The sequence below is a fragment of the Phodopus roborovskii genome, unplaced genomic scaffold, assembly GCF_943737965.1.
Source record: "Phodopus roborovskii unplaced genomic scaffold, PHOROB, whole genome shotgun sequence".
Lineage (NCBI taxonomy): Eukaryota > Metazoa > Chordata > Mammalia > Rodentia > Cricetidae > Phodopus > Phodopus roborovskii.
In genome coordinates, this window is record NW_026126407.1 from 24,764,196 (window position 1) to 24,865,452 (window position 101,257).

At 44.7% G+C, this 101,257-nt stretch overlaps 2 protein-coding genes and 1 non-coding gene across 4 annotated transcripts; 1 reads left to right on the forward strand and 2 right to left on the reverse strand.

The window, feature by feature from the left end:
- Positions 1-18,329: 18,329 nt before the first annotated feature.
- LOC127219853 (glycine receptor subunit alpha-1) lies at positions 18,330-42,648 on the forward strand. Its single transcript, XM_051181605.1, has 7 exons — positions 18,330-18,410; positions 20,270-20,493; positions 22,699-22,781; positions 24,569-24,706; positions 28,502-28,716; positions 34,935-35,081; positions 41,749-42,648. Exons 1-7 carry the CDS (start codon positions 18,330-18,332, stop codon positions 42,037-42,039), a joined length of 1,179 nt encoding a protein of 392 aa, XP_051037562.1. The 3' UTR covers positions 42,040-42,648.
- Positions 42,649-56,193: 13,545 nt separating this feature from the next.
- On the reverse strand, positions 56,194-84,522 carry G3bp1 (G3BP stress granule assembly factor 1). 2 transcript variants are annotated; one of them, XM_051180636.1, is made up of 12 exons: positions 84,360-84,522; positions 70,946-71,058; positions 69,439-69,520; positions 67,692-67,865; positions 65,063-65,153; positions 63,645-63,738; positions 61,654-61,852; positions 60,808-60,909; positions 59,245-59,356; positions 58,970-59,098; positions 58,337-58,446; positions 56,194-57,631 (listed from the first exon to the last, which is right to left on the reverse strand). In XM_051180636.1, the coding sequence occupies exons 2-12, from the start codon at positions 71,038-71,040 to the stop codon at positions 57,422-57,424; spliced, it is 1,398 nt and encodes a 465-aa protein (XP_051036593.1). In that variant the 5' UTR covers positions 71,041-71,058; positions 84,360-84,522; the 3' UTR covers positions 56,194-57,421. The 2 variants fall into 2 exon arrangements, with proteins under 2 accessions (XP_051036593.1, XP_051036594.1); XM_051180637.1 differs by lacking the exon at positions 84,360-84,522 and adding an exon at positions 83,852-84,000.
- LOC127219876 (small nucleolar RNA SNORA29) lies at positions 73,161-73,300 on the reverse strand. Its single transcript, XR_007834308.1, has one exon. It is a non-coding gene; the product is annotated as a small nucleolar RNA SNORA29 (small nucleolar RNA).
- Positions 84,523-101,257: the final 16,735 nt, after the last annotated feature.

Consider the following 101,257-nt stretch of genomic DNA (forward strand, 5'->3'; position numbering starts at 1 on the left):
AAACAGTGTTCCAGAAATCCAGTTGCCAAAGCTTCTCTCCATGGACTTCCTTCTTCCCTTAAACAGTGGTTCTCAATTTTGCTATGCTGTGACTCTATAAAACATGTTCCTCATGTTACAGTGACCTCACCAACATTAAAATTACTTTCATTGCTACTTCATAACTATATTTTTGCTACTGTTATGAATCATAATGTAAATATCTGTGTTTTTTGGTGGTCTTAGATGACCCCTGAGAAAGAGTCCTTCACCCCCCCCCCACACACACACACCACCTCAAGGGTCTCTTCTACACACAGGTTGAGCACCACTGCCTGAGATCCTACCAAACAAACTTTTCCCGTGCATGTGTCCTTCCCAGCCTTTTGGGGTATGTTTTCAGAGTCAGCCTGAGTTTATGTTAACAGCAAGAGTAGCTGCTTGTTCACAAGAGCCCTCCCCCACCCTCCACCACCACCACCCCCAGATGCTGCTGTTCGTCAAGCAGTGAGCAAATCATTCTGCTTCCATTATTTCATTTAGACTCCCAGCAACCCCCACAGTAGGCAAGGTCACTCCCAGTAATAAATGCAGAAACTCAGGGTCAGAAACCTTAGGGTATTTACCTAAAGACACATAGCTGGTAAGTAGCCAAGGTAGAACTCAGATCTCTCTCAACTGAAAGCTGTCTTCTCCTAAATACTTGGGATCATCCAGATTTACTTGCCTCATTTCATCAAGAGCATCTGAGCTGAGGGGAAGCTCATTGACTGACAGGGAATGAACTGGGGGGGCCAGAGAGAGGATTGATCTTGACCACAGATTCCCCTTGACTCCACATGAAGAGCTGCCTCTGGGCACCAAGGTATAGCAGTGCAGATGAAGTCGCTATGTCAGAACCTTTTCAAGCCCTGTTGGTTCTGCAGAACAATGGGAAACTATTGTAGCCCTAGAAGCAACTGGCCAAGTCATCCTTTCCTCCCTTCCTTCCCTTCATTCCTTCCTCCTTCTCCCTTTTCTTCCCTCAGTCTGGTTTTGTTCACCAGACTAACAGACCTAAAGGCAGAGAAAGATAAAAAGACCACAGTGTCTGTACTCATCCTGACAAGGTTAGCCCTCACCAACCTTCCCACAGCGGTGTCAAAAATCCAGAGCAGGAAAAAAAGAAGGGAGATGAGGACTCCCTCTCCTGTCTACAAGAGAATATAAACCAGTAGTTCTCAACATGTGCGTTGCGGCCCCTTTGGAGTCACATATCTGACATCTTGTGCATCATATGTTTCATAACAGTAGTGAAATTACAGTTATAGAGTAGCAGCAAAATTTTATGGTTGTGGTTCACCACAACATGAGGGACAGTATTAAACTGTGTTAGGAAGGTTGAGAACCACTGTTCTAGATCTAGAATCCAGCAGGAAGCAACCTACTTTCCCATACACATGTGCATATGAGGTTGCATGTGTGTAGTGTAAAATCTATGTTCCTGTGCAGTATTTGTGTACATGTGTGGGCTGTGGGATTATGGGGCCATGTAGATTAACACACATGCATGTGTGCATGTGTGTACCATTTTGAAAATAGACATATACCATCAAAGAGGCATGCCCATAGGGAATATGGCTGTGGACTGTGTGCACTGGGCTCATATGTATGTATGAAGAGCAGTACATTGGTTGTACAATGTATTCTGAACTCAGTTAGCTTGTGGACTGTGACCTGGCAGTCTAAGCTGAAATAAACCCTTTCCTTCCCTAAGCTGGTTATGCTCAGAGTGTTTTGTCACAGCACAGAAAAGAACCTAGGACACTCTGCTACCATGAAACACCTCTGAAGTGCAGTTCCCTCTAACACCTGTCTCTAAGAGTGACACCAGGCTTTTTCTTTGGAGCTACCAACCAGCTCCCAAATCATGACACAGGGACTTATTGATTTTGAATGTTTGGCCTAGCTTAGGCACATTTCTGGCTAGCTCTTTAAACTTAAATTAACCTGTTTATCTACCTTTTGCCTCTGGTCTTAGTGCCTTTCTTATTTCTATATATCTTACTTTCGCTGTTTCTCTGTGTCTGGCTGGCTGGTATCTGCCTTGCTTCTGGCACCAGGTGTCTCCCGCATTCTCTGCTCCTCCTCCTCTCATTCCTTCTTCCTTTCCTCTCTTTCTAGGTTTCTCTTCCTATTTATTCTGCCTACAGCCCCACCTATCTTTTCCTTTGCCTAGCTCTTAGCCATTCAGCCTTTTATTAAACCAATCAGGTGCCTTAGGCAGGCAAGGCGAAACAAATACAACACATCTTTTCATAATTGAACAAATGCAGCACAAACAAGTATAACATCCTTGTATTGTTAAACAGATACAGCATAAACAAATGCAACACAACTTTACACAGTTAAAGTGATATTCTGCAACATAAACAAATGTAACAGATATTTTCCCAGTTAATATTCTACAACAGGCACAGGCTCACACAGTGCACTAGACATATGAGCCTTCTCTGACAGCTGCCCAAGACATCATTATCCATTGAGCTATCAGCCAAGGACTCCAACACAGAAGCCCAAGAAGATAACCTTCCTGCTTATTTTTGTTTGCTGTCCTGGTCCTATCCCTGTATCCTTTCCTCCCCATTTACAGCCCTGTGTATGCTAAGTGTGCCATGGAGCTCTAGAGCTCTATATGGTTCTGCTTGACTTCTCTTAGGCTAGACTTCACCAGGATGAGGACCCTAACAATGTGTCTTCCAACAACAAAGGTTCATCTCTCCTTCATCCAGACTCTGCTGTGAAGCAGAGGGTTCTCCAGGGCTCCGGTCCTCAGGTACCACCTCAGCACTAGGTTTCCATATCAACACATGTAGCCAGGGAGATGTGATGTATTGCAAGGCTGAGCATTGCTGTATTCCTCAGAAGAGCAGGCTGCCCAAACATTAACAACTGACTTTGTCACAATTCTGGAAACTTAGAATCCAAGCTCAAGGTGCTGTCAGGGTTGGTTTCCAGCGAGAAGGGCTTCCTGGCTTGTAGACAAAACTATCTTCTACAGCATCCTCTCAGGCTTTCCCTTTGCAGAGTGAGGAAGGGTATGAGAGAGAGAGAGAGAGAGAGAGAGAGAGAGAGAGAGAGAGAGAGAGAGAGAGAGAGAGAGAGAACAGGCACACACATGCATGTACATGACAGTCAGGACATTTTTCAAGAGTGAATTCTCTCCTTCCACCTCTATATGGGTTTTAGGACTCAAACACAGGTCTTCAGGCTTATGCAGGCTTGATGATACATCTTTCCAGCCCCTGTCTTACTCTTTTGAAACAGAGTCTCTCACTGAGCCTGGGATTCATCAACCCTGTTAGACTGGCTGGCCAGCCAGCCCCAGGAATCATCCTGTCTCCACCCACCAGCACTAAGATTACAGGTGCATGCTACCCCACCTGGCTTTTTATGTGGGTGCTGGGGGATAACCTAAGACCCTGTACTTAGGTAGCAAGCACCTTCTCCAATGAGTCATTTTCCCAGCCCTACAGTGCACTTTTTTGAAAATACTTTGAGAAATATTATTGTCTATCCCTCTTCTAGAGAAGCCTCCATCACCTGCCTCCCCACAGTGGTGATCATTACTCTTCACCCTTCACCCAGGATATTATCAAGCTTTTTATCATTACCAAATATGGTTTTCAAAATGCTGCTTCACAGGGCTGGAGAGATGGCTCCGCCATTGAAGGCTAAGCTCCCAACCAAAATGCTACTTCACTGTCAGTTAATTTTCGCTCTCAATGCTTGGCAAATGGGAGCCTCGATGTTATATTGATTGGGCATTTTGAATAATAAACAGGGTGTGGTGTGTGTGTGTTCATGTATACATACCTAGAGACCAGAGGATGCCATCGGACATCCTCCTTTATCACCTTCTGCCTTTTTCAACAAGGTTGTCCAGTAAACCCCAGGGACACTCCTGTTCCCACCTGAAACAGTGCTGGGGTTACAGGCATGCATGGCCACATATAGCTTCTCATGCAGGTGTTGGGGATTCAAAATCAGGTCCTCACGCTTATGCGGCATCGAGTGTTCTTACTCACGAAGCCTTAGTTGGTTTTTTTTTTGTTTGTTTGTTTTGTTTTGTTTTTGTTTGTTTGGTTTTTTTTTTTTTTTTTTTTTTTTTTTTGTAGCTTTGGAGCCTGTCCTGGAACTCTAGGCCAAGCTGGCCTCAAACTCACAATGATCTCTCTGCCTCTACCTCCCAAGTGCTGAGATTAAAGATGTGAGCCACCACCTCCCAGAATCATCTGTAACTCATCTTTCTCGTAAATGGAATTCTATCTATACAATTCCTAGCCTCAAATCTTCATCTGTTTCCTTCTCCTGTCCTTCCCTACCAGTACCACACCTTAGATCATTGTAGTCATGTCTGGCAGAATCCTCTGTTGTTCTCTTACAAGGTTTTCTTAACCCAACTAGCCATTTTTGCTTCCATATGCACTAAACTTTTTATCAGTTCATTCTTTGTGGTAATGCAAAGGATATGGATCTAGGAAAAGGATTAAAGTGTGGAGGGGGGGTCAAGGTTCACAAGATGACAACAAAGGGCAAAGTATAAAATCAGATGGGAAATACAAGTTGGAGGCAAAACCTCTAGAGTGTTTTGAGAGGTTCTATAGAGAGGGTGGGTCTTCCAGTGACTTTGGTCTCTAAGGCACTTTGTCAATCAGTGAGTTGGAAGGAAAAGAAGGGCTGTGTGAATCCAGGGCATTCAGGCTTCAGTGCTGGAGGATGGGGAGGAACTGTCGGAGGGGAGATGGCTCTGTGAAATTCTGCAGGCCTTGTAGTTCTCTAAGTCCCTCTAACATCGTGTGAATATGAGACTTAATATTCGTGGGGACCTTGGTGGGGCTGTTGCTGAATTCTGTGAGGACTGAACTTTTCAGCCAGTGTCAACACCAGCACAAAAACATCGCTGGGCCACATAGACGCCTGAAGTATCTGGTACCATCGTGTCCGCACAGAAGTTACAGCCCAAATCCACCTTCGTATATAATTCCGAATGTTTAGTTTCCCGGGGTTGCTCAATGACATTTCTCAGTTGAAGGCATAAGGACAGCTGCTCATATATCTTGTTTCCATGTTCCAGCACCATTGGCAAGTCTCACTACAGCACATCACTTTCTCCCCCACAGTGTCACCATGACCGGCTCTGGTACCCAAGTGTAGTGCTTTGCTCTGTAGTATTTTGTCTTGTGGGGAGGGGGAGGAGAAAGTTATTTCTGCATATTGATTGTATAAATTGTTGGGTCTCACTGTGATATCATTTAACACTCAAATAGCATGCATTCATGGAGTCTACCCTTCCTTCCAGTGAACGTCAATCAACATTTTGAAGCCTATAAAAACCTCTTTCAGTTCTAACTGGAATAGCATTGAATTCATGGGAATTCACACAGAAACAATTGACATCTTTCCAATATTTTCTAAACATGGTGCATCTTTTGCATTTACAGAGGCACTCAATACTCCACTGATGATGAAGAGAAGGCAGAGGCATTCAATTCTACATCAGGCAGAAAATGAAGCATTGGGCCATCTTGGAAGCATTTTCTCATAGCTTCCCTCAGTCCACCCCTGAGGAGGATGCCACAGCCAGGAGTTTATTACAGCCCAGAGTATAGCTCTACACCAGACCAAACTTAGGGAGAGCTGACTCAACCATATAACCTAAAAGATGCTAAAATAGAGAGACCAGAGTGCCAAGCTATTCCAGTCTATAATGGAGCTTACTCGTGTGTTCACAAAGGCAACAGGGCTTGCTCACATGCTCGTGAAGGGACTCCGTTGCCACCACAGCCCACATGCTAGGATGCCCAAGAAACAGTTCTAAAGAACATCTTGCCTGACTACCCAGTAGCACTTTTCCAGTGACAAGGAGAGATGGCTCCGTGGTTAAAAGCACTGACTGATCTTCTAGAGGACCCAGGGTCAGTTCCAAACACCTACATGGCTGCTCACAACTTCCTGCAATCCCAGTTCCAGGGAATCCTATACCTTTTTCTGGCCTCTGTGGACTCCAGGCGCACACGTGATATTAGCACATGAACTCATGCAAGCACATGAACAGACAGATGAAAATAAATGAGTGTTTAAAATAAAGACAGTAGGTAAGATGCTTAATTTGCAAGCATGTTGACTTGAGTTCCAATCCCTTGCACCCACATAAAAAGGTGAGCATATCACACCTATAATCCCAGTACTGTGTAAGTGGACATAGGAGGATCTCTGAGACTTGTTGGCCAGCAGGTTGGATAGCTCTAGGTCTCAATAAGAGACACTGTCTCAAAATAATAAGGTGTAGAGCAACCAATAAAGACACCAGATGCCAACCTCATGCCTCCTCATGCATTGGTACACAGGTGTACATGTGAACACACATAATCATTGTAAACATACACCAGTCAGTGTCCACTGGGACATGGACCCTCAGATGATAGGGCATTACTAACTTCCAAATCCCTGCTCCATGACTTTCCTTTTCTTGTACTATGGAATATCCCAACATGTCTACAAAATCATCCTGTAAATGAGATGCATCTGGGTTCTATTTATTAAATTAAGACACATTCCTAAGTGGCTGGGAGTGTAGCTCAGTTGGTAGAGTGCTTGCCTGGCATTTGTGAAAGCTTGAATTTAATCCCCTGCACCACATAAAATCAGACACAGTGGCTCAGGCATATAATGTCAGCACTCTGGAGATGGAGGCAGGAGGGTCAGTGATTCAAGGTCATCCACAGTTACATAGTGAGTTTGAGGCCAGCCTGGGCTACATGGGACCCTGCCTCAAGAAAACAAATTCCTGTATACAAGCATTGAGAATACCCACATATGACTATGACTGAGGCTGGCTCTATTTGTAGGCATCTCGGTTATTAGTCTGACTCTCAGAGTGTGTCCTTTTCTACTCTGAATGTATCACCCCATTTCCTTCCAAGCTGCAAAAACAATCTACAATTAGTCAAAGGGGATTTCCTTCTATGACACTTGATGCTTGCTTCTCTTCTACCGTTTACAGAATTCTCTATCTGACTTTTTTGAGATGGAGTCTCACCAAGTAGGCAATGGAGCTGTAAAATACATAGACCATGTTGACCTCACACTCACAGATATCTACCTCTGCCTCCCAAGTGTTGAGATTAAAGGCATGTCAGCGCTGTCTGACATGTTGACACCCTGCTATAGTAACCCAGAAAGGGACTTTTGGGATTGCATCTATTTGGAGACTGTTATTTTGTTTGTTTGTTTGTTTGTTTGTTTGTTTGTTTGTTTGTGAGCGGCAGCGCACCACAGCATTCCTGTGGTGGCCACAGGACAATTTGCAAAGTAGTCAATCTTTTCCTTACACTATGTGGGTCCTGGAATCAAAGTCAGGTTGTCAAGCTTGCTTGAAAGTGCCTTTACTCGTGGAGCCATCTCACATTTGGGGACTTTAAAAACGTTTGTTTTCACTGTGTCACCTGTGCATTGGTGTTTTGCTTGCATGTATGTCTGTGCGCCATGTGAATGCCTGATTCTCATAGAGGTTAGAAGAGTCACTAAAGGTGCTGGGAATCAAGCCCTGGTCCTCCGGAAGAACAGCGAGGGCTCTCACCCTGTATGCCACCTCTCCACCCCCCAAAAAATGTGTGTACTTTTATTATTTTAATTACATGCACGTGTGCCTGTCTTTGTGTGGATCCGTGCACATGAGTGCAAATACTGTACCTGACATGGGTGCTGGAAACCAAACTCTGGTCCTTTGGGAGAGCAGTGCCCACTCTAAACTTCAGTGCCAAATCCCTAGCCTCTAATTTGGAGACTTTTGAACTTCATGGATCTGAACATCCACATCTTTCCCAAGATCTGGTGAGCTTCAGCTGGTGTTAACATTGAAAGAGCCTTCCCGTGCCTTTTCCTTCCTCCTCCCAGAATGTCCGCAATGCCAATTTCTGTTCATTGATTCTGTCCCATAAGGCCAGCCATTCTGTTTTTTGTTTTGTTTTGTTTTGTTTTTTTGTTTGTTTGTTTCTTGGTTCTGGTACATTGTGTCTGCTGTTGGTTCAGTCACATCTTCATCTTGTTGATGGAATCTTTCAAAGCACAGACTGTGTCGAGTTCTTTCTTCATAACCACTTTCTCTTTACTGGCCTTTCTCATACCATCTCCCAGACACTAAATTATCTTCCTGAGTTGGTCACATTACCTATCTACGTCCTTTCTCACACCACTGCATTTCCCCAAGGTCATTATTTTGTATCCCTTTTTCAGGCATTTCATGGTGGGATACTGGTGGAGCCTTGGGAATGGAGAGCTGTCATCACAGTGGAGGGCACACAGAATGGTGGCTCCATTTTCAGGATGATGCTGGAACATAGCAGCTCAAGCCCAAGGGAGAGAGGCAGATGCTATAGGAACTCCTCCCCCGAGGCTGTGCTGCTGCATGGACTCCATGATCTCCCAAAACCAGGACTGTGGGGCTCCCCTGTGGGTAGGAGCTGCTTCTAGAGATCTGCTGGCTGTGGCCCTGTACCATGGCTTTCTCCTGCCTCCAAGCCAGGGTTGCAGATCAAAGCATTGTTGCCTCTCTAGACTGTCATCCTGAGTTTCCATGGCTCTCAAACTCTAATCTGTCCCCTGCTTAATTCCAGTGTTCCTCCTTACAAAAACAAATATGTCTTGGTCCTTCTTCATAGAAGAGAAGAATGCTGGACACTTTTGTTCTGCCTTTGGGGAATGGGCAGCACCCACATGAGTGCCTGTTTAGTTCAGAGGTCAACATAGGTGACCAGGCATCTTCCTCTATTCTACTCCACTTTTTGTTTTGTTTTGGTTTGGTTTTTTTGGTTTTGATTTTTTGTTTTGTTTTGGGGATAGAGTCTCTCACTGACCCTGTAACTTGCCAGTAGAATTAGACTTGCTGGCCAGACAGAAATCTTTCTGTTACCACTCTTCTAGCATTAGGGTTGTAGATGTATGCCAGCCACAGAGCCTGGGTTTTACATGGATGCTGAAGACCCAAATTCAAGTCTTCATGCTTGTGAAGCAAGCGCCCTACCTACTGAGCAACTTCCCTGGCCTCCATTCAGTCTTCTTAGTGATTGCCTTTCCAAGCCCATCAGTGGCACATCTCACCATTTTGGGCTGCCTTTCAATGGTAACAATCCTTCAGTCTAAACTCTTCAACAGCCAGTTATGAATTCACCCATATTTTCAATCTCCCAGACCAGAGTCCTCCTGACACTGATGATCAGACACTGTGACCCAGACTATGTATGACACAGCTCAGTGGGGTCCTGATAGATCCTGCCTACTCTACGCTCTCCTTCATTTCTGGCAGAGAATTTTCAAAAAATGTACATCCATTTCATATTGAGTAACATTCTAAAATATTGAACAGGGTATTTAATATTTAAATAGCAAATATTTAATTTTAAAACACTTAAATGTTTCTAATATAATAATCAATATTGAAAATAGACTTAAGATAAAGTACTTGGAACTTTCTGGCTTTAAAAAAGGTTTTAGAGTCAGCCAGTGGTGTCACTCACCTTTAATCCCAGCACTGGGGAGGCAAAAGCAGGTGGATCTCTGAATTTGAGACCAGTCTGGTCTACAGAGTGAGTTCCAGGACAGTCAGGGCTACAGAGAAAAACCATGTCTTGAAAAATGATTTTTAAAAAAATATTTTGGAGACAAAGTCTCACTGTGTAGCCCAAATGCTGAGTTTTTAAAAAGTGTGTGCCACCATGCCTTGCAATTTTACTTTTATGAAAAATAAATCAAAATACATCATATAATTATCAAAATAGTGTGGAACTGAAAACCAAAAGTCTTGGACCCCATATATATAGACTAGTGCTTACCAGTTGTGTGGCTTCAGGTAAGAACCTGACCTCATGATGGTGAGACAGCTCAATGTGTCTGCAGGCAAGCCTGATAGCCTGAGTTCAATCCCCTGAACCCACGTGGCAGAAAGAAAGAAAGAACCAACTCCCAAGTTGTCCTCTAGCATCCATATATGTGCTGTCGCACACAAATGTTCACACACATGCAGATACATGCACACTCACACACACACACACACACACACAAGTATTTTTTTAAATAGATAAGAATTTGACCTCTGCTTAATCCAGTAGATTTGTTTCCTCCCTGTGAAATGGGCCCATGTCTTTGAATGATGAAATTTAGAGACACAATTCATCTAAAGTTCTAACCAATATTCAACGTTCAATCAAATTGGATGCTGTCAGCATTTTTGTATGATTATTTTTTTTTGAGTCATACCAGGATTTCTTGATCCCATAAAGACAAGCAAGGATCCTTAGCTCCACTTATCCAAACCTCCCTCTTGGCTCTTGACAGCAAAGGTAACTCTGAGTGTGTGCTATCCCACTGGGACAGCGCCCAGCAGTGTGGTGTCCTACAGAAGGTTAAGGTCAGATAGGGCATCTGAAATAGGGATAGCACAAGGCACAGCAGTGAGAGATGCCTCTAACACTCTTGAATGGAAACTATCAGGAAAGCTAAGATAGACCTGGAAAGGACGGGCATCTACCAGCTCTGGACTTAAGGGAGGCACACGATGGGTCAGGCTCTTCTGCCAAATCAGAAAATGAACTCTGAGCAAGCCGGGACAGGAAGTTCCCTGTCCTTTGCCCTCAGTGTCACTTCCCTGCCACTGAACTCAGAGAGAGCCTGGTTAAATGCTTGGATGGCACTAACTTCCTGAGTTAAAATCCCAGCACTGCCACTAGCTGGAACTAAGTTTTCCTGACCATGAGACAACTTCCAAAGTTACACAACGCAAGGAAATGAAGTGAGGTGGAAGCCAAATGGCCATGTGTCTTAGCCACTTTCTCACTGTGTGATAAAATACTCTGGCAGAAGCAACTTAAGGGAGATAGAAAGGCTCTATTCTGGCTCATACTTCAAAACTTCAGTCTGCCATGGTGGGGAACCCAAGGCAGTAAGAGCTAGAAACACCTAGTCTCAATATGGCCACAGTCAAGAAGGAGAAAGGGGAGCTAGAGAGATGGCTCAGCGCTTAAGAGCACTGACTGCTCTTCCAGAAGTCCTGATTCAATTCCCAGCAATCACATGATGGCTACAACCATCTGTAATGAGATCTGGTGACCTCTGGCCTGCAGGTATACAAACAGGCAGAATGCTGTATACACAATAAATAAATAAGCAAGTAAATAAATAAAGCAGAAAGGGGCTGCAGAGATGGCTCGGTGGTTAAGAGAATTTACTGGCTCTACAGAGGAACCAGGCTCAGTTCTCAGCACCCCCATGGCAGTTCACAACCTCTGGTAACTCCAGTTCCAATGGATCTGGCATCCTCTCCTGGCCTCCATGGGCACCTGCACTCACATGGTGCATATACAGATACACACACACACACACACAGAGAGAGAGAGAGAGAGAGAGAGAGAGAGAGAGAGAGAGAGAGACATACACATTAAAAATAATTATAAACAGAAGCAGCAGCAGAAAGCAGTGAAAACTTTTCTCCCTTACACAGGTCCTTTTCTCCACTTACACAGTCCAGGGTGCTATCCCCAGAGAATGGTGCCACCCCTAGTTGGCAGGCCTTTCCAACACAATTACTATATCACAATGTTAGCCCACAGGCATGTCCAGAATGATTCTAGATCCTGTCTGAATGACAATTAACATAACCATCACATGGTAGGAGCTTTTTCTTAGTCACAGAATGGCTTGGCATCCTGGAAGATCTGCTTAGCTTCCCTGGACCAGGTGTAATATGTTGTTGAAACTGGAGTCTCCACAGTTCTTTCTGGCAGTAACATGTGTGCAAATGATGACGATGGTTTTTAAAGATCTCCAGGAGCTCGAGAGGTTGCTCGATGGTTAACAATAGCGCTTCCCAGGATGTGGCTATCTCTTCATTCTATTGTCACTTTTCTTGCTGTACAGAAGCCTTTTAATTTAATAGTTTGTCAGTTCTTGCTTTTGTTTCCTGAGCTTTTGGAATTGTCCAGGAAACCACAGCCCATGGCACTATCTCAGCATATTTCCCCAATGTTTTCCTCCAGGAGATTCAAAGTTTCAGGGTTTACATTAAGGTCTCTTACCTATTTTGAGCTAATATTTTTTTAGCAGGGTAAAAGAAAGACAATGAGATTTTAATCTTCTATGTCTGGGTGACCACAGTTTTTCCTGGCACTATTTTTTGTTGAAACTGTCTTTTCTCCAGTGTATGTTTCTGACACCTTCAAAAGCAGTTGGGTGAAAATGCTGAATTTATTTCCAGTACTGTTTTCTTTTTCTTAACTTATTTATGATGTATATACAGTGTACTGCCTACATGTGTCCCTGCAGGTCAGAAGAGGGCACCAGATCTCATTACAGGTGGTTGTGAGCCACCATGCTGTTGCTGGGAATTGAACTCAGGACCTCTAGCAAAGCAATCACTGTTCTTAACCACTGAGCTATCTCTTCAGCAACCCCTCACACACACACACACACACACACACACACACACACACACACTACTGTTTTCTACCTCATGGATCTAAGCATCTGTTCTTGTATTGCACCATTTTTTAACTATTGCTCAGCTGGATGTCTTGAAATTAGGTACTCTCCACTCAAGATTGTTTGGGCTTTTGTGCTTTTAAATAAATTTTGGGATTTTTTTTTTAGTTCTGTGAAGCATGTCTCTGTTGTTCTAATGAAGGCTGCATTGCATCTATGAAGGCTTTGTGTGGTAGGGATTCTTTTAACAATGATCCTTTTGATGTATGACCATGGAAGGTTCCTTCCACCTGTCAGTATCCTCTGCTCTTCTTTAAAGTTGTGTGATTTTCGTTGAGGAGTTCTTTCACATCCTTAATTAAGTTTATTCCTGAAACTGGAATGAGGGCAGGGTCTCATGCAGCCCAGACTGTCATCAAACTCTATATCTAGTAAAGGATGATCTTGAAATTCTTTGTGTTTCTAATTAATTTTATTTTATTGTGTAATCAATTCATTTTATGTTTGTCAAAGGTATGTCTAGGCATCACATGCATGCTGTGTCCTAGGTCAGAAGAGGTCATCAGATCTCCTGTAAATGGAGTGAAGAGACCGTTGCTACTCACCATACAGGTTCTGGGAATGCCCTACATGATCTGTCAGTGCTCTGAACTGCTGAGTGATCTCCAACCCTACCTTGAACTGCTGATCCTCCTGCCTCCATCTCCTTAGTGCTGAAGTTACAGCTGTGCCTACCACACCTGGCTTATATGGTGCTGAAAATGGAACCAGAGCTTCACATATGGTAGGCAAGCGCTCTGCTGAGTTACTTCCCCAGCTCCCACAGTTTGTTTTTTGTTTTGTTTTGTAGCTATTATGAATAGGATGCTGTCCTGATTTTTTTTTCTCAAATTCAGTATTAGTACATAGAGAAACTAGTACTTTTGTATGTTGGTTTTATATTCTGGTACTTTTGTATCCTGGTACTGAATTCATTTATCACCTCCAATAACCTTTGTTGGAGTCTTTGAGTTTTTCATGTATAGAATCATATCATCTGCAAACAGGCACAATTGAACTTCCTACTTCATATACCTTGTATTTCTTTCTCTTATCCAATAAGAGTGTAAATTTTATATCATCAGACAAATTAGGTTCAAAGCCACTTCCATCCCCTCAGCTCTTCTTTATCAACCATGTGATTTGAGCATTCTTTTCTCCTTGAGTCGTCTCTGTCTTTGATATCAGATTGAGGACTAAGATGGCTCAGTTGACAGAGTATTTGCAATACAAGCATGGACCTGAATATGGTTCCCAAAATACATTTTACAAGCTAGAAACAGAGACAGGTGAATCCCTAAGACTCACTGGTAAGCCAATCTGGCCTAGATCAGTGAGAGATGCTATCTCAAAGAATGTAAAAGAGAGGGACAGAAGGGCAGAGGAGAGAGAAGGAGACAGAGAGAGAGAGAGACAGAGACAGAGACCAAAAGGTAGATAACACCTGGCAATCAACATGGTTGTTGTTGGTTTTTTTTGGGGGGGGGCGTTTTTTGTTTTTGTTTTTTTGTTTTGTTTTGTTTTGTTTTGTTTTTTACTTTTTGTGAACCAGCCACCCAGCTCCCAAATAAATACATGAAGATTTATTCTTACTTATGAATGCCCAGCCTTAGCTTGGCTTATTTCTAGCCAGATTTTCTAACTTAATTACCCCCTCTCTCTTTAACTACATTTTGCTTCTGGGAGTTTTTACCTTTCTTTATTCTGTATATATTTCTTTTATTTTTACTCCACGGCTGACTGTAAGGCTGGGTAACTGTCCTCTGGCATCTTCTTCTCCTTTTCCTCCTTCTCTTGCTCCTTGCTCAGCTCTCGATCCTATGTTTCTCCTCTTATTTATTCTCTCTTCCTTCTAGCCCTGCCTATTTTTTCTTTCCTGCTTAGCTACTGGCAATTCGGCTCTTTATTAAATCAATCAAGTGTTTTAGGTAGCCAAAGTGACATAGCTTCACAGAGTTAAACAAATGCAACATAAAAGAATACAACACATTTTTGTATCATTAAACAAATATTCCACAGCCTAAACGAATATAACACATCTTAAACTAATATTCCACACACATGGTAGTTGTCCTTGGCTTCCATACACAGTTACACGTGTGCACACATGCTGTATTAATTTCATTTATGTCACTGTGACAAAATAACTTGACAAAAAGCAACTTAAAAGAGAAAAATTTATCTTGGCCCACAGTTCTAGAGGCATGGAGTCCATCACAGTGAGTATGGCATTGTGGCAAGGTCAGGGAACCGGATGGTAATATTAGATCCACACTCATCAGAGGAAACAGGAAGTATAAATCCTCAAAGCCCAGTGACATACTTCCTCCATCAAGGCCCCTCCTCCTAAAGGCTCCATAACCTTCCCAGAGAGCATCACCAGCTGGGGACCAGGTGTTCCAACACATGAGTCTGTGTGGGATGTTTATCATCCAAATGACCACACATATGCACCCATAAACACATACATCAAAATTTACATACTTTTTCTTAAATCAGATTTAATAATACTTATGCCACAGGATATTCTCAAGATAAAAAGGAGGAAAAGAAAAGGCCAAGTTGTGTGACACACTTAGGCACAATGCCTCTCTCACACTAGGTGCTCGGTAAAGGGGAAGCTGCTATTATGCTAGGCTGAGTAAATATGAATGCTTCTGCCTATGCAGTTCTGTCTGTGCTGGGTTTTTTCTACATGGGATTCTTCCTACCCCTGACTCTCCTCATTCTAATTTTAAATGCCTGAAGCTGTGCCCCCATTCCTCATGGCTGGTCTAGGTCTAAGCACTCACACATCACCTCTGTCTTCACATATTGTTGGCTCCTTTCCCAGCTAAGCAGATACCATAAGCAGTTGTTGTCCATATATCTGTGCAAAAGCTGCTCTGGAATGCTAGCTTCAGAAGGAAAGACAAACTGAAATGGGCATCTCATGCGCTACCTTCTCATCTAACCTTGCTGGAAACAAGCCCCTATGGTTTAAGGGCTGCACCTGATTAACAGTTTGTTATTGTATCCTAAGACCACTGATACTCTGAGATTCCTATAGTGGATATTAATGACCACAGCTTGCCTTGTGTGCTGGATAACCTGAGTTCCCCAAGTGCAGAAACCAAAGCTTTCTGCCTCTGCTTCTGCTTCTGCTTTTCTGTATCCAGTGCAGCCCAATCAATGGTAAGAGTCTATTTGAGTTTAACAAAGTCTCCTCGAGAGTTGAAAGCTAAGACTTTAAAATATACTCAGGGGCCTACAGATAGTTCAGTTGGTAAAGGCAAATGCCATAATGCCTCACAAACTGAATTGGAGCCCCAGAACCTACATAACAGAAGGAGAGAACCAACTCTTGTGAGTTGTTTTCTGACTTCAACACCCATGCCATAGCATGTGCACACATATACAATCACATACACACACTTCCAAAAAAGTAATAAAGCATTGTTTTATAGAAGGTGCATAGGTCAAGTATGGTGGCACACACTTATAATCCAGTACTCAGGAGGCTGGAGAGTTTGAGGACAGCCTGGGCTACACATAAAAAGAAAAACAGGGACATGAGTTTGCTTCTTCCATCTACCCCTTACTGCCGTGTCTCTTGCTTCTGATAACAGCGAGTGTCTCTTGTCTTCTACATCTCCTTTCCAATAACACACCCTTCCAATCTCTGAGATCTTTCCTGTTCAAACATTCTGAGCTTCCATTTCACCCCAATTCTAAATTTAAAGGGATTTATTAAATGTTAGAATGTTAAATAAATGCCATAAGAAAAGAAAGAAGGGGAAATCCAACTGTAAGTGACAAATAGGAAGCCCTCACATGTTTAGAGTATGGAAGGATGAATGAATGGATGGGTGGATGGATGGATAAATGGACATACAGATGATAGATAGCTGATGAGTTAATGAATGATGGGAGAGATGGATAAATAGATGGATGATGGATAGATGAGTGAGATGAGTGAGTTGATGCTGGAGATAATTGAACTGACTATACCTCTGAGTGCCCCACTTTGGAGATTTGAGTTGCCTTTGAGACAGTGGCTCCTTAAGTCCTTGGCTGGAGAATTCCATCCCTGCCTCTCTGGCTCCTGAACTTGCATATGGACTCCACATATGTCAAGCACTAAGCCAGCAAAGTGTGAGGCTAAGATACCAAAGAAGCATTTGGCTTTCAGCCCACTGAATCACTCATTTTGGTCCCTTCTGAGCTTCATTCCCAATCAACCCTGGGAGGAAAGCTCCATGGTGGGAACCTGTCTGAGAAACAGATTCCAAGAGGAGCCGATGGCCAAGGGGAGAACTCGGGAGCCAGAGAAGCTGTCAGGAGATGGAGACCATGGGCCAGAGAAGATGTTAGGCATCGAGGACTCTACAAGAGGCCATCCCAGTCTCTTGCTCTGACTCGCATTAGTCATTTTATAGTGAGATCCTATGGGGCCTGTTTCCTTCTTTCAAATGATGCACCATTCTATTTGTTTGCATGCAATACTTCTGCAAAAAGAAAAAATAAGACATGAAAGTAGGAGAGGGCTATTAGTGGTAGCAAAGATGCTGCAGGAAAAATACAAGTTCAGCATCATCCTTACCAATTGCTGCCAATCACACTTGGAACAGGAGCAGTTCTCAAGAAGGAAGCACTCAGATGGGTGTTTGAGGATTCCATTGTACTGAGATCTCAGCAAGAAAGCCAGTGCATCCAGCTCCAAAAGTGACTGGGGCTTAATTTGAGTTCCCAGTATTTGCCAGGCAACAAGGGCCAGAGCATCCAAAGCAAGAACCAACTTCCTCCATCCAAGTCAAGTGTTCCCCAACCCATAAACCCATTTCTCTCCCTTGTTGTAGCAATCTGGGTGTTTGTTTGCAGAGCTTTTTCGAGAATTAAGTGTGTGTGACAGTATGGAAAACATTTTAAGAAATGTCACTTCCTTTTCTTCCTTGAAGCTACATGCACAGTCTTGACATGTCACTAGCAAGAACATCAAAAGTATGACTGGGATTTGGGGACTGGAGGCTTTTTCTACCCAACTATTCATAGTCTGTTCACTTGCAGGTGAGTTTCCCAGAACCCATACTAACACATACTCCTTGTGTAAGCTCCAAAGGAGAAGTGGGGGGGCTACCTTCAGAAATGCCACCACCAATACAAGAAAAACAAAACCCAACATCCAGCGTTGGTGAGATGGCTCAGTAGGTAAAGGTACTTACTGCTAAGCTAACAACCCAAGTTCGAGACCAGAGTTCTACATAAGAGAAGGAAAGAATTTACCTCTAAAAGTTGTTCTCTGACCTCCACATCTTCATTCATATGCTTGTACATGAACACACGCATACACAGAGAGACTCAGACACATATACATGTATGCGTGCATGCACGCATGCATGCATGCACACATAGAGAAAGAGAGAGACTAAACAGATATAATTAGAAACGTTTTCATTTTTACTTCTTTATTTTTATTTGATATGTACAGGTATTTCACCTCATGTATGCAGTGCCTGTGGAGGCTAGCAGAGGATGTCAGATCCCATGGAACTGGAGTTTTTAAACAATATCTAGCCCTAGTCCCCATCATGGGACTCATAAGACCTGAGATTATAAGACCAAATGTCACCTTCTATGGGCCTTGAGGGACAGGCTGCAATTAAATTATAGGAAAATCCGATAAAATGCTTTGAAACATTTTATGAAACTATCGATATTTCCACCAGAATGAAGCACATGGGAGGCAGTGGACAGGGGTGGAGTGAGCATGGGAAAACCATTTGCTTTCATTCATCCCTGCTAGTGACTGATCAAGACTAATGAGGGCTCAGAAGCAGCACCCCAAAAGAAAATACAGTGTGGCCTCATTTTTATGGCACCCTCAGGGAAAGAGTGATATCGTGAGTGTGTACATGGATGTGTGTGTATGAGTGTGTGTGTGTGTGTGTGTGTGTGTGTGTGTGTGCGCGTGCGCATGCGCACGCACGCACTGGAGCACATACATGGGTATTGGGTGTATGCATGGGTGAATGGGTGGTGCATGGGTATGGGGGGGGATGTGCATGGGTGTGTGTGTTGTGTGAGTGTGTACACACATGTGGGTGTACTCATGTGTGTATGCACACACATGAGTGTGGGTGTATGCATGTGTGTATGTGATATATATATATATATATATATATATATATATATATATATATAATTTCTTGAAGGTTGGCACCAAAAGTCAGACTTGGGGTCATTAACTGTGGGAAAGTGATGCCCTTTGAGGAGCCTAACACTGATGATCTGCCTTGGGAAACAGAAATGCATCCAAATTCTATCTACAGTGCTACTACATTTCAAGGATCCCAAGTTTACAGTACCTCTCCAGCAAAATTAAAACTTTCCTTTTCTTAAGTCTTATTTTGTTTTCATGTGTGTTTGTGTGTGCATGGTTGGCTGTGTGCAGTGCTGGTAGAAGCTAGACAAGGGCATCAGATTGCCCTAAAGCTGGAGTCACAGGTGAGCTGCAATGTGGTTGCTGGGAAGTGAACCCAGGTCCTCTGGAAGAACAGCAAGTGCTCTTAACCACTGAGTCATCTCTCCAGCCCCTAAAAGACTTCCTACTGAAATATTTCTTTTTATGGAATATTCCTTAGCTACATCTGCCCAGTGTCTTGGGACAGCTTTTCCAGGTGTGAATGGAAATAAAATGGCCTCTCTGTAACTCTGCCTTAGGTGAGAGCAGCCTGAACAAAGCTTCAGCAGGATCTACCCTGGCCGAATAAGTCTCTTGTTTCCCAGCAAGACCTCAAACTACACAGCTATGAATGAACTTGAACTTCTCTTGTTACACTTATTTATTTACAATGTGGAGGAGTAAAGTGGGTGTGTCAATACACATCTTTAATCCCAGCACTCAGGAAGCAGAGACAAGCGGATCTCTAAAGTTTGAGGCCAGCATGATCCACAGAGTGAGTTCCAGGACAACTAAGACTATGCAGAGAAATCCTGTCTAAAACAAAACAAAGAAATATCAAATAAATATAACAAAATGATAACAGGAAGATTAAAAACAGGGGACTGGAGAGAGGTGGCTCAGCAGGTAAATGTACTTGCCATCAAGCCTGATTACCTGTGCCCCTGTGCCCACAAGTTATCTTCTGACCATCACATGTATGTTGCACACACAAAAGAAAAAATCAGAGAAAGGAAGGAAGGAAGGAAGGAAGGAAGGAAGGAAGGAAGGAAGGAAGGAAGGAAGGGAGGGAGGGAGGAAGGAAGGAAGGAAGGAAGGAAGGGGAAGGAAGGAGGAAGAAATAAGAGATTTAATTTAAATTAAAAAGGAAACAGATCTATTATATTAGTCTTTGAAATTCTCTTTTAACTTTTTTTTATTTTGTTTTGTTTGTTTGTTGTGTTAAGGCAAGGCTGTGCTCTGCAGTCCTGACCCGGTATCTGCTATGTAACCCAGGCTGGCCTCAAATTAAGACAGCACCGCTGCCTCAACCTCCTGTGCTAGAATTACAGGCATGAGCCACCACGCCCAGCTAAAATTCCTTAAAAATAAAACATTTCTTCTGAAGTTCATATTTGAGTATACCTAGCTGAAGATAGAGAGGGGCGGTTGTTGGTCCCCTGATGCACATAAGGAGAGGCAGCCACACTCAGCCTCCTCCAGGATAGGTTTTGGGGCCCATGAACCATAAGCACCAGAGTCCTCCTAAAGTTAGCACCCAGAGCCTAACCCCACCCCAATGCTGTCTCGGGGCTACAGGACTACAGAGTCAACATCTTCCTGAGGCAGCAGTGGAATGACCCCCGTCTGGCCTACAATGAGTACCCTGACGACTCCCTGGACCTTGACCCGTCCATGTTGGATTCCATCTGGAAGCCTGACTTGTTCTTTGCCAATGAGAAGGGGGCCCACTTCCATGAAATCACCACTGACAATAAACTGCTGAGAATCTCCCGGAATGGCAATGTCCTCTACAGCATCAGGTGAGTTCCGGAGCCAACAACAAAGTCAGGAGTCCTAGGAATGCGTTTCATCACAAGCACAGAGACAGGGTGAGAAAGGCTGGTGAGGGAAGGTGGAGTTTAAGTTACCCTGTGTAATGGACAATTGTAATAGACCATGAAAACAGAATTATCGTACGTGATCAGTAGCAAATGAAGAGGAACAAAGCTTGCCAAGACACAGCAGCTTGGCAGTAAATGGGACCACTGGGTAAATGGCACAGTCTGCAAGGATGAGCCAGGGTGGCTGCTTCCCCACTTTGATTCCCACTTGCCTTGTGTTAAGTCTTGGGAGACAGGACCCCTCCTGTCTCCCTATAGACATAAGTTAGATGCTAAGCTCTCAGAGTGTCCTGTGACACCAGTTCCCTAAGACAGACAGACAGACAGACACACACACACACACACACACACACACACACACACACACACACACATCTCCTTCCCCGGGGCACAGGAACAATGGACAATGCAAGTGGTGAAATGGGCTTCACACTCACAGCATCAGCAACGTAGAGAGTAGATGACACTGAACACTTTTCATGTATTATATCCTTATATAACTCATGAGCTAGGTTTGATGATCCCTGTTATAAACATCAAAAAAGTGTGGGTGTGGAAATTTAGGAAACTTTCCCAATTTTCAGGAAGAGTACTTTCATGTCAGAAAGTAGGTTCTGATGGGGTACTTGTGTGGGTCCCATGCCCTCTAGAGACTCAAAGAGCCACAGCTCTCCACTTGGGTCCCAGGACTTCTGGAGAATCAGAGTGGGCACTGGCCATCACTTTACATGATAATGGGCGGATGTGTTCTGACTTAAAGGAGCTTCAGAGTGCTAAGTGACCGACCATCCCTCCCACCTTCAGTTCTCAGTGGGAGAGAAGTCTGATCTCCCATTCAGAAAGGAGCCTTAAATATCTGGGATGGGACAGGATGGAAAGGGGAAAGGCTGGGCTGATCCTGACCCTCAGAAGGGACTGGACTCAGTCCCCCCACAGGCTGTGGAGAAGGGATGTGAGATCCTCACCACTGAAGGGCACAGAAGCTCTGCTGACTGAGCTTGCCCTACCAGCCACATCTAGATGAAGGATGACATGGGTCCCAGAGTCAGCCACCAAGGCCCTGGTGGGCTGCTGGAGGGAGGGTCACCTCTGCCTGAATTCACTGCTGCCAGGACAGTTTCATGTCTCTGGGAAGCAGAGTCCCAGTGCAACCTGACAGAAGGACAGGTCAGCAGAAAGTGATGGTCCCAAGGTCGTTCAACATCTGGAAATTAACCCAGCTTGACAGCTGCCCCACTTTGGAGCTTTTATCTTCAGAAATGGGCCTTGCTCGTTCTCTCTTCGCTCCTCCGGCCCCTTCTCTGCCTCCCTTCTCCTCCCTCTCCCTCCTCATCCCCCTCCTGCTTGTATGATGTCGTTAGAGAGGAGAACACACACACACCTGTGGTATGAGCTGGAAGGGAAGTTCACAATGGGCCAGGTGCACAGCTGAGGTGACAGTAGCTATCTTCTGTGAAGACATTTCCAACTGGGTACCTCAAAGAAGTGGGGCTGGCCTTGGGAGCATGCAAGCCAATCACAGAGCCTGCTCCACCAAAACTCAGCTACTAGCCTGGGCTGGTACAGGGGGCTCCCTCTGACTCTGGGGCTGCAGACTTTATAAAGGTTGAAGGCTCCAAAATAAGATCCATAGCTTCCACCTGTTCCTGACTGAGCTCACAGATGTGCCTGCCAGCTGTGTGGGAGGCAGGGTCTGAACTCACTAATGGCAGGCCCCATGTGTGAATGGAAGCAGCCAAGAGACATGAGCAGCACTTTCTGCTGAAACATGGGAGTTCCTGAGGCTGGGGCTCGATGAAAAACTTGGAATCTTCCCTAGGGAAGAGCTGGAATAGGAGCAGCACCTGGCACCCAGCAGGCTGCTATAAAACTGTCTCTAGCATCCAAGAAAGTTCCAGAGAAATCCAAAAGTCCCTCTGAGTGATGGCTTTGGGCCACCTCCTTTCTATCACCGAGCCTCCTCTGCCATCCTGGGAGCTTGGAAATGTGCACACACTTATTCTATAAGTGCTGGTCCCCTGGTCTCCAGTCCCCACCTGAAACAATGATTTCAACTGGCAAAAGCATGCAGGCACACACTCCAGGAATGTGGTCTCAGATCAACCCAGTCCCTTCTCTTCTCAGAATCACCCTGACACTGGCGTGCCCAATGGACCTGAAGAATTTCCCAATGGATGTACAGACATGTATCATGCAACTGGAAAGCTGTGAGTCCCTTACCCAAATGGGTTTGCTTGTTTATTTGTTTATTTTTGTTTTGTTTTGCTTTTTGTTTTTTTGTTTGTTTGTTTGTTTGTTTTTAAGCCAGGCTTCTATTACCCATTGTCAGGCAGAAATTCCCTAAACCCTGGACCCCAGAAGAGTACTTTCATAACTCAAAGTGCCAAGTTGGGGAGGGGGTTCCTTTAAGGATATGCATTAGAAATATAACTTCCCCAGCTCTGTCTCACTGGGGCACAGACTTTGTCCTCAGCTGCATCCTCCCAGGGGGAAGCACGGTGCTAAGTCTCTTGTGAATGTGCCTGCTAGGAATAAAGAGACAGCCTAGAGAAATCATGGTCTGAGGATGCTCAATTCAGCAAGGGAGGTAGGCAACTGACTGCACAAATCAGTAGCAAAGGGAAATTAGTGGAGTGTATTGTTGGAAGCAGGAAACTGGGCCTGGGGAAAGCTTCAGCTAGTCAAGTGCCTGCCACACAAGCATCAGAAGCCAAGTTTGAAAGATCACCCCCCATGTAAAAGCCAGTCACGGCCAGGGGTGCAGAGATGGGCAGATCTCTGGAACTCACTGGCAGGCCAACCTGACTGAATCAACAAGTCCCATGTTCACTGAGAGATTGTGTCTCAAAAAATAAGGTGGTTGCTGAAGAGATGGCTCTGTGGTTAAGAGCACTGGCTGTTCTTTCAGAGGACGTGGAATCCTAGCATAGAACACACATTGCTCTTGCAATGTTTCCAGCTCCCACATTGGTCATCTCACAACCACCTGAAAATCAAGCTCCAGGAAAATCTACCACCTCTGGCCTCTGAGGCCATCTGCACACATGACACTTGCACACACACACACATACACACAGTTTTTGTTGTTGTTTTGGTTCGGTTTTTGGTTTTGGGCTTTTTTTTGGGGGGGTGGGGTTTTTCGGGGTTTTGTTTTTTTTTTTTTTTTTTTTTTTTTTTTTTTTTTTTGTTTTTTTTTTTTTTTTTTTTGGTTTTTCAAGACAGGGTTTCTCTGTGGTTTTGGAGGCTGTCCTGGAACTTGCTCTTGTAGACCGGGTTGGTCTCAAACTCACAGAGATCCACCTGCCTCTGCCTCCCTAGTGCTGGGACTAAAGGTGTGTGCTACCACCGCCTGGCACACACACAGTTTTAAAATAACAATAGTTTCTAAAAATAAATGATATAGAGAGCAATTGAGGAAGACATCCATCATCAGCTCTGACCTACACACACATATTCTCATAACCACATGAACACATATACATGTTACACCACAAACACACAGGGTAAGAAATAGCTAGGTAGTGTACACCACAGGAGACTGAGGCAGAAGGATGTGAATTTGAAGACAGACTAGTACATAGTGAGTGTGAGGCTAGCCTGGGCTACATGAGACCATGTCTCAAGAAAATAAGAGTTGGTCTTGAAGCAGAAATCAGATTGCTATGATTGGGCCACCATTTCCCACCAATGTTTCTCATCAAGATCACCCATGGTAGATTCACTCCCCAGAGGAAAGCCTGTAGGGAACAAAAGGGGAAGCTTTGGGGGAGAGGCATGTGTAAGAAGTGCTGGTGTCAATCACCCTGCGTCATGGGGTGAGGGGCAGAGTCCCAGGACAAATCCAGGTGGGAGAGCTGGGGAAGGAATTTCAACAATTTACCAAGTTCACCTCCTTTATAAGGAGGGTAGAGAAGAAAACACAATGGGTCCCCTGACCTCCACCATGATCAGGGCTGAGACCTTGCTGATGGGTTCTTCTTCCAATCCCTCCCAGTTGGATACACCATGAATGACCTCATCTTTGAGTGGCAGGAACAGGGAGCTGTGCAGGTGGCAGACGGACTGACCCTGCCTCAGTTTATCCTGAAGGAGGAGAAGGACCTGAGATACTGCACCAAGCACTACAACACAGGTGGGTGCAAGTGGCTGTCTAGGACCCCAGTCCCTTCAGACACCATTCAGCTGCAGAACTGCATGGTCTGTGTTTGTTACCCAGTGATTAATAGAATAGGTTTGGAACAAAGAAAATTTAAAAAGTGCCATTGAGATGTTCTTTCTGAAAGTCCTGGGGATGTTAACCTAAGCTTCAGCCACACCTAATTACAAGGGAAGCCAGTAATATTCTTTATTCTGGGGGGGGGTGTCCTGCTTCTGAGGCAAGGAGTGGGAGTTGGTAGGTGGAGGGTGGGCTATGCCACTCAGAAACTTGTGTTTCCAATTGTGCAGAAGTAAAGTGCTTGCTGTGGACCCAAGCAAGAGGGAGCTGGGAGGCTGTGGTTCTAATTGATAATTAGTAACCATTAGAAATTGGCCCATTTCTCTGGGAGCCATGGTGGGTGGAGAAGGGGGAGCCCAGATGCTTAGTCAGCTCTCTGTCATCCGTGACTAGTCTAGCCTTTGCTAGGAGAGGCTGAATTCGGGGAGGAACTGGGGTTAGACCATAAACCCATTTATGTCCCATCTCAGATGGGGAGCCAGCTCATATGAGCACTGGTGGGAGGGGCAAGAGGGCTGGCATGCTGGTAAGAAGCTGTGGTGACCCCAGTTAAGCATGGGTGAGGTGTGTCTGCTATAGGAGGATGACTGGTCCAGGAAGGAAGGAGAAGGTGGAGGGCAGAAGCCATTGAAAGTGGAAGTCCCTGGGAGAGATAGGGAACCTGGGCTCTGGTCTGCCTGGGACAATTACAGCTTTCTGTGTCACCACACAGAAGTCTCTGAATGTCTGAAGACCTACTTCACCCCTGAGCATGCTGACTCTGACATAACAGTACTCCCAGTGGGCACCACAAGCAACCACCTGACCATGGGTCACAATCTCACAGCACAGCCTCCCAAGCCACAGCCTTTACCAGCATGCAGCATTTCCCTTTTTATTCCACTCTTCCCAGGGGTATAGTTGACTAATAAAATCTAATAGAGTATACATTGAAGATGTGCACCTTGATGCGTATTGCTATCTATTATAAAATAAACACCCTGGTCAAGGTAATGAATATATGTATCATCTCATGCATATGAATGTACACACACATACACCTAGGATTTACCCTAGGACTGTGTATATGGATCGGGACCAGGTTCACAGTACTATATCTCCAAAGTTTAGTAATCTTGCATGACTGAATCTTTGCACTCTTTGACCCACATCTCACTTAAACTCCACCAATCTACCTTCTGCTGCTGTGAGTTTGATTGCCACAGGCTACATATATAAATGAAATGGAAAAGCACTTGTCTTTGTGTCTGTTTCACTTCACTTGGTAGGAAAGGGCCTGCCAGTTCCATTCATGGATTTGAAAATGGCAAGATATCTCTCTCTCTCCCTCCCTCCCTCCCTCCTTTCCTCACTGCCTCCCCTTCCCCCTCCCCCCTTCTCTTTCTGTCTCTGTGTATACATATAGAAATATGTTACCATGCTTGCACACATAGAGGCCAGAGGTGGATGTCAGGTACTTTCCCCTATCACTGTCCACTTTATCTTTAAAGCTGAGACTAACAGTTGGGGTAGACTGGCTAGCCACAAAGCTCCAGGGATCCACCTGCCTCCTCCTCCTCGGCTCTGGGATTATAGCTGCTCATCCCAGCAAGTACTTCACCCAATAAGCCATCTCCTCTTCCCAACTTAATTATTTTTTAAGGCTAATACCCTATTATTTTCTCTTCTTGTCCATTGAAAACTGCATCCTGATGCAGCAATCCATTTCTATACAACTGTCTAGAAAACAAAGATTTCAGAGACACGTTTGCTCTCCTGTGTCTGCAGCAGCATTAATGACAGCAGCCAAGAGGTGCAAAGTGTTTGATGTGCAGGGAACCTTCCCTGTCATTACTTCCTCCACTCTTCACCTTTACAGTCCTGAGCCAGGCCCTTTGGGGACAGAGAGACAGAGCCATGATCTCTGGGACAGGTGTGGTCCCAGTTCCAGTGATACAAAAGTGAAAAGAGATTTCTTTAAAAAAAAAAAAAAACTGGCCCAGTGCAGTGCCAAAGAGAGAAAGAGAGAGACTGACTCACTCTCTCACTCACCTGTGACTTAAAGGCTCGGGGTATCCCGTGAGCAGAGCTGAGAACACACTAAGGAAAGGGGCTTTCTGCCAGCTTGTGAATAAGCTGCCCTGCAAGAGAAAATGCATTTCCTGGATTGTGGGAAGGAAGAGGAGACTTCTAGCTAAGATGCTGATGAGATCAAAGCTCAAAAGGATGAAGAGATGGGCATGCTCAGACAAGGACAGGGGACAAAGAGAAACCACTAAGATGATGAAAGAGCAAGTTATGAGAAAGACGAGTCAGAGGTCAACTTGGCAGGACAGTCTAGAGAGTTGGAACTTTTTCCTGTAGAGAATAGGAAATGCTTCGTATAAAGAAGGAACAAACAAAGGGATTCTTAAGCAGAGCTGGGGTTGATTCAGTCATTTTTAAAGCCAAGAGTTAAGAGAAAGGGAAATGCTCAGGAAGAAGGATGTCCAAGAGTGTGGGTGTGGACATCTCAAATAAGAGTCATCAAACAAAAGGTTTACAAGAAGTGATAGAGTCAAGTCACATCTGGGGACACCAGAGCAGAAGGGTCTGGAAACTCATACTTTTTCTTAGCAAACAAATGGTGGTGGTGGCAGTGGTGGTGGTGGTGATGATGAAAGTGGCAATGATGGTGAAGATCATTAAAATGATGGTGATGGTGGTGCTGATGAAGATGATAATAATGCTGAGGTCAATGATGGTGGCAATGATGATAATGGTAATGATATTTAAATGATAATGGTGATAGAAATGGTAGTGATAATGAAGTTAGTCATGGTGATAATTATGATGATGATAATGGCCATGATGGCAAACGATGCTGTGGAGTCTTTACACTGTGTGAGGACTGACAGTTCTTCATATGCACCATCTCATTTCACCCCACAAAATCCATAGGAGCTACTATATGAGGGCTGGCAAGAGGACTCAAAGGGAAAAGGTGCTTGCCACCAAACCTGACAAACATAGGTTGATCCTCAAAACCCATTCTCACAAACTGTTCTCTGACCTCCACACAAAGGTATGACATGCCCACTTGTATACACACACACACACACACACACACACACACACACACACACACTGCATTCTTTTTTTAATTACATTTATTTATTCATTTGGGTGTGTGTGTGTGTGTGTGTGTGTGTGTGTGTGTGTGTGTGTGTGTGTGTGTGTTTATCTCTGTCATCCTTCAGTATTCCCAGAAGGTTGTCTCCGGGCCACCCTCAGTTACCTGGATGCAAAGATGCCAAAGATTGTCAGGTCCTCTTGATAGAGTGGGGGCAGTGTTTGTATGTGACATACACACATCCTTCTGCATGCATTATCATCTCAGGATGACTGACAATACCTAACTCAGTGTAAATGCTGTGTAGACAGATATTCACCTGTTGTCTGGGTGGGGGGTGATGACAGGAACAAAGCCTGTATGTGTTCAGGGAAGATGAACTTCTGAACATTTCTATTTGCACTTGGCTAAAAACCATGGGTGTAGAACCAATGCACATGGAGGATCAACTGTGTTACCCCATTTGCCCTAGGTGAAGAAACTGAGGCACAGAACAATTGGGGAACTTGACTATGAGCACAGATAGCATGGGGCTGGACCAGGACTCCACTCAAGCTGACCCTAATACCATTGCTACTCTCTAGCATGTTCCATGGCTCCTTTGCTATCATTCCTTGCAGGTAAATTCACCTGCATTGAAGCTCGATTTCACCTGGAGCGACAGATGGGCTACTACCTGATCCAGATGTACATTCCCAGCCTGCTCATTGTCATCCTGTCCTGGATCTCTTTCTGGATCAACATGGATGCTGCACCAGCTCGCGTGGGACTGGGCATCACCACTGTGCTCACCATGACCACACAGAGCTCTGGTTCCCGAGCCTCACTACCCAAGGTGAGTAACACCATTGGGGAGTATTGAACCCCAGAATAGAGAAGAATCCAGCATACTTCATCCCTGCCTGAGACATGGGGAGCATAGTGTGTCACCATGAGTATACATTCTGCACGTAGCACTGTTTCCAGAAGTTGCTGTCGGGACCAGAGTTTCTAGGTTCTTGGCATCTTATTCAAAGAATTGGATGGTCAGGGAAGATGCATACAGTTTTCAAATTATCAAGAAAACTTTATTCATAAGCAAATCAATATTATAAATCAGGCACCCTGCCAAAGAGAGTAGCAGTAGTCTGCCTGAGTGACAGAGGACTCGGGGTCTAGTTACTGTTTGGAACTTCCTTTTATAGAGACTGAAGGAAGGAGGGACTGATGGCTAAAGGTATGATCTGAGTGGTTCTGTATTGTGACTGACAGATTTGAGTTATGTAAACTTTATTGTGCATGTTCCTTCCCATGATGCGTCTGACTTTAATTATATGCACATCCAATTATGCATAGGTATAGAACAGTAAATAAGGGTCAGGGTGTGGTGGCACATGCCTTTAATCCCAGCACTTGGCAAGCAGAGGCAGATAGATCTCTGAGTCAAGCCAACCTGCTCTACATAGTGAGTTCCCAGCTAAGCAGGACTATATATAGTGAGCCCCTGTCTCAAAAAAGGAACAACAACAAAAAATGGTAAACAGAGAATTCTTCCTGACACAGTATGTCTTACTGCTCATGCTTCCAAAACCAATTACAGACTGGATCAGCCCCCTCTTTGCTGTACCCTGATACATCCAGGAAGATATTTGAATAGAAACTATCCACAAAAAGGAAGTTCTTCATGCCCATTATCCATGCCCACAGTGGGCATACAGCATGATGCAGGTGGGGACCCTGGGATGCTAGATGCATTGTTATGTGGAATCCCAGGTTGCTAAACTATTCCATGTTTGCCTGATTTAGCCTCCCACCAGACTTCACACAGACTGCTTAAGTCACCTGTAACACTAGACATAATATTCTCTTCCCTACACTGCTGCCCCTCCACAACCCTTAGTGAGGAATAACACTACCACCATGCCCCTACCCCTTGACACCTCCTGTGAAGGTGCTACTCCCCACTGCTGTCAATTGCTGCTTTGTCCTGCTCTGCTTTTCACTAACACCAGGCCCAGCATCTGCATTCACTTTAACTGTCCAAGGCACTTCCCACTCTGTCCACTAGCACCAGACACAGCATTGTATTCTGCTGTTCATGCCAGGCCCATGCTGGTGAATAACATAGTACTGTTTCCAGTCAGGACCACATATTACCTCTGATTTAACACAGGAACACTGAAAGAGTATCCAAGACACACTCTATGACCTTTACCTACATTCACCAGTTATTAGTACTTAGCCACATTTGTTTTGTTTATCTATATAAAGAGATAGATGGATAGATAGATAGATACAGAGATATAGAGATACAGAGATAGAGACACATAGCATAGATGTTATACATAGATAAGACAGAGATATTAGCAGACATAAATGTACACATACATACATATACATACATACACTCCTAGCTAACATTAACTGTCAACTTAATACAACCTAGTTATCTAAAGGAGTCTCAAATGAGGGATTACACAGATCATATTGGCCTGTGGGCACATCTTAATTATTATTGATGTAGGAAAGCCCAGTTCATTGTAGGCACTACCATCCCTATGTAGGTGTTCCTGAGTTATATAAGAAACCTAGTTGAGCACAAGTGAGCAGAGAGCAAGCCATCAAGCATGATTCTTCCATGATTTCTGAATCAATAACCTCTCTGAGTTCCCACCCTGATTTCCCTCAATAATGAAATGTGACCTGGAAGTGTCAGCCAAATAAAAAAAAAAATCCTCCCCCCACCACCTCCGTAGCTTCAGGTCAGAGCATTTGTCATAGCAACAAAAAAGAAACAAGAACAAATACACAGATGATAGATATAGATAGATAGATAGATAGATAGATAGATAGATAGATAGATAGATAGATAGATAGATAGATGAGTAAACAGTTGGGAAAAGTTATAGAAGACCAATGATATATAGGTAGATGATAGATTATTAATAGATTGATGGATGATTAATAAATAGAGGATAGGCATAGGGTAGGTAACTGATCAAATATTCTACCTCTTTTTGTCTTTTCTGAGACTCTGGTCATCATGTGTTAGTGGCTTTGGTGGTTTCCCATGAGTTTCTATGGCTCTGCTCTTCTCCCCTCATTCTGCCCCTCAGACTCATGATCTCAAGGTTGCTGATTCTTCTCCAAGTTCTCTGGTGCTTTCTTCTACTCTGCACATTCATCGTTGTCTCCCCTAGTGAAGTTCTCATCTTAATTACTTACCTTCAACTTCAGAGTTTTCATTTGACTCTCTTATAATTTCTACCTTTTTATTAACATGTTCTGTTTGGCGAGAGAATGTTCTCAGTTTTCCCTTTAGTTTTTGTTTGTTTGTTTGTTTTCATGTTGTTTTGTTTTACTGGAGATAGAGCCCCCTCTGTAGCCCAGGCTGGCCTTGAATACATGGGTAATTCTCCACCCTCAGCCTTCTCAGTTCTGGAACTACAGGTGTGTGCCATTATGCTCAGGTTCCTGTGCACAGTTTCTTTCAATTGCTTGAATGTATTTAAGATAACTAATTTAATGTCTTTTCTACCTGGTATGATAGTGGCACGCACACCCTTAGGAGGCAGAGACAGAAGCATCAGTTCTAAGTCATCCTTAGCTATACATCAAATTCAAGGCCAGCTATATGATATCTTATCTTTAAAAATAACAAAATAAATGGACTAGAGAGATGGCTTAAAGATTAAAAACTCCCACTACTCTTACAGAGGACTGAGTTCAATTCCCAGCTCCCACAACACAACCTCCTATAAATCCAGAGGATCCAATGCCTCTAGCCTCTTGTGCACATACCCATACACAGTCATACTGCATCCACATAACTAAAAGTAAAATAAAATAATTAAGTCCCTGTTAAGTCTGAGATCTGGTTTCCTCAGGTCCCACTTCTTTGCCCCACCCTGTTTTCCTGTAACCAGATCATATTTTCTGGTGGGAGAGTTATTTTTTGTTTTGAGTTGTTTCTTTGTTTTGCACACCTTATAAATTGCTCATATTACATAACAGGGCAATTTTTGGAACTCAGGTTCTACCCCCTACAGACTTGTTGTTGATGTTTGTTCTTAACTTTGTCTGAACTAGTTCTGTGAACCCTGTATTCTCTGTGATGTCAACCATTGAAGTCTGGTTCACTTAGCCTGGTGGTCGCACAAAAACCACACAGATTTTGATGGAATGTCCAGATCTTATGGAATGCCCCATCTCTTCCTGAGAGAGTCTGTTAGAATCAGTATTAGCTAGGCAGGTTACTGCTTGGCTTCAGCCTTTACTTCCTGCTCAGGGGTCAAGAAGTCCTGGGTTGTCCTGGGATTAGCCTGTCATCTCATGTCACAGCTCATGTTTCCTGACTTTTCATTTAACATGGCGAAGGCTTGAACCTAGGCCCTTAAGCTTGCCAGGCAAGTGCCGGGCTACTGAGCTACATTCCTAGTCACCTCTTAAGTTTTTTGATTAACCTGCTGTTTTGCCTCAGTGCCTCTGATAGCAATTGCCACTAATTGTTTTCAACAAATGTCCCCCAGATTAAAAAGATACAAATGAAAACTTCCCACTGGGCCCACTCCAAATCAGGTCAAATAAAGGCAGTCTGTGTGTAGGAGTTCTAAGGGAACAGCTAGGGAGGCCAACGGAGGAGGGCAGGGCCCTGGGAACTGGCTTGAAGCGGCTCCCCTGCCCTCTCCAGTGGCTGCCTAGTGGTTGGTTATTGCTGGGCTTTTCTGGCTGCTGATTTTCTAAGCTACTGTGGTCTGGAGGGTTAGCATAGGAGCAGCGAAAGTTAAAGCTCCCAAAGCCCCAGGGGAAATGAATTCCTCCATACAGCCACTCTACATGGTGGATCACAGCATCGGTCTTTGTTTCACCAGAAAGTGGAAATGATTGATATCCACCATCCAATGAACAGACAAAAACATTGCTGTGTGTCCATACAATAAAATATTATTAAGCCATAAAAATAAACTGCTGGGGTTAGAGAGACAGCTCAGTAGTTAAGAGCGCTTGCTCTCTTGCTGAAAACTGCCATTGGGTTCCCAGCACCCACGTAAGACAGTATACAACCACCTGCAACTCCAGCTTTAGGAGGAAGTGATGCCTCTTTGGCCTCCACAGGCCCTGCACACATGTATATCTACACATACAAATGCATGCACATACACATAAATAAATATAAAATGACCTTTAAAAATAAATGACCTGCTGTTGTTGCTTGCTACGTACAGTAAGATGAACCTCAGAAATATTATGAGTGGGAGAAGTCAGTCATGGAAGGAGATAGGTTGTAATATTATTTCATAATAGAATTCTGGAATGTTCAGAATAGAAAAGCCACAGAATCATGAAGTAGATTAGTTGACCTTCAGGGTTAGGGAAGTAGAGAAGTGATAGATAGAAGATACCAGTTTTCAACAGTTTTTAAACAATGCCATGAACTTGCTATTCTTTTCAAAATCCAGCTGCTTTTGTTGTTGTTGTTGTTACCTTTTTGCTCATTTGGGACATGCATGTGTCTACGGAGGACAGAGGGGCACATGTAACAGGGTCTATGTGGAGGTCAGAGAACACGTTAGGGGAGTTATTTCTTTCCTTCTACCACATGTGTCCTGAGGTTTGAACTCAGGTCTTTAGGTTTATCAGCAGGTGCCCTTTCCCACTGAGCCATCTCTTGGCCATCAACTGTTTTTCTTGAATAAATTCTCTCAGGATTGCTATGTACCTTTGGTAGCTAATCAACAGAATTCTAGGTAACGTGACTGTAGCAGTTTCTGCCAGTGAGTGTGGTCAATGACTCTGCGAAGGGACAGTTCCCAAGGGTCCTAGTGATGCTAATTCTCAGTCCAGCACCCTCTCAAACCTAAATGTGATGTTCCACCTCACAAACGGAGGTGATGGAGGTGCACCATCCTCCTCTCATCCCTTCTCCCATAAGCATTATGTCTTCCCTGACAGTCTGCCCAGCTTGTTCAATGTGTTTTTTCTGTCTTCCTCTGCTCCTCTCATCCAAATATCCCATCTGAGGAGCAGTGGGAATTGGGGAAAGTTACTGAAGAACAGACAATATCACATCCACACTCAATACAACAATTGCTTAAAATAACAGTGGTACCAAACCCTATATGCCATAATCTTTTCTTATAGGTACCATAATTTTGTAGACAGATGTGTCTGCTGTAGAGCTGGATAGATGGCTCAGTGGTTAAGAGTGCTAGCTACTCTTGCAGAGGACCAAGTTCAGTTCCCATCATCACACTGGGCAGTTCACAACTATCTAACTCCAGCTCCAGAGGATCTGATGACCTCATCTGGTCTCTGCAGATACTACACTCACATGCAAATATACACAGAGACATATAATTTAAAAATAAATTTTTTTAAAAAAAATGTATTCTTAGCTTGGAGAGATGGATCAGCAGTTAAGAGCATTGGCTGCTTTTCTAGAGGACCCAGGTTCAATTTCCAACTCCCAATGGTAGCTCATAACTATCTGTAACTTTAGTTCCAAGGGATCCTGTGCCATCTGTGGACTCTTCAGGAGCTGCAAGCATGTGGTGCACACACACACACACACACACACACACACACACACACACACCACCAAATATCTACATGTAAAATAAAAAATAAGTATGTAAAATAAAAAATAAGCTTAAAATTTTCTTTAAATAAAAGTTTCTTGTTGATGTAGATCTTAACAATACCAGCAAAGGATATTTTTCTTTCTATATTAAATTGAGAACTTCACAGTTTTGCCTAGAAGAAACCTTTTGTAGCTTTTCTTGTCATGTCCAAATTCCCAACACTGTTTTTGCACTTTGAGCCACTATTAAGTAAATTGAGCTTTGGCCACAGTCAGTCTGATAATGCACATGGTTACTCCATGACTGGTAGAAGGGTAGCGTACACAGAATGGAAACGCCTGGAAGAGGATGGGTTCTGTCGTTAACAGAATGGAGTAGTATGATGCAAAGGTTGATCACACTGTTCAGAACAGCGTATGACTTAAAACTTACAAAGTGCTTATTTCTGGAATCTCCATTCACCTCCCCATGCTCTCTCCCACCCTCACTCCAGGTGTCATATGTGAAAGCTATTGACATTTGGATGGCTGTTTGTCTGCTCTTCGTGTTCTCGGCCCTGCTGGAATACGCGGCCGTGAACTTCGTGTCTCGGCAACACAAGGAGCTGCTGCGATTTAGGAGGAAGCGGCGACATCACAAGGTAGGCCTTTGGGACGTGTCCTAGGGAGGGGCAGCTGGTGGACAGAGCAGTCTGGTGGCACTTGCTTCATTGGGCTGTCCCCAGGGGTAAGGCAAGTGAGAGTATGAGATCAGATTCTGAAAAGCTTGATTATTCCTCTTGTGAATAATGACCTAGCTGCTTATAAGGAGCCTCTCTTTAACCACAGCAGCAGTGCTGTACGGAATTGTCATGTGACACCAGGAAGCAAGTGCCCATAGTCATGATGATAACCAGCTTCATCTTGCAGACAGGATGGGCTGGGGCAGGCCAGCTGCTTGTTTTCTGCAGTTTGACCTCAAGCTGGCCTGTCTCTGGGCTTAGTTTCTACAAAAACTGGCTTGGTGGGAGACTGTGCTGAGTATGAAGTCAAAGGTTCCAAGGAAGCTTTAAACTTTGTCCCTGTCACACCCACGTCAAGGAATAACAGTATTGTACACAGGCACACATAGCTCCCATGAGTATGGTATTTAAAGATTGGCAACATGATTCAATTAATTCTTAGCAATCTACCACAGGATGATCTTGGGGGTGGGGGTGGAGTGCAGACACCAAGGTCTTTCTATGTCTGTACTGCAAAAGATGTGGCAAGCTAGATGGAGCCTCCTAGAGGTTTAGCCCTTCCTACTGCCCTTTAGGCACCAGATCCCTCCTTTGAAATAGTAATCAGCTGTAGGCACTGTAATACACACTTGCAATTCTAACACCTAAGTGTGATGGGCAGAGGCAGGAGGATTAGGAGTTCAAGGTCACCCTGGGTCACAGCATGAGACTCTGTCTTTAAAAAACAAAACAACAACAGGGCTAGGGATGCAGCTCTGTTGGTAGAGTGCCCCCAGTTCCATGCCTCAAACTGCACAATCCAGACATGAGACCACATTTATAACCCCAGCACTTGGAGGTTGAGGTAAGAGAATCAGAAGTTCAAAGTCATCCTTTGCTATATCAAGTTCAAGGGAAGCTTGAGCTACATGAGACCTTTCCTGGGAGGAAAATAATCTAAAATAAAATGGGGTGCGGTGATTTCTGCTATAATCCCAGCACTCTGAAAGCTAAAGAAGGAAGATCAAAAATTTAAGGTTAAAAGCTAGGAAAGGTTAACGGAAGAAGGGAAACCCTATAGGCAGCTATGGGGAAGCCATCATCCAGACTGGGTGAAGAGTTCTCACTGTGGCTGCCTTAAAGTTCCCATGCTCCTGTGAATAACCCTTCACCCAGCTCTGTAAGCAAGCCCAATAAAATCATTGTTGAGGTGTTATAAGCATGTTTACCACCAGCCTGGTCCATTGCCGCATCAGCCCCAAATAACACACACTGAGACGCCGTATTAGACACAAAGCTGTTGGGCTGTTACTAGCAATACTTATTGTCTAGCTCTGTCTTAAATATCAACCCATTTCTATTAATCTAAGTATTTCCACGTGGTCTCATCTTACCGGAGAGAGGGCCCAGCGTTCTACTCTCTGTCCTCCATGTCGAATCTCCTCCTACCTCTTCCCGAAACCTCCTTCTCTCCTAGTCACACCTATCTTGCTTTCCTATTGGCCAACAGTGTTTTATTCATTAACCGATACAATAAACATATTTACAGAATGACATCTCCCATCATTGAGGTAGACATATCAAGGTTAGCCGTAGCTACAAAGAAAGAATGGAAGGGAAGAAAGGAGAGAGGGGAAAAATAGAAAGGAGGGGAAGAGATAAAGGGAGAGAGGGACTGGGCAGCTGGCTCAGTGGTTAAGAACACAGGTTGAGCTAGATGGTGGTGACACACACCTTTAATCGCAGCACTCAGGAGGCAGAAGCAGATGGATCTCGGTGAGTTCAAGGCCAGCCTGATCTACAGAGTGAGCTCCAGAACAGCCAGGAAATAGAGAAACCCTGTCTCAAAAACCAAAAATAAAAAAAAAAAAAAGGAGGGGGGAGAAGTGCAGGCTGTTCCTGCAGAGGACAGATTCAGTTCTGAGGATCCACATGTTAGTTTACAACCACTGATAACTCCAGGAGAGTCAATGCCTCCTTCTGACTTCAGAGGATACTAGGTACATACATACTTACAGGCATTCACACATACACATAAAATGATTCTTAATAATTTATTTATTTTTATTTTATGTGCATGACACCCTGTGTGAGGGTGTCAGATCTTGGAGTTACAGACAGTTGCTAGCTGTCATGTGGGTGCTGGGAATTAAATCTAGATCCTCTGGAAGAGCAGTCGGTGCTCTTAAGCAGATGAGTTATCTCTCCAACTCCTAAAATAAATATTTAAAAAAAAATAAATAAAATTATACAGAAAGCCACTTGAGCCATGAACTTCTGACATCACCTGAAACACTTGCCTCCTTAAGCCAAACTGTGTACCCATCCCCCACGTATCTCAACAGAGTTGCTCTTAAGTAAAGCACACCCTCTCCAGCTTACCACAGTCCCAGCTCACTTCATCACTCCCCCTGTCCACAGCAGAATTAACAACCTCATTCACAAGGGCTCTGCACTCATCCAAGCATCAGAAGTCAAGGTTGGTTACTTGGGCACACACTACAGAAGATCTCCTATTGGCATCTGGGTGTGGCTTGACTAGAGTCCTGCAGATGTAGGCTGCAGAAACCTCCCTTGAGTAAGAAGCCTCAGCAGGTTTTGGAGCTCTTGATGGTGAGTGGCAAGGAACTAGCTCTGGCCTGGATTTCTCTCAGCCAATGATCTGGGCCAGCTCCCACTGTTTTTCCATGTTTTCAAATGCTGCCTCATTTGCTGGGCAGAAAGCATCCAGTCTCCCAAGTCCCTGAACCCCCTAATTAGAAGGATCATTAGGAAGCATCTGTGGGGCCCAAACTCAGCAGGAGCTCAGATCCCTCCAGTGGGTTCCATAGTCTATGTCCCAATTTCTTTCTCCATCCCCAAGTGTTTCCAAGCAGATGAACATACTTGTTCTGTCACCTGCTGGTTATAATCGGAATAGCAAGCTTTTCCAGATACTTCCTTTCTCCAGGGACCACTATGTAGCTAGATGGGCCCAAACTTCTTTCCCTGCTGATGTGTAACTGATAAAGAAGGTGGCACATAACTTCCCAAGAAGGTCTAGGGAAGATAATGTGGTGTTTTCCATACCAATAGCCCATTACATACAGTGTGGATCCGTGTTGTGGTGGTGTTCCTATTTGTCTAGAGATGGTTAACTATGTACATGAGGTGCAACTCATTTACTGCAGGGTCATTCCAAGTTTTTTCTTTTATTTATTTGATTTTTGAGACAGTCTCTTATAGCCAGGCTGGCCTTGATCACGTGTGTGTGTGTGTGTGTGTGTGTGTGTGTGTGTGTGTAAGCACTCACAAGTGTCCATGTATATCTGTGCAGAAATATAAAGATCAGATAACTTGTAAGAACCTGTTCTCTCCTTCTATTGTATGGGTCCTGGGATTGAACTCAGGTTTTCAGGCTTAGCAGCAAACACTTTTACCCCCTGAGCCATTTTATCAGCCCATATCTGTTTTATTCTTTTTAAAATCTTTTTAAAGTTTATTTTTATTTTATGTCCATGAGTATGTGCCTGGTGACTGAGGAGACAAAAAAGAGCACTGAACTCTCTAGAACTGGAATTAGAGACAGTTGTGAGCCACTATATGGGTGCTGGGTACCAAACCCAGGTCCTCTGCAGGAACAGCCAGTATCCTTAAGGGCTGAGCCATCTCTCCAACTTCTTGGAGCTGCTCAGCCTTACATGCTTTAGCTGTGAGTTAGAGCTGCAGATGTGCAGTCATTTGTTCTCTGTGTCATACATTACCACTGCTTCAACACTGGTACTGTGTTGTGTGGTGTGGTGACAACAGCCATAAAAGGGGGGGACACAACCATTTCTATTCTCTGCCTCCTAACAGTAAGGGCAAGTTTGTGTTCAGATGTTACCAAGCCCAATTCCCTTGCCAGGTCCTGGGTCCAGGAATGTGCTGGCTTCCACCACTCCTCTTCTTGGCCTTGGTTTGAAGCCTCCACCACCCTCCAGTGTTTGCTTTGCACCTGTCTGCCCTCATTATATGACCCACATTCTTTCTTCCACAGTGGATGCTGGGCCAGATGCACTCCCTGATCATTTCCTGGTCATCAGCCATGTGTCTGATGCAGGATGCAACCCCACTTAGAAAAATCAAAGGAATGAAAAGAAGAAGGCTGGGTGGGCTGGAGAGCTGGCTCAGACAATAGGAGTGCTTGCTAATCTTGTAGAGGACCCCTGTCTGATTCTCAGCACCCACAATGGTAGCCCACAACTGTCTGGAACTCCAGGTCCAGAATACCCGACACTCTCTCCTGGCCTCTGAAGGCACTACATGCACTTGGAACACAAACATACACAGGGGAAAAACACCCATGCCCAAAACATAAATAAGTCTGAGAAAAAAAAATAAGGAGGCTGGAGCTGGAGAAGATTTTATTTATTGAAGTAATAAATTTGTTATTTTTTGTGCTTCTCTACCAAAAGAACATATCTGTATGTTCAGGGTTTGTTTCATGCTGGGTTTTGTGAGCTGGGCATTGCTGGTTTGGGGGATAGGGCCTCCTATACTTCAAGCTGACCTCCATCTGTGTGGCTCAGCTGGTCTTGAACTCTTGTTCTTCTTGCTTCTAACCTCCAAATCCTGGGGTGACAGGCTGCACTGCAGTTGCTTTCACAGAGCTTGCCCTCTAACCAGTGGTTCCCAGCCTCCCTCATGCCGCAACCCTTTCATACTCTCTCCTGTTGTGGGGACCCCCAACCGTAAAGTTATTCTCATTGCTACTTTATAACAGTAATTTTATACTGTTATAAATTATAATGTAAATATCTGTGTTTTCCAATGATCTTAGGCAACCAAAGAGGTCAGGACCCTCAAGTCACTCTAATGGGAGAGGCAATGTAAGCAAAGGAATTAGGACCCAGGGGGGTCAGAGCTTTTTCTCAGGGGCACTCTTAGGGAACTCTGCATGACAGCTAGCCTGTCTTTGGCAACTCTAGGGGAGGCTAAGTGGGACACCAGGGCTCCCGTTTTGGAAGCAGAGGCATAGCAGAGAGAATAACTTGAACTGAACTAAAGAGGAAAAGCCCAACACCCTCAAATGTGAGGAAATCTTGCAGGGTGATTGAAGAATAATGTTACACAGAAAATGGCATGAAGTGAGACAGAACAGGTGGACACACTCCAGGAAATCTGAGGTCTTCTTTAGAGCTGGAAGGCTTTAATGATCCTGAGGTTAGTGGCAGCCTGCTAGAAAATTCTTAGTAGAACAAGGCATAGTTACACACACCCATTATATCAGCATTTGGTATACTGAGTCAGGAGGATGGGATGGGGATGTCCAAGTCAGCCAGATGGTGGCCTGCCCTGGGGTGACAGAAGCACGGGAAGGGCAGGGTATTGGATCCTGTGTTGCATCTCTTATTCTCACTGGCACTGTCTTTCGGGGAATGAGCAGGACAGAATCCCTGTCCTGGAAGCTCTTGGTGTCCAGGAGGTGAACTGGTGAACCTTGCTGAATTAGAAGCTCAGCTGGCCTTGGCCTAGGGAGAAGCCGCTAAGGTGCATCCGGCTTAAGTGTGAGAATCAGAAGTGCCAGGCAGGTGGGATAACTGCCTGCTATCTCAGTCAAGGGAGGCAGGCACAGGGGACCCCTGGAGCAAGCTGGCCAGCCTGACTAGCTGAGCTGGTGAGTTCTGGGCTGCAACTGAGAGACCTTGTCTCAACAAATAAGAACAAGAATCCAGAATGATACCTGACATCCACTCACTGGCCTTCACATGTACACACGCGTGCACATGTGAGCACACACACACACACAGAAAACAAAACAAACACCTCGGCCTTTGGGCCTGTTGTGGAACTGCAAGTGAAGGGACCTAACCAGGGCAAGCTGGCACTGACTGGGAGTGGGATGAACCACTAGGATCAGTGGTCAAGCATTTTACAAAGGAGGAGAAGGCCAACAAAGCCAGCAGCAGTGGAGATCACATGGGAAGTGGGGTGGGGCTGGAAAGGTAAGTTGGAGCCAAATGACAAAGAACCTTTGACAAGCTTATGGAAAACGGAAGACTGTTAGAGGTGATGGTGTGGGGACATGAGGCAGGAAGAAACCATGGCTTCTCTGACTCATAACATGGGAAAGCCAAGAGCTTTCTGCTCCTTCCCCGGCCATCGTGGGGTGGGGAATATAAGAAGGACGCAACAGAGGCAAAGCAGGGGATGTCTCCAAACCACGCTCTGAAACTCTAACCAAAACCCAGGCCAACCTGGGGTCACCTATTCAGTGACGCCTCCAAAGGTTAAAAAGCCTTGAGAAGCAAACTTGAAATAATTCTCAGGCACTAAGAAGGAAGTTACCAGTCTGAGGTCACAGTTAGTAAATGACAAAGACCCACAACCTGGCATGGAGCTCAGGCCTCAGAATCTGTACCCATTCCCATCCCCTGGCTTGCATCTGTTTCAGCACGTGAGTGGCGCCCCTCTATGAGGCTGAACTCCCCAGCCAGCCAGGCTGCCTCCAGCAACTGGGGACACAAACCCTGAGAGACAGGGAGGATCAGATGGCATGGCCTGGCCCCCAAGGGGAGTGCCTTGCAGGGAGGGTGCCCAGCCCTTGTCTTATTTTAAGTAGAGCCCCATGCTGAATCTGTTTCAGGATGATGAGGGTGGAGAAGGCCGCTTCAACTTCTCTGCCTATGGGATGGGCCCAGCCTGTCTGCAGGCCAAGGACGGCATCTCTGTCAAGGGTGCCAACAACAACAACACCACCAACCCCGCTCCTGCACCATCCAAGTCCCCGGAGGAGATGCGGAAACTCTTCATCCAGAGAGCCAAGAAGATTGACAAGATATCACGCATCGGTTTCCCCATGGCCTTCCTAATCTTCAACATGTTCTACTGGATCATCTACAAGATTGTCCGGAGAGAGGATGTCCACAACAAGTGAAGGCTCAGGGGTGGGGTGGGGGGTCGGGAGAGGGTGGTGGGAGGAGCACAGAGGCTGGGAGCCAGGGGAGGAGGGAGAAAGAGAGAATGCACACACATCTCCCTCCATCAAGTGCAATAGAAACCACAGGGGTGGGTACTTCCAGGGTATGGCAATATTCATCTAGCCTTCGAGGGCAGGAGGTGGTGGGGGGCCTTTTCGAATTCAGCAACTGAGGACCATGAGGGGTGGGGTGGGGGTCAGGGAGGGGGATTGGGGAATCACAGCTTTCAAAATTCAAGTCCATTGGTTTGATTGGGGGTCTTCTGTTTGGAGGTCAGTGCCACCTGCCCAGAGCAGGAAAGCAGTGTAATATATGACATATAACCATGCTTACCATTAATGCAAAAACCTACGAGAGCAAAAGATGCGTCTCTTAAATCAGCCTAGTAACTGCTTAAACTTTTTAAAGTCCCCAGCGTGATGAACAACTTTTCCCAGAGTAGAAATGGTCACTAATAAGCTCGCTGTGGTATGTGCCCACATCACACCCTTACCAATGCCATGTCTATCTTCAAACTGACTCCCGTGGACACATGCCAAAAAGCCACTCCGCCTCTGCTTCAAGAGGGTCACATAACAGGGCATGGGTCATGGAGATGGATAAAGGTGGACCAACAACAGGAAGTGACTGAGGAGAATGACCGTTTTCAGAAGCCTCAGGATGGAGAATCCAGGAACCCCCACGTGGCACCAAGCTTGCTCCTCCTGCTTCTGCGCTTCAGGGCCAGCCCAGCTCAGTGCCAGCTCTACGGCAATCATGGTCTTCTCATTGTATTACCAATATGCAATCTTTTTTTATTACTTAAGAAAAGTAAAAATATATCAAGAAATAATATGAGGAGAGACTGAGTGTGAACCCATGAACTTTTTTTCCAAATGTCTATTTTTTTGGAGAGTCTCTTTGGAATTGCAAGTAGGTGCATTATGGGAAAGTGGGCCTGGCTGAAACAGGTCCCAAATGCCAGGCAGGAATCCAGTTTGAAGACATGAAAGGGAAGTTGCTGATGCTGCTGATGCTGCTGCTGCACATTCTGTTTGCAGGTGGGAAGAGACAGTGATATTTAGAAAGTCCACTCATTATATTTTGACATTTCATATATCATAACATGGAAAGTTTGGGGAAAATGACCCCATTATATTTTTATAAGTCTTTTTTTTTAAGATGCTTTGCACAGCTTTAACATGTAGGAAAGTTAGACAAATATTTCTCTTTTCTTCTAACTCTGAAGTGCCAGAATGATCCCAGACTTCCAGGGCACTCCGGGGAAAGCGACAGGGACTGTGATGAGTTGATCTGGAAGAGCAAGTCCTGCTGACAGATATGGACATGCACAGAACCATGGCATGAAGCCTGTCCCAGTCCTTCATCCCGTGGCTAGGACACACGGGTGGCACTTCTGTCCTACCACTCTACTGTCTTGGCCTTGGGTCAGAGTTAGAGGTAGGATGGGGATACATCACTGACAATCAGTTGGGAGCTTTGTTTGCATCCTTGTATGGAGCTAGGGAGCTCAGGGGCAGGATGGAGGAGTGGAACAAAGAGATGATACCTACCTGTCTCCTGCCGTGAACTTTTCCTGGGGAGTATTCCTCCCTTCCCTGTGGCATGCAAGCTAATGCCTAGAAGGGTCTAAAACAGATAAAGCCAAGACAAAGACCAAGAGCTCTGAGTAAAGAAGATATACTATGCAGCCAGCAAGAGGGAGTTGAACTGCCCGTAGTCTGCTAGGTCCAAGGCCAGCCAGCCTGTGCCTTCCCTCCTCTTGGACTGTGCAATCCAAAAAGACAATCCATGTTTCAGTTCTGGGTGAGGGGGCACAGGACCTTTGTTTACAGGAAATCCTGGGCAATGGGAGTCCCATGAGTGGGTGACTCTCATCTGACATTTGTCTTTTCACATCATAAAAGATGTTCAAAGCAGGAAAAAACAAAGATGGCCTTGAGTAGCCAGCATTCAGGATGAAGACGCCAGTGTGTGGAGCTATGAGCCCCTTCCTCGGCACAAGAGGAGGAGTCTTGTCCTCCAGAGCTATGCATCTTAGGAGAGGCTGCAATCAGTCTTTTCTAGTGGCACTTTATTCCCTTCATTTAGGTAACAAACATTTTTAACAGAAAATAATCAATGGGACTTGATTATTTTCTGTTGATTATTTTCCTTACTATACTTAGACTGACTCGAGTCTAGGTGAATGGGGTGACCACAAGAGGCATCAGAATCTGACCTGAGTCATACCTCTGGCTCACACAAAATCACCCAGCACCTTCCAAAATGGTCTCCACAGGAAGCATCTGGAATCACCCTGAGACAATCACCCTGAGAAATCAATGGACAGTTTGCCCAGTCTCAGATGAGCTCCCCATATCATCATTTTTGGAATGGTCCATTGTGAACTGCCTGGCCTAGGTGAAAGGTCCAGCAAGCAATGGACTCACATCTTTGTGACATACTGGGGAATGTTACTGAAGTCCTTCAAACCACAAGCAAAGAGACAACCTTAATCAAGCCCGCGGTTAATACACAGAACGCTCTTGTGTAACTGTGCAAGCTTTGGTCTCTCTGAATGCATCATGGAGAGACTGGGACAGTATCTGAACTCTCCCTGGCTCTACCTGCTGTGAATCTGTGCTTACACTGAGCAACTTTGCACAACTCAAAGCTTATCATTGTTTTGATTTCTCAGGGCTCTGTGCAAGCATGTAGACTTATGTACAGGTACACTGACCCATACAATTCCTGTTGCTTCTCCAGAAAATTTGCAAATTTGCTTTTCCTCTTGTACCACTTTTACTCAAAACTCAAAAAGAAAGGAAGAAATAAATAGGAAAGGGAGGAAGGAAGAGAGGGGAAGGCAAAGAGGGAGGGAGAGAAGGAGGAAGGGAGGGAGGAAGAAAGGAAGGAAGGAATTTGAACAAGATAATTTAATTCAAAGCTTTCAGGTGACTCCCAATGAATAGGGCAAGGCTTTCCTAATTTCCCCTTTAGGTTGAGCACAAAGGGCCCTATGCCCTGGGATTACAGGTATAAAATGGATGGTTCTGTATGGAAATCTGATGACCGTACCAAGAATGTCCTACTGGTTTTGAAGCTCTTCTTCAGTACAGACTGGTGTTCATGCATAGTGTGAGACTTGGAAAGATGCATGGAGGAGTAGATGACTTCAACTCACCTCCAAAGCTGCAGCTTATTCTAGGAGCTAGGTGGGGACACCAACTGCTTCTCATCCTGTTAGCTTCCAGAATCCCACTGGTTTCAGAACTAAGCAGCTCCACTCTGCCCTCTGCTGGAACTTTCTAGCACCTGCAAGACCCTTCCTGGAAAAGGCTCCAATGGGCAATGTGTGTGAGATACAGAGACAAAGGGACAGAGACAGAGAGAGATATATTTTTCTATTGACTCTAGAAAAAAAGAAGGAAGTTTCACCCCAATTATTCCCTTTTCTACATATCAATAAATAGAAAAGTAATCCCTTCAGAAGTGTACCAATATTTTCCATAGCTTTTTTTTTTCATACTCGGGAGAAAAATAAAGAAGACTGGTCCATTTCCTCCATCATGTGTACCTTTACAAGCATCATAAAAAGAAGTAATGTCTTGCGAGACATGATGTAAGTAAGACTGCAGGGAAGGTTGGCACTCCGGTCAAGGTAGTACTGCCGCTGACAATTGTCTTCTGTCTTACTTGATTGCAATGTGCTGAACCCAAAGGGGGTTGTCACAACCCTGGCAGTGACTGAATCCTTTGGAGAAGATGACAAGAAGAGTATATCCTCTTCGGGGCTCTGAAAGTCACAGCCCTTTCCCAGCCGGGCTGGAAGCCCAGTCCAGAACAATGACTGTCACGTTGGAAGCCATCAGTATGTTTCAGGAATATCTTCAGACCTTTCCACCCACTATCCACCCTTACTTCTGCCCAGGCAGGTGAGGCTGGGTTTCCTCAGGCTGTTTCTTAAACTGATAGGTAGCCAGTGAGTCTGAATGGGTGAATGACTTCTGCCCATTGACTCAACCAGAACAAAATGTCTCCACCCAAGCAGGCAGGAGGCACATTCTCGAAATAGAATATGGATTGTGTTTTTCTACTTTAGAAGTTTGAAGCGAGAGCTGCTTTCTTTTCCTCCAGTTCTAGGAAATCGTAACAAGAGGTCTATGACAAGAGAGGAGTCAACAATGTGCCTTGTTTTAATGGCTCCACCATGAGAACTCTGTGCAAGAAAAACACACATCCTGGAAAGGGTTTGGTCTACTATGCTCTGACATCCCAGTGACAGAGAAGACACCCTTGAGTGGGTCAAAGTCCCCAGAGAAATAAAGAACTCTCTGTTGGAAGAGTGCTTGCCCGGCATGTGGGTTGGTGAAAAGGAGAGACAGACAAAGGGATGAGGGATGGCAACGGTGTCGATTTTATTGGGGAGAAAAGCCTTCAGAGGAGGGGTCTACTATAGGAGGCTTGAGGACTTACATGGCAGAAAAAGGGAAGAGGCCTCACCCATCACCTTTTGGAAGCTCTCTGAACCTACCTTAGGTTTCCCTAAGCAGTGTAACTACAAAGCCTAGAGTTCCTTTAACATCCACTCAAGATAAAGTGCCCACAGCATACAGTGAGAGTCTGGGATCCAAAGATAACTAGCCCAAGACAAAGCCTGACAGAGAGTATCCAGGTCTGGTCCCTCAGAGACCAGGAAACTGAGTTCTGAGACTGGCTGATGTCCATTTACCTCTTCCCTGTCCATGTTTTTTAACCTTCAACAGATTATTTCACCTTCTGTGATCTTGAAGGAACCCTAACATTGTTAATGAGCATAAAATTGAGAAAATGAAACAATCAATGGTTTTGTTACTAAAAGTAGAATATAGAAGAGTTACTGCACTAAAATGAGTCTGACAGCTGAAAATCAAAAGTATGTATCTTTTTGTTTAAGATCATCCCAGTATATGAACGTTTAACATCCTAGTTTCTTCTCAAATGCTGGTAAATACCATCTTTAACTAGATTTAAGATCAGAGATCTTAATCAAAAGCCAATGTTCAGTGGTGGTGGCCTTTGATTCCAGCACTCAAGAGGCAGAGGCAGGCGGATCTCTGTGAGTTCAAGGCCAGCCTGGTCTATAAATCAAGTTCCAGGACAGCCAGGACTACACAAAGAAACCCTGTCTTGAAAAACAAACAAGCAAACAAAAAAAGCTAATGCTCTCTCTTCTTGTCTCAAAATGTAGTCATAAACAACATAAATTCACTAACTCATCTTCGAGATTAATGATCTGCTAATACAGCTTGCTACACAGGGTACTTTGCTGAGATGAAGCCACTGAGTGGCTACTGAAGTTTAAAGACAAATAGGAGTGAACTAGAGGGCAGATGAGAACCAGTGGTGTTTGGAGGATATGGACAACATCCCTTACTTGTGACCCCGTAGACAGGGGAAAATCCTTGTGCCGGGAAGGTTTAAACTTGGCTAGAGTGAAGAAGAGTTAGGACAAGACCTTTCCAAAGTCTAGAATTAGTTTAACATCCACTCAAGGTGAAGAACAATGAAAAGCACCAGAGCCAAAGATAAGCATCACTTCTAAGGGCTGACCTTGAAATTGAGCAAGTTGAGACCTGGTGTGACTGTGAATAATTCAGGGAAAGATGTAGCAAAGGTGCTGAGAGCATCTCACTCTTGGGATGTTCCAGGGATCTGGAGCATAGGACATTTGAGCCCAAATCTGAAAGACTATGTCCATGGCAACCATTTGCTGTTTGGTGGTCTTGTCCACTTGTTAAGGAGTTAAATGGTTTAGCCCTGTAGGACAACTAGCTGTTCAGCTATTTCTCCCAAGCAGGTGTTAGAGTAAAAAGGAACCATCTTCAGATAAGAGCCAACTGAAATGCAAACACTGACCAGTAGTCCAGAAACAAAGGGTGTCCAGTAGCTCTTCACTCTCACCCCAGATCTAGAAATGAAAGGAGGAAATGAAATTACAAGAGAAAACAAGTAGAAAGTCAACTCCCCTCTTACTGCAAAACAAAACCCCTAAGCACTAGATAGTTGCTTGTCTCTGGATCCCCTTGTTCCTGGTCTAATTGTCTAATAGACAACTTGATGTGCACAACACCCCAGGCAATCCATTTCCCTGTTCAAAGTCTTCCCTGCTATTTCCCAGGACTCGCTTTGCCTCTGCTGCAGCTCCACCCCAAAGCCAGGGTGTTGGCAAATAAGGCTCACTAACTGTCGCAGTAACATACCCAGGAATGTGTTAGCTTCTTTCCTGAGGGCCCCCAGATCATCTGTGTAGTGAGGACAGTTTCACTCTGAATCCTGACTCAGAGGGCCTCCAAATGAAAATTACATACTAACAACTTAACCTACCTGGGCCAGAGAATTCTCCAATAGTATCATGTGTCACCGCCAAGACTAGATTATAACCACGTGTGACATAAATGGAGGTATGACTCTCTTTTACCCCCACTACATTTGTTATGTTAAGTCTGGAAGTAGCATACTATGAAAGCTGAGTATCCAAATAAAATCCGGTAGGAGGCAATGATTCAGGTTCCAAAACAACCACTAGCATGGGAGATGGAGGGTGCCACAGAGAAAGTAGACTGTGGTGTGTTGGAAAGCCAGCTGAGCGGTCGTGTAAGGAACAGGTGAAGTTCTGATGGACAAGCCAGAGCAGTCTCAGGCAGCCTGAGCAAGTGCTGAGATCCAGAAGTAAAATGAGGGGGCCTCATGTAAGCATTTTTTGCACTTTCAGGTGAAGGGTAATGATTGGAGTCAGGTTAGGAGAGGTGGGTCTGTGCCTATCAGGCATGCTTACAGGAGATGTTGCAGAAGCGGGTTTCATTAGGCAATTTGTCAGGACAAAGTGAGAAGATTCCATCTCCTTTCTGACCCATGTCCCTAGCCTGCTCAGCTCTGCACTTCACATGGGAGAACCGCATTTCATTGATCTTGGAAGCATATAGTCACTGGGAACTCACATCTTAAAGGTCATCAGTTCATTCCATTAAATGCTAAAAGTTTATGCTAAGAAGGCTCTGGAACCTGGGAGTTAGGCTTTATTTTGTGGTGTGTCTGGTGTGTGTGCGTGTGTGTGTGTGTGTGTGTGTGTGTACATGTGCGTGTGTGTAGAGGTGAGAAGTTGCTGTACCCAGCTTCTATGAGTCTGGGGATCCAAACTCAGGTCCTCCTGCTTTTGCAACAAGCACTTTACTGACTGAGCCATCTCCCCAGCCCTGAAAGCTGTGGCTCTGCATGGAACACTGAAAAGTTCTTCCTGTGGCAATTAACTGATGGGGCACGAGCTGCAGACAGTGAAGACCAGTACTTCTATCTGTTTCCCTCACCCCTGTGGTGCTGGGGATGGAACCTATAGCCTGTGGCATGCAAGGCTAGTGCTCTACCACCGAACCACATACTGGGCAGTATACTGAAGGTATTTCTAGAGCCGAGTTTGTGGTCCAGACATCACCTTGTTGTTGATCTAGCTGAAGACCTGGAGGAGAAGTCCAGCATGCTGTTTTCCTTCTTAGCTGCATCTAAAAATCACTTCCCAACCTAGAGATTTATTCCAGGCACAAACTCAAACAAGGAAAAACTGGTATGGAGTTGAAAATACAGATGACAGGAAGCAGATGCTGTCATGCCATCACAGATGCAAATGTGCAAAGGGGCAGGTTCCCCCCCTCAGGAATTTGCCTTCTTTCCCATGGCAAATTCAGGAGGGTTATTTTGGGGGAATGAGTCATAGTATCTCCCTCCATAAAAGATTGTTCCCCAAGTCTTAGCTCGAGGAGGGGGTTTCACATAAGCAGTTGGGTAGACTAACGTTCTCCATGCTAGATGCATTTCTACCTCTACCTCATATTAAAAGACATTGTGCTCTCGGCATGCCAATTTACCCAGAATGCTATCAATGAAGCTCAAGTGTTGGATGAGATAAATTGCACATTTTAAACCCATCCAATTTCATGTCATAGTAATTCCATCTTCCAGCACTGGAACCATGATAATAATATCACCTCTAAGAAGTTAAAATGAGATGAATGAACTGGATTCCAAAGGGGCTCATCTTACATCTTCCTCATACTGGACACACATACAATGCCTACTGCATGCTTGCTAACATGCATACTCCAGACAACAGAGGGAGCAACGTTCTCATTTTTTTTTCTTTTAATTTAAGCAACCAGAGTTCTGCTTACAAAAGATTGACATAGCAAAGGCAGTGGCCTCAAGGGGGGGAAAAAAAAAAAAAACTTGAAAAACTGGATAAAATACATGTCTTCAGTTGCCATACACTTGGAATAAACAAATGAATCACAAAGTGACCAAGACAACCATTTGTGGTGGTACATGGCTGTAATCCCAGCACACAGGGGCAGAAGCAGAAAGATCTAACCCTGATAGTGAGCTCCAGTCCTGCCTGAGCTACATAGCAGAAGCCTGTCTCAAAAACCAAGTGGTCAGGACAAAACCATAAATAACTACTGTAAAGCCTTCGTTATTGGCAGGATCAACCTCGTGATAGCCCTGTTGGGATCCAAGCGAGAACTAAGAGTGCCACTCAAAGTGACTGTTCAAATAAGCCACGGGGCTTCCTAACCAGACTGGGCTGGCTTTCAGCATGCCTGGGTGGTTACAGCACTGGGGCGATGCTGCGTTTGCCTCCTTCATCTCAGACCTGGTAAGTTCTCCAGTCTCATCTGGACTTCAGATGCACTTCACTAATTAGAGATGAGCTGGCTCCTGCCAGTGGGAACAATGTGCCACTTCAGTCTCACCCAAACCTTGCCAAAGCAAATGACTTCCTGTGGACCTGGGAGTCACTTCCAAAGGACTGCCCTTTGTCATCTCTAGTTCACCCATCTAGGTATTAGCACAGAACTAACCTGTCTTAAAAGTCCCCTGGCTTGGTTTTTAGACAGAACAAACTCCAGATGACTCTCTGAGTAACTTTATATTTCCTTTTTCCTCCCTCAGAAAAGTTAGCTTTCACCTGAAATGTTTTACAATGCCCAAGGGAGAAGTCAGTCCTTTAAAACAGGTAGGAAATGCTCCCTGGAAGACTGATTCCCCAGGCATTTCAACCCTAGAACAGAAAGGCATCCTGCCATCCTTCCTATCACAGTGCCAGTGTGGATGAGGAGTCCATTAGAGGTAAGATGCCTACATTTGTCTAAGTTGATAGGATGTGAGAGTCCTGCTTAGCTGGGCACTGTGGGGCTGAGCTGTAAAGCACTTGATCGCCCACAATGGGAGAGGTTTCCACAAGCCACATAGCCAAAGCAGATTGCTGAGTAGCAGTTCTGGGACATCTCTGATTAATTGACCTGGAAAATTGGGTCTGAATTACTCTCACAGAAGTTCCTCATCCTTTCCCAGAAGAGAATGTGACCATGTGTTTTCTATGGAAACTTCTTTGTACATATGTATAAACTAGGTATGGCCTTAAAGCTGCAGTTAAGGATCTGTCTGGCTCCCACCTTAAGCAGCGTGCTAAGCAACCGCTTCCTTAATGTACTATTTTTACTTCTCATTGGACATTCAACCTTGAACTAGCAATTCCCTCTGGCCCCTTCCCTTTTTTGCATGAAGTCATTAAAGTTATGGCAGGGTTTTTTTGTTTTTTGGGTCTTTTTTTTGTTTTGTTTTGTGTTTTGTTATTTTTACTTTGTTTTGGTTCAGGTTATTTTAGCTTGTTAAAAAATCTATTTCTGCAATTTTAAGATGGAATGTAAAATTTATGTGCTGTATATAAAAGTATATTTATTGAGCCATCCATAAACACATATCCATGCCAATTCAAATGGAAAAAAAATTAAAGTTTTCTGAAATTTTCTGTGGTTAACTACTCTTAATTGTTATACTTACCAATATGTGAGAACTTCTGAAATCCTAGTTACCCCCAGAGAAAAATCCGTGTGTAACCTGGGAAGCATTCCACTAGAATTTCATATTCAGAAATAAGAACATATGTTTAATGAAGTATATTTATTGGTCGACACCACTGGAGTTTAACAAAGGTGACTCACTCACAGAGCCTGCTGCCAAGGGCTTACAGTCTCTGGGGGTGGTGAGACAGAGGCACAAGGCCAGGGCTGTTTCTGAAAGATTCGTCTAAAGAGGTGAAGACCAGTGAAATGGAGGTTGGAGGAGTGTGGTGTCAAGTCTGTCGAGTAGCATGATGAGACTTTTCTGAAGACTGGATGCGGGGAGCAAGAAGGGAAACTAACCACTCACTTCTAGCAGGGTGGAGCATGAGTAAGCGAGCTTGTGAGAAACCATTTGCTCTGCAGGGACAATGCCTAAAATGGACTAGGGACATCCAGGAAGGATACTTAGACCAGGGACTTCCTCCTCATGAATGGCCCCTCACCCCCAGTCTCCCAAGAATGTCCTGTACTGAAATGTCACACAATCTGAAATTGATTGAAGGCTACCTCCAGTCACAGACTCAGCCAACACTTCAAGGTAGGTGCCTCCCAGTGGGATACAGGAATTAAGCATCAGTTCTCAGTTCCCTAAGAACTTAACAGTGGTAAAACAGCTAATTCCAACTCCAGGCTGAATCATGAGCTACTGCTTAACTTCGAACAGGGATAAAACAAAATGGGGGTGGGGGTGAATTTGTTCACTTACTCTCTGAACAGTAACTGAGTCTTGACAAAAACTGGTATGAAGCCTGGCGTTGGTGACACACGCCTTTAATCCCAGCACTCAGGATGCAGAGGCAGGCGGATCTCTATGAGTCTGAGACCAGCTTGGTCTACAAGAGCTAGTTCCAGGACAGCCTCCAAAACCACAGAGAAACCCTGTCTTTAAAAAAACAAAAAACAAAAACTGGGATGAGAGAGATGGGGCTGGAGACACAGGCACATGTTCAGGGAAGAGAAGGCATGGGAAGCTATGAGCTCAACATGTCCAGGAGTTGGACTCTTGTCACTCTACATGCTGGAGCCTCACCCCACAAGTCAAGTGACACATACATAACCTGGCAGGAGCTCAACAGGGTGGTGCTTCCACCCAAAACCCTGCCCCTGGGGACTAAAAGCACCACCATACTGAATATAGAATGCCAAAGGACCTCAGAGAAAGTGACAGCTGAGTTTCAAGTTTAAAACATCACATTAGCAAGGTTGAAGAGATTGTTCATTCTGTAAAGTGCTTGCCACACAAGCATGAGGTCCTGAGTTCAATTTGCAAAAGACATTTGTAATCACTGCACTGGGGAGGCAGGCAGGAGGATCCCGAGCTCACTGGCTGGCCACCTAACCTAGTGAGAACAACAGGTCTCAGTGAGAAGACTTATTTCAAAACCCAAAAAACAGGGTAGAGCATGGTGTGGTGGTACCACTGTCTCAGCCATTACTTAGGGACTTCAATGTAGGTGCCTCCCCATATACCTACTCAGACTGCAAGTGTGTGGCCCAGGCCCAACCTCTGACAGAGGAAGGTGTTTGCAAGTTAAAGAGGTGGTTAGTCTATACAGCAAGTTCCAGAACAGCTAGAGCTACATAGTGAGACCATCTCAAAACAAACAAAACATGGTGGATGACTCCTGAGGAACACTAAAGGTTATCTATCCTCTGGCTTCCACACAGACTGCACACCTGTACCCTCCCCTACCGTCCTTACAAAAACCAGCTCGCTGAGATAGTAAATGCATCCATCCCTGGGTGGGGAGGGGGGGATGGAGGCGGAGTTCTATAGAAGGCAGTCAATGAGCTTACTTTCCTAAAGGAACAGGGCACTACGGTTGAGTATTGCCACAACTCAGGTCTGTGAAGTGGTAATCCCACTCTAGAACACTCAGTCCACATCTGGAAATGGGCTCCTACTAAATACAGATGACACTGCCCAGAATCCCTGCCTGCTCATTCAAATGCTTCACACCATCTCCCCTTGTACCATAATCCAGAATAGACATGAAATTAAATGGGTTCACTTTTTTTTCCTGTATTTTTTTTTCTTTTTTTGAGACAGGCTCATGCTTTGTAATCAAGGTTGATTTTGAACTCAAACCTCTCTCACCTGGCCTCCTGCACACCAGGACTACAAGTATGTGCCACTGGCCTTTATATGAACTATCCAACTCCCATTGGCTCCCCAGCAGCAGCTGAGATTGGAGAACACAAGAATACCACTCACCATGAAAGCAAATAAGACATTTGGGTTACAATTTACTTACTTCTAACAGAGACTCAGGGCTGGAGAGAGAGATGCTCAGTGGCTAAGAACATGTTGCTGCTCTTCCAGGACATGAGTTCAGTTCCCAGCACCTATGTAGGAGGGCCCACTCACCTGTAACTCCAACTCCAGGGGATCATCAACATCTTCTGACTTTCCCAAGCACCTGCACACACATGGCAAGCATTCACACACACACATAGGTACACATAAATCAAAGACTAGGACTCACTTGGCTAAAATACAATTCCAGGTTAAGACCCTGCTCAATGGCAAAGAACTATGCAGAACCAGTCATCCCTATAGACCAAATCTTAATTTCATCTGAGAAGGCTGAGGGTCAGCCACTTACAGAGACCCTGTGCTTTCTGGGTGACTAAGGACACCTCTAAGCTGAGGTTTAGGCTTGAAGTGGTGTCAATATTGACAGACTGACACCAAGACTCTCAGTGCCAACTGTGCTGCCAAGTCCTGTCAGGCCCATGCCCTTTCAAAGCACCCCCACCCCGACCCCGCTGCTGTGAAGTGGGGCTCAAGTAGTTCCCTAACCTGTCACAAGCAATTCAGACACACACATGCACAAAGGCATGGAACACACCCATGTGCAGTGCTGAGGTTGGAGAACAGCATTTCCTCCCATCTTCCAACCCCATCACATTCCCTGTACCCTGTACCTCCAAAGAATGTGAGGGGAGGAGCTATGATCCCATGAGACCTCAACTTACAGAGCTAAATGCCAATCACCTCTTTGGGTTAGTCCGCTGGCTGGAGAGAACTTCTATTGAACTTGGTACTCAACTGTGAAAATCATTTTCAGATTTATCGAGTTACTGAGACAGACCTTATTACATAGGCCAGGCTGGCTTTGAACTTGAGAGTTTCCTGTGCCCATGGCCTACTATCTGAGACTATAGGCCTGTGCCAATGTGCACTGCTTCGGTGTTTTCCAGAAGTAGTCTGGGGCACCTTTCTTCTCTCTTTGGCTGCCTTTTGTTTTTTGACAAGGTCACACTACACAGCCTTGCCTGGAATGGAACTTGCTTCATAGACCAGGTTAGCCTCACATAGACACAAGTGAGTACTGGGATTAAAGTAATGTGCCACCCAACACTTTACAAGTACATGCTGATCACTTTGCTATATTCACTGACCTGAAACAAATGAAGATATTTAAACTGACCCTAAGCCAGTCATCACCTGTAGATACTACCAATACTCAGATCTGTGAAGTACTAAGCCCAAACCTCTTTTTCATCCAAACTAGCCTGACAACAAAACTAGAACTTACCTATCCATGACCAAAATTCAAAATGAGCATTAGAGGGCTGGGGAATGACTAGCATGTTCAAGTGTGAAGATCTTAAAAAAAAAAAAAAAAAAGAAAGAAAGAAAGAAAGCCGGCCGGCATTGGTGGTGCATGCCTTTATTCCCAGCACTCGGGAAGCAGAGGCAGGTGGATCTCCGTGAGTTCCAGGCCAGCCTGGTCTACAGAGCTAGTTCCAGGACAAGCTCCAAAGCAATACAGAGAAATATTGTATCGAACCCCCTCCCCCCAAAAAAATTAAGATCTGAATCCACAGAAAAGCCAGTCCTGGCACATGTCTGCAGTCCTGGACTGCCTGTGGCTTATGGGACAGTTAGCCTGGTATATGCAGGGAAAAATAAGACTGTCTCAAACAGGGTGGAATATATAAGGACTGGCACCCAATCTGTCCTCTGACTCCCATGAGTACACTGTGGTACACCCATGTGTGAACACACACACATCCCTCTCACACACGGACACATGCGCACACGCACACAAATAACATTAGGAAAAGTTAGACTTGACAATTTGGTTGTCCACACACCGAGGCTGTATAAACAAAACCTTCACCCACTTCACACATAGCACTCAACACAACACTGTGAAGTGAGTTTTAGCAGTCTACATTGCCAAATGAAGTTTTCTTCCAGAAATATTTTAATAAAAATTGGCCTTTTCCAAGAACACCCACTGCATGTCCATCAGTAAGAGAACCGTAACAAAATAGAAAATTTACCATATGGCTATGATTTAAAGAAAAAAAAAATGCAGACCCTGGAGCACATTAGCCAAGTCCGAGATTCAAGCCAAATCCTTCTGAGGGACCCATCAGGAACCCAACAGACAGCAGAGTAGAACGTGGCTGTCAGCCACTGAGGTCAGAGGCCTCACAGAAGCACCTTCCTCAAAAGCGGTCCAGTCTGAGGCGTGATTTTAGGATAAGGCAGAACAATGTTAACACGACACATACACGTGATCAAAAAAATTCTACAGTTCCCCCACATACTCTGAATCTGAAAACAAATCTAGAATCTTTATTACTTTTCTTTCAACAATTGCCAGGACCGGAATCAAAGATAAATAGAAGGCACAGTTTTGCTTGGTTTTGTTATCAGATTTGGGGGTTGTTTTCTTGCGGGGATTTTTTTGTCCTTTTTTTTTTCTTTTTTTTTTTTTTTTTTTTTTTTTACAAATACAAATAAAACATGAAAAACTCTACCTCAAAAAAACTAACAGTTCAACAGAAATCCTTAGCTGCGTTCTAGACATTGACAGGCTATGTCACAATTTAAAATCCAATGGTAAAAACAGAGGTTTGGAACTGTTTGGTAATCACATGTCAAAAGAATAAAGTTCTGGAAACACCTTTTATTCAGCTAGCCACACCAGCGGGAACCCAGTGGCAGTTGCCAAAAGGCAATTTTTCCACACCAGAAAGGAGTCGTGACTCTTGACAGATAATATGGATTTTTCCTGCTTCCAAAATGTTTATCAAATCCTGTGTCTCCCAACAAATGAAACATCCATTGTCACTGAGAAGTGAGACGTGCTCCTTTGGGGAATGGCCGTTACACTCCAGTCTGTATCTGCAGCGTGAGCAGGAAGGTGAGACTCCCTCCTCTTCTTTAAAATCCTACTCCTCCTAAAGTATCGTTCCGGAAAACTGGAAGTGAAGGACTAAAAGGTCAGGGGGAGGAAAGGGGGCGTGGGGGGCACACACCATGAACACAAGCGAAATTAAAATTGTACAAACTCGAGCAGTTTATAATAGACTACTCCAAGACACCAAAGGCTGGTTGAAGGAATTCACCATTCTGCAGGAGCCAGGGCTGTGTGCTGTGTGGAGATCTGGGCCAAGTAATTCACTGCCTTGGAGTTGCAATCCCCCTGCCCACACCAAAGCCTGGTTTCTGCACCATGCCTCCTCGAGGAGGGCCTCTCATCCCACCACTCGGCCCACCACGGGGACCTCCGGGTCCCCGAAGGCGGTTATCCCTGCGGTCGCCTTCCCTAGCAGCTCTTGTCTTCTTCTCCTCCACGTTCAGACGGACTGCGCCTCGGAACATGATGGGCTGTGAGGAACAAGGAAAGCAGACACTGAGACCGGCCCCTGACCGTGACTATCACAAGTGAACAAAGCTACCCTAAGGAGCAAAGGAGCTTTCAATCAGCCAGTCTTACAAACCTGCTTCTGTTGAACTCATGTTACTAATACGTGCACATGTGGCGAGCTGTGCAGGAAGTTGAAAAGAGCCAATTTAAACAGCCCGGAAACATGAGTAACTTACTAATAACTAAAGCAAACTTCAGGTAAACACAATGGTATAAAGATGCCTCCACAACTTTGTAGTTAAAAACCTTCTCATATTGGGACAAAATACTGCTACTGTTCAAGTAAAACTATAAAACTACCCTTAAACTCCCAATACTAGCTAGCAGCTTAGGATTGAGAAAGTGAGGCACTTAAGGAAGAATGTGAACATGGCCTCCTGGCTGGAAAGTGATACTTAAGGAGGCAGTCCTAAAACCACAAACAAACAAAGACCGAAGTGAATGCAGTAAACATCTCTCAGCACAGCGAAATGCAGAGGGTCAGAAGCTCTGGCAGTTATCAAAATAGGTAACTCCAATGTCAGGGGATGTATCCCCACTTTTCTCGCTGAGGGCACTGCACACACCTGGCACACACACATACATGCAGTCAAAACGCACACAGATAAAATAAAAATAAACCTTAAAACACACACACACACACAGATAGATGCAAATCTGCTTACCCTATTGTTAAGGACCTTCTGAACAGGCTCAGAATCATCAAACACAACAAAACCGAAGTTGGGCAACTTCCCGCCACTGTTAATGCGCAGCTCCACCACGTTCCCATAATCTGTAAGTGCAAAGAGCTCATAACTTCTTTGGAGACACCCAGCTTTACAACATTCAGCTTACATCAAGCAAATATGTGCTAATGAATTTAAAATGATTTCCAAGATGTCATATTAAAATGCAGAATTCAAATGTCCCTTAGATGAATGCTTATACTAACCAAGATCTAAGGGTTTCAGTTTGTGAGCTTTGGATCTTGGAGAGCAGACCCAAGTGTAAAAGACAATGCATTACATCTTAAATGCTCCTTATTCACCACTGTGAAGGAGTTTCGAGCAACGCTGTAGCATGCCTACAACTCATGACACTGAGGTCAGGGTGGAATTTCACAGTTGGTGTCATGCTCAAGGGAAGTGGCAGTTAAGCCATCTGTTATTTTGTGGAAGCAAAGTTTCATTCCAGAACTGGACTATGCAGACCATTAAGTCTGCTGTCCTTGTTACTAAGGACCTGACATTACACCTGTGCCTCCACTATGTGGCGCTGTCTAGGAAATCAGAACCACACAGAGATTCAGCACCTACTTTGGAAAAAATCCTTCAGTTCCGACTTGTCAACCTCATGTGGCAGGTTCCCGATGAAGAGCTGATGACTGTCAGGGTGCCTCACCATCCTTCTAGGTTCCACATCTCCTGGTTCGCCAGCCTCACGGACTTCAGAGACAAAACAAGACTCTTAGAGGCCCTTCACAAACAAGTCTCCCTCCACCCAGAATGAAGTCGTGTTCCACTACACCATCCAGACCGAGAGGTCACCTCTCAAAACCACCCTAAGCCAGACTGGTCACCAAAGCTCTTACTTGGCCGGGGTCCCCTCTGAGGAGGAATATTGATCCGTTGCTCTCGAACTCTCTGATCTCTCTGAGGTCTTTGTGGTGGAATTTGAGATTCAGGCTTAGATTCTGGACGGGGCTTAAAAAAAAAAAAAAAAAAAAAAAAAAAAAAAAAAAAAGTTACTGATTACCCTTTGTGGGGAGCCAAAGTAGCTTATCTGTTGGTATTTTTCTTTTAAAAAAAATTAATTACATTTATTATGTGTAAATACAGAAATGCTATGCACATGCCATACACACATACAAATGGGTCCCACATATCCAACTCAGGTTGTGAGGCTTGGTGGCAGGTGCCTTTACCCACTAAGCCATCTCGCCAGCCTTGTTATTTATTTTTCATTTTTTCTTTTTTATCTTTTGTGTATGAGTGTTTTGCTTGCATGCTTCTCTATGCACTCTGTGTAAGTCTGTGTTGGAGAAGGCCAGAAGAGAGCATTGGATCCCCCTGAATTTGAATTACAGATGGTTGTGAACCCAGATCAGCTAGCTGCAAGAGCATTAAGAGCTCTTAACCGCTGAGCCATTAATCCAGCCACCCACCCACGTGATGGTTCATAGTTCAGAGCACTGGTAGCTCTTCCTAAGAACCAAAGTTCAGTTCCCACCTGCTTGCTCGTAACCATAACTGCAGTCCCAGGAACCACTATGCCCTCTTCTGGTCTCCGAGGACAGCAGACAGGTACATGATATACAAACATACTTTCAGGCAAAATACCCATACCGAACAATAAAAATAATTTTATTAAATTACAATTACATGTTCCTGCCAGATGGTGGTGACAAATGCCACCTAAGTTTCAGAACTCAGAAGCAAAAGCAGGTGGATCTCTGTGAATTTGAGGTCAGCCTGGTCTACAGAGTGAGTTCCAAGACAGTCTCCAAAACAATACAGAGAAATCCACAAGTCTCTCCGCGCCAAGTGCACTCACCACCTAGAGAGGTCAGAAGAGGACACTGGATCCCCTAAGACTGGAGTTACAAACAACAGCAAGCCACCATGTGGGAGCTGGGAATTGAATCCCAGTCCTCTCCAAGAGCAGTAAATGCTCCTAAGAGCCAAGCCATCTCTCCCACTCCTTGTCTAGTTTCTTAAAATTAAGCAAGAAAACAGCAATTCTGGCTCCAAGGAAGATAGGTAGCTCTCTGAGGCTGACTAGCCAACCTCACCTAATTTGCTCCAGGTCCACAAAGACCCTGCCTCAAAAAGAATTTTTTTTTCCAATGTGCACAGCCCCAAGGAACAACATGGAAGTTCATCTTTGCCTCCACAGGCATGCACAGACCCATGTGTATGCACACCCTCATAGAAAGAAAACTTCACATGAAGAAGACCCTGCTTTCCGGCCAAGTGCAACTCTGGCTACTGCAGAGTTCACCACCCTGCTGGGTCCTCAATGAACCCATGAGTGAACCACCACCACCTACCTGCTCTTCTCTCCCTCCCTGTACACCAACCTCCCATTCTCTACACCTGTTGATGCTCACTTCCAAAGTGGTTAAATCCACCAAGTCCTAGATTCAGACACTTACCTGTGAAGGCGGCACTTTTACCACATGGGGTGGTGTCCCTGTCACTGGAACAGCCCCACTGGGAGGAAGGTTCTTACTAGTGACAGACGCCCAAGAAAACGTCTAGGAAAGATAAGACACATCAGAGAAGTTAAGTATAGTCACTAACTTCTGCTTCCCATATACCTCTGCATCAATCACAAGCAGCGGAGTCTACAAGCATCTGCCAGCTTACAAACTGAGTACAGCTTATAAAACTGTCTTGGAAGCAGCCAAGCATATCAGTACACCCCTATAATCCCAATACTTCGGAGACTAAGAAAGGCTAATCTAGGCTACACAGTGAGACCAACTCAAAGTCAATCAAGTAATTATGGTGGAGAAAAGAGATTTTAAAAATAAACTGGCAGAAGGCCAGGAGCACACCTTTAATCCCAGCACTCAGGATGCAGAGGCAGGAGGATCTCTCAGTTCAAAGCCAGTCTGGCCTACAGGGCAACTTCTAGGATAGCCAGAGCTACACAGAGAAATCCTGTCTCCAAAAAAAAAAAACAAAACTAGCAGAGAGTGGGGAATGTGGCTCTGTTAGCAGCTTGCACAAAGTCCTGGGTTTAGCTCCCAGAGCCTTATAAATCAGGCACGGTAGCACATAACTACAAGCCCAGTTCAGGACAGAGCAATCAGGATCAGGAGCAAAAGATCAGCTCTGTATGGAGTTTGAGGCCAGGCTGGGAGACATGTGAATTAGTCTCCCTAGCAGCAGTCTCTGTAACAGCCAACGCCAGGACACTGCACATCTACTCATGGCCTAGGACTGATCTTCAGCACAACAAAAACAGGAACGTAGTGCTAAGCCACAACCCATACCCTTAAGTCCTCCTGTGCTGGGGCAGCATCCGCTGGGGCCGGGGAAGCACTCTTTTGCACATCCTCGGGAGCAGCTTCCTCCAACACAGGCTCAGCCTTGTCCTCCTGGATGTCAGGCACAGGTTCCGGTTCCGGCTCTGGCTCTGGTTCCGGCTCTGGCTCCACAACAGGCTCCTCTAAATGCTCCTCCAAGTCGTTGCTGTTATGGGAGAATTTGAGAACCCAGACACTTAGAGCCACCTAATTACTCCAGAGAAAGCTGTTTGCTAAATTCTGATGAACATACAATCAGAAGGATCAAAGAGAATCAACTCATTCAATTACTATTAATTAGCTTTTTTATATGTATCACAGAAGCATTGTATTGAATGGAGAAAAGTCAAATTCTCTGAGGCCTAGCTCAAGCCCAACATGACTAGTGAGGTCAGCCAATTTCAAAATCCAAGACAGTGTTATCAACTGTGTGGCTTTAGCCACACAGAACAGCTCCGATAAAAACATACAAGATGGCTAAAGAGATGACTCAGTGGCTAAGAGCACTGGCTGTTTTTCCCTGAGGCCCTGAGTTCAATTCCGAGTACTCACATGGCAGCTCACAACTGTCTACAATGTAAGCGGATTTCCTATTCTGTTTTGCAGACATACATATAGACAAAACACCCATATACATAACACCATAAAATACATATGAATTTAAAAAAAAAAAAAAAACCCACAAGGAATTCAGGGAGAGAAGACATCAGTCACACCTCAAAACCATGGTTACATTTCTATACCAGTTGCCAACAACACTGTCCCTGGCCATGTTTTTCCTGCCAGCACCTGACCTCAGTAGGTCTGTGGTAAAGCACATTCACTCTCAGCCAGAGTGAACAGGTGTGACCACACCTTGGTAAACTTTTGAAAGCTTTCAGTACTAATTATTGACACGTGGAACATCCATAGCAACAGTACACATTTTGGCCCATCAAAAAAAATTTCTGCACCAGGAGCAGGACCAAAAATAAATAAATAAATAAAAAGACATTATACTCATTGTTTGAGGCCATGAGAAAATAATTTTAAAGAAGGGTTTTGTCACATAGCCCAAAACTTGTCTTTTCATTTATCTCTGTATGTTTCTGAATGTACATACTGAAGAACACATCAGAACCCCTGAAACTGGAGTTAAAAGAGGTTCTAAGCCGCCATGTGGGTGGGTGGTGGGAACTCAAATCTCTGCAAGAGCAGCAAGTGCTCTCTTATCGCAGCTGAGAAGTCTCAGCTTAAAATTTTTATTGCATTTACTTATTATAAGGAGGGGGGCTGGCCATGTGTGTCATGATATACCCATGGAGGTCAGAGCTCTCTCCTTCCATCATGATGTCTCAGGAATCAAAATGTCCTGCTCCACCCAGCCTACTCTGAGCCACAGTACTGGACTGTGAAACTGATCATTACTGCTTAACTTACAGCTTTGAAACTTTATTCATCTACTTAAGTAAATCCTTCTGATACTTGTGTGCACACCTGCAATCCTAGCATCTGGAAGGCTGGAACAAATAATCCTAAAAGTTCCAGGGTAGTCTCAGCTACACAGTGAACTCCTTTTCCCAAGATACAATTAGTAACCTGAACCAAAAAAGAAACTCATAAATATTATCTAAGTAGTTTTCACAGTAAAGGCTATAAAAATAAACAAGCTGCATATTGCTACCTAGTCAAAAATTTTGAAATGTTTTCCTAGAAAATTACCATTGCTTTCCTCATAGCCCCTCTAGGCTATGAGGAAACTCACAGCAATCCTCTCTGCTCAGCCTCTGGAACATCGGATTACAGGCATGTCTCCATACCTGACTTAGGCAGTGCTGAGCATCAAACCCAGGACTTGATGTATTTAGACACCCAGCCCCTGATCATTGCCTAAGATTAATCTTTAGAAGACATATCTGTCTCCAACACAATTCAACTTCTTGTTGCAAGCCTGGGCATGTGAAGAGAAGTTCCCTTACCTGACTGTCTGCTCATAGAAAGCCCCAGAATCATCAGGCACCACCTCAGGTGTCTGCTGTCTTTCTTCAGGTTCTTCTACTTCTTCCTCAGATTCTAAGAGAAAAATATGTAAAATAACAACTATCACATTAAGCCCACAAGTTCCTTAACTTACAGTTTCTACTGTAGACACAAAGGAACACAGCAAAGAAAGCAGGGCAATTTGGTAAAGACTGTGGTACAGACTTTGAGGGAAAATTAAGCATTTTAATTAAGAACAGACACTCTAAAAATAAAAGGCTTTCTGCTTCCTGTGCTAATGCAATGTGACCAGCCAGTTTCCTGCTCCTGCCACATGACTCATCTGCCTGTCACCATGATGGATTTGTCCCCCTTAAACTGTGAGCCAAAAAAAAAAAAAAAAAACCTTTCTTCCCAAAGTTGGTATTAACCCAAAGTTGGTATTAACTAAGCTGTCTGCCCTAAGATTTGTAATTGTTCTGAATTCTGGATTCTGGGATGGGGTAGGGGAAGTCACTCTGCACTGGGCTCATCAGCTTCCCATCTGTCTCACCTGAGAAAATCAAGTACACAAAAGGAATGAAGATTGATCAACAAAGCACCTGTGTTTATTACAAAACCAGCCTGGAAGGCACTCATGCAGCCAAGTAAACTGACAGTAGAGAACAAGATGGCATGTGAATTCAGTCCTTGCCCACTGCTGTGGTCATGGTTCTCATCAGGGTGGCTTACACCCCAGAGGAAAACGGTCTGGGACTCTCTCAAATCTATACCCTCCAGTGACTGACTCCCCTTTCCCAGGGGCGCAGTTACAAACACTAACAAGTGATGTGAAATTTCTTCTCAGAAAGAATATCAGACTTTGTGAGGAACACTGTAGAGTAAGGTCAATAAACTGACAAAAAAAAAGGGCAAAAACCACAACTTATCTAGACCATGCCTCTGCAGCAGGCCACACCACCTTGTTAGCTGAGTTACTTAACCTACAAGGATGGAGGGATGCACTGAACAGGCTTCTACTTATGGAGACTATTCTCCACAGGTTTGACTTTGCACACTCTACCCTGCCCTTCCTCCAGCCATCATCATCGCTCTCAAAAGACCAAAACTTCAGGACAGCATTCCCTGCAGAGCAAAGGCAGGCACCTTGCCTGCCCATTTTACAAAAGTGGGGTTCCTGGAGGAAGAGTTCACACCTTTCACCACCACTCTGCAGCACAGCTGTGCCAGACCCTCTGCATGGAGTTCTACACCAAGCCAGACTTAACTGGCCTGCTTCTGACCCAGGAGAAACTAATCATTCACATTAACTAGGAGAATCCTCATGCTCTGGTAAGATTAATTAACAAAAAAATACCCTACGTCAACCTGTTGCCACTTACAAATTCCACACAAGTAACTGTGGCTTCACACTTACCATCCTGAGGTTCAGTGACAAAGCCACCAAAGACTTCATCTTGGTATCTGAAGATGTCGTTGTGAACATAGAACTTGTTGGCAACAGAGCCCTGAAATGTCAGCAACAAATTTTCAGTTATTCAGACTTATAAAAAACAGAACCATGAACATTCATCTCTCTACTTTCTGTTTCTGATGCATGTAGCCAGCTGTCTCATATTCCCACTGAAAAGTCAAAAAAAAAAAAAAAAAAAAACCCAAAAACCCACATATCACACACAAGAGCAGTTCTCAGCTAGGAGAAATTTTGCCCCCAGGAGACATCTAGCAATATCTAGAAACCTATAGAGGTTGGCTTCTGATAACTGAGGGAAGACTAAAGAGTGCTAAATGACAACAGCACGCATGACAGCCTATGTCATCTGTGCCAAGATCAAATGCCCTACTGTGTTCTTTACTCCGTTGTAAAGCACCACATGGACATATTGTTAAAATATTCATCCTTACCACCAGATGGATGACAGAGAGAGGGAAGGGAGAGAGGTAAAGGGGGGCAGAAAGAGAGGTCAGCATAACTCTTTCGCAGGATGCAAAAACAACTTTTCACTTGAGGAAAGTAAAACACCCTAACTCAAATTTAAGAATATGATTCCACTAGTTATGGGAGTATACTCTAAAGATCTCTCCTGTGGGTTTAGACATACTTGAGCCCAAAGCCAATCAACTCATTTATTGGCTGTTTAATTTCTAAAGTTGTTCCCTCAACCACAAAAAGTGAAATATCAGGACATACCATAGTGATTTGTGTATTGACGTGGTTTATTCAATATATTTTCTTAAGGGAGAGAAAAGCTCCCGTTGAAAGACAAAAAGGAACTATGAGGAGTCTGTATAATGAGCAATATAGGCTGTAAAATCCTCTCCATGGGGATTAGTCATCAGTCCTCCTCCTCTGAGATATCATCTCTTGGTTTACTGTGGACAGATCTCAAGCTAGCAAACCTCCTGCCTCAGCTCCTCAACAGCTGGGACTGCTGGATTGGAAAGATGGCTCAGGGGTTAAAAGTACTGGCTGCTTTTGCAGGTCACCCAGGCTCAATTTTCAGCACCCACATGGGGATCCACTGCATAATACTACATGCAAGCAGACAAACACATAAAAAAAAAAAAAAATAGGTTTTCAACACTGGAATTACATGTACATACCACCATGGCTGCCAAGTATGGACACTCTAATGTAAGTCTTCCTTCAAAAACCTTGACTACACACTCAATGGTGGTACATACCTGTAATCCTAGCTCTTGATAGGTTGAGGCAGGAGGAACACTGTGATATTCAAGGCAGTCTGAGCTACAAAACAAAAGCATCTGCCAGGTGGAAGTGGTGCACTCCTTTAATCCCAGCACTTAGGAGGCAATGCAAGGGAGTTCGAGGCCAGCTTGATCTACAGAGCAAGTTCCAGGACAGCCAGAACTACACAAAGAAACTCTGTCTTAAACCACCCCCCCAAAAAAAAATCCTTTTAAAGGACAGGGATAGTAATTTTACTAACCTAAATAGAATTTTTTTAGATGAATGCAGGAGAAAACACTTATTCAGCAAGTCCTTATAAGCAGACTCCACACTTATGCAGCTTCCTGCCCCAGCTCTCTGAAGGCACAGATGGCATCCATCACCCACCTGTGCAACCTTCAGAAGTCTAACTACAAAGAACCACCATGAATGAATGGAACGAGCTAATTCCCCAATGGGGCTTAAGGGGCCAGGGCACAAGGGCATAAAGCATCCTGTGCCCACACCAGAACAGGACAGCATGAAGGGTTTCCACTGACTCGGCCCAGGACATAAGGGATATGTTGAACAGTTAATAAATAACACACTAAATATACTAGAAATACATGAATGAAGGAGGAGTGTTCTTTATAAGATAATGCCAATGAATGAATACAGGGTAGTGGATGAGACCAGACATTCCCATCTGTCATCCTTCCACTCAGCCAAGAACCTCCAATGAAGACTAAGGACAGATACAAAACTCTGATGAAGAGCAGCACATCTATACAGGACCGAAGGACTGGTCACAACTTACACACCAGATACAACAGCTACCTGACTTCGGTGGCAAGACCTGTACACATTACCTGGGGAAACCAGAGCCACTAAATGGCATCATGGCCATTAAAGATGACTAGAAGAAAAACACATAAAGAGTGGCTATCATGTGACTGTGTGCTTCAGAACCATCAATGCCAAGCAAATCGAAAGAGTAAGGTACAAATGACAGGGAACCAGAGACACAATGGAATAGTTATACATGGAATCTTGAACCAAGAAAAACAAACTACTATGGCATATCCCCTGAATATGACTATTCAGTGAGATATACTGAGTAGTAACAACAGGATGGTTATGGGACAGAATTCCTTGTCCAGAGGAAATGTCAGCTGAATGGACACAAAGTGTCCATTTCAAATAGTTTATTTAGAAGGAAGAGGACCCCCCCCTCCCCAATAACAGATCTCCCTGAGCCAATGAAGACACCATAGAGTTCCAGGCCACAAGAACAAATCAACTGGGCTGCCAGGAATCTAGAGACTACACACAGCTTTTTGTCTCTAAATGCTCTCTCACCACAGAGCCAACATACCTCAGGAGCAAGGACAAAGGTCTGCATGAATCTGCGCAGAGCCTGGTTGTTGTTGGACAGTAGCCCCATCACTTGGACCACCACCCCATCATTCAGAGTGGCGTGAGCATCCACGTGGCGGATCTTGGTGTGGCAGTTGGTGAAGTTTTGTGACATCACTTTCCTGTGGATTTCCTGAGGAATGGAGGCAAGAGTCAAACCCCCAGGGATTCAGCAGATCAGCAGCTACCAGCACCAACTCCATGTGTTCTTTTGGATCTGGTCCTTGACACTCAGCCCTACCTCCTGCAAACTCCTTGAGCAGAGTCTCAAAACAATCACAAGGAACCTAACAAGCACACTGAAGGGCAAAAAACCCATTCCATGGCTTCAGTGAGCTTGACAGTAGCTAGGACCACCTAGGAGACAATCCTCCAGGCATGCCTGTGAGGAGTCTCTAGATTAGGTTAATTGTGGTGTGAAAACCCATCCTAACAGCACCATTCCACAGGCTAGGCCCCTGTACTGTATAAAAGAGGATGGGAACTGAGTACCAGCACTTACCTCGTGCCCTTGCTACAGCCCCACTATGATGGACCAACCACACCCTTGAACCAGGAGTCTCTAATAGGCCGACCACACCCTCCAACCATGAGCCTCAATAGTCCTTCCTGCCTAAATGCTTGTCAGGTGTTTTGCCTCAGCAGTGAGAACAGTACACAGCAAAACCAGAGACTTCCATAGGAGTGCAATTAACACCGTAAAATTTACATGACACCCAGTTAAAAATAAAAATAAATAATCCCAGGTTGATGAGGCCTAATGATCAGCATGTCATCTCTAGGATCTGTAAGGCAAAAGCAGAGAGCTCCTGAAAAGGTGTCCTTTGACCCCTGCATGCATGCCATGGCAGTTACACTCACCCAAAAATCAATAAATGCAAACATCTCAGAGCAGGAGAGATAGCTGCTTGTTACAATCTCTTACTGCTCTTAAAGAGGACCTGTGTTCACTTCCCTGCCCCCACATGGCAGCTCACTCAATCACCTGCAACTCCAGTTTCCAGGAACCCAAATCACTTCCCTAGCCTCCTCAAGCCCTAGGCATGCACATGGTACACAGACATGTATGTTGGCAAAACACTCATACACATAAAACAAAAATATATCCTTTTTTCCAAAAATATATCCTTAAAAGAACTTTAAAAAATAAAAATTTGCCAGTACAGCACAGATAAAAAGAATGCATATACTGCTGTTTATATAATATAGTCCAACTATCTGTGTGTGCTCTGGTTCCAGTGATCACAGCTCAGCCTCTTAAAAAAAAAAAAAAAAACAAAAAACTGTCCTGCCGTATGTATAATCCAAGCACTTGAAAAGCTGAGGCAGCATGGCCTGAACATTCATAGCAAGCTCCAGGACAGCCAAAAACGTATATCAAAATTATGTGTCAAAAAAGAAAATACCAAGTGTGGTAACACACACTTTTAACCCCAGCATTTGTGAGGCAGAGGCAAGCGGATCTCAGTGAATTCAAAGCCAGCCTGGTCTACAAAGTGAGTTCCAGGACGCCAGAGCCAGGGTGCCAGGACACCAGAAATGACATTCCTATACAGAAGCCAGCGATCTAACACAGAAATGTAATTAATATGACAACACACAGGCATTTCAACAAATCAAGGAATTAAGAGTCACCCTCCCAAGGAACCAGCTACCTGGTAGGGAAACTACCACCTCCTCTTCCACTACTGGCCCACTGCACCCACCTTCTGCCCGTAGACTGCATCCGCTGGCTTCCCATTGGAATCCAAGCCCCCATGGGCATAGGAAGAGTTCTTTCCATAAAATCTGTACAAGAGAAGGCAATTTACTTCTCATCTTCAAAGACCGGAAGATCAGGTACTTAGTGTCAGTCTTGATCCCTATCCACCTCACTGGCAGGCTCACAGCAGGGACTCTATGTTTATGCACGATAAATCCATTGCACACACACACACCCAGAGTCGGACCAATCTCAGTCAAAGAGGCATGTGTGTGGTGGTGTTCCAGTCTGACTTCCAGGTTTCAGGGTAGGATGATCATGTTGGGAAGGACCTTGGAGTTTGTCAGCAAAGCCAAGCACTTAAAGTCAAGTTCCTGCTTCAGCTGAGGACAGCTGTTCTGTTACAAATCAGAGTCAGTGCCTTCCCATCTAAGAAGGCAGTGGGCAGTTGTCCAGTATGCAGGAGGTATGACCTTTTTATCCCTTAAGCTCTTTCTCTCTCTCTCACCTAAGCACTCAGATACCCTGTTTTCATTAAAAGGACAGAGAGATGTATAACAAATGCCAAATAAAGATCACTGAAGACATCTGGGGTCAGCCCAATAAACTCTAAAGTAAGTGAGCCCACATTATTGCTGTTACTTTCCAGCAACTTCAACTTGCTACCCTTTGAGACAAGGTTTTTCCTATATAGCTCTGTGTGGAACTCACTATGTAGACCAGACTGGATTCAACTCAGAGATCCACCTGCCTCTGCCTCCTGAGTGCTGGGATTAAAGACGTGTGCCAATGCCCCAGACAACATGCTGCTACTTTTCACATTTTTAAAGAAACTCAGTCTCTCATTGATGGGAGATGTTATTCTGTATATGGTTCTCTCATTGGTTGATGAATAAAACACTGATTGGTCAGGCACGACTATAGGCAGGGCTAAGAGACAAAGAGAATTCTGGGAGGTGTAGGCAGAGAGGAGAGCCATGTGAAAACACAAAGGGGTAAGAGGTCTGGACTCTTCTCTGATAAGGTAAGACCACATGGAAATACAGAGATTAATAGAAATGGGCTAATAATGAAGACAGAGCTAGCCAAATAAGAAGCTCTAGTTATCGGCCAACATTTCATAATTAATATAGTCTGTGTGTTCATTTAGGGCTGACATGGCTTCGAAACTGGGTGAGATATACCATAAAATCTCATCTCTCTACCAGGCCCCTCTCTGCTACACCCTCAATGGTAAGGAAAATGCAGGAAAAGGAAATAGTACATTAGTAAGATAAATATGCACACAGCATCCTCCAGCTCCAGCTTGGGTTTGTGCTATGTCCACATAGTTTTCTATACTACAGCACTAAAATCCCAGCACTCAGGAGGCACAGGCAGACAGACCTGGGGGTCAGGCCAGGGCTACAGATAAGACCTTATACTCTTTCTGTCTAACCCTCTCTCTATAGGTGATTATGTGAATGAAGGACCATCCCACAACACATGAAGGCACATGAGAGAGAACACACCTGTGCAGCATGTCTGGGGCCTGGTTTAGCAGGGTGTAGTATTGTCGCACAAACTCCCGCCCGACCAGCAGGGGACTAGGCTTCTCCATAACCATCGCTTTGGTCGATTCAACCTGTAAAACAATACCAAAACATGTCAGTCAACAATCGTAAGTGCTTGAAAAGGACTGACTCACTATGCTAAGAATTATACAGCATCGCTTCAGCATTCCTAGGAGTCTCCCTGCTACACTCTAGCTACTCTGAAACTCACTGTGTAGACCAGAGTGGAATCAAACTCAGAGATTTGCCTGCCTCAGTCTCCCAAATGCAACTGGTAAAGATAACAACTACACCTAGTAACCTCAAAGTTTAAAAAGGAATAAACATAGCATTGGTGACAAATGCCTTTAATCCCAGGACTCAGGAAGCAAAGGCTAGTGGATCCCTGTAAGTTTGAGGCTAGTTTGGTCTACAGAGTAAGTTCCAGGACAGACTCCAAAACCCTGGCTCTAAAAAAAACAAAAGTAAATAAATGAATGAATAAAGCGCAAAGCCAAAATTATAAGATTTAACCCCTAAGGCCAGGCACTGATAATGCATACATCTAATCCCAGCACTTGGAAGGCAGAAGCAGGCAGATCTCTGTGAGTTTGAGACCAGCATGGTCTATAGAGCTAGTTCTAGGACAGGTTCCAAAGCAATACAGAGAAACCTTGTCTCAAAAAACCAAAACCAAAACCAAAAGAAAAAAACATTTTAACCCCAGGGGTAGAGAGATGGCTCAGTGGTTAAGAGTACTGGTTGCTCTTCCAGAGGTCCTGAGTCCAATTCCCAGCAACAACATGGTGTCTCACAACTATCTATAATGAGATCTGGTGCCCTCTTCTGGCCTGCAGGGGATATATGCAGGCAGAAATACTATATACATAATAAATAAACCCTCAAAAACAAATTAACTCCTACAAATAAAAAATTAACATTCTCACTGGTTTGTTGTTTAAAAAAGTAATCAAAGTCAAATAGCATGCAGTTAATAAGATACGTTTTAACTAAAACCAAAAATACCAGAGATTGACAGTTAATACTTCTATTTAAAAAGATACCTATAAATCCTCAACATCCTCTGACATGACCTTGTACATGTAGCAATCTTCCAGGCTGAAACACCACATCCTGTTCATTTTTTTTCAACTACAGTTCCTAGATCAAGTGTAGAATCCACAGAAATGGCAGCTCTAAAGCCCCTAGAGTTCCTTAATACTACAGAACATTCAAGGCTCAGTAAGGAAAGCAACTTACAAGTCTCAATCAAGGGAGTTCCCAAAACAATACAGGACTCACAAGATTGGGAACTGTACACCTTGTGGAGATATATAGCTTTTGTGAGTGTCATCACCCAGTCTAGGATGAGAACTATTGGTGATGGAGTTACCAACAAGCTCATAAAAACAGACATTTGTCCACATCTCCCCCAGAAAAAAACCTTATAACAGATAGTCACCTTATTTAAGAGATAAAATTATACAAATATGCAAGCAAAACAGAACATATACAAATCTAATTACTGTATAAAAGGGGATCAGTTTTATTTCAGCATTTTTTTATGTTAAGTATACAGTAGCAAGTGTTTTTCCTGAATGTGTGTCTGTACCATATGTGCACCTGCTGCCCTTGGAGGTCAGAAGGAAACATGAAGCCATAGAACTAGAGTTATGGATGGTTGTGAGCTGCCACGTGGGTGCTGGGAATCAAACCTCAGTTCTATGGAAAAGCAGACAGTGCTCTTAACTGCTGAGCCCTCTCTCCAGCCCATTTCTGCTTTAAGATGTGTGGGTAACAGCAGTTTCTACCATGTATTAAAGAAGAAATCACCATTTAGTCCACTAATTTGAAAGACATGGGTGTCTTAGCAACATTATCAGACAATTATTTCCAAGTACATCTTTGTGTATACATTGTTTTTCACTGAAAAAGCATACTGCTCCCTGTTTAAAATATACATTAGGGAGCTGAGAAGTAGTGGCACAAGCCTTTCAATTCCAGCACTCAGGAGGCAGAGGCAGGCAGGATCTTAGTTCACAGCCAGCCTGAACTACAGAATGCATTATGGAATAGCCAGGTCTACACAGAGAAATTGTCTCAACCATCCCCCCCCCAAAAAAAGATATTAAAAAAAGTTCATTACTCAAACGTTGAGTTTTACCACATGTAACAGTGCCCACTGTCATAAGCAGGTTTACTGTTGAGCCGTTTCATATAGAGGGAGGACATTGGAAAGCCCTCACTCTTCAGATCATGACACCTTTAATCTGCCCCATAAGCATAGCCACAAAAACCTATCATCAAGAGGAAATGTGGTAGTCAAATGGGATATCAGGGCAATTCTGAATGTGACCCAACCAAAACAAAACAAAAATTATTGATTTAAAACATTTTTAATGTAAGTATGCCACGAGTGCATGTGGATGACAGGAATTGAATACAGGTCTTCTGCAAGAAGACCAAGTAGCTGGGTGGTGGTGACACATGCCTTTAATCCCAGCACTTGAGAGGCAGAGGCAGGTGGATCTCTGTGAGTTCAAGATCAGCCTGGTCAATAAGAGCTAGTTCCGGGACAGGCTCAAAAGCCACTGAGAAACCCTGTCAAAAAACAAAAAACAAACACCAAGTGTTCTTAACCACTGAGCAGCTCTACAGTCCCGTTATTTTGTCTTTGTTACTTCAACTGTGTGGTTCACCAACATGAACTTGGGAACTTGGTAGATGATGTGACCAGAGAAGCCCTGCCTGGACTGACTGTGAGCAGCTCCAGGTGACCCCTTTGAAGGCTCAACTGTGAAAGAATCAACAATAGAAACTCTGATCATAAGTCAGTCAACAAATACCACAAAGGTGGAGAGCAGACTACACATTTGCCCCGTCTGTCTACAATAGATAATAGACTCCATGGTCTTCAGATTTTCAAATTCTCCACTCCCTCCTTAAAAATAGTCTCCATGCTATCCATAAAGCTACTGAGATATGGATTAATGGTCTGGAGTACCCTGCAACCTATACTATGCTTCATCTCTCCTTCAAGTGAGACTGACAACCCATGTATAACACAAAGGAATGCACTAGAACCCCACTCCAAAGCACTCTTGTGAGCAAACATCTAGCTCCCACTGAGTCTGTGCCCTGACTTATCTCAAGTCAGGGGTAAGGCAAACACTCTTCCCTTAAAAAAAAAAAAAAAAAAAAAGTAAATTAAACAAAAACCACAATAACTGAACATCAGGGATTCTCAGACATCACAGAAGGCCATGGTGGCTCATACTTGTCATCTCAGCTCTTGAGAGGCTGATGCAGAAGGGTTATTGCGTTTGAAGTAGTCTACATTTTAAATTACTATCCAACTAATCCATCTTTTTTCCCAGCTCAGATATGAAGCATGAATAACACAGCAACCCCAGAGAATGCTTTTCTCTCACTCTCGAACTAGTCAACTCTCAATTCTCTGAAGCAGATATATAGACAATCTGTCTGACCCAGAACTCATTTTCCTCCAGCTTTGGCCTCAAATGCTGGACCTCAACAAGCTATCAACACCCAGTTTCTGCCCAACACAAAACAATTCAGATTCTTTTTAGAAACAAACCTGCCAGTTACTATTCCATGGTGACAAATGGAGGCTGAATACAAACCTGTAAAAACCATGAAGTACTATGAAAACACAAGCCAGAGGCTCCAAGGTTCCCCCTCACTCAGCCAGAGCTTCTGGTTACAGTGTGTCCTCTCCAAAGAGCTTTTAGAAATAGCTACAAATATGGACACACACCCCGCCCCCATTCCCAATGTAACTAACAGGCTAGCAATAAAGCTACCAAGATCAGCACCAGGAAACAGGCCAGCTAGATGACTGGAAACAGCAAGTCTCCCCGCAGCCTGGGAGGGCTAGAGTCTGAAAGCAGCACAGACATCCTGTCCTAAGGTAGGTCAAGCTCAATAGGTCGCTTTGAGGTCACTCTTACTTCTTACACTTTTTCCCAGGAGGACAACACCTGGGGGAGAGTATATGAATCCTACCCTTTAATCGTTATGCTTTAGAGAAGTGAAATGAAATAAAAGAAAAGCAAAAGGTTAAGGTTAAGTTAAATAAGCCTTTTCACTTAACAAAGTTTAACATTCCAATGTTTTTTTATTACTGTATGTGCCAGTGCCCTAGGAGGCCCAAATCCTCTGGAGGTTGCGAATGGCCTGATATGGATGATGGAGATCAAACTCCGGTCTTCTGCAAGAATAGCAAACACCCTGAACCATCCAGCCATTTCGCCAGCCCCCAACTTCACATTAAGCAATCTCCACTGGAATTAAGACCCATTCCCTGAGATGAACAGCGAGATGCCTGACACAGTTCAGGGGACCAGATAAGATATAGACCTAGAGGAAAACCAAATACTACAGTTCTTCTAAAAGAACATAGCAATAAAATGACTCCTAATGACATCCTGCTATATTCATAGATCAGTCCCTTGCTCAGCCAACATCATACCCAGAGAGGCCTTAGAACATTCAGTCCTCAATGCCATGTCTCCATCAAATACCTCCCCTCAGGGCTCAGGGAACCCTGCAGAGGATGAGGTATAAGGATTGTAAGAGCCAGTAGAGACCAAGGAAACAAGGCCTTCCAGACACAACAAAGCTAACCCATATATGAACTAGAGACTGTAGCCACATGCACAGGGCCAGATATGGGCCTGTGTTGAGAGGGAAGAGGACACAAGCCTCCACCCCTAACTCTACACTATCTTTAACTGATGATAACCACTCACAATGGGAATTTTTCTTTAATTAACATTTTATATAACTGCATGTAAGGGCAGTCCCTGTGCCCAGCAGTAGATGGCCAACACAAAACAAAGTCAATGGTATTTTTGGTTACACAATGCTTTTTTTTAAGCTTACAGATCTTTGCATATATATATATATATATACATATATATATATATGTTTTCTGACTTTGTTTTTATGAGTTTTCTGTGTGTGAATGAATGTGTGCATGTGAATGTGTATCTCAGCATCTGTATTAGTTTCTTGTGCTTTTTTCCCAGTCTGTTTTGTCCTATTCCGGTTTTATTATTTTATCATTGTTATTATTATAATTATCATTATATTGTAGATGCCTGTTTATATTCTAATGAAAGGGAAAGAATCTATTTTAAACATAGGAAACTCAATCACAGAACACACAGGGCTGCTGGGGTGGGAGTCGGAGGTAAAGTGCTCCTCTGGCATTGACCTGGAGTCAGTCTCAGAGCCACAAAAGAAAAGGCAGTAACATACCACACACACAGATCAATGATTCCTTGACTAGCATCCATTTCCTATTGGCTGGGCTGACTGGCTTGCAAGCTTCTACATAAACTTCTAAAACTTCTCACTTGACCTCACATTGCTAGATCTCACGACATCTTTGCTGATATGAACAAATGCCACTTAAGGGTCCTCCCCCAAAGACCAGACAAGTGACCTCTAGCTGCTGATAAATGGGGAGTAGGAACAATGAGAGGAGCTAGCCAACCTACAGCCAAAGTTTCAATAATTCTGCTTTAAAAAAAAAAAAAAAAAAAAAAAATCAAACATAGCATGTCAACAGCTTACTTTAAGTGAAAGTTTCAAGGTTTTTTTGTTTTGTTTTTCTTTTTTAAGCAACATGCTATAAGAAGTTACTACCCAGAATTTACAGTGGTGAGGACAATGTTTGGCATGAGCAAGGTTCAGTCCCCAGCACCAAAGACAGAAAATCACTAAAGAACAACCCCGCTTGCCTATAAAGTACAGGACTGAACAATTCCAGAAGAGCACAGAACATAATCAAAGCAGAACTGGCAATTCCCAGGAAGTACCAGATGGACAATAAACAAAACAATGAAACCCTATCACTTCTCAGGCAAGATCCCCAAGAACATCGCCTTAGTCACTAACAAACATCAAGAGTAGGTGCTGGCCTGCTAAGATGGGGCCTTGAAAGAATAACCTACAATTCTCTCCTGTGTTTATTATATACAAAGAACTCACCCATGAGCATAACACAAAGACAGACATAACTGTTGCCCTGCTCGTAAAATGTAAGATTGGTGACATCAAAGGGAGACTAGCTAAGCTCCACATACATATTTAAATTAATGAAAACTAAAGAAAAATAAAATAAAAACCTTAAAACTATCATTTACAAAAGTGAAAAACACTGTATCACACTAAGTGGGTATAAGGGTCAATCTGCCCACCCAAGACAGTCACAATATGTATAATAATCAATCCCAGTTCTAGGTGGAATGCTGGAGGGTCATGAGTCCAAGGCCAGCCTGGGCTACATAGTGAATTTGAAACCAACTAAGAAGAGATCTAAAAAACAATTTTAATAAAACAGGCCAAGCCAAGCATTGGTGGTGCATGCCTTTAATCCCAGCACTAGGGAGGCAGAGGCAGATGGATCTCTGTTGGAGGCCAGCCTGGTCTACTGAGCTAGTTCCAGGACAGGCTCCAAAGCAATACAGAGAAACCCTGTCTCGAAAAACAAAACAAAACAAAAAAACACAAGCCAACTGTCAAAAAGGCACTACGTGGTAGTAAGAAAAACATCTCAAAGCACTTTCAGTATTCTGCAAAGTAAAGCCAGACAGTCTTCATAAATGCACCTGCAAATGCATTCTTTTAACAGCTTAGCTAATGAATGCACGAATGAACTTTATCAGGACAGTGTTCAAGTGTCCAAGCTGGGGTCATGGCTCAATAGAAGAGTGTCTACAAAGTCCTGAGTTCAATTCCCCATACTACAAAAAGAAAAAAAAATTACAGAAACACACCCATATAACTAATTCCCAAGGACAGTACAAATGCAAGTAAACATGTCATTCTATAAAGGTAATATAATTAAAAACATAAAAAAATGAAACTCACGGGGCTGGAGGAAAGATGCCTCTTTGATCAAGAGCACCTATGGCTCAATAAGATCCCAGCACTAGGCACAGGATGGCTCACACTTGTCTGTAACACCAGCATCAAAGATTCTGATGGTCCCTTTTGGCCTCTGTGGGGATCCACAAGTGCACTGATGACCCCCCCCCATCTTAAAAAGGATCAAGCCAAATTAGCAACAATGGCCAACCTTCCAAAGACAACCTACATGACACCAAGTTAACCAAGAATTTCTTTTTTTCAGTGTTTAATTAGAACCTAGGGAATGACATTCTGTTTACCCAGCCCTCTTTTATTTTAGAACAGGATCTAAGTTGCCCAAGGCTAAACTTGAACCCAGTGCCTCAGCTTCTTTAGCTAGAAAGGAACACAAAAAAGGCAAAAGGCACTGAGAATACTTTGGAGGCAGGAAGGGGCAGGTGGGGTAAATAGCTCACATCAGACCACCCCTTTTACATACAGGTGCTCTACTGTCCAATTAAACCCTGATATAGCTGTCCATAAACTTCTCCCAGCACAAGCCAGGCATGGTGGCACAAGGCTCGGCAGCGGTGAAGCTCTCCTTTAAACACACCACTTGGGAGGCAGAGTTTGTGAGTTCAAGACTAGCCTGGTCTACAAAACAAGTTCCAGGACAGGCATGAGCTGCTACACAGAGAAACTGTCTCAAAAAGATAAACAAACAAAAAAGTCAATACTGGGCACAACTCAAATAACAAAAATTAAGACGAGGAGCTAGGGGTGCTGTAATCCAGCATTTCTTGAAAAACAAAACAGATATAAGAGTGTCTGAAAATACAGAAGGGAATGGGAATCTACACTGGAAACAAGTCTTTCTTTGGGGGGTGGAGGTGGTAAGGTCTCACTGTGTAGACCTGGTCTAGAACTCAGAGATCTATTTGCCTATCTCCTATTGTTAGGATTAAAGATATGCACCATCATGGCAGGTTTGACATTTTTTATATTTATTTAGTATATATGCATGTGCACACACACAAGCACCTACACACATGGAGGTCAGAAGATACTAGAATCAGCTCTTCGGGAATTTTTTTTTTTTTTTTTTTTTTTTTTTTGAGACAGGGTTTCTCTGTAGCTTTGGTTATCCTAGAACTCCCTCTATAGACCATGCTGGCCTCAAACTCGGAGATCTCTGTCTCCCAAGTATTAAATTAAAGGCACGGGATACCACTGCCGGTACAGAATTCTTTAAAAAGCAATACAAAGTATAAACTATTGTCTAAACAGTGTCAAAGTATCATTTTGACCATTTTATAAATGTATCAAAAACACTAAGAACAAACACTATGCCCAACACTGAGACTATAAAGATGATATCAAGTGTGTTTGAAGGTTATATGCATTGTATTTCAATGTTTGAAGCCAGGCTTTGGTAACTGAAACAATGTCTTACCAAGACTAGAGTAACTTTGTTGCAGAAGTCAAAGTAAGCAAAAGCAGGGCATTGGTGGTGCAGGCCTTTAATCCCAGAACTGGGGAGGCAGAGGCAGGTGGATCTCTGAGTTAGAATACAGCTGATCTTCAGAGCTAGGTCAGGCTCCAAAGCAATACAGAGAAACCCTGTCTCGAAAACCACCCCCCCATACACACACACACAAAAGGCAAAGTATAGACCAGTCACTCGCTGCCAATCTGTTTCCTAAATTCTTTAGACTCCCTATATGCCACATCCCTCCCAAATTCTTCCTGGTGAAAGGCTAATTTTAAACTGATCAAGCAAAATACCCTGTTAATTAATGCAAGGAAGAAAATACTTAAGTAACAGAAGCAGTCACATTTCAGGGAACATGCTTTTAAGCCCAGCTACTTGGAAAACTACAAGTTCAAAGTTTGCATAGGCTCCAGAGTTCAAGACCATTCGGGGAAAATAAGCAACTCAAATAAAAAGTAGAGAAGACAGGGAAAATAGTGACGTCACAGGGCTGGCCTAGCACACCCAAGACCCTAGGTTTACTGTCGACCTCCACAAAAAGAAATACCAAAAGGGAGGGAGTGAAGTGATTATATTAGCAAAACATTAAAATACAAATAATTTTAAAAATTTGGATAGGCAAGTAGTGGTGTCTCATGCCTTTCTTTAATCCCAGCTTTCCAGGCATAGGCAGGCAAATCTGAGTTCAAAGCCAGCCTGGTCTACAAATTGAATTCCAAGACAGCCATGAGCTGTTACACAGAGAAACTGTCAAGAAAAAAAAAAGGGGGGGGGGTTAAAATAATACTGGACACAACTCAAAGAATAAAAATTAACAAGAGGAGCTGGGGTGCTGTAATCCAACATTTCAGGAGACTGAGACAGATCAAGTACAAGGTTAGCCTGGGAGACAAGAGAAATCCTGTTTCAAAACAACAAAAATGAACTAGGTTATTAGGAGACCCTACCTCAAAAACAAAACCCAACTGGGTGTGGTGGTGTAAGCATTTTCCAGGCAGAGGCTCAAGGATAGCCTGGTCTACAAAGTGAAAGTTCCTCACAAAAAGCCATAAATCTTAGTCGCCTTAGTATACATGCCTACAAACTCTACTAAAGGAAACAGTGGCATTTCCCTTCCTTGGGTATGAACTGGATTTAATAAACAGTGGAAAAGGAAACATAGTAACTAACCGGACCCATGCTACCTGACTCTCCGGACACCGTCCAGGTACCACAAGCTACAGTGCTATGAATGTGGTACAGAACAGACAGACCCCTGTGGTCCTCCCCCAAAGCCATAAATCCAAATCCAGTCGTAAGACAAACCCAAGTGAGATCCTAAATGTCAAGGTCATGAAGGACAAAGAATAGAAACTCAAGAGAGTAAGAGGAGATAACAGATGAGGAATTTCAGGTGGATCCTGAAATTGAGAAAGGACATTTGCAGAAGGACCCAAGGAAACAGAAATAAAGCATATGTCAACAGGGTTTCACCAGCTTCATCGATTTTCAGAAATACACATTGACTGCATAGGATGAGACACACAGATCTGTGTTGCAATTCTCCTGTGAATCTAAAATTATCTCAAATACTAAGCTTTCCAGGAAGAAAAACTACAAGTCCTAGCAAGCTGAACAATTTGCTTTTCTCTCCCTGCCAGCCCCTGCCCATTCTAAAAGTTAGCAAAGAACTAGTTAACCCATTGACAGCCCACACCTTAAACTCAGCCTAAGGAGACCAGGCAGCCTGTGCTAGACAGCAATACCCCAAAGTTTAGGGATGCAGCTAAAGGGCAGAACACTGGCTCAGCATGCACAGATTCCTAGTTCTGGTTTGATTGCAAGCACCACAAAAAAAGAAAACTGACTAAATGAAAAGGTACATTATTACACTCAATACTAATAGCTCCCTGGATCCCACAATGCCCAGGTAGACAGGATTTTTTAAAGATGAGGTCTCATGTAATTCAGGCTGGCCTGAACTCTCTATGGAGCTGAAACGATTTTTAAAACAACAGAAGTACCTGGGGTTATAGTTGAGTAAGAGTCCATATCAAGTCTCAATTTCAATCCACCACACCAAAGCAGCCACTTAGTGATCAGCTACCAGAAACTGATACTGACAATGATGTACTCCAATTCCAGACACATTTCTCCCACTGGCCATTTTAATCTTTACCTTTTATACCTAAAATGCAGCGCATGCTGAAGAACATCACAAAGCCCTTCCTAGGCTGCAGCGTTCTGTTTTATAACACAAACCATGCATTGTAAGTATTCCTAGCTCTTAACCCTATCACCTAGCAACTCCCAGAAAAAATTGGCAAAAAAAAAAAAAAACTAAATAAATAGCAAGTATTTCTACCCAACGGACATTGGTCACAGGGTTCAAGTGGGGTGACAGCTGCTGAACCTAAATTTAATTCCTGAGCTTGGGTAGGTTCCCCAACTAAGACAACTATGGAGGAAAGGGAACATGGCAGTTCTTTTTTGATTTTTTTTTTTTTCCTCTTTGTGAGGCAGGGTCTCACACAGTGTAGCTCTCTGGCTGACCTGCAGCTCACTATATAGACCAGGCTTGCCTGGAACTCAGAGATCTACGTGCCTGTCTCAGAATGGTGGAATTAAAGTTTGCATCATCATTCTCAGATTGAACTATAAGCAACGTGATATAATTTAAGTATTCATTCTATTTGAGTACTGGAACTTAAAAAACTAACTAGGCAGTTTTATTAGACTGACCAAAAAAAGGAGAAAAAAAAAAAACTTGGTTTGGATCACAAATTCTCAGCTATTAAACCTGTTAGCACTGAACTCCTCCAATGGAAAAAAAAAAAAAAAAAGAAAGAAAGAAAAGAAAAAAAGAAACATATGCAACCAGGAGGTGGTGGCACATACCTTTAGTCCCAGCAATTTGGAGGCAGAGGCTGGCGATCTCTGAGTTTGAAGCCAGCCTGGTCTACAAATGGAGAAACCTGAACTTCCACACAGGTAAATGGTAACCCCTGACCAGCTGAGGAGGGAGCGGCCTAGGGGTTCTGTTACTGTGCAGCATCTCACTTCTTCCTGACAAGAAGCTAAGAGTGAGTCTGTACATTTCCTATTCCTGCCCTACTAACCATCTGTCTGAGGGCAAGGGCAGTTGTTTTAAACACTGAGGATGAAATTAACAAGTTTCTCTCAATTAGATAATTTCACCTCAAGCAGTTAATAAAATTAGCTGGACTCAAACTTCCCAGGTTAAAGGCAGGTCACCCTTGTTTTAAAATGTGATGGATTACTGATATAGCCTACCTGCACATTAACTGCAGCAAGTTCCAAGGAAACAATGTTATATTCAGAAGCAACCCAGTAAATTCAGCACTCATACTGTGTGGTTCTTTATTGCCACTTTGTATTTATTTGGAAGACAGAAACTCAATATTAAACTTCTTTGGTTTTTAACTTTGCAACAGTGTGTGCCTTGAGAGCAAGTACCAAAACTTTCATTGTAGTCTTTTTCCTTTCCAGTTGGAAACATCTGCCATGACTTGGAACTACAAACTAACATGTTTTATAAAATCCTGATGATCTTAAACATAGTCACCACACAGAAAGATAGATTGATCACAAATCCTTGAAGACATCAAACACTATGAGTACAGCCAAATGAGGGTTAAAATAGTTGGGCTGGTCTTGGTGGGATACAACTTAACACTTTAACTCCTACACTCAGGGGGATTTGAGTTCTTTCCATGCCAGTCTGAACTCCATAGTGAGAAGAATAAGTTGATCATAGATGGTTTGGCAGGAGACCTAACCGCTATGCTTGCCAACAAAACCCAATCTGTGATTGCGTTCCAATTCACAATCACTGGACACTGAACATCCTTTCCCCAGCAATTTCAGATGTGATTTATTTGTGGCTCTGGTGATTGGACCTGGGGCTTCCTGTATTCCATGCCAAGGGCTCCACCTCTGAGCTGGATCCAGGGTCCTATCCAATTTCAAACTTTCACCTCAACTCCTGTGAGAATTTAAACTATAATCTCCTCAACTTTTCTAATTTGTTTGCTCAAATTCAAAACTAAAACATTAAGAATTAAAAGGGATCTGGAAAAGTCAAGACCTGGTGACAGGCCTGACTTCCTGCTGGCGGGAATTTCCCATTACCTCGCGGTTTCTGATCGGCTGAGGGGCACATTCGTTCATTACATTTCATTGGCTGTACTTTCTTCTCTACTTTAACCAGGAACTAACCTGAGGGCGCATCTATCAGCTCTCCATATAGGAATCCGTTTAGTTTCGAAGAAAACCAAGTCTTCCTTTGTCATTCAAAACCCCACTTGCTACCTCGGTTCTCCTGAGTCTGCCACTGGCTTGCACAGATGCCACCGCAGGTCTTCCCATGCATGCTGATGTTTGCACCCAGGCTCAAGAGCTCAGGGGTCAAGGATGCCCCGTACCTACCACGCAATCTACACAAATGCCTGTCCTTCCCGGCTGAGAGTCTCGATCCAAGTCACCCACCTCCGTTTCCAGGTCACTGTACTTACCTGATTGCGCCCAGGTGACCGGCAAGGGCGGGAAAGGAGGAAGCTCTTGGCATAGTGCAGAGGTACACAGTGGGGTTTGTAGAGAGCAAGTCTTGTGGCTGACTGTCCCTGCAACTCTAACCCCTTGATCCCTGGGTCGCGCGCCTCCGTTCTACAGACTTGGGAGGCCCAATCGCGCTTTCAGCATGGGGATCACCCCCACCCCCATTCCCCACATCCCGAAGGCTTCCTTAAGTCCAGGCCCAGCTACATCTACCCGGATAGAAGGCGCGCGCCGGAAGATGTGCATAGAGCACGCGGGCCACCCAACCGCGTGACGCCCACCGGGGGCCCCATAAGGCCGTTGGCGCCGCAGACCACGCGCGGCCCAGAGCGCAGTCAGAAGGCCGCGCCGGCCGTTGGTGGGGGTGGGGACGCGCCGCGCGGCCTCCCCAAGTGTCCCGCTCGCGGCCCCAGCTCCGCTCCCGCCCGGCCCGCATCCGCCCCGCCCCATCCGCGACCCACGTACCTGCGCGGCTGAGCGGGAGGACCGGGCTGATGCGCGGGATTAGGTGGCGGCGTCCCTAGCGCGATGCCGCGGCACGCGTGCCCGCCGCCAGCTATATAGTCGCGCTCAGCCGAACGTGCTGCTCCGGGCCACTTACAGGGACCAATGGCCGCCCCGCCACCGCGCTTCTTGGTCGCGATTGGACAGTGCCTTCGTCCAGGGGCCGGGCTCTTGAGTGGCTGCCGCATCTACCTATGACTACGGGATCCAGAGCCCAGATGGACAAGAAGTCTCACCAATACTTGAATGAACTATGAAACTGAGGGCGGGATGCCCTGTGAGCGACACCCAGACAAACCAATAACTGTACACATCCACTCTCATTGGCTTAAATATCTTCCTCTGGGCGGAAACCCTCGGTTCAGGCAGGAGCGGTTGATCCACAAGGTGGGGCCCGTGTACTTTGGGGAAGTAAACCCCATGCAAGTAAGAGGTGGGGCGCGGGGGAGCAAGAAAGCCATCAGCCAATCGCAATGCCAGGTGGGGCTGATTGACAAGGAGGGATGGACCTCGCCAAAGACAACCCCAGGGCCGCCGCGTCCTCTGGGGCGGTTAAGAGGATGTGTGCTAGCTACGCGTTCCGTTCTCTTTTCCTTTCTCTTTCTCATAGGTCGAGTCCTGTCCCCGAGGACCCCCCTCCTACCTTCCCCGGCGACTTTGGTACCCAAGGATTCAAGTGACAAAGTTTCCCGGGTTTAGTTGTGTTTTGTTTTTCCTCTTCACATCAAAACTTTTTTTTTCTGCATGCGTTTCTGAAGAACCCTCAATGTTGACCCTTACCATTAATCAGCACGAATGCAGTGGCCACAGAGCACAGCGAAACTGGCTCGGGCAGGGGACCTCAAAGCATACCCTGCTGCAGCCTCGCGGGGAACGCGCACGTCCTCTCGTGGCTTCCCAGCAGGTGGTGCATAAGTGGCCCTCGGACGTTTTCAGGAGGTTTTCCCTCATGATTGCAGAGACTAAGATCCCTACTCTGGTCACTCAGACCTGCGGCCACCACGGGATTCGTCACCACCAGCCTTTGTCACATGCTTTTCTAATTGAAATGGAAACTTATCCAACTCTTAGGCAGACACTCCTTAAATTCCCCCCACAAACGCTCTGGGGACCAAGTAGCTCCTCCTACTGCCCTCTGCTTGGCCACCATGAGCATTTTGTTTGTTTTTCGAGACAGGGTTTCTCTGTGACAATCCTGGCTGTGCTGGAACTCACTTTGTAGACCAGGCTGGCCTTGAACTCAGAGATCCGCTTGCCTGTGCCCCCCCAAGTGCTGGGATTAAAAGTGAGCGTTTTATACTAAAGAGCTGTAGTCCGAATTCTAGGTAAAGATAGGACCTTGGTATGTGTTCCCCGGGGATCTCTGGAGGTGGAGGCAAGGAGAGAATTTCAGGTCATCCTGGGCTAGTAGCAAGTCTGAGGCCTAGGTGACATGAAACCCTGAAAACAAGTTAACTTGAATTCATTTGATTTGGGGAGGGTAGTGTTTTGTTTGTTTGTTTTTAGGGCTTTTTGAGACTGGGTCTTCCCTTGTAGCCAATGCTGATCTGGATTTACTATGTAACCTAGGCTGACCTCGAACTCGCTATTCTCCTGCCTTAACCTCCTTAACACCAGAACACAGATGTTAAAGTGTTACAGCGTATTTCAAAAAACAGACAGTCTCCTAGTGCAAAGGAAAGACTCACAGCCAGCCCAGTCCAGACCGGAAGGAAAAGGGAACCATGCGGAGCGTGGAGTTCTGGAGGCCGGAAGTCAACCAAAAAGTCTCTAGCACTCTAAGACCAAGTAGCCAATAATCTTCTGCAGGGATAGGCTTCAGAGTGCCTTTCTACCTGCAGTGGGCACTGAGCCTCTAGTGGGAACCGGTTTCTGGGGCTGCAAGCACCTGGCCCTAAAGAGATATGGACGTTTCTGCATTGAGAACTCACTAAGGATCGTTAGTCCAACCAACAAATCAGAGAACTTTAACAGATCTTCACGAAGATTTTTTTTTTTTAATTGCAATTTCCAAGCTCCTGGATGTTTTGCTTCTCTCTCTCTCTCTCTCTCTCTCTCTCTCTCTCTCTCTCTCTCTCTCTCTCTCTCTCTCTCTCTCTCTCGTGTTTAACAGTCTCACTTCGTAGCCCTTGCTGTCCTGGAACTCATAAAGATCCTCCTGATTCTGCCTCTTCTGGGTTTAAAGCAGTACACCACCACAGCCAGGATTTGGGAGGCAGAGACAGGCGGATCTCGGTAAGTCCCAGGACCCACAGGACTGTTACACTGAGAAACCCTGTCTTGAAAACCATGAAAAAGAAAGAAAAGAGAAAGTATGTATTCCTAAAGGGAAAAATCTGTGATACATATCTTTCTATTGTTTGAGAATTGTGTATATGCATATGAAGTGTTTTGGTCAAGGTTACCCTATTTCCCTCTCCTCAAATTTCACGGGATTTTTTTTTTCCTATTTGTTTTGGTTTATTATTTTTTGTTGTTTTTCCCACTAGGTCCACTTAGTGCTGCCTGTATGTGAATGGATGTAGGGTCATCTACCATAGTAGCCTGTCTGGTGGGACCTACCTGAAGAAAACTGACTCTCCCTCTCCTGTGGCCATCAGTTGCCAATAGTTCCTCAGTTAAGGGTGGGACGTGAGCTGAGACTTTGACTTGAACTTTCCCAGGTCTTGTGCAGGCTACCCCTGTCTTTGTGGGTTCATATATGCAGATACCCTGTTGTATTGAGTCATATCCTCTCTCTCTCCCTCCCTCCCTCTGCCTCTTATAATCTTTTTACCCCCTATTCTGCAAAGAACCCTGAGCCTCAAAGGTGTGTAGGCAATATAGTCTCTTCTTCTAGTGCATTGACTGTTGGGAACTAGCAGTCTGCTGACCCTGCCCCCTGATGATGGGCAGGATGCTCATGGCCTTGTCTTATCTACCTCATGACTTAACTGGCTGCTCAAGTTTACCTGGCTGCCAGGGGACTCAGTTAAGCATGCGCAAGTTTCCCTTTTAAAGCAAATGTGCCAAGCTCCTTTGGCTCCTCTCTCTCTCTTGTTCCTTTTCTCTCCCTCTTGTGCGCTCTCTCTCTCTCTCTCTCTCTCTCTCTCTCTCTCTCTCTCTCTCTCTCCTGCTTTTGGTTGGCCACCAGCTACCCCTCTTTCCCTCCCTTCTCTCAATAAACTCCACGTGGGCACTGAGTCTCTGGTTTGTGTTTCTTAGGCAATAGTTGTATCAAAAAAACAACATTGACCAAATTATGAATCTCTGTGTTAATCACTATTTCCTGCAAAAAGAACTTCTCTGCAAGAATTAAAAGATTCACTAATCCAAGCATGGCACACAGGGCCTGAGGTCCTCCCTGTAAACAAAGGCTTACTACAGTAATCTTTAGGGCAGCTCTATTTGTAATGGAGATAGAAGATGAAGCCTGTGATCTTGGTGTAGGCCTGAAATACTACCAGTCCCAGAGGCTGAGACAGGAATACAGAGTCACAGCCAACCTTGTTTTTATAGGGAAGTGCCTCAAAAAGAAGAAGGAGGAGGAGGAAGAAGAAGAGCAGGGCCTGGTGGCACATGCCTTTAATCTCAGCACTCAGGAGGCAGAGGCAGGTGGATATCTGTAAGTTCAAGACTAGCCTGGCTATAGACTGAGTTCCAATACAGACTCCAAAGCTACATAGAGAAATCCTGTCTCCAAAAATCAGAAAAAGAGAGAGAAAGAAAACAACCCTACCCAAACATCTGGGTACATAAAGAGTCAGACATAATAACATAGTAACAGACACAATAACACAATCTCCACTTCCAAGAAACAGTCACCAAACCATCCAGAAGATGAGGGCAAGTCAACAGGTATACCTGTAGAGCTGTTCAAGAGAAAGTGAGCAAAGAAGAGGAAGAATGGGACCCTTATGCTGAGCATGAGGCTCTCATGGAAACACTGGGCAGCCTGGGCAGTCCAGGTCTATTCCTGTGTCTTTTCACTGGGCTTGCACTGGTGAGATTGAGTTTAAGTCACAAGAAACAGTTAATGATTACTGATAGTGGGATGAACTTTGTCCCAGTGGAGAAAACAGGCTTAGTTTTCATTCCTCACCTTTTGCTATTGTAGGATTTTGGGTTTTCTTTTTTTTTTTTTTTTTTTTCTTTTTTTGGTTTGGTTGGTTGGTTTTTTTGTTTTGTTGTTGTTTTCTGTTTAATTTGTCATTCCTGTTGTTTTGTTTGAGTCAGGATCAGTCTGGCCTTTAACTTCTGGCCCTCCTGTCTCTACCTTCAAAGTGCTAGGATGATAGGCAGATATCACCACTCTCTATTTGTGGGTGTGCACTTGTCCTGGCCTGCCTGAGAAGATCAGAGGACAGTGGGACCGTAACTGGTTGTTCTGTCCTTCCACTACTTGGGGCCTGGAGGACAAACTCAGATTACTTTCATCACTTGGGCTTACGAGGCCAAGGGAAACTTGGTACACACCTGCAGGTTGCCCACACTGCTGCCATGCTAAGGCTCTGCCATGCTAAGGCTCTGTGGAGACCAACCAGAAAGAAGGCCAGGTGTTTCAATTTACCCTGGGGCAACACCTAACTCCAAGAGAGACCACAAGCTGGGACCACCTGGGCACCACCCAGGATCAGACCATCCAACCATACAATGTTCCAACCATTGTAGATAGGATCACCCGATGTCCCTTAGCCTAAGCACACACCTGTAAACAAATATCAGCCAATCAGGGTCTTGAACCCCGAAAATCTTCTCACCCCCAATATCTGCTATGATGAAAAACCTACCCCACCTGGGCTGGGCACTCTCTGCTCTCAACTGCTATGTAGGACAGAGTCTAAGCTTGAGCTTGAATAAAGTCTCTTTGCTTTTACATACGGGATTTGGTCTTCACATTGGCTTTTGGGAGATTTTGTGATCTGGGCATAAAAGGGCCCATGACATAAAGATCTTCTTGTTGTTTTCAGACAAGATCTCACTATGTAGCCTTGGCTTACTGGAACTTGATATGTAGACCAGGCTGGTGTTGAATTCAGAGCTCCACCTGCCTCTACCTCCTGAGTGTTGGGATTAAAGGTGTGTGTATTACTTTGGGTCTGGGATTAGGAGTTTGAAGCCATCTTGAGCTACAGGGAAGACAAAAAAAAAAAAAAAAAAAAAAAAAAAAAAGAAAGAAAGAAAAATTATTAACATAAACCAGCCCTGACATACAAATGTGGAAATTCCCACATACAAAATAAATAAGTGTAATCTTTAAATAAAGCAAAGCAGTGGTGGCATATGCCTTTAATTCCAGGTCAGCAGATCTCTGGAGTTTGAGGCCAGCCTAGTCTACAGAGCGAGTTTCAGGACAGCCATATCTACATAGTGAAACCCTGTCTTGGAAAGAAGAAGGAGAAGAAGAAGAAGAAAAGAAAAAGAAGAGGAGGAGGAGAAATAAATAAACCCTCCCCCTTTTTTGAGAGGCCACCTAAATGACTCTATCAAAACTTTAAATGACAGCTCCTCACATAAAAATGTATTCTACATGTAATTTTAGGGTAATAGATGTAGTGTTGTTGCAACACTAACTAGAAACCCCTGCATGCTCACCAGGTGGAGGAGCAAATAACAGGAAGTCTCACAGCAGTAGGTGAAATTAAGATGGCATCACTTCTCCCAGAATAAATCTGGGGCCACCTGTGCTTGTCACAGGCTCTGTGGCTTTTGCATCAGCCTCTGTGACATTTCTGTCCAGGACAGATAGATGGGAGGTTCTTGTCCTATAGAAGTCAAGAGTCCAGTTGGGGAGCAGAGAGTGGTATTAGTTCCCTTGTGAAGGATGCAGATTTTTTTCGGGTAGCCTCCCAGCCAGTCTTCTCAGCCACGGCCCAGGCACTCTGCATTCAGTGAACCACAGCTGTGCTCTTCTCAATGAGGCTTAGAGTTCAGTTTGGAACTGGCATGCAGGGGGCCAGACCTACTTCTTGGACACCTTGTCTCAGCTTTCTGGGTAGGGGGATCTTCTTACATCCACAACACTTCTGTATCTGGGGTGGAGGGGGCAGTGCTTGAGACCTGGTGTTAGGCAATCCAGGCCACCCTTGAACTTTCACATTCCCCCTGCTTCTAGTTCCCAAGTGATGAGATTACAGGTTCTCACTACCATGCCTGGTCTGCTGTGTTCTTATATTCATTTTAGCTCATTGATTTAAGACAGGTTCTCAGGCTGCTCAGACTGGTCTCCAAATCTTGACTTCCCTGCCTCAGCCTCCCAAGTGTAGGAGGAGGGTTTATAGGCACTTGCTCACCCCCCACACCCAGCTGTTCTTAGATTCTTAGGCTTTTCCCTATTAGCCAACTTCTCACAACTTCTATGTTCAATATATAGCATGGTTTCTGACTGAACCCATCCTGATACACAGAATGACAAGTTGCCTACTTAGTTTAGAGATCTTCTCTTAGCCTTCACCTCAAGGAACATAAATGGCTAATGGTGGAGATCAATCTAGGCCATTGGGCTCCTGTAGTCATTGGCTCCTGCTGGCACTGCTAAGAAAACTTGTTTTCTTCAAGGGTATTTGATTACCCATGTAGTAAGTCAATTCACCATGGCAGCCATGATTGCACTTGTATTCTCACAGGTTTAGGGTAGGGGTGCTGGTTAGATTTTTGTTAACACAAGCTAAAGTCATCTTGGAAAAGGGACTATAATTGAAGAATTGGTTTCATCCCACTGGCCTATAGGAAGGTGTGGGGGTGGTGGTGGTCTTTCTCCCTCCAGAGTGCTGAGAATAAAGGCTCCAGCTACTTTGAACTCTGGATCCTCCTGCCTCAACCTTTTCTGTTGTTTTAGTTTTTTTTCTTGGTTTTTGGTTTTGCTTTTTTAACATGGTTTCTCTGTATAGCCCTGGCTGTCCTGCAACTCACTCTGTAGACCAGGCTGGACTTGAACCCAGAGATCCACCGGCCTTTAATGCTGGGATTGAATGTGTGTACCAATAGTATGCCTAGTGTCTTTTTTTTTTTTGGTTTTTCTTCAAGACAGGGTTTCTCTGTGGCTTTGGAGGCTGTCCTGGAACTAGCTCTTGTAGACCAGGCTGGTCTCACAGAGATCCACCTGCCTCTCGAGTGCCCTGCTCTGCTTATGCCTAGTGTCTTAAATCTGGATTTTTTTTTTTTTTTTTAATGTTTTTCAGGATAAGCTCCCATGAATTCCATGAAGGCCTTGAACTCTGCAGCCCAGGATCCTGAACCAGGGACCCTTCTTGCCTCAGCCTCTCTAGTAGCTGGACCAACAGGCCTGCAGCCCTAGGCTAGGCCACTCTAATGACTGAGTGATATGGGATCCGCCCTTCCCTGGAGCCTTGGCCTAGCGTTCCCTAGGCCCAATCTGAAAACCATCCAGTGGAGAGCGCAGTTTCACGTCCAAAGGTCTCACGTGACAACCTCAGGCAAGTCTTAAAAGAGTTCAGTCCAACTGCGCCTCTCCGGAGGGCCAGCGACAAGTTTCAAGAGGCGGGGCCTAAAAACATATTCGGTCCTGAAAGAGGCGGGAACTAAGTAAAGGCCAGCCCAGGGGGCGGGGCCAGGGCCGGGCTGTAATTCAGCTGTAAGGGACAGGAGCTAAGCAGAGCCTTCCTCAGAGGGCGGAGCCTTGCCGTAGCTGAACCCGGAAGGGGCGGGGAATTGGCGGAGCCCAGCCCTAGGGCGGGGCCTAACAGAAGGTTGAGTCGGCTTGAAACTGGGGCTTTCAGGAACGCTCTCCGGAAGCGTCGCTTTGCTGCTCCGCGATAGGCGTTCCAGTCGTCGTCGCCGCCTTCCCAGCCTGTTCCGCGTCAGTCATGCCGGTAAGTGGCTTCGCTGCTCCACCCGTGCGAACCGTTTTCTCCGACCCGATGCTCTGCTGCCCGGCCAGACGCTGCTGTTAGGGCGCATGCCGTGGCCGGAGCTGCAGTCATTCCTTCCTCTGTTTACCCTCCGCACCCGCCCTCCAGCTTCGCGACCCTCGGGGAAGCTGCAAAGAGAACTGTATTACAGAACACAGGCCTCAGGATCGCTCTAGAGTCAAGGGGCAACCCCAACATTCCCTGCACAATGGAGAAACTGAAGCCGGGAGGTAGGGCAGAGAACCTGCATAGAGAAGCCGGTACCTGCCCTTTCCATGTTCATGCCCCTGCCGCCGAGCTAGCAGGTTTTCAGAGAAGTAGGTCTCCACATCCCCTGCCCACACTGGCCTGCTTCCACTAAAGCCCTGGGCAACCCTGAACCGAAAGGGTACTTTCTTCTTTTCCAGCCAGGAGTTCCCAACGCTCGGAGCAGAGTTCCTGTAGCCGAGAACAGCGTTTATCTTGCCTTTGAACTCACCCACTCCTGTGCATGGTGGCTTCTAGCCTCACTGCTTAGTTAATAAAGGCCTTTGGCACATTACACAAGAAGAGAAGGAAAAGCCCAGTGTTTGTTGGAAAGTATTTATTTTTGGGAGCTAGGTATACAGGATCCAGGATGAAGCCAGATCACCTGGGAAGTGCTGGGCCAAACCAGTTGTGCTGGCTTGCCTTTTAGCTCTGATCTCTGAGTTCCTGAGATAATGGTTAGGGCCTTGGAGTCCGGAGCATTTTCCTCCTGCTGCCTCTGAACCCACAGGTCTCCCATGGGCATGTTTTGGCGGCTTGTCTTCTGTAAGTGAACCAGAAGTTCCCTCCTGATGCAGACTTAAACCTCTCAGGTGGCGTTTCTTGTGGTTCTTGCCCTTTGTCTTGAGACTTTTCCACAGATTGCACAAAGCACAGGCAAAAGACTTGATAAAATCCATCCTACCAGTCAAGCCAGTCTGCCCTGCAATGCCAGGCTCTCCAGGGGAGAACAGTGAAGAAAACAGCCGCTTGCAGACCCTTCTATTCTGTGTCTGCCTCTGGGGACTTTGATGGAAGTGATGTATAGTGGGCACCTTAGCTCAAGACCAACAACTCAAGGCAGGAAGGTATGGAGCAAGTGCCGCCTCCAGTCTAGCCAGGGGAATGAGTTTTACCCAAGATGGTTTGCAGACCAAAGCTTAACCCAGAAGCCTGAAAGTCTGTGCCCTTGGTTTGCCAGCTGGGCAACTTCAGGCAAGTTGTTCTGCCTCTCTGTGCCTTCCAGCTCCTCATCCATAAAATAGGGATTAAAAACTGACCTTGCAGGGCTGTGATTGGTATTAGTTATGTCATTGAAATATATAACACAGCCAGTGACACATCCCATCCCCAAGGAGTGGTTCCTCCTTGGGGATGTAGATGTAGGACAAGTGGAGTAGAACTATGTGTGCAGGCTTCCATCCCATTTTAACATGGACCTCAGTGGTTAAAAGTTCAAGTTTTGTGTACTCTATCCAACCCAGACCCTGTTGCTCATCAGCTGCATCTCCCTGAGTCAGTACCCAACCTCCAAGCTTCAGCTTTCTCATCCCTCGAGAATAGGAAGTTTCCTCACTTATGGAGTCATTGTAGCTGTTAAACAAGACAGTGTACAAGGTGTTTAGAACAAGGCCCAGCACATCAGAGATACTTAGATATTAGTAATGGGAATCCAGACGCCAGTGTCCAAAGACCCAATGTTCTCTAGAAGAACAAAGTGTCCTCCTCCTCCATTCCCACTCTTCCAGTTCTAGAGAGTCTGTTAAAGAATTATCTACCACCTACTGGCTCTCTGAAGTAATACTATATGTAATATATAATAATACCTCATGTTGCCATATAACATTAATATATATACTAGAGGATCCATTTTGCTTGTTTTCTGTTACAGCATCTCACTGTAAAAACTCAGGTTGGCCTATAAGTGAATATGTAGCCCAGCTGATCCTTGTAGCAGTCCTCCTGCCTAGGCCTCCCAAGTGTTGGGATTATGAAAGTGAGCTGCCCCACCTGTTTGTGATGCTAGAGATTGAATTCAGGACCTGTGTATGCCCTGCTACTGAGCCACAACCCTTTTTTAAGAGGCAAAACAGGGGTCTAGAGGCACTGGGGAGGGAGCAGGTCTTGAGATACTCTTGTGAAGACTGGATCACCCTGTCTGTTAGGTAGAACTTTCTGTCATCCTCAGGTGTAAACTGCACAATTTGTAGGCATCTCCGAGTTGGAATGTTGGCCTCCTGTGAGCAGCCCCCTGACCTCTGGCCTGTGGAAGACTTCCTTGTTGGAGCTCAGATAACTGTTGACTTAGATCCTTGGGCAGCAGTACTTATCCTCTGAAACCGGTTTCAGAGCTTCTTCTCAGGCAGCTTGTGGGGGATGGGCACTCAGCTGTTCTAAAAGCAACAAGATTTCCCTGGAGCAAAGAAAGCCTCTCTAGATCCTGGTGCCTTTGCCCCCTGGTGACCTCCAAGCAAGAGAAAATGAATAGTTCTCTCTTCAAGCTAGGAAAATACTGCAGAAGGGGGTTTGAGGTTTGTGGGATGGGTCAGCTGGTAAAGATACTTGCTGGCAAGCCTGATGGCCTCTGACATTCACACTTATTCCATGGCACACAGTCCCACATGCAAATATGTGAATAAGTATAATATACTTATTATCTTTTAGGTTCATTTGTGTATGTGTGCATGTATGCCATTTGTGTGCAGAGATCTGAAGAGCTTCAGATTCTCTGGAGTTGGAGTTACAGGTGGTTGTAGTTAGGGAACCAAACTCAGGACTTCTGGAAAAGTACAAGTAGTTTTAACTACTGAGCTGTCTCTCTAGTCCTACTTATTATTTGATTGATTGATTTTTTTTTCGAGGTAGAGTTTCTCTGTAGGTTTGGACACTGTCCTGGAACTATTTTTGAAGACCAGGCTGGCCTTGAACTCAGAGGTCTGCCTGCCTCTGCCTCCCGAGTGCTGGGATTGAAGGCATATACTAGCTTTTATTTGTTTGTTTCAGTTGTGGGGGGCAAGGTTTCTCTGTAGCGTTGAAGACTGTCATGGAACTTACTCAGTAGACCAGGCTGGCCTCGAACTCACAGATCCAACTGCCTCTGCCTCCTGAGTGCTGGAACTAACTGCCCAGCTCTGATATTTTGGTTTTGTTTGTTTGTTTTTGTTGTTGGTTTTTTTTGTTTGTTTGTTTTGTTTTTTTGAGACAGGGTTTCTCTGTGGCTTTGGATGCTGTCCTGGAACTAGCTCTTGTAGACCAGGCTGGTCTGGGGAACTCAGATTGTTTTTTTTTGTTGTTGTTGTTTTTTTGTTTTTTTTTTTTAATTATATGTATATTATGTGTGGGTATGTGCACATAAGTGTAGGTGCCTGTAAAGTCCAGAAAAAGGTATTAGATCCCCTGAAGCTAGAGTTACAAGCTGTTGTGAGCCTGCTAATGTAGATGCTGCAATTCAAACTTGAGTCCTTTGGAAGAGCAGTATGTGATCTTAACTGCTGAGGCATCGCTCCAGCCCCCAAATGTAATCTTCAAAATTTATTTGGTAGTGCTGGAGATTGAGCCAGAGCATGCAAGCTCTCTACCATTGAGCTACAACCCTTCAGAAGATAACAGTACTAGCTCCTCTTGCAGAGGAGCCAAGTCCAATTCCTATCACCACAGAGCAGCCCATAGCTACCTCTAATCCAGTTCCAGGTAATGCTGCATACCTGAGTTCTGTGCAGTCCTGCATATACCTGGTGCACACACTCATGAATGCACACACATAAAAAAGAATGAGTAAATCTTTTTTTTTTTTTTTTAAAGAAATATGCTGGATACAATGGTGCATGGCTTAATCCCAGCACTCAAGAGGCAGAGGCAGGCAGATCTGTGTGTGTTCATGGCCAGCCTGGTCTACATAGGGAGTTTCAGACCAGCCAGAACCTGATGCCACAAGTGGTGTGTGCCCAAACATGGTGCATTAAAAAACATTACATGAAATTACCTTCAGTCTGTGTATATAAATACAATTCATGTTTAGACTCATCCCATTCCCAAGATACCTCATTATGTGTATGCAAATATTCCCTAGTTAGGGACATTTCTGCTCTCAAGCACTCAGATAAGGGACACCCAGCCTGTCCTAGAGGTATTTTGATGAGATTTATAGGGACATGAGCATTGAATTTGGGTATGCTGTTGGACACCTATTTATATAATACTTGGGATTCTGAGGCAGGAAGATAGTTTAAGGCCCAGGGTGGATTGCTTAATGAGTTCCAGGTTAGCCTGGTCTACATTAATGAGACCCTTTTCTCAAAGCAGCACCTACCAAACACACACACACACACACACACACCCATGAAAGGGGGAAGGGATAGCCATTGTTTTGTTATTGTTTGCAGTACTATTACTGGTGGTTGGGGTCTAGGCTGGGTGTTTTCTATGCTTTTAGCACCTCAAAGAATTAAGGTGTGTGCCACCACCATCCAGCTGATGCATCTGATTTTAATCATGCATACCCAATAATGCATAGACATAAAGTGGTAAATAAGGAATTCTCTCTAAAATTTCACTTCAAGGACAATTTGCCTCATTTTGCAGGTACTCCAAACAGTCTAAGCTTGATCAGCCCATTGCCAGTAGATCACAGATGGTGATTTTGGATATTTGAATGGAAATCGGGGATTGCTGAAGGGAGTAACCTATTTTCAATGCTTAAAGCTAGTGTGAGGTCAGTCTTGGGTTGCTAACAGGTTGCTTAGATTCATAGTTAAGAGACAGGTGTGTATAGCCCACGCCATTTCTTATGCTTGGCTATCTCAGTACTGGAAAGTAAACCTCAGGGCCTTGCACATGTCAGGCAAGCACTGTACCGCTGAGTAACATTACCAGGGCCTAGACATTGTTTTTCAAAAGGAAGAGAGAAATGGAAGAAAGTAATTACTTTTACCTAGAGGCACCTAGTCTCATGATCGCATTTTATTAAACATATTAGCTCATGATCTCATTTTATTAAACATATTAGCTATCTATTGCCCTTTAGTACTTATCCCCAAACCTAGAATCAGGGCCTGGGAGTGGCTGAACAGAGTGACTGGGCTTGGCTCAGGGCCTCTGGGAACACACAGTGCAGGCCAGAAGCTTGCCCAGGCTAGTGTACTCCTTGACTTTGACCTTGGAGACTTTGTTTCTCACCTGGTGGACCGTTGGATGAATAGTGAAGTGTCCTTTAATATGGCAGCTAGTTGGCTCCAGAGTGACCCAAGAAGGGAACAGGGCAGAAGCCACCATTGTGACCAGTTTATTCTCATAACAGTGCTTCAGCCTTATGTTGAATACACACAGGCTTACATTGTGATGTTATAGAATAAACTCTTACAGGTATAATACAAGGAGGTAGAGAAGATGGAGTGGAGGTCATGGTGGAGGCTGGCTGTCAAATCAAACCCTGTGTTTGTCCCATTCTCTAGCCTGGAGAAGGGACTGGTACCCCATGAGTTAAGCTACTGAGGTCATATAACTTTCAAGTTGGAGCCCGAATGTTGTCATTTCCAGATATTGTGAAGGGAGGGATTATTGGCACAGTCCTTTCTCTAAAAACAGCCAGAGAGCCAGAGACCCAGAAGTTGTCCATCAATGATGCTGATCATTGACTCAGCCCCCTCTGCCTGATGCTGTTTCCAGTGTTTGGGGCCCAACAGTGAATATTTGTACTTGAACAGCACAGTCTTGTGGACCCTTGCCTGCCTTGATTTGTTAGATATCTTGGAGATCTTAGGACTTCAGGAACCTGGGATCCCTTCCCGTCTGCCTTCAATGTGCTGGGGGACCCCAGGAAATCCTTCCTGGAACTTGAGTGCTACCTTTGAGCATGAGGTACTTGTATCATAGCAGTGGTAACCTGCCTGCTGTCATAATCGATGTCCCTATGCAAGCTGCTGAGCAGACCTGCAGTCTGTAGAGTCTCTGGTGACTCCAGTGTAGAAAATAATGTTCTGATAAGGGAACAGTTCCAGATTAGTTCTGCTGGGAGTGGGGTCACCTATGACTGAGTCCCCTGGTCCTGAGGCTAAGCTCGTAGCTCACTCCCAAGTCAGTAACCTCAAGGGAGGACGGGGAAAAGAGCTTCTCACATAGATCTGGATCCTGTGTTCATCCTGTACCAGACCTTGCAAAAGGCATCATGGAGATTGTTGTCTCTGTTAGTACAACCTCTGTGTGACACACAGAAACCCTGTGTCCCCCCGCCCCTTATCTGTTGACTAGACTGGGCTCACAGACAGGCTTCCAGTGGGACTGTGCCCACTCTCTCTGCTCCCTGGCAGTGTCTGGCTCATAATCTCCCTTTCTTGCAGAAGCACGAGTTCTCCGTGGATATGAACTGTGAAGGATGTGCTGAAGCCGTCTCCCGGGTCCTCAACAAGCTGGGAGGTGAGGAGCTCTCCAGTGGAGAGAGGATGGGGAGACGGTTACGTGGGAGTCATGTTCAGATACATGAGGCCTACAAGGATCGACTGCAGGTCAGCTGGTACTGAAGTGTGTGGAGAGCCTAGTGCACACCTTGGCCTCTGTTCAGTGGCATGTGTAGATGCCCTACACCTCACTGCAGCCACCTGAAGTTTCTTTCATTCACTACACTCCTCCCCTCCTAGTTTATTCTTGATTTTTTTTAAGACAAAGCCTTGCTGAGTAGGCCTGGCTTCCTGGAATGTACCATATAGGCTGCTCCTAAATCTGTGATAAACCTGCCTCTGCCTTCTAAATGCTGGATTTATAAACATGTGCCACCATATATTTACAACCCCATTTTGTTCATTCTTTCACCTCTCCCCCTCCTCTCTCCTTCTCCCTGTTTCTATGGAGCCCAGGCTGGTGGTCATGGACTCCATCATCCAACCTCTGTTTGAGATGCAGGCACATACCACCAATGGGCAGCGACTGTCTTCAGGAACTGTTCAGAGTTCAGTGACTTGACTGGATTCACAGTGCCAGCAGGGCAGAGCTGGGATCTGGCTACAACATCCAGCTCCAGAGCCCTGGAGGTCTTAGTTAATATGTTGGTGATCTCCAATGTGACATCATATACAGTCTAACAACAGCCAGGCATGGAGATGCATGCCAGTAAACCCAGAAGCTCAGGTGGATCAAAAGTTTAAGGCTAGCCTGAACAATTTAGGGAGACCTTATCAAAGTAAAAATGACCTGACCAAAGAGGCTGGCGGTATAGCTCAGAAGTCAAATGCTTGCATAGCATGTGTGACATTCTAGATTCAATCCACAGTACTGCAATAAAAACAACAAGTTTATAAAAGCAAAGTTGGGTGTGGCAGCTCCCAATTGCTGTAGTCCAAGCAATTGGGAGGCCGAGACAAACTAAGCATTGCTATGGATTTGAGGCCAGCCTGGACTACAGAGTGGGACCCTATCTCTACAGATCATAAATAAAACCTAGGGTAACGATACCCCTGTGTGTTAAGACTGCTTATACATTGTCAGTCCACAGAGTGGGACTTTACAAGGTAGACAGGCTGATAACATCAGTGCCCAAGGAGAAGTGCTTTGCCTAAATCTCACGGTGAGAGTGAGTCAGTGGCTTTGTGAGCTGGAATATCTCCTTTTATGTCTTTTATTTTTTAAGGTAGGTATCGCGATTAAATAAGGATCAGGATAAACAAATAGGCCGAATAGATGTTTATTCAGGGAGAAATAACTTACAACCTAGACAGATGAACACCAGGAAATTCAACCTGATCCTCTCCTGTCCGAGTCACGCCAGCAAGCTTTTTCTGGCTCTGCCTCCGACCTCCTTCCACAGGTCATTTCCGCCCATGGCTCCACAGGTCACTTCCGCCCATGGCTTCTGCCCAATGGGCATGGTCAGTGCCATAGTAGGACTATCTCACTACAGGTAGGGTCTCCCATTGTAGTCCTGGCTGGCTGGCCTAGAACTCACCATGAGTACCCCCGGGTTGGCTTTAACTTTCAACAGTCCCGCCTCAGAACTCGGTCATGAGATTATAGGCATGAGCCACACACCCAGCTACACTTAGAGTTGTCTGTTCTCGAGAATCTGCAACACTGAAGAGAGCCTGGCTGCTGACTTCCCACAAGGCTATGGGCTTTTCTCCCCTGGGTTTGAGCATCCCCAGCTATGATCTGAGTACGTCAGTCCATATCATCAGCATATGCCAGAGATGCTTCACAAATGAAACAGGGTATGCTGAAGATATGGCTCAATGGTTAAGAGCAATGACTGCTCTTCCAAAGGACCCGGGTTCAATTCCCAGCACCTTCTTGGCAGCTAATAGCTGTAACTTTTCTTGTTATATATAGATTCAGAGATTGTAGCCATGCCCTGCACCACGTGCTGAGTAGCCTTGCTGTGCTAAGGGGCCTTTACATTTGATAAGCTCCCTGTGCTTGCTAGTTTATGTTGGCTTGACACAAGCTAGAGTCATTTGGGCAGGTGGAACCTTAATTGAGAAAATGCCCCCACCAGATTGGCCTGTGGGAAAGCCTGCGGTGTGTTTTCTTGAATGATGATTGATGTGGGAGGGCCCAGCTCATGAGGAGCAAAGCAAGTCAGTGAGCAGCATTCCTTCACAACCTCTGCTTCAGTTCTTGCCTCCAGGTTCCTGCCCTGCCCTGCCCTTTGTGGTGGTTTGTGAAGTGTAAGCAAAATAAAGCCTTTCCTCCTGAAGTTAGTTTTTGGCCATGGTAGGGTTTTGTTCAGTTTTTCAAGATAAAACCCTATGTAGCCTTGGCTGTCCTAGAACTCACTTTGTAGAATAGGCTGACCTCAAACTCAAGAGAGCTGCCTGCCTCTGCCTCTACCTCCCGAGTGCTGGCATTAAAGGCATGAGCCACCACCTCCCTGCTGGCCATGGTGTTTTATTACAACAATAGAAACCTTAACTAAGACACTACTCTCCTCTTGAGGGCACTAGAGGTGTTTTTGAGTGTTTTGGGCCTTGGTAGTGAGACTAAAGACTGACTGAGACAAGAAAACATTTTAAGGCTAAC

Excerpts from the sequence above, each read along its gene's own strand:
- G3bp1 (XM_051180636.1), bottom strand. The coding sequence starts at position 71,040 with ATGGTTATGGAGAAGCCTAGTCCCCTGCTGGTCGGGCGGGAGTTTGTG. Across the intron at positions 65,154-67,691 it reads CCTTTGTCCTTGCTCCTGAG|GGCTCTGTTGCCAACAAGTT; the intron begins GTATGTTGGCTC and ends CTGACATTTCAG. Across the intron at positions 61,853-63,644 it reads TTCTATGAGCAGACAGTCAG|CAACGACTTGGAGGAGCATT; the intron begins GTAAGGGAACTT and ends CTCCCATAACAG.
- LOC127219853 (XM_051181605.1), top strand. The coding sequence starts at position 18,330 with ATGAGGGCTCAGAAGCAGCACCCCAAAAGAAAATACAGTGTGGCCTCA. Across the intron at positions 24,707-28,501 it reads CACCAAGCACTACAACACAG|GTAAATTCACCTGCATTGAA; the intron begins GTGGGTGCAAGT and ends CATTCCTTGCAG. Across the intron at positions 28,717-34,934 it reads CCCGAGCCTCACTACCCAAG|GTGTCATATGTGAAAGCTAT; the intron begins GTGAGTAACACC and ends CCCTCACTCCAG.